Genomic DNA, 144,179 nt, shown 5'->3' on the forward strand with positions numbered 1-144,179 from the left:
GGAATGGTACAGATGTGTGCCTGCACTTACCATACTATACATTTTTCTTCTATACCACAAGTTTCTTTAAGATTTTTGATCAAAGGTCATGAACACTGAATGAAAATTAGATGGTTAACATGCTGAGTTCATGTTATTGGTTTGCAGAGAAAATGCAGGTCTTGAACCTTTTCTTGAAGATGTAGTACATGTTTGTTGCAGGTGAAGAGGGAGGCTGTCCATATCTTGGGCCCCTGGTATTCGACATGAATTCATGCTGCTTCTTCCAAAGTACACATGAAGGGGGAGGGAAGGCTAGTTTTAACCACTGATGAAGTCTTGAAGGGAGAAAGGAGCGTATAACGATGGTGTTGGTGCTTAGTCCTGCTGAGTTTTTGCCATATATGGCAAGCGATCTTATATTGCATTCTGTTCTTTATGGGAACCCAATGTAAATCTTTCAGGAGTGGGGAAACACTCAAATATGTTCCGTTTGAAAATTAATCTGGTAGTTGAGTTCTGAAGAAGCTGCAATGGTTTGCAATCTTTTTTTCTGCAATACCACTGTATAAGGAGTTGCAATAATCCAGGTAAGGGAGAAGGACCGCTTGTGCAATTGTTCTGAAGTTTCTTAATTGCCTGAGTCTGAAAATCCTGAATATCCTGAAAATCCTGAATAGTGTGTTAATGTGGTTCGTGTAGGTGAGATCCGAGTTAAGGATTATTCCCAGTACCTTTGAAGACCTCTATAGTTTGAGTTTTTCTCCGGTTGTCAGCACCAGGTCTAGATTTCTCTAGAAATGGAGTAGTGGTTAAAACAGCTGCCTCAGCACCCTGAAGTTATAAGTGTAATTCCCACTACAGCTCCTTGTGACTCTAGACAAGTCATTTAACACTTCATTTCCCCAGGTACATAACGCTCCTTACTTTCAGCTATAAAGCACAGTTTAACCATGCATAAAATTTGAAAATAATTACCATAGTTCCAATCATCCCTTAGCTAACTGTCTATACTGTTATTGTACTATGGGATTCTGTACTATGGGCTTTAGTGCTAAAGTTTGAGCATTGGCTTCCTGGAAGACACAGCCCTACTCATAGGGGTTCTAAAGAATAACGTTCGTGATTCCAGAAAATTGCTCTTGCTCTTCCCCCAGTGAGCTAATAGGGAAGCTGTCTAAGTCATCCCTACCTAATATAACATAGGCTAACAACAATAAAAAATAAATAAATAAAATCTTGGTGCCTTGTGAAATTGCCCGCAAGCAGCATTATTCATATACTGTGGGAGTGACTAACCTGTAGTACTGAGCTAGTCACTCCTATGGAAACGTAAGGTGAAGTAAAAGCTTCATTTTTGCCATGTCTTAATAAATACTCCTCAAAGTGCCTTAATGGTGTCATGTCCTCACTATTAATAAATGGCCATTCTTGCACACCTTTGGAAGGCAGGTCAATAATATTTCTTTGTTGGGCTCTCTGGAAGATAGCACAGTGCCTCCATCCCATGACTTGTTCCTGGAGTTATTTGGGGTGCTGATTCATAAAACTGCATTGGCTAGACCTCATCAGTTCTAGTTTCTTAGATATGGTTGAATTTATTATATTTTTTTAACCACTATTTAAAAGATCCCTTCTGCAGAATTGGGATGTCATAACAAGCTTTCTTTTTTGAATGGGAAATTTATGTATTTAAATTACCCACTTTTTTTTGTGTGTGTATAACTCTTTGTCTATTTCCTTTCCTGGCATAAAAATGTAAAGCTCAAATGACAAAATCACCTTTGTTCTGTTATATTACATAATTATGTGCAAAAATATACCCCCTCCCCCTTTTATAAAACCGTAGTGTGGTTTTTACTGCAACCATGGTGGTAACAGCTCGGACGCTCATAGAATTCCTATGAGCATCAGAGCTGTTACCACCTTGGCTGGTGATAAAAAATGCACTACAGTTTTGTAATTAAAAAAAAAAAAAAAAGGAGAGGGGGGTTGTAAGATGGTAAATATAGTTTCTTTAGACTACATAAATTTAACCTGGTCTATTTTAAACAGTTGCACATAGATTTAAATTCTAACGGGTTTTTCAACTTTGTCTCTGTTACTTGGTTTGTGTTTTTGCATACAAGTTAGTGAGAGTATTTACATATTTCCAATTGTAGTTTTACATCCAAAACATTGGATTGTAAAAGGTAAGTAACTTAACTGTATAATAGTTATGATCGTATAGAAGGTGTGTGTATATTCCCACTCATATCATTTCATTTTTGCAGATCAAACTCCATAGAGGTTATGGCTACTTCAAAATGGAGCTGCTTGAATCATCCCAATGTATTTTGCTATATTTGTGGGGAGTACACACTGAAAGCAAGTAGGAAACTTATTTCTAAGTTTGTAAAAAGAACATACGTAGGTTATTTTGGTATCAAACTTGGAGATCAAGATAAGCCATGGGCTCCTCATATTGTATTAAAAACTTGTACTGAGAATTTCTGCTAGTTGCCAAATGGAAAGAGAAGCTGCCTAAAATTTGGAGCATCATTGGTTTAGAGGGAACTGAAAAACCATTTAGATGACTATTATTTTTCTATTGTTAATATCATATGCATCAGTCGAAATAATCAAGACAAGTAGTCTTACCTTGATCTATCTTCAGCCAGGAGACCTATTCCACACTCGAATCTTGTACCTGTTCCACCTTTCCGTGAACTACTACAGCTTTCAGAGGATGAGTCTTGCATGTCTGATATTGCACAAGGTAAAGAAAGTGGGGGCTGTGACAGTGATTCCTAAACAAGTTCACATAGTGAACGTTTTGACCAGAATGAATTGAGTAATCTGATCAAGTAGTCTTCTGAATTGCTTATCGAAGGAGAAAAAAGGACTTGCTGCCATTCTTTACTGAAGACAACTACTTAGTATTCTGCAGTGACATTGGAAACATTCTGAAAAAAATGGGTCAGAATATAACCCAATTGAGTGGCATTTTTTCATCGACAGTTTAAAACGTAGTTTGAAATGTGTTCTTTTAAATAACTTAAAAGAATCCAACAATGAGGCAAAAAATGGTCAAAAGGTTCCGTGAGTGATTGCAGAACAGCAAAACCTCCAACATACAAAGGAATATGTATACTAAAATAATAATAAGAGTATGACAATGTAAGGTGCCCTCAGTGCGCAGGATAAGCGAAGGGAGAAAAACTCCAACGCTTCAAGCGAATAGGTAGAGGCTAGAAAGCCCCCACCTACACACCATCATGGGGTACCTATAGTGTGTTTGGAAATTAAATAGTACAATCCCAAACAAGTGCACAATGAACACAAATAAAAAAATGGATTCACAAACTGCAATCCCTCAGGGAACCCCCCAGCCAACTCCCAGCAAAAAATCAAAAAAGCAACTTAGCTTGAAGAGTCTTCATTCAACGTCCAGGGGTGTGGGAACAACGTAGATGAAATACCGCAAAACCAGGTTCAACCAAGCCTGGTTTCGGGAACAAAATCCCTTCCTCAGGAACCCATGAATCAAGTATCCAAATGAACTTCAAGGCAGGCTCCTCTCTTTCTCTCCAGCCTGCCTTGAAGTCCGTTTGGATACTTGATTCATGGGTTCCTGAGGAAGGGATTTTCTTCCCAAAACCAGGCTTGGTTGAACCTGGTTTTGCGGTGTTTCATCTACGTTGTTCCCGCACCCCAGGACGTTGAATGAAGACTCTTCAAGCTAAGTTGCTTTTTTGATTTTTTGCTGGGAGTTGGCTGGGGGGGTTCCCTGAGGGATTGCAGTTTGTGAATCTATTTTTTTATTTGTGTTCATTGTGCACTTGTTTGGGATTGTGCTATTTAATTTCAAAACACAATATAGGTACCCCATGATGGTGTGTAGGTGGGGGCTTTCTAGCCTCTACCTATTCGCTTGAAGCGTTTGGAGTTTTTCTCCCGTCGCTTATCCTGCGCACTGAGGGTACCTTACATTGTCACACTCATATTATTATTTTAGTATACATATTCCTTTGTATGTTGGTGGTTTTGCTGTTCTGCAATCACTCACAGAACCTTTTGACCATTTTTTGCCTCATTGTTGGATTCTTTTAAGTTTCGTTGGCAATTCTTGTTTTGGAGTCAGTTGGCTTCTTTTAAATAATGGCAACAAATATGGTTCTTTTCCAATCGGTCACTCCACCAGGATGAAAGGAGAGTACAAGGCCATCTCTTTAGTCTTGGAAAAGATAAATTACCAAAAACATCAAAAGGTGATTTGTGTAGACTTGTAGATGGTTAATTTTCTTCTTGGTCAAGCTGCTTTCTCCTTCCTAGTTAGCTTTTTGGGAAATTCCTTACACTCCAGGATTTTCTTTATCTGTGGTCCGATAAAGACACCAGCTTTGACCTTTGACTCAGACAGATTAGGGACAATGTCTTGAAGGTACTTGAAGGCTGCCAACTCCTTATCTAGAGTTCTGACAAATTGTTTCAATAGGCTCAATTTCATGTGCAATGGTGGCATCAGCACCTTCCGGGGGTCCACCAGTGTTTCCTATTTGATGATGTTTCTCCCCACAGAAAATTCAGTCTGCTCTTGCTGACCTCCCAGCCTTACTCATCATACTTCATACTTCAGGGCACCATTCTGATGCTGTTGTAATGCTCTTTGAGGTGCACTGATTGAGCCATTGGAAGATACGGGTACTTGTTCTCATTATGGAGCAGCTCAGCTTTGATGTTCCTGGATGCATAAAAGGTAAATTTTCAAAGGTAAAATATCAATGTCTTGTCACAAAAGCAAAGTTTGAGGGGAATGATAGCCATTTTCTATACTTTTGTAGTATAGGCAATTAAGAAAGAACACTTATTACCCAGGAACAAAAAATAATTATATGGAGGTCCATTTTTGAAAAGAATGTCTAGTCCTACTTAGATGTTTCCTGCTAAATGTCCAAAAGTTGGAAGCACAGAAATGACCATTTTTAAAAGCTGAACTGCTAGCCATCCAAAAATATTTCTTTTTGGAAATTTCCTACTTAGAAGTCTAGGCTGACAGGATGTTCAACCCATAGGATGCCTAAGTTTATACCACATTATAAATCAAAGAAACATCTAAGTTGAAAAAGTCCAAATCCAGACCATTTAGATGTGGGAGTGGCCATCATTGTGATGGACTGGCCATAAAGACATGCCAAAGAACAATGGGACACCAAAGAGGGCACTGTTGTGAACTTCACATAAAGGTAGGGTTAGCATATGGCTCCAGAAAAAGGAGGATGGATTGAGACATCCGGGTTTTACACCTACTGAAAGCAATGGAAATAAAACCCGGATGTCTCAATCCATCCTCATTTTTCTGGAGTCATATGGTAACCCTACATAAAGGGTACCAGAAATATATCTTACCATACCCCCCTTCTAATGTCTACCACCTCAATAGCCCTTATGGTTGAGGGGGTTCCTATAAAGCAGTACTGTATAGTATGGTTTTGGTGGGCTCACACTTTCCACCATAAATGTAGTGATTAGAGGACCCAGGCCCTCCTCTCTATGGTTCACTAGCCCATCCTCCAGATGCTTTACTAGGCTTTCCCATACCATGTGCTGCTGTTCTAGAGAAAGGTATGTATTCTTTCATTCAGAATTTGGGGGGATGGGAGGGGATCAGTGAGCAGTGGAAGAGTGTGTGTATGTGTGTTTGGAGGGGTTATACCTTAATATATGGTCAGTTTGGGTACCTTTGTGGCACTTAGATGCTGCTAAAACAGTTCTAGCTCCGAATGTCTAAGTTCTGTCCAAGATATCTTGGGAAGTGTTTGTTTATTGCCGCAAGACGTCCAAGATAAGCATGCTCAAATCCCACGCAAAACACACCTCCCAACATGCCCCCTGCAACTCTGGATGCACAGTAGTTGAAGCGTCTCACTAGATGTCCAGGAAAATGGTTCTGATTATCATAACTTGGACGTCCTGGTGATTAGGACATCCAAGTGCCGACTTAGGTAGTATTTTTATGCTTTAGTTTTTTGATTATGAGCCCCTTAGAGTTAGTGTAATCGAACCACCAAAATTTGCAGAAATAGCCAAGTGAACAGATAAATGTTTCTTAGAAAGACACTCTCTATTTCAATATAGGAAAAGCTCTCCGTTCTCTTCTTTCTCCTCTCTTTCTCATGGAAAATGTCTTCCCTTAGATAACTTATTTTTTACATTTCATTTTCAACTGTATCACCTTCAAGGCACTTAACAGTTTGTAGTATTTAAAAATAGTTAACAGTTTATTAGTTTCATATCATATAATACTTTGCCTTCAGCAGTAGAGTTTGCTTCAGAGGTGTTAATTGATGTATTTTTTTTCTTCAACCACTGTATGCTGTAATCTAGATTGATTAGATGTAACATTTCCCCCAAAGGATTACAAGTCAGATACTGATTCTTATACCTGTTGCAGAGTATATTCCTAGCACCAAGACAGTTATGCCAAGAATTATGAAAAGTAAACTTAGATATTCATATTGAGGGTAATTATATAAAAATTCCCCTATGTATGAAGAGCAAAAAGGCATCTATTTGTAGCCTAATTTTAAAAGACACATAGATGACTATGGGACCTGTTTATTAAAGTGCAGTAAACATTTGCACTTCTTGCACCTCAGTGGCAATAATTAATGTGAAACAAGTGCAAACATTGCTTTGTAACTTTTGGGAGCGTGCCTAGCTTGTCACCCGCAGTGTGACAACTTTGGGTGTCATTGGCCCCACTAGGAAGCCTCAAGAATACAGTTCTGAGTATGAACCAAGCCAGCTGGAAACTGCATGGGTAGGGTTACCAGATTTTCTGATGTAGAAACCCAGACACATAGCACCTCCTTGTTCTGCCTCCAGCCCCGCCTCATCAAATCCCCAGCCTTGACCCCACAAAGCCCCGTCTTTCTTCTCCGACCTCTGGGCCGTGTCTTGAGGGCCTCCAAGAGTATGACATCATCCGTGCATGCTCAGAGGCTCTCCAGACCCAACCAGAGATTGAAGCTTTCCAAAACCCAGACAAACTAAGGGCTGGTGGAGAGAGAAGGGCAAGAATGAACCCTGGGCCTCCTTCGATGAACGCTGGAGCCAGACTCACCTTGTTATTCTCCATGCTAGACTCCGCAGCTCAGGCCGACGCTCTCACTCTTTCACACTCGGCCCTTTACGTCACGCAGCATTGCTGGCCAATTGGGGGCTCCCGAGTCCCGTCACCGTGGAAATGAGCACAAACTTTTACTCCCTCCCCCATCTGCAGAGTGCCAAGCAGAGCGCCAAAGCGCGCTCCTGATCATACCGCTCAACGGCAGAAGAAACCAGTCGCATCTCTCAGAAAGCGGGAAATTTAGGCGTTCCAAAGCTGTGCTTCAGGACAACGGGACAGGCTGACTGACACGGGATGGTACCATTCAAAACAGGACGTATGGTCACGTTAGATATCCATGAAGCTAAGAGATAAGGGTGGTGTCCTTCCTCTCTGCTCCAGTAAGAGAGCTCTGCTAGAGCAGAGGCCCATAAGGGATAGGGTTACCTTAATTTTCTCTGGGAATCCCCGGGCACATGACCCCGCCCCATTCTGCCTCCAACCCCACCCTGTTCTGCCCCAATCCCCACCCTCACTCCTGCTTTGAACATTAGGGGGGGTGGTAGTGGGAGTGAGTGGGCATTCCTCCTGCCAGCCGACTTATAGTGGGGTTTGGGGGCGTTCCCTGCCACGACCACTCAACAAATTGCGGCAGGGAGATTCTCTTGCCACAATCAGCTCAGCGGCAATGCGATTCTCTAAATGGTGCCTGTGAAATGGGCAATTCTGTATAGGATGCCCATGTGCAATTCTCAAAAGTCGCTTAGGCAGCTGCTGAGACCAGGCGTCCTAAACAGAATGAGGCCCAAATTTTCTTATACACTGTGATAGTTCACAGTGGCTAAAAGTGTTTTCCTGCTGATTTTTGTTTGTACTCAGTGTTTGGTGTATCTCATTACAGTGACCAACAATAGTCAGCCAGCATTGATGGATTCCAGTTGCCCTGATATCTTTTTTCCATAGTGGCAATGTCCTGGTGAAACTTTTTCCATGTTTGTCGCTGACTGCATCAAGATTTGTAGGAAAGAAGTCCAAGTGTGAATGTAGAAAGTACATATTCAGTGACAATTTGCACGTTATGATTTTCTATGCTCTAAGACAGGGGTGCCCACGCTATTTTGGCTTGCGAGCTACTTTTAAAATGACCAAGTCAAAATGATCTACCAACAATAATTTTTTTTTACTTTATTTAGTTTTTAATGCCAACAAAAAGTGCAATACAATTTATATACAAATAATAATAATAATCAACCAAGCACTTATAATCAATCAGTATCTATAAAAAAGATAAAAATTCCCTCCCCCATCCATCATTACCATCAGGAATAAAACCAAAACAAAAGATATACCCCCCTCCCGCTCCCCCCCTGGATGTGTGGGTAAATGGAAAATAAAGATAAAGGACAACTATAGAGAATCGACAAAAGACGTCAATGGACCCCAAGCTAGTTTGAATATCTTATTTTGCCCCAACATGTCAGCATTCATTTTCTCATACTTATAATTTAAACATAAGCTTGCCCACCAAAAGGAAAACGAAGGTGATCCCAATTCTTCCAAATGCGAGTAATCATTTGCATAGCTATCCCGGTCATAATAAGGAAAACGGGTAATAAAATAAAATTTAAAAAACACAAATTACACTGTACGCACAGAAAATGTTATCATTTATATTTGGGGGTTTTTCAAAGAGGTCAAGACAGATGACTTTAAAATGTGAAATGCCACCTCAGTAACAACTATAGAAAAATAGACAAATATAGTGCAAAATTTAAACAGCAGATATAAATTCTCAAAACTGACACATTATGATCACTAAATTGAAAATAAAATCATTTTTCCTACCTTTGTTGTCTGATGATTTCATGAGTCTCTGGTTGTTCTTCCTTCTGACTGTGCATCCAATATATATATATATATATATATATATATATATATATTTCTTTCTTTCTTTCTCCTGCATGCTTCCTCCAGACCTTATTCTATTCCCCAACCAGCATCTCTCTGTCCCTCCATGAGTCCATCCCCCACATTATTTTTCACCACCTCTCACTGCCCACCGCCCACCAGCCCCATGCCCATTTCTCCTTCTACACCCCTCTTCAACACCATGCCACATCTCTCCCTCCATCACTATGCCCAACATTCCACCCCTTGCATCCCCTTCAATCTATTCCTCTGTTCCCTCTCCACCACCATATCCAACATTTCTCCCTCTCATCCTATTCCCCATACATCTCTACCTCACTCCTCTCTATGCCCAATTTTCTTCTTCCCTTTCCCATATGCACCATCTCTTTCCCTCTCACTCACACACTCAGGCCCAACAATTGTCCCTTTCTATTCTCTACCTCCCTCCTTCCTATGTCCCAAGTTAGTGCCCTCTTCCTCCCTCTCTCTCTCCTTCCTATGTCTCAAGGTCCTATGTTCCTCCTTCCTATGTCCCCCTCACTGCCTTCCAGCATTTGTCCAACCCCCTTCCTTCCTCCCTCCTTCCCGAAGCTGCACCGAAGCCTGCCCAAACCGACCCGCCATCGATTCCTCCTCCCCCTGGTCCACCACCATCGTTCGCCACCGCCCGCTCCATTTAATTACCCCCCCCACACACACACACACTGCTGCCGCAATTCCAGGAAGGGCCAGGTGCATGCAGCAATTGCATGCCGCCAGCCCACAAGCCTTCCCCCCGACATCAATTCTGACATCGGAGAGGAAGTTCTGGGTGCCAGAATTGACGTGGGGGGGGGGGGAAGGGGTAGGCTTGTGCAGTTGCTGCACACACCTGGCCTGTTGCTGCGTCAGCGTCAGGGAAGCAGGGAGAATTCCTGGACTCTGCAATCAACTCGTGTTACCTTCGCAATCTTTGGGTACCCCTGCTCTAAGAAGTTTGTCAACCAGTTGAATATAGTTTAGTGCTCTGTAACTGCCAAGAAAATTCTCAGCAACATCCTTGAATGCTTTCAGGTGATTTTCTCTAGCCCGACTAACAGATCTTCAAATCTCTTGTCATTGATGAAGTGTGGGATCTGTGGACCGACAAAAATGCCTTCCTTAATTTTGGCATCAGTTATTATTAATTGCATTAGCCTGAAAGTATAACAAGAAATTGTATAAATGTACTTTTTTGTTAAAAAGGTAAATGATATATAATTTTAAATGTGATTGTTGTGATCAGCAGCCAAAAATCTGTAAGATACACCCAAAAGTGTTGAAGAAGTAAAAACTTTGTTGTCCAGTGTTATGTGCAATCTTATATCCTGATGAATCCTCAATTAGAGTTTTAGGTGGATTGCAGGCAACATAGTGTTACATAGAATTTTGTATAGAGTTAAATATATTATAAAGATTTATACATGCTACCTAAAGTTATCAAATTATACATATAGTCTGAAGTAAAATATCATAAACAGCATCCGACCATTAATATTGTCTTTGTATCAGATGACTTGTATTCGAGTCTGAGTCTCTTTGGACCCCGGTAGGGATTTCTTAAAAAGCCATGTTGTTAGATTTTTGCAAAACAGTGTGTATACTGTGGTTGTGTGAATGTTATTGGGAATTGAGTTCCCACAGTTTTGCTATTTGGTAGTTGAATGATTTGCTTGAGATGGCTTGTATTTTATATGTTTCGGAATGATAGGTTCAGGCTGTTAGAGTTACGTTGATCAGTAGATCTACCCAATCCAATAGGGCAGTAAATCTGGGGAAGCTATTAGGGACATCAACATAGTTCTCCTTTTACTAAGCTGCGTTAGGGCATTAACACGAGGAATAGCGCATGCTAAAATGCCACGTGCACTAGATGCTAACGCCAGCATTGAGCTGGCATTAGTTCCAGCCGCGTAGCATGGGTTTAGCGTGCGCTAAAATGCTGCGTGCACTAAAAACGCTATCGCAGCTTAGTAAAAGGAGCCCCTAGTGTTTTAAATGCAACAGAGCATAGTTTAAATTCTATTCTATTTTCTATCAGTAACCAGTGTAGTTCTATAAGCAATGATGGTGGGGCACCTGCAGTGTTCCAATTAACAAAGTAGTCTTTTTTGTAGTCTCCTTTTCTGGTGATTTTCTATTTGGTGCACTTGATCCCTACAAATATATTAGTTAAAACAAATCCAAGTACATTTATACCAGCTAAAGAACTGCTTCAAATGAATGCATGTCTAAGATGTACAATTATGCATATGTTATAAAGCATGTAATGTAATGTAATGTAATATAATTTATTTCTTATATACCGCTACATCCGTTAGGTTCTAAGCGGTTTACAGAAAATATACATTAAGATTAGAAAGAAGAAAGGTACTTGAAAAATTCCCTTACTGTCCCGAAGGCTCACAATCTAACTAAAGTACCTGGAGGGTAATAGAGAAGTGAAAAGTAGAGTTAGAGGAAAAATAAAAATAAAATAAACATTTTAACAAGACAGCATTGATCTAAATACTTTGGAAGGTAGAAGAGAGGAGAGAAAGGAATAGAAGCAGAAGGGGGAGCCGTTGAACAGTAGAATTCTGGAGAAATTTAAATGATAGAAATAGAACAAAACAAAGACAAAAGGCAAAACAGTAGATAAGATTAAAGATAAATCATAAGCTGGAAAGAAAAATAAAATAAAACTTTGTCTTCAATCCACGGTTTCAGCGTCAGTGATGAAGTGGAGCAAGTAAGTTTAGGAGGAGCGATGAAAGTTTCCAGAAAGGGCTTCTTCAGGGAAGAGACTTGGCAGACAGTCCCAGGATGCTTATGTCTCCTCCCCTGCGATGTTCTCCCATCCATGCATTCCCTCCCAGACACACTGCGCAATCACACCTAGTCTCTACCCACATTCCAGAATATGCCTGCATTAAAGGTGCTTCTGAGGTGCCGCTGAAAAGTTCTCAGCCCAACCAAGAAGAGAATGATGTGGAGCCATGAAATTTACAAGTTATTCCACACTTTTCTTGACACTTTTCATTTCAGTGATATGAAACAAAATGAAAAGTGACAAGAAAAATGTGAAATAACTCGTAAGTTTCATGGTTCCACATCATTCTCTTCTTAGTTGGGCTGCAAACTTTTCAGCGGCCCCTCGTATACACATGCCCATCATTCTCTTCACATGTACAGTACTTATATGCACAGGGTAAATTTATAGACATGTTTTGCATGTGCAGGCTGGCAGGCATTAATTAAAATATGTTTATAAAATTACTAAGGGGTCCTTTTATTAAACACAGCAAAAAAATAGCCTTAGTATGCTCCTTATGCAGGTCTTTAAAGCGCACTAAAGCCACTTGTCTCATGGCCAGAAAATAGCCAGTTTTCCCATTTTCAGAATTATTGGCCACGCGCTAATTTTGCCATTAGTGTGCAGCCATTAAAAAAATTTTAACATTATTTTAATTAAGTTTATCATTTTTCTATACCATTCTCCTAGGGGAGCTCTGAACGGTTTACATGAATTTATTCAAGTACTCTAGCATTTTTCCCTGTCTGTCCCAGCAGGCTCACAATATATCTAATGTACCTGAGGCAATGGGGGGATGACATCCAGCTACTCCTCCCACTAGGTGAAAACCGATCATCCCAAATCGCCAACCTCCAACACTGCCTCTCTGACATGAAAACCTGGATGACAAAGAACAAACTACAGCTGAATGCTTCCAAGACCGAACTTTTATGGATCAGGAAAAAGAGTACCAAATACCAACGTCCAACACTATCTTGGGATTCCACCTTACTAACTGCAGCAGATCAAGTATGCAGCCTAGGAGTAATGTTAGACGGCCACCTGTCCCTGTCCACCCACATATCTCAAGTAGTCTCTATCTCCTTCTACTACCTCTGCCAACTGAGAAAGATCAAACCCTTCATCTCCATACCTGACCTAGCCCAACTCCTCTATGCCTATGTCCTCTCCAGGATGGATTACTGCAACTCCCTATTTAATGGAGTAGTCAAAAAAGACCTCAAGCGCCTCCAGTGGGTACAAAATGCAGCAATCCGCCTCCTACACAACCTCAACTACCACAATCCCATCTCCCCAGCTCTCTGCGCTGAACACTGGCTTCCAATTAACCAACGCTGTGCATTCAAGGCCCTGGTAATAGCGCATAAAAGAATTTACGCCATCACCCCTATCTACATAAAATCCAAGCTAACCCTGTACACCCCCACCCACCCCCTCCGCTCAGAAATGGAGAAACGCCTATGCACCCACCCAGGAAGGTCCCTCCTGTCAGAAACCACCCGCAAATGCTCCTACAGCCACTTCATCCCCCCAACTCCCCCCCACAAATCAGACTACAGAACTCATTGATGACCTTCCGGAAAGCGGTAAAGACCCTCCTCTTCAACTAAAATTCAACCATAGTCTATGCCTCACCCCCCTTAAACCCCCTCCCCTCTAACCTCTTTTCTCCATTAGAAACTTCTACTTAAATTGCTGTACAGTCCATTCTTAATCTGTACTTAAATTACTGTATAGTCCTTGTATTTAAACTACTGTATAGTCTTTGTAATGTCCAAATGTACTCCACTGTGACTGTTTGCTTGTTGACCGTTCTGGGCTACTGGGAGGACAGGATAAAAATCTAAATAAATAAATAAAGTGAGCAACCACAACAACCGCACACCTCGCTGGTTTGGGTTCAATTATAGTGAAGCAAAATGCAGTTTAAAGCTGATCCGTGGTCGTATGTAGCGGAGCCGCAGCAGCCAGCTGTCTATAGCTCCATGTTCTTACTTGTCCTTTTAATGAAGTGTCTCTAGCATGAGAGGCATGCTAGAGCCTTTGCATTAAGTAGGAATCGGCTTCACGAACTTATGGGCTGGGAGGCCCGTTTGGCCTGTTCTTCTCGTCACCGGAGCAGAGACTTTGTTCAAACTTGGACTCCATATTTGAACATTTTGACCCCTGAAAGTCGTAGCCGCGTATTGAATAGGCTCCATTTGTGAGTCCGTTCCTCTCGACACCATTGCTGTACCCTACTTGAGAGTTGTATGTTCATTGGGGGGGTGGGGTGGGATGGGGGGAGCTGGAGGGGGGGTTTCTTCTGTGAGGTGGGGGTGGTGTTCACTCGCGGGGGACATCAGAGTCCAGTCCTCCGCGGCTGTTGTTGGGTGACATTGTATACCATGTTTTACTATTGTAGTTGTGCTTTCTGTTGTTTTGCATAATAAAACAGATTTGAACATAAAAGGATAAGTAAAAAAGAAACATGTGCTGTTGTTTAGTCTTTATTTTTGAATTATAACAGAAAGAAACATTGCAGTAAGCAAACAAGCTACATTTAAAAAGGAGGCAATTAGATGAGCCAAAGCTGGGCATTCACACATATTTTATACATTGATTTAAATGGCTTTGAAGGCCCTCTTGCCATCCAATAATTGAACCCGAATCAGTGAGGTGTGCGGTTGTTGTGGTTGTTTCCAGTTTGCCTCACTTTTTCATCTTCTGCATCCAATGCCCCACATGCTAATTAATTATTGCTGTCATGTCCACTCTCCTGCCCCAGATGCGCTCTCTTGCAGAAAAAAAATAATAATTATTATCCTTTTCCATGTGCAAAAGTCCCTATTTACCGCTGGATGCCAGAGAGCAACTCATGGTATGTGCTTTCAACCTGTGATAAGCATGCGCTAGTGCTTACCGCAGTTTAATAAAAGTACCCCTTCAGAGCAATTCTATAATTTACTAGCTGATGCCCCGGCGTTGCACGGGTATTTAATTATAGCAATAACACTGTAAATGGATTCAAATAAAGATACTTAATAGTGGTGAATGAAATTATTTTTTTACAGCTTAATAAAAAGTACAATATTCAAATTATAATGTGAAATATTTGACAAAATGAATACAATACAACTAACGCAAAACGTGATTATAAACAACATTTTTAGTTTCACCTCCTGGAGCAAGAACATATAAATTCTTGGGTGAACCCACCCTTGAGCAAGCAACATAGAGTTGTGGGCCGCGAGACCCCCAGAACATATCACCCCAGGTAGTGAGGGATTTGCATACCAAGTTTCGTTCAAAGCGGTCAAGCCGTTTTTGAATTACAGTGAGAATGGCAGCTTTTTACATTTTTTCCATTGACATGAATGGGTGAAATCTGATTTTCTGTTTGTAGCTCCGCCCACATGTGCAGGTGAGCCGCGAGACCCCCAGAACATATCACCCCAGGTAGTGAGGGATCTGCATACCAAGTTTCGTTCAAATCGGTCAAGCCGGTTTTGAATTACTGTGAGAATGGCAGCTTTTTACATTTTTTCCATTGACATGAATGGGTGAAATCTTATTTTCTGTTTGTAGCTCCGCCCATGTGTGCAGATGGGCCGCGAGACCCCCAGAACATATCACCCCAGGTAGTGAGGGATCTGCATACCAAGTTTCGTTCAAATCGGTCAAGCCGTTTTTGCGTGATCGCGGCACATACACACATACATACTTCCGATTTTATATATATAGATTTATTTGTTCAATTTTCTATACTGTTCTCCCAGCGCAGCTCAGAATGGTTTACATGTTTCTATGTTTCTATTTTTACAGAAAGGGTAGTAGATGCGTGGAACAGTCTCCCGGAAGAGGTGGTGGAAACAGAGACTGTCTGATTTCAAGAGGGCCTGGGATAGGCACGTGGGATCTCTCAGAAAGAGAAAGAGATAGTGGTTACTGTGGATGGGCAGACTAGATGGGCCATTTGGCCTTTATCTGCTGTCATGTTTCTATGTTTCTACATGAATTTATTCAGGTACCCAAGCATTTTTCCCTGTCTGTCCTGGTGGGCTCACAATCTATCTAACATAGCTGGGGCAATGGGGGGATTAAGTGTCTTGCCCAGGGTCACAAAGAGCATCATGAGTTTAACCCACAACCTCAGGGTGCTGAGGCTGTAGCTTTAACCACTGTGCCACACTCTCCCCTTAACAGGGATTCCCATTCTAGGAGCCTCATTGCTGTGTGGGAAGGGCTTTCTACAATGTCATCAGGGCATGCTGATGTTATTATAGAATTCTAGTACAATCTTGTATTGGTGTGCCTAAATTTATGTATTGCCACGTATATCAGTTCAATGGCAGGCATAAATGGGTCCGCCTAAGTGCAGTGTGCAAGATTCGTAACTTATAGCATTTTATGTTACACGTGTAAGTTGGAGACACGCCCCCCCCCCCACTCCCCATGCTCTATCCACTTATACGCCCCTTGCAATTACATGCTAGTCCACTTATGCACTCCTTTGTAGAACATAATCCACAATAACTGGAAATGGAGAAGAGTAAATAAACATCAACAATGAGAAGAATCTCCCCCAATCACAGAGAATCACTAGGGAGACAGTTCCGTACTTAGAAATGGTTACGTAAATGAACCATAACTGTTTCTAAGTAAAGAACTGTTTCCCTAGTGAGTCTCTGCGATTGGGGGATTTTCTTCTCCTTTGTAGAACAGCACAATATGCACATAGGTGTATGCATGTCCAATTATCCCTGGCTTGCCTTGCTGCATGCGATTAATTATAGGATTGCTCTTCACATGTTTACTTTTTAATGTTATTTCACTATTACTATTACTATTAATTATTCCTATAGTGCTACCAGATGCACGCAGTGCTGCAGAGTCACAAAGAAGAAGAAAACAGTCCCTGCTCGAAAGAGCTTACAATCTAAACAGCCAAGACAGACAAACAGGATGTCATGGATACAGTTAAAGGGAACGGTTAATCAGCTGGCTGGGTTGGAGGGCAGAGGAGTAGGGTTAAGGATTGAAGGCTTTATCAGTTCTGTCGGGAAATGTTTGCCTACCTTATTTTCCCCCCAGTATTTGAAAGGAGTATAAAGAAATGCAAAGTGTAGTTGGAAAGATCAATCTTTGCTGAAAATCTGATGTTACAAGGGGCCGCCGAAAAGTTCTCAGCCCTACCAACAAAATTGGGGCAGTCTCCATCGAGGGCTATACACTTAGGGCTCCTTTTACGAAGCTGCGTTAGCGGCTTTATCGCACGCACATTTTTAGCGTACGCTAACCCCCGCGCTAGTCAAAAAACTACCGCCTGCTCAAGAGGAGGCGGGTAGCGGCTAGAGCAGCCGGCAAATTAGCGTGCACCATTGTGCGCATTAAACTGCTAATGCGGCTTCGTAAAAGGAGCCCTTAGTCCAGTGATTTTCCATTTTTTTGTGTTTTATTGGAAAAATATGGAACTGAAAAAGTGGAAAATTGCTAGACCAAGTGGACAGCACTCAATGGAGACTACCCCAGCTTTGTTGGTTGGGCTGAGAACTTTTCAGCGGCCCCTCATAAAATTCATTTTGGGTGCAAAATAGATATTCACGTTTGTTGCATCTTCTAGTCATGATTAAAGAGGTTCTGTCCATTGCTCAAAAGCAGCGATTCACTTGAACCAGGAGCTAGTCGTGGAGAACTCGGAAACTGAGCAATTTTTTTTCCCATTAATATCCAGCAGGGGAAGCTCTTGGTACATCACCGTTCTTATTTTTTTTTTTTAAGACGCTGAAGTTCATTCAAGCAGTGACAAAGAAACAGAAATGAAAAGGCTGTTCACATTTTAAGAGCCGCATTATGGGATAATTTTTTCTTTGAAACTTTTAACTGATACATAAAGAAGCTCAAATCAATATAGTGCCCTTCCGCTTATCAGAATTTTTGCCTAATATTTTTTTTTAAGCCTCTCATTTGCAAAATTCCAGCAAATGAATGAAGCGCCTCATGGGCTTGGCAAACCATTTGCATTCTAAAATTATTGTTTTGCTCACTAATCCTTCATCTGGGTGTTATCGAAAAATGCTTCCAGTTGTGGAATTCACAGTGACAAGGGGAGCATCCATAAATGAAAAATTCTAAAGTCTGTAAAAAAGAGAGTCACCTAATTGCACAGTGAAGCAGAAGAAAGCCTTGCAAATGGTATACAATTTTCAAAGTGTTCCAAGCCTTAGGCAAGAGCCTTTCAACTGTGTCTAAAACTGAATGATAAAATATGTTGTACAAATTATCTGTGAACAGGAAACATGTGGTAATGGCAGGGGACTGAAATGTAACACTTGTAAAGAAATGGAAGCTGCCAGTCATTTGAAATCCTTTTCTTTCACTTGCTAGTTTCGTCATGTCTTTTCCCCCTTGTCTAACATTCAAGTTTATAAGAAAATGTTTATAATATCATATTACTAAGTACAGAGCCATTTCAAAAGTAACTTCAAAGAAGTCCTTTATGAGAAGTTAAGTGGATATGAATGTTTGATTTCAAATTTGTTTTTCCCAGCTGTTTGGTTTAGGAGTTTAATATTCAAAATTAGGCTATTTTCTCTAAAATATATAAGATGAAAAGATATATGTTTATTATCTTACGAGGGGTCGCTGAAAAGTTCTCAGCCCAACCAACAAAGTTGGGGCACACTGAATTGAGGGCTATACATTTAGTCCAGTGATTTTCCACTTTTTTTTGTTCTGTCGGAAAAATACGGAACAAAAAATTTGGAAAATCACTGCACTCTCTTTTATTAAGCTGTGGTAGAGGTTTTTACCACAGCCCGGATCTAACACTCTGCTGCTCTAACACTCATTGGTATTCTATGAGTGTCGAAGTATTTAGTGCTCTGAGCCGTGGTAGAAACTTCTATTGCAGCTTAGTAAAAGGGAGGGGGGAGGGGGGTAAGTGTATGGCCCTCAATGGAAACTGCCCCAACTTTGTAGGTTGGGTTGAGAACTTTTCAACGACCCCTCGTATATACTGTCCTTTGTAATACCATCAAGGCAGTTTTTACATTCAGGTAGTCTAGGGAAAATACTTAGGGGTCCTTTTAGTAAGGCGTGCTAAATTGGTTAGTGCGCCTTAGTAGAAGGACCCCTTCAATTTCCTGAATGTAAACAACTTAGGATCCCCTTGGAAGTATATGAGCGATATATAAATACCTGAAATAAATAAAGTATTTTTTTTTCCCTATCTGTCCCAGTGGGCTCACAATCTATTTATTTATTTATTTAAAAATTTATATATATCGCATATAACTATGCGGTTCCCATATCACATACATAAAATCTTGTTTCCCTGCGATCGCCACATATAATTCTAAACTGAGATAACCTACTCTTCTGCTTAGCGGACCATCCCTAGATATTCAGTGGCACTTCACCTCAACATGTCGCTGATTGTCCCCTCTGACAGCTACAACAGTCTGTAGTTAGTGCCAGGGTGGTCCTTGGGTGGAATTGGAGAGGAAACGGAAGTTATATGGGTGCCTTATTCAGTGTCAGTGCTCACATAGCTAAGTGAGCAGATAGGACCACACAAAAGGTAGTCCTATCTTTCTTCTTATTATTTGTTAGGATTTATTTACTGCCCTTATGAAGAAATTCAGTCAAGGCAGTGTACAGCAAGAATAAGTCAAACAAGACAAAAGACAATTACAGCAGTAAAAATATTGAAATAGCAATACAAAGTATGGAATAGTATGCTACATTACAAGGTCAACATAATATGCAATTAAACATTTTAATAGCAAAAGGTGTAAGGAAAGATGGAACATATAGATAGATAAGGTAGAATAACAGGAGTTAGAAAATAAGGAAATTAATTTAAAGAAAGTTACACATAAAGACAGAAAGGAGCATGAATATTAATTATCTCAGCTAGGGTAGAAGTGGATAAGCAACTGCCGCTACAGTGTGTACAGCCGGTGTTACTCCTCATGTGTGACCTGCAAGTTAATTACTGCTTCCACCTGCTTCCTGAAGTAGAGATAGTCTTGTGTTAAGCAAAACCTTTCAGGGAGTGCATTCCAGAGTGTACGGGCTACACCAGAGAAGGCTTGCTGAGTCACCCTCTCCCTCCTTGTCATTGCTTTTAACACAGGCTACCTACGCTGAGAAATGGGTTGCCAGAGAGAGAATTTCCCATCTGGTTATATCAGTTTCAAAAATATGGTGATAAAGCTTGCAAAGGCTAAGAAAGATGCAGCTCCCCTCCCCATTTTTTTTTTTCCAGTTAAGCTGGTCTTTTATTAGAGGTGCATAAAGTATCTTGTTAACAAGGAAGAGAGACCGGGAGAGTAATCTCTCTACATCCAAGTTCCCCTGAATTTCGGCATAAAAGTCTATAAAGTACAATGGAAATAGCCTGTTGCTTAGTATTTCTCAACTACTTTTTAAAAAATTTCTTTATTCATTTTAAAGCCACGATTAAGTGCAGGATATAATACAATCATATAACTCTATAAAAGCACTTAAATACATTTACAATTATAATTTATGACAAATAGATATATCACCCCCCCCCCCCAATTATATAAAAAAAAAATACACTCAAATTCAGAAATTGAAAAATACATTCCATCCCGCCCTCCCACCCACCCAGCCTTGATGTGTATGACCAAAGGGCATAATCACTAACCACTCTGCAAAATTTTGTCAATGGCTCCCAAATCTTCAGAAACTTCTTATAATGTCCCTTATGTATAGCCATACTTCGGTCCATCTTAAAAATATGACATATAACTCCCACTAAAAGATATAGTTCAGTCTATCCCAGTTTTTCCAATTCCTTAAAATAAGCTGAATGGCAACCCCTGTCATAATAAATAGAAGTTTATTATTGTGAGATGATATTTGGCTTTTAGCTCTCTTCATAGTGCCAAATAGCACCGTGTCATATGTAAATGCCAGTGGATTTTCCATTACTTTGTTTATCTGATCCCAAATGGATCTCCAAAATTGAAGTATAAAGGGACAATAAAATAATAAATGATCTAATGTCCCAGATTCAAGATGACAGTGGCAACACCTATTAGACTTAAAATTAAAAACAGCGTTGGATCCGCTCCAGGTGGTGATGGTTTCACTGTAGAGTTTTACAAATCATTTCAAAGTACCCTATTACCTCATCTATTAAATTTATATCAGGTTCAACTGACTAAAGGTTGCAGAATCCCTAACTATTGTTTTGCCGAAGCCAAATAAAGACCCTATGTTGGTTTCAAATTACAGGCCTATTTCTTTGATAAATGTAGATGGTAAGCTTTTGGCTAAGTTATTGGCTTTGCGCTTGGCCAAGGCTCTCCCTTATATTATTGGTATGCACCAGACGGGGTTCGTTGCTCAAAAACTTTCTTCAAATAACACCAGGCTGGCTTTTCACATGTTAAATTTAACAAAAAGCCATGGATGATCCAGCCTTCTCGGTATCCCTGGATGCGGAGAAGGCCTTTGATCGGGTGGAATAGACCTTTATGTATCAAGCAATGGATTGGTTTGGTATTGGTTCAGGATTTATACAAATTATTCAAACCTTGTATAGTTCCCCTTCTGCCAGATTATATATAAATAATACTTTTTCGGAACGTTTCTGTCTGGAGAGGGGAGTTAGACAAGGATGTCCGTTATCTTCTTTACTGTTTGATATTGTTTAGGAACCCTTCTTATTAGCTACTAGCTGATGCCCCGGCGTTGCACGGGTATTTAATTATAGCAATAACACTGTAAATGGATTCAAATAAAGATACTTTATAGTGGTGAATGAAATTATTTTTTTACAGCTTAATAAAAAGTACAATATTCAAATTATAATGTGAAATATTTGACAAAATGAATACAATACAACTAACGCAAAACGTGATTATAAACAACATTTTTAGTTTCACCTCCTGGAGCAAGAACATATAAATTCTTGGGTGAACCCAGCCTTGAGCAAGCGATATAGAGTTGTGGGCCGTGAGACCCCCAGAACATATCACCTCAGGTAGTGAGGGATCTGCATACCAAGTTTCGTTCAAATCGGTCAAGCCGTTTTTGAATTACTGTGAGAATGGCAGCTTTTTACATTTTTTTCATTGACATGAATGGGTGAAATCTGATTTTATGTTTGTAGCTCCGCCCACGTGTGCAGGTGGGCCGCGAGACCCCCAGAACATATCATCCCAGGTAGTGAGGGATCTGCATACCAAGTTTCGTTCAAATCGGTCAAGCCGTTTTTGCGTGATCACGGCACATACACACACACATACATACACACATACATACCTCCGATTTTATATATATAGATTCAAAAGGCAAAGGAGATCCAGGGTATCTCTTACGCAGGTCGGGAATACAATGTCTCTGCTTATGCAGATGACATATTGCTTCATTTAAGGAATCCTGAAACAACCATTCCACATTTACTAGATTTGATTGAAAGATTTGGAAAATTTTCAGGATATAAAATAAATTGGAGTAAATCAGAGATTCTTCCGCTTAACGTACATTGTCAAAAAGGATTGTTTGATTTATTTCCCTTTCTTTGGAAGGAAGAGGGTATAAAATATTTAGGAATTTGGATTTACAAAACGCTGGAAGAAACGATGAAAGTAAATGAAAAATCCTTATTAATAAAAGGTACAGAAATGTGTGAACAATGGAACCCATTACATCTGTCTTGGTGGGGGAGAGTTCAGACGGTGAAAATGATGATTTTGCCTGTAGTTTGTTACCAAATGGATATGTTACCAGTGTTGTTTCAGGGGTCTTTTTACAAAAAAATAAATAGTATTCTTACAAAATTTATTTGGCTGGGGAAAACAGAAATAATTGCTTTAGTATCCTTATAAAAGCCAATTGTGGAGGGTGGGGTAAGTTTTCCAAATTTTTATAGGTATCATCAAGCCTATATAATGCGTCAGGGTATGTATTGGATCCTCCTTGAGCTCATGGAAAATCTTCCAGACTGGTTAAGGTTGGAATGGCAACTCCTGTCTCCATTGAGATTGTGTCACGTTGTGAGTATCAAGATGCCTAGGTTGTATAAGGACAATAGAATTTTAATGGACACTTGGAAGACATTGAAATTTATTACTAATTTAACAGATATTCCAATTCTTAAATCCACTTGTCAATCCCTTTGGTTGAACCCCAAGATTCAAATTGGCGGGTTTAAGGTCATCTGGAAATACTGGATGAAGGCAGGCATACATACTTTAGACGATGTAGTATCAGACGGAAAGCTGCTTGAGTCTTCACGACTGCAACAAAAATTTGATATTGCTAAATCTCAAAGTTATAGGTGGTTGCAGTTGAAGCAGGCTATTCAAGAAGGGTTCCCTGATTAGAAAAATCTTAAAAATCAGTATAGTTTGCCGTTCCTGTGCTTCCAGATGGATTTCCTGGGTCACCAGGCCGCTCAGTGGTATAAATTAATATCTGGATTTTTGAATAAGAAATCAAAAACTGGTCTTCGTGACATTTGGCGCATTGAGATAAAGCATCAGATTACTGCGTCTCAATGGCCACGAATCTGGACTTGGAGGGTGAGATGTATGGTGTCTGCATCTATGAGACAAACTTGGTTTTTTTTGTTACATAGAGCAGTTTGGACCCCAGTTCGGTTACAGAAATTAGATAGTTCCAAGCCCCAAAATTAATAATACTTAATTTCATAACTTTTACACGTAGTACAAAAATACAGTATAGGTAATATGGGATCTTGCTTACTTAGCTATGCAGGTGCTGACACTGAGACAAACAGCTCTTTACTGAATGAAATAATTGGAGTGGCTGTATAACGAACTTAAAGCTCCTTGCACAAAGCCATGGTAGCAATTCTCCCATAGCAAATGCACCAAAGCTCATTCAGTTCTTATGGGCTTCAGTGCATTTGCCGCTTGGAGAATCCCTATTGCTTTTAAATATCCAACTATTTTTAAAATTTGAATCATACAAATGCATTTTTTTAAAAAAAACATACCATATATACTCAAATATAAACCAGGATTTTTGGGCCAAAAATTGGCCCAAAAATGGAGGTTCCGGTTTATATTCGGGTCATTTCCCCCCCCCCCCCCTCAGTACACTTAAAACTTCTGTTTTCCATTAAGTTTTCGGAGTTAAGGAGTTCCCCCCCATGCCCCCCGACAGGAACGTGAGGACTCATACATATAGGGCTCCTTTTATCATAGCGTGCATTAAAACCACCGGCCGCGCTAGCTGCTATCGCTTCCTCTTGAGCAGGCAGTAGTTTTTAGCCAGCACGGGGGTTAGCACAGCTTGATAAAAGGAGCCAATAGTGGGGGGTTACCCCCCACACCCCCTCACAGCGCTAATATAATGGGTTTTAAGTGGCAGGACCAGTGGTGCGCATATGTCCTGTGCGCAATTGTCCCCCACTTATGTTTATATGGCAAATTTTCAACAATTTAATTTGGAACTGTTTATAATCAGCTTCAATATTTGAGTTCCGAATGTAGAACTCTACATTACACCCTTACTTGGGTTGTTAGGACAGCCTCAGCCCCACCACTCCACCGCTAAAGTTAGTTTTGACAGCGGGAAGAATTAAGTGGTTCTCATCACCGGCTTCCAGTCCTATAAGTTTATTTTATATTTAAATATTCTTTAATTTATTCATAGATTTTTAATAAAACTCTATTATAACCATTGTATATATTGTTTAAGCCACTTATCTTTATGCTAACTGAAGACCCGACATGTTTCGCACTCCCGTGCTTTATCAAGGGTCTCCCTAAAAATAGAAGAGATTATGTGTTCTGGAGTATGAGCAATGAACTGAGGAGTAATGTGTTTATGGGAAGGGAGTTGATGCACTAAGGGCTCCTTTTACAAAGGTGCGCTAGCGGTTTTAGCGCGCGCTTAGCACACGCTAAAATGCCCCACGCACTAGCCACTACTGCCTCCTTTTAAGCAGGCGGTAATTTGTGCGTGCGCTAAAAGCGCTAGCGCGCCTTTGTAAAAGGAGCCCTAAGCCTTTAGGGTGGAAACTGAGCAGATTTCCATAAGCACATAAGCACATAAGCATTGCCTCTGCTGAGTCAGACCATAGGTCCATCACGCCCAGCAGTCCGCTCCTGCGGTGGCCCCCCCAGGTCAATGACCTGTAGTGATCTATTTCTCTACTACTCTATTACTTTACAGCCTTCTGTACTGTATAGTAACCCTCTAATTGTACCCATGGATCCCCTTTTCCTTTCCTGATCAGATCATGCCCCAGTTTGGCCGATACTGGATTAGGGTCAAAAGTTTTGGAGACTAAATGATAGTGTATTGGAAGACAAAGGCTGTGATAACTGAAGTGAGATCTGTTATAGAAGGGTATATTAGTTTTAATGTTGGAGGGAGTGGGGAAGCATATCCAGGGGACGTTTGGGAGGGCTTGAAGGTCACCTTATATCATTGAAGATTAGAAGAGATATTGTACTTATATGGAGTGATTGCCTGACTAGAGGGGATGCATAAACATCAACCCTGAAATAGAGAGATCTGGGGATTACATTTTAATCTGCAGAGATTAAAACAGACATAGTTTGAGTTTAATAACAAAGCGAGTCAGCTGGAAGTGCATCGGTTACAACAACTACTACTACTATTATTTCTACAGTTCTACCAAAAGAATGCAGCGCTGTACAGAGTTACGAAGGAGACAGTCCCTGCTTGAAGGAGTTAATAACCTAAACAGACAAGACAAACTAACAGGATGCCATGGATACAGTTTGGGAGAATGGTTAATCTGCTGGCTACGGTGGTGGGCAGTGAGGATTAGGGTTATGGAATAAAGGTGGGTTTACAGTCTACTTTTAAACAAGGTAAGGGAAGGGGCGTTGTGGACAAACTTAGATAGTTTATTCCAGGCATATGGGACAGCTAGATGAAAGGAACACAGTCTGGAATTCGCAGTGGAGAAGGGTACAGCTAAGAGCAGCTGATCTGAGGAACGGAGTTATCTGGGAGATGTATAAGGAGAGAGAAGAGAGGAGAGATTTTGAGGGGCAGCAGAATGAACACACTTGTAGGTTAGTAATAGGAGTATGCGAAGATGAATATGGAGCCAGTGAAGTGATTTAAGAAGAGGATTGACATGAGTGTAGCGAGGTTGGTAGAATATGAATCGAGCAGCAGAGTTTTGCGCAGATTGTAGGGCGGAGAGGTGGCACAGCGGGAGACCAGTTAGAAGTAGATTACATTAATCTAAGTGTGAGGTTACAAGAGTGTGGACAAAGGTCTGTGTATTGTGTCCAGAGAGGAAAGGGCAAAGTTTGGTGATATTGTAGAGATAGAAGTGGCAGGCCTTAGCAGTTTGTTGGCATCCGAGCTATTACTGCCGCAGCCGGCACTAAAAACGCTAGCGAGGCTTTGTAAAGAAGGGGTAAATTAAGAGCAGCAGCTTTGGGAGATATTTTCTTTTTGAAATTTCCTTCAAAATGCTTGGTTTCCTTCTCAGATACTCTATTTTTTTTTTTTTTTTTTTTTAGCAAGAGCAACTGGAAAGACTATTATTGGCTAGGGAAACTTGTAAATGAGAATGTGTAAGTTGTTTGTTATTATAGCTGCCAAAATTAGATCAGGGTTTTCTTTTTGATTTTGATTTGATTTATCACTTTGTTCCTTCTATCTTCTGTAATGTGGACTGGTATATTTCATGTAATCTTTTTTTCTATTGATTCAAATAATATTTAAATTAAAAAAAAGCGTACCTATATCTGTGGCCCAGTGCCAGCAAGTTGTTGAATATTCTTTTGATATCTTGTTTAATTTCATTGGTGTCGAGAAAGCTCTATGTGCAGAATAATATATTGTTGCCCAACAGATGCTGATTTAAATGCTCTGGTACACTTGCTATAAAATTCAACCCAGCTTTTATCAGTAATTTGATGCCTGAGTTCATTTGACCATATCCTTTGCAATTTCAATATTGATGTAGTAAGTCCCATAGTTTTTTTGATTATCTTGTAAAAGTTAGAAGTTTCATGTTCCAACATAGATATTTGTTTACATAACACATTTATACTCAGCTCTTGATTTGGCAACTTCGATTTGAATGATGCTTTAAAGCATATGTCTGAGTCGGAACACTTAAAGCAATGATTTAGCCCCGCCCCTTCTACGTTTTACAAGACTGCAGAAGTGCAGTAGTTATCTGGGCATTTTCAAAACCTTTTTGGCACTTATACCTGCTTTTACATCGTCTAACTCACAGCACAGAGCATTCAGCACGATGGTCTGTGCTAAAAAAAAAAAAAAATCACTTGCGGTTTTATAAAAGGGGGAGGGGGGTAAGAGAGACAGCCCCTGAGATCTGTGAATAACAAAAATCTACCATCTTGATATATGAGGGCAGTTTGAAAAGTTCAGTAAAAAATCAAGTTAAACAAATATTAAAAAGAAAAAAAAAATCTGTTATATTTCTCAGCACGGAGGGTCTTAGTCAAAAGAAACATCTAAGTCCTATTAGACTTAGGGAGCTAGTCGTCCAAAGTTGGCAGCGGCAAAATGTCCATTCTAAAAAAGTATGTCTAAAATATGGGTTTTTTTTTTCTAAAAATTATCTCTCTCTAAGTTCGGGCGTTTGATCATCCAGACCGCCATTTCGTTTATCTTTATACCACATTCTTGCCCAAAAATTTTTTCAAGTCCCAAATGTCCATAACAAGACCTTTTGGACATGGGAGGGGCCAGCATTTTGATGGATTGGCCAACTAGACATGGCAACAAAGCAGAAGGACACCTTATAGGGCACTGCTGTGAAATTCAGAAAAAGAGTGTCACATAAACATCTCACCAGAACTCCCTTATAGATTATGGTGAGCCCCCCTAAAACCCAGTATACCCTCCTGTCTATAACCTCAATAGCCCTTATGATTGCAGGTGGCTGCTATATGGCAGTACAGTAGGGTTGTATGGGGTTTTAGTGGGCTCACATTTTCTACCATTAATGTAGTAGTTAGAGTGGCTTATAGGCATGGGTCTCCTCTCTATGGTTCTGTAGTCCACCACACAGACTACTAAGCCACCTCTGTGCAGCTTTTCTAGGCTTTCCTATAATAGGTGCTGATGTTCTGGAGGCAGGTATGTACGTTTTTATTCTGAACTTTGTGGGGATGTGATGAGGTCAGTGAACACGGGGGGGGGGGGAGTGTGTGTGGGTCTTTACTTTGTCCCTGCAGTCGTTATCTGAGCACTTTCAAAACCTTTTTGGCACTTATACCTGCTTTCACATCGTCTAACTCACAAAGTATAAGTTTCACCTAGGAAGTCTCGTCAAGCATTTGATTATCCCTGTAGGACAACTAACCCCCTCTTTTACTAAAGTGCGCTAACCGATTAGCGCACACTAATTGAATTAGCGTGCGCTGAACACTAACGTGTCCATAGACTACCATGCACGTCTTAGTGTTTAGCGTGCGCTAAATTGATTAGCACGCGCTAATCGGTTAGCGCACATTAGTAAAAGAGGGCCTAAGTCTAGGTTGACCCATATTCCACCCACATCCCAACCTAACCACTCCTCTAGAAATGCCCCTTTCAGCTCTGGGTGCACAGCGAGATTCAGAGACCTAAAAAGTCTCTGGATAATTGAAGGGTATTAACGTAGAACAAAATCTTTTCCAGAGAAAGAAAAATGGTAAAACCAGAGGACATAATTTGAGGTTGAGGGGTGGTAGATTGAAGAGCAATGTTAGGAAATTCTACTTTACGGAGAGGGTGGTGGATGCCTGGATTTAGCTCCTGAGAGAGTTGGTGGAGAGGAAAACTGTGACGGAGTTCAAAGAAGCGTGGGATGAACACAGAGGATGTAGAATCAGAAAATAATATTAAATATTGAACTAAGGCCAGTACTGAACAGACTTGCATGGTCTGTGTGTCTGTATATGGCCGTTTGGAGAGGATGGGATGGAGAGGGCTTCAATGGCTGGGAGGGTTTAGATGGGCTGGAGTAGGTTTTAACGGAGATTTCGGCAGTTGGAACCCAAACACAGTACCGGGTAGAGCTTTGGATCCTTGTCCAGAAATAGCTAAGAAGAAAAAATTAAAAAAATTTAAATTGAATCAAGTTGGGCAGACTTGATGGACAATTCGGGTCTTTATCTGCCGTCATCTACTATGTTACTATGTTACTATGATACGTCCAAAAAGCCATTTCAATTATCGGCACTTTTAGAACAACCAAGTGCTAACTTGGGTGGGTTTTTAGACATGTTTAAATTTTGATTATGAGCACCATAGTCTCCATTGAGGGCTATACACTTACCCCCTCTTTTACTAAGGTACACCATGCATTTTAGCGCACAGTAAATATTAGCACACGCAAAACGCTAGCGCGTGTATGTTATCCTATGGATACATTAGCGGTTAGCGCACACATTGATTTAGCATTCACTAAACATGCGCTACAACGCTTAGCAGACCTTTGTAAAAGAGGGCCTTAGTCTAACGAGTTTCTGGTTTTTCCATTCCATTGGAAAAACATGGGTTTGTCAAATTTTTAAAAATATTTGTTTATCTTGATTTTTTACTGAACTTTTCGAATATAAGAATAGCCTCATTGGGTCAGATCAATGGTCCATCAAGCCCAGTAGCCCATTCCCACGATGGGCAATCCAGGTTACCAGTACCTGGCTAAAACCCAAGGTGTAGCAATATTCCATGCTACTGATCCAGGGCAAGCAATGGCTTCCCCCGTGTCTTTCTCAATAACAGACTTTTCCTCCAGGAACTTGCCAAACCTTTCTTAAAACAAGCTATGCTATCCGCTCTTAACGCATCCTCCATTTCCTCCAATTGGTTTTAAAAGTATTTCCCTGTAACTTCATTGAGTGTGCCCTAGTCTTTGTAATTTTTGATGGAGTGAAAAATCGATCCACTTGTACCTATTCTACTCTACTCAGGATTTTGTAGACTTCAATCATATCTCCCCTCATCCGTTTCTTTTCCAAGTTGGAGAGCCTTAACCGTTTTATTCTTTCATCATATGAGAGGAGGTCCATCCCCTTTACCATCTTGGTCGCTCTTCTTTGAACCTTTTCTAGAGCCACTATATCTTTCTTGAGATATGGAGACCAGAATTGAACAGAATACTCCAGATGAGGTTGCACCATAGAGCGATATAGGGGCATTATAACATTCTTAGTCTTGTTAACCATCCCTTTTTTAATAATTCCTAGCATCCTATTTGCTTTTTTGGCTACTGCTTCACAGATCCTTTTCTTGTATATCTCCAATAGTGTTTATTCCTTTGTTTGACCAACATTTTCATATACTGTAGTTGGTTTGCATCAATCTTATTCTCCTTTTACTAAGCCATGGTAGTGGTTTCTACCACAGCCTGGAATGCTAAATGCCTATTGCACCTACAGCATGGGGGTCAGCGGTGCCTAAGGTCAAAGTAGGTGTGGTTAGGGATGGAGATGACCTTGGGCACCGCTAGGCACGATTCTTCCAATAGGCCAATAATGTAGGCCTTTAAAACCCTAGCCTACATTATCACCACCTAAGTTTTGTCTTAGGTGCCGGTAACTGTAATTCTGTTAACGGTGCCTGAAGGTGATTGATATGCGGCTGGTGCCATTTTTCTAGGTGCCAGCTAATTTAGGCACCACTTACAGAATCCGGGCCAATGTGTCTTAGATAATTATGGGAATTTGATATCAGATACAAAGTCATCCCTATTTTAAGCATCTTTTTGAGCCTTGGTAGAGTATACATTTTTATAGAATTTAGAAAATTGCATTACAATTACAGCATATTCTTGTTTGGATAACACTTTCCCATCATCATCTTTTAATAGCTGCAATTTTTCTTTTTCTTTCCTTTCAAATAGTTGGCTTGGTTGTTCCTAGCTTTATTTTTAGTTTTGTAATAAAATGATTGTTGCACAAATATTTTGCCTCCAACTTTTGTACTCAATATTTCATTGCAGCTTAGCTTAACTTTTTGTAGTTTATCCAAAGTCTATTTTGACCATTTATTTTTAAGCTGCATTTCTAAGTTCTTTATTTCTGTTTCTAAAGATTCTAATTTCTGTTTGTCTTTTTTTTAATTAGTGTTGCATTAAAGCTGATTATATTTCCTCTGATAGTTGCCTTAAAGGCATCACATAATACAATTTGTGAATTAACTAATCCCTTATTCATTTTAAAATATTTTGTACTGCCGATTTCTGTATGCCCCCTAAAATCTTCATTTAATAACAAAGAATTGTTAAATCTCCAAAATGAAGGAGGAGAGGCCTCTAACCCTCCCTTTTACAAAACGCTGAATGCTCTGTGCTGCTCCCAACGATCATAGGAACTCCAAGTGTCAGAAGCAGCGCAGAGAATTCAGAATACCGGCCTGCGCTAATAACACTTTCCCGGTTTTGTAAATGGGGGTGGAGGGGGTTAAATCATCAATGAACTCCATACAGATTCCTGCAATACTCCACAATGATTATCTAAGCATTAGTTGCTAATAGATACTTATTTTTCCTGGCGAATTAATGGTTAAGTGGATACCTCTTTATTTGCATTGCACAAGGCTTTTTCCTAAGTGAAATATTAAACAAGGAGGTTTTTTTATGCCAATGATTTAAATGTACCATGGTTAGCCTCCACTTGTTTACAACTTTAGCAGTTGGTTTGGTGGAGGGGGGCGGGGGGGATCTGAGGCTTTTTCCTACCTCGTGGTAATTTTCACAGTAAAAGCTTTTTTGAGGTGCTTATCTAGAGGTCTCCATTTTTAGTTCCAATTCCAGTGAAGTTAACTACATAAGTATTTTCTCAACAGCTCCGCAGGTTTTTCATGTTTCCTATAGTAATATCAACATATGCTTTATTTAACACTAGCTGATCAACCGGCATTGCCCGGATATAAATTCCCTTGAGAGACATTCACTTGAGGATTAACATCTCACAAATTTTCAGTTTTCAGTTTCTGTTTAGGCTTTGCCACACCACACCACAGCTGCACTTCCTTATATACTGTTAAATGACTATGTGACATGATTCCCGAAGCTGGCACCTCTCCTCCTCTCTGTGCCCCCCCTCCCTGCCTTTTCACATTCCTCCCCTCCACGTGCGCACCACCCCTCCCCTTCCCCATACCTCTAGTTGAAGTTGATTGCGGCATTGCTCAGATATAAATTCCCTTGGGTTTTGGTTTACATTCACTTGAGAATTAACATCACACAAATTTTCAGTTTTCAGTTTCTGTTTAGGCTTCATCACATCACACCATACAACACCACACCACAGCGGTACTTCCTTATATACTGTTGACTGTGACATCATTCCCCAAGCTTCACACCATTGGTCAAAGCAAAATATGTCTTTTTCAATGATTCTTTACATGTCACCCCTTCCCACCCCCACAGTGTTTGTTCCCAGATAGTAATTGATATGTATACCAAATTTGGCTGAAATCTGTCCATACGTTTCGGAGTTATGCTGGAACATACATACATACGTCCGATTTTATATATATATAGATTGTAGTTTGTATATTCTGAAAAAATTCAGTGCAGCAAATGTTTTAGGAATAGAGTAGTTTGAATTGTTAGAGCAACAAACTTTTTGTGAGATAAGTAGGTAAAAGTAAAGAAGGCCACTTTGGTTCTCAAAAGTAGTAGCTAAGAAGGTAAGGAATAAGAGGTTAACTTTCATAAACTACAAAAGATCACAGAAAGAGGAAGACAGGCAAAATTATCTGGAAAAGTTAAGAGAGGCTGGTCGAGCAGTCAGGAAAGCAAAGATGCAAATGAAAAACATTTTTTAGATATACTAGTGATAGGAAGAAGTATAAAAGTGGCATTGTGAGACTCAAAGGTGAAGGGAAGAAATATGTAGAAGCTGATATAGGAAAGGCTGAATTGCTTAACAAATATTTCTGTTCTGTGTTCATGGCTGAAGCGCCATGAGCAGAACCACAGAAGACAAACATGAATAGGGATGGAGGAGTAGTCGACCCTGATTGATTTTCAGAGGGTTGTGTTCATGAGGAGCTAGTTAAAATAAAGGTAGACAAAACAATGGAGGCGAATGGAGTACATCCAAGAGTGATGATGGAACTTAGGAAAGTTCTGGTGGCTCCGCTGATTGATCTTTTTAATGAGTCTCTAGAATCGGGAGTGGTACCAGAGGACTGGATAAGGGTGGATGTGGTCCCTCTCCACAAAAATGGAAGTAAGGAAGAAGTTGGGAATTACAGGCTGGTAAGTTTGACTTGTGTGGTAAGAAAATTAATGGAAACACTTTTAAAACAGAGAATGGTGAAGTTTCTGGAATCCTGTGGATTACATGACTGGAGGCAATATGGATTTACTAGAGGCAGGTCTTGTCAGACAAATATGATCAATTTCTTTGACTGGATGATTAGAGAATTGTATAGAGGGAGTGCGCTAGATATGGTGTATTTAGATTTTAGCAAAGCCTTTGACAGTGTTCCACATAGACATCTAATAAATAAACTGAGTGCCCTCGGGATGGATCTCAAAGTGATGGGCTGGGTCAAGTGCTAGTTGAGTGGAAGGCAACAGAGGGTAGTGATCAATGGAGATCACTCTGAGGAATGGAATGTTACAAATGGTGTGCTTTAACGTTCTACATTTGAGCCTGTTCTTTTTTAACATTTTTATAAACAATATTGCTGTAGGGTTGTCAGGTAAGATTTGCCTCTTTGTGGATGATACCAAAATCTGCAATAGAGTAGACATCCAGGATGGTGTGAATAATATAAAGAAAGACCTGGCGAAGCTTGAAGAATGGTCTGAAATTTGGCAGCTAAAATTTAATGCTAAGAAATGCAAGGTCGTGCATTTTTACTGCAAAAACCCAAAGGAACGGTACAGTTTAGGGAGTAATGTGCACAACAGAAAAGCGGGACTTGTGTGTGATTGTATGTGATGATATTAAGGTGGCCAAAGAGATTGAAAAGGTGGCCGAAACCTTAAAGGATGCTAGGGTGCATAGGGACAGGTATGGCCAGTAGGAAAAATGAGGTATCGATGCCCCTGTATAAGACTTTAATTAGACCTCATTTAGAATATTGTATACAATTCAAGAGGCCACACCTTCAAAAAGATATATTGTAAAAAGGATGGAATTGGTCCAGAGGAAGGCTACTAAAATGGTGTGTGATTTTGGTCATAAGGTGTAGGGGGACATAGTTAAAGATCTCAATCTGTATACTTTGGAGGAAAGACAGGAGAGGGGAAATACCTATTGGATGTAAATGTGCATGAGTCAAGTTTCTTTCATTTGAACGGAAGCTCTGGAATGAGAGGGAATGGGATGAAGTTAAAAGGTGTTATGCCCAGGAATCATCTAAGGAAATACTTAGATGCATGGAACAGTCTCCCCCAAAAAATGGTGGACACAGAGACTGTGTCTGAATTCAAAAAGGTGTGGGATAGGCATGTGGGGTCTCTTAGAGATAGGAAGAGATAATGGTTACTGCAGATGGGCAGTCTGGATGGGCCATTTGGCCTTTATCTTCCATCATGTTTCTATATTTCTATGTTATTAAATTCCATCTACCTTCTAGGTCATAACATTAGCATTCACATTCCCGTCACCTGCAACTGAAAGCTAATCACCATCAATCAATAATCACACAACTCAGTTTTATTGGAATAAATATTTGGCTGCAGCTTTATTATCTATCTGAATATTATCTCCACTTACAATACAATCTGTATCAAAAAGCAACAAACCCCCAATGCATATTTCACACCCCCCCAGGGAGTTATTCAGTGTCAAAACTAGCTCCTGTTAAGTCTTTAAATTTATAGCATTCCCCCAAACATGACCCATGGTGACGCAAGGCCATGCTTCCCCTCCCCTCCCCTCAAACATGACCCACGGTGACGCATGGCCATGCTTCCCCTCTCCCCAAACATGATCCACGGTGAGGCAAGGCAGTGATACCCTTGCAGCGGTATCGCATACGAGTGTTACATTTATTTATTTATTAACTGCTCATCTCCCAGATCCAACTGGGCCAAACCCCATTTTACGCCCCACCCAAAGCTGTGACCATCTCCCCCCAACCCCATAAGTTCCACCAAACCCACCCAAGTCGACATATAACATGTACACCCCCCACCCCACCCCACCCCACAACACTGACACAAAACATAACACCAGCACAAATGGGAGGGAGGGAGGGATAATATTTTCCTGAAGAGACTACTCTACTGTTCCCCTTTCCTCACAGAATTCACTCCAGCCTGCCACAACATCCAACCAATCACGTGACTGCTCCACCCCATCACCTTAGAAACCTCCCTAATCATTTTTATTTCTTACAAGCTCTGTCTATTAACCCTTTCTTACCTCTTACAAACTTGTCAATCCTTATTCTATAGACCCTTGACAACACCTCATATATTCCTCTCACCCTCTGCTCCCCCCCTCCCATTTTACACACACCATCATTCAATAAATATTACCAGCCGAGCTCAGCTAATGTTATATCACACCAGATGAATCTGGTGTTCTTATTTATAGTCTGCAGTAATCTGAATTCACACTCTTTTGGTACTAAGAATTGTGATACCATTTTTCTTATGAAGAGCAAGTCAGTAAATACAATGTTTGACCTATCCTCCTTTAAATTTTTCAGATTTTTAGCTCCAAGATGAGTCTCTTGAAGTAGGCATATATCAGCATTAGTGCTTTTAAATTTATTCAATATTTTCTTTTTTTTCTTCATTGTATTATTTAATCCATTAACATTAAGAAAATACAGTACTCCCCCGATATTTGTGGGGGTTCCGTTCCAGGAACCCCAATGAATGTAGAAAAACTATGAATACATTTTTAAGGCAGGGGAGATAGGAGAGGGCAGCTGGAGAGGCAGGAGAGGGCAACTGGAGAGGTAGGAGAGGGCAGTCGGAGCGCCGCTGAGTGAAGGAAATCACTTGCTGTATGCTCCGACTGCCTCTTCCTGTACTATAGTCAGGCCTCACCATTCAGGAGCTGCATGTCATTTTTTTTGCTAGTCCAGTAAGGTCCTCCAGCGTCATCTCTATGGTTGTTTTTAAACATGTCCAGCCATTTGATTGCAGGTTGCCCTCTTCGCCTGGTTACCTTTGATTTCCCCAAACATAATGTCCTTCTTCAATGATCTTTCTCTGCTGACAGTGTGACCATAATAAGACAATCGTAAGTTCATCATTTGGGCTTCGAGTGACATAGCCAGTTTGATCTCTTCCAGAATCAATTTGTTAGTTCTTCTTTATATTTAACATAATGCTAAATTCAGATTTTCTATGACAATGTGGTAAGAGTGATACAATTCTCCATATACAGTATAATTAAACAGTAGCACAAACCAATACAAAGTAAGTTCTTACTTTGTGTTGTAAATAAGTTCTTACTTTGTGTTGGTTAAATGCTATTATTCTGTAAACTGCTTTTATAATTTTTGCCTCACCCTAAATCTACTCCTATTGACATTCAGAGGGGCATAATCAAAAGAAATGTCTAAGTCCGTTTTTCACCTAAGTCGCTAGTCACCCGTCACTGAAAGTCAGCTAAATAAATGTCCATTCCCGAAAAATACATCCAAAATATATTTTTTTCGAAAATCGTCTAACTGTACATCCAGCCATTTGATTACCCAGACTTCTAAGTTATCTATCTTTATACCCCATTCTCATCCAAACATTCGTTCAAGTCAAAAACGTCCAGAACAAGACCTTTTGGATGTGGGCGGGGTCAGCAAAGTGATGAACTGGACACCCAAACATTGCACCAGAGTAGTGGGGTACCTTACAGGGCACTGCTGTGAATTTCACAAAAAGGGTGCCACATAAACATCTCACCAGAATAACCTTATAGATCATGGTGAGCCCCCCAGAACATCCCCAGAACCTACTAGACCTACCTGTCTACCACTCCAATAGCCCTTATAGCTGCAGGTGCCACTTATATGACAGTACATTAGGGTTTTAGGGTGTGCACATGTTTCACCATTTATGCAGTGGTTAGAATGGCTTATGAGCTTATGGGCCTGGGTCTTCCTCTCCATGGTACACTAGTCCATCCCCCAGACCACTTAAGCCACCTCTGTGCAGCTCTACTAGGCTTTCCTATGCCAGGCTGCCAGGTGCTGATGTTCTGGAGGCAGATATGTGACATTTTTATTACAATTTTTTTTTTTTTGGGGGGGTGTCAGTGATCACTGGGGGAGTCTGTACTTTGTCCCTGCAGTGGTTTTCTGGTCACATTGGATACCTTCTTGTGACTTAGACCTGATTTTAGATGGTCTACCATATTTTCACGCATATAACGCGCGCGTTATACGCGTTTTTACCTACCGCGCATACCCCTCGCGCGTTATATGCGTGAGCGCGGTATACAAAAGTTTTAAAACATAGTTCCCACCCCGCCCGACGCCCGATTCACCCTCCCAGCAGGACCGCTCGCACCCCCACCCCGAACGACCACTCGCACGCGCTCCCACCCGCATCCACGATCGGAGCAAGAGGGAGCCCAAGCCCTCTTGCCCGGCTGACTCCCCGACGTCCGATACATCCCCCCCCCCGGCAGGACCACTCGCACCCCCACCCCGAACGACCGCTCGCACGCGCTCCCACCCGCACCCGCATCCACGATCGGAGCAAGAGGGAGCCCAAGCCCTCTTGCCCGGCCGACTCCCCGACGTCCGATACATCCCCCCCCCCCCGGCAGGACCACTCGCACCCCCACCCCGAAGGACCGCCGACTTCCCGACAATATCGGGCCAGAAGGGAGCCCAAACCCTCCTGGCCACGGCGACCCCCTAACCCCACCCCGCACTACATTACGGGCAGGAGGGATCCCAGGCCCTCCTGCCCTCGACGCAAACCCCCCTCCCCCCCAACGACCGTCCCCCCCAAGAACCACCGACCGCCCCCCAGCCGACCCGCGATCCCCCTGGCGACCCCCCACGACCCCCCCACCCCCCTTCCCCGTACCTTTGGTAGTTGGCCGGACAGACGGGAGCCAAACCCGCCTGTCCGGCAGGCAGCCAACGAAGGAATGAGGCCGGATTGGCCCATCCATCCTAAAGCTCCGCCTACTGGTGGGGCCTAAGGCGCGTGGGCCAATCAGAATAGGCCCTGGAGCCTTAGGTCCCACCTGGGGGCGCGGCCTGAGGCACATGGGCCCAACCCGACCATGTGCCTCAGGCCGCGCCCCCAGGTGGGACCTAAGGCTCCAGGGCCTATTCTGATTGGCCCACGCGCCTTAGGCCCCACCAGTAGGCGGAGCTTTAGGATGGATGGGCCAATCCGGCCTCATTCCTTCGTTGGCTGCCTGCCGGACAGGCGGGTTTGGCTCCCGTCTGTCCGGCCAACTACCAAAGGTACGGGGAAGTGGGGTGGGGGGGTCGTGGGGGTCGCCAGGGGGGTCGCGGGTCGGCTGGGGGGGCGGTCGGAGGTTCTTGGGGGGGGGCGGTCGTTGGGGGGGAGGGGGGGTTTGCGTCGAGGGCAGGAGGGCCTGGGATCCCTCCTGCCCGTAATGTAGTGCGGGGTGGGGTTAGGGGGTCGCCGTGGCCAGGAGGGTTTGGGCTCCCTTCTGGCCCAACTACCAAAGGTACGGGGAAGGGGGGTGGGGGGGTCGTGGGGGTCGCCAGGGTGGTCGCGGGTCGGCTGGGGGGGCGGTCGTTGGGGGGAGGGGGGTTTGCGTCGCGGGCAGGAGGGCCTGGGATCCCTCCTGCCCGTAATGTAGTGCGGGGTGGGGTTAGGGGGTCGCCGTGGCCAGGAGGATTTGGGCTCCCTCCTGGCCCGATATTGTTGGGGAATCGGCGGTCCTTCGGGGGGAGGGATGTATCGGACGTCGGGGGGGGGGCATCAGGCTTTCAGGATGGGGACAGACCTTCAAGGGGGGACAGTGCACGGAAGTCAGGGGGGGTGAACGGAGAGTCGGGACAGCGCACGGAAAGTCAGGGCAGTGCACGGAAGTCAGGGGGGGGTGAACGGAGAGTCGGGACAGCGCATGGAAAGTCGGGGCAGTGCACGGAAGTCAGGGGGGGGTGAACGGAGAGTCGGGACAGCGCACGGAGAGGCGGGGCAGTGCACGGAAGTCAGGGGGGTGAACGGAGAGTCGGGCAGCATGCGCGGTATAATCGTGAGCGCGTTATACCAAAGTTTTTGTGCTTATCATCGTGATTTCTGCGCGCTATACACGTGTGCGCGTTTTATACGGGTGCGTGTTATTTGCGTGAAAATACGGTAAGTCACAACATCCAAGTTCCATCTAGGCAGTGTTGTTAAACTTTCGGTTATACATGGAGTACAACTAAGTCTAGGACGGCCCATGCCCCACCCAAATCCCGCCCTCACCACTCCTCCTGAAACACCCCTTTTAGCTCTGGGTGTACTGCAGCACTGTGGAGGCCTAAGTCATTTTTAGAAAAGTCTAAAACCCGGTTTGATTATCGGCACTTGGATGACTTGTCTCACTGATCGTCCAAGTTTCAATTTAGGCCGGTTTTTAGACGTATTTTTGTTTTGATTATGAGCCCCATACTTTTTATATTCCTAAATTTAATTTAATTGAAAATGATAACCACTATCCCAAAAAACTATTTCAATTACTACGGACCATGACCACTGTCCTAACCCAAGTCTGGCTGAAAAGATCTCACAGCCTAATGCCCAGACCCCTGCCAACCATTTCCTCTATAAGATAAAGACTGTTTAACAAGACGTTGAATCCGCTTCCAACACCACAGCCCTAATCCAACCACCTCCATGTGAAGCCTCTGACCTATGCGCTGCTGACCAAATATGGAGAACATTGTCACCACTGGAAAATTCAGTTACTGATAAACTCCTAAAAAATATTTCCTTTCAAAGCAGCGCCCTTGAAAAATACCCAGCTGGCTACTAGCCAATTCCCCAGACTGCATCATAACCTGGCTCACTTACCTCCTAAATGTCTTACTTCGTCATGGCCAACTCCCACCCCAGATGTGTCAAATAGTGCTCACCCCAATCCCCAAGGCTTCAAATACTGAACTATCAAATCTGGCAAACTTCAGGCCTATATCCGGCACCCCCACACTCACTATACTCCTTGAAACACATATAAGCAAACAACTCTCAACCTATATCAAAAAGCATTCATGCCTTCATTACACTCAGTTTGGATTCCAACCACAACGCAGCACGGAGCTGCTACTACTAACCCTAACTACTGAGGTCAAACAATTACTGATCAAAGGACATCAAGCCATCCTCCTTCAATTCGATATTTCTGCAGCATTTGACTCAGTCATTCACCAACTACTCCTGAACACACTCAATGAGTTAGGCATCATGGGCAGTGCTTATAATTGGTTCAGAGACTTCCTACAGAACAGGAACTATCTAATCCAGAAAGACAATGGATTCTAAAAAAGATGAATGGCATACTGTGGTATTCTCTAGGGATCCTTCCTCTCCCCTATACTTTACAATCTATTCATGAGTTCACTATATAATATTACCTTTGACAACAATGAAAGTCTACTTTCATACTCTGATGACAATCTCCTCATTCCAATAGAGTGGATACCCTTCAGAGAATCACAAACAACATAGAAAAGATACAAACGTGGCCTACACTCAGAAAACTCTAAATGCAGCAAAAACAAAAGCACTTTGGTTTCACCTCTGTCCCAACAGCTATCACCTTGCCCACAGGAACCAATCTCGACATCAACAAAACCTCCAAAATACTTGGGGGTCATACTAGAATCAATTCTCTCATATTAACCACAGATCTCCAACATAAATAAAAAGACCTTCTATAGCATGATATAACTCCGACTGGTCAGACCCTACTTCCACAGTCACCACTTCATGATTTTGACACAGATGTTGGTACTGTCACAACTAGATTATTGTAACTTACTTTATGCAGGCATTAACACCCCCATCACCTGAAAACTTCAACAGATTCAAAACAGGGCAGTAAAGCTAATCTTCAAGCTGAAAAAATATGACTCCACCTCACTTATACATCAACAAACTCCACTGGTTACCAATCAATGCTTTTATTAGAATCAAAATATCATGCATAATGTACCACATCATAAATTCAATCTTAGCTACCCCTCTCATAAACCTCTTCTCCAAGTTTCTTTCCAATTCAACTAGAAACATCAAAAATTCTTCCTTATCCTTCCATCCACTAAACGGAATAAAATACAAACGCATACTCAGCATACTTCTCACCTACCTCGGCACAAAAACCTGGAACAACCTCCCAACTGCTATCAAAACCAAACCCACCTATCTGAAATTTTGAAAAAAAGCTGAAGACTTTTCTTCAGGGAAACACACTTCATTGACAATAAATAGCCTACTTGACTGAGATTTTAATATCTTCAATGTTAAATGTATTGCTAACCCTACTCTCCACTTCTCTCTGAAGACCTTCTACCCTCCCTCTCCTCTCCCTGTCTGTTCTCCTCTTCCTCCTCTACGTCTCCACCTTTACTCAAATTGTATGTACCTTGAACCTATTTAGGCACAGAGCGACTCACAAATTATAGATTAGATTAGGTTAAATTTAGGAGTTTAGGCCCAGATTCTGTAAATGACACATAAATTGGCTGTCGCCTAGAAAAATGGCGCCAGCCGTGTGTCAGTCATGCTTAGGTGCCATTTACAGAATCACGCTTATCAGCACCTATATAAAAATGTAAGTGCTGGAAATGTAGGTGAGGGTTTTAAAGGCCTACTTTTCAGGCATCTACATTTTTAGAGAATTGCACTTAGTGGTACCTAAGGGCTCCTTTTACTAAGCTGCTATAGCGGTTTTAACTCGCACAGCACATTCTAAATTGCCGCACGCACTAGACGCTAATGCCAGCACTGAGCTGGTGTTAGTTCTAGCCGTGTAGCGCGGGTTTAGCGCGTGGGGCAATTTTGCGTGCACTAAAAACGCTATCGCAGCTTAGTAAAAGGAGCCCTAAGTCACGCTCAACCCATAAAAATGCACATTTTGGCATTAGGTGCCACTAAGCACCATGCAATGGACATCTACCTTTTATAGAAATGGATATGTGCCTATCACCCAATTACATTTTTTTTTCAATTACTGAAGCTATTAAAGGGATTTTGCCAATTAACGGCTCCTTTTATCAAGCTGTGCTAGAGGTTTTTAGCCCAGGCTGGTATGGTAAATGCTCTGACACTCAGAGAATACCTATGAGCGTTGGAGCACTTACCTCACTGGCCTGAGCTAAAAACCTCTAGTGCAGCTTGATAAAGGGGGGTGGGGGGTGGGGGGGGGAGGGTAAGCTAGGTGCCTAACTTTAGTTATCCTTTAAAGAATCTAGCCCTTAGTGGAATTTGGAATATAAAATTATGCACTCATTCCTAGTAATGCTGAAAGTTAGAAGCATAAATCCTTTGAATATTAGGTCCAGTAGTTCAGATTATTAGACCATTGGAATGGATCTAATTATTGAGTTTAAGGTTTCATGGCTATTAGGATCCTCAACTGCCAAAACAAATATACTGTTAAGTAAGCACTACTTTGCCTTTTCCTATCTGTTCCTGAAGCTTAACTTGCTCTGTCTTGTGGTTTTGCCATCAATGAAATAAAAACTGATCCTAACAGTTTTAAACTTGTTAATTCAAGCCATATGCCAGAAAGCCAGTCTCCATATGGTGCAACACCACCTTATATTTACAAGGTGCTGATTTTCAAAACATTATTCGAAAAGCTATATTTGCCCTGAAGTTAATAAATAGTATCCTGTGCTCTCCAAAGCACAGGCTTTAAAATGTTGAAGCGTATGCTGAATGTGGGAAACACACTGATTATTAAAAACTCATTACGGCTTGTTTTATTGGGAAAATGTGTTAATCAAGTCACAGAGTATAAGGGAATGCTAAAATGGAGTGATGTTGCCAATCTCGTCTCTGAAGGGAATCAAAGAAATGTACCTGTGAACTTGGCAAGTAAAAATCATAACTTTGCAGTGATAAATTGTTTTCCTTTGGAATAATCCACAAGTTTGTCTTTGCTCTTAGATATAGGCTAAGGCAGTGGTTCTCATCCCTGTGCTAGGGGACCCCCCAACCAGTAAATGTTGCCATGATAAAAAAACATCTGTTATTCTACCGCAGCTTGCTAGGATTTCCAAGTTTATTAAATTCTTCCTAAGCGGAACCCTTATTAAACTTTTATTAGGAGACAGATCAAAGAAGAAACTTTGTAGGTGTCTGTTTTCTCTAAATATTTTTTCTGGGCTGCTAAACATCTCATTCATGAGACATTTTTAGTTGGTGCTCTGCAAGGGCACAGCCACAGGGGCGGGGGGGGGGGGGAAGGGGAGGGGAGAGAACTTGGGGGACATTTGGACTTGGACCCGCAAATAGTAGGGATGTCTATAATGCTGGTGCTCTGGTTCTGGATAACTCATGTCTCATGGGACTTCTGAAAAACTGTTTCTGCCACCATATGAAAAGATGTTGCTTCTGCTCTGCCTCTCTTTGAGTCCTTTTATGAAACTGCAGCAAAAATGTGGCCTTAGTGTGCCTTGGCACACAGCCAAGAAAAAAGTTAGCACGTGAGCCTCTACTGCCTCCTATTTTGTAAATGGTTAGAGCCCCCGTGCTAACCCCACACTAATCAATTTGTGCGCGGCAATGATCCATGCACTAATTAGCATTGTCACACCCACTCTCTGCCCCAGACACACCCCTTTGTAGAAAAAATGGGTTTTTTATCCATGTGTTGTGTGCGCAAAAGTGCCCATTTACTGTGGGATACTTGAGCCCATCCTGCAGTAGCCCCCTCTTTTGCAAAGGTGCACTATGCTTTTTAGCATGTGATAAATATTATCGCACGCTAAACATGCGCTAAACGCTAATGCATGCATGTTATCCTAAGGACACGTTAGCAGTTAGCGCATGCATTGATTTAGCGCACGCTAAACACGCGCCTTTGTAAAGAGGGCCTAAGTGTTTCATATTAGTGCTTACTAAAGTTTACACAAAGGAGTCCTTTTACTTGATAGATTAATCGGTCCATCTATCTTTTGGTGGTGTTTCTGATTAAGTGGATTCTTATTCTCAACAACTATTATTAAATAAATCAGTTACCCCCTTCCCCCTTGTTTTATATCTAAGCCTCGGTAGAGGTTTCTGTTGCATCTATGATTTGATTGTAAGGAACATTTTAATTGTATAATATCCTTGTTTTTGATTTATTTGTGATTGATTGTTAATGATATTGTTAACTATTAAAAAAAATAAATAAATAATAAAATAAATCTCTACCGCTGCTTCGTAAAAGAGGGCCTTAATCTAGAAGATGCCACTATGGTTACCAGATGTCTGGAATTCCCTGGATATGTCCTCCTTTTGAGGACATGTCTGGGGGTCCGGATGTCTTTTTAAAACCCGACACTTTGTCCGGGTTTTGAAAAGTCTCTTCTCAATCATGTTGGGCAGGAGGCAATCTGCATGGGCGCAGGCGCCACGCGATGATGTCACGCGCATGCATGTGATGTCATCGCATGGCACCTACACATGCTTGGATTGCCTCCTGCCCAACCAAAGCAGGCAGCGGAGGTGGGGTGGGGGGGCGGAGCTAGGATAGGACTGGGGCAGAGATGGGCAGGCCTGGGGGGGGCGGTTCTAGGGTATCCGGATTTTACAGTCATAAAATCTGGCAACCCTAAATGCCACTAAACATTCAGGTTGTTTCTGCCTCTTTCACAGTAGCAGGTTTAGTTCTTGGCCTAAGCAAAACCAGCATGTGAAATCTGGTGGCTAAAATGTTTGCCTTGCTTAGAGGTTCTGGAAACATATGAGATCCCCAAAATGAATTTACAGTTACAAGCTACATTATCCCCTTTTTCGTGTGTGCAAAGAAAAATATGTTTGCTGAAGAATCAGTTTCTCTGGCTTTTTTTTTTAAGCTTGATTGAGTCATTGTATAAACAATTTCTAAAATTATTTGAAAATGTGTGACCACCTACGCCCTAACAGACATGTTTAAAAGAAATGTACTGTCAATACATTGCCTGAGGTATATAGTTTCATATACTGTATGCTTTTTTTTTGCTTTGCATAGATTTATTTTGCATAACTATGTAGCGTTAAAAAAATCTGCATAAAAAGGTTGAAAGATATGCAAACCTCTAAGACAAATTGTATTTTCTAATTAACATTATGTATAGAGATAGAAGTCACCAACATTAATATGTGTGTATCAATGCATCAATCACTGTTCCCTCCGAGCTGAGCAGGAGTCCTCCAACTACATTGGTGTCAGTGGCGTACCTAGGGTATGTGGCACCCAAGGCCCATCATTTTTTGACACCCCCCATGTAAAAAAATATTTTTTGTAATAACCATGAAACGGAGTAAATGGTCAAAAAAGAAACAGGCAGTGAAAATTTTCTTTTATTGAACCTCTTATATGTAACCATTATTCCAAACATAAGATAACATAACATAAATTATGTCTGAATTGTCATGACATCAGAAGTACATATGGAGTAGTTGCAGGTGATGCTTGGGACAGTTCTGATTTTGTTAGTTCGGTTTTATGTGTTTTTTGAATAAAAGGTTTTTATTCTTTTTTGAAGGTTTTGTAGTCTGTGGTCGAGGTCAATAGATTGTAGAGCTGGGGGTCGAGTGTTGCAGCTTGAATGACTAGGAGGTTGTCGAACAGTTTTTTTCTTTATGTCTGAATTGTCATGACATCAGAAGTACATATGGAGTAGTTGCAGGTGATGCTTGGGACAGTTCTGATTTTGTTAGTTCGGTTTTATGTGTTTTTTGAATAAAAGGTTTTTATTCTTTTTTGAAGGTTTTGTAGTCTGTGGTCGAGGTCAATAGATTGTAGAGCTGGGGGTCGAGTGTTGCAGCTTGAATGACTAGGAGGTTGTCGAACAGTTTTTTTCTTTTGATGTTTTTGGTTGGAGGGTGTGTGAATGGTGCGTGAGTTCTCCTATGTTACACACATTAATTCTCTTCCATTTTTGTTCCCATTATAAAAAACACTGATAAGTTCCCAGAAAAAAATTACATTAAAATAAGAAGTGAAAACAAAGGCTCCTACAGATGAGAACATAACATAAGAATAGCCTAACTGGGTCAGACCAATGGTCCATCATGCCCAGTAGCCCATTCTCATGGTAGCCAATCCAGGTCACTAGTACCTGGTCAAAACCCAAAGAGTAGCAACATTCCTTGCTACCGATCCAGGGCAAACAGACACTTCCCCCATGTCTTAATAACAGACTATGGACTTTTCCTCCAGGAATTTGTCCAAATCTTTCTTAAAACCAGCTACGCTATCTGCTTTTACCATAACTTCTGGCCACTTCATTTTTAAGCTTAGATCTTTCCTTCCAAACAGAGACCTTGCTAGATGTCAAATACAGCACAAGGTAACTTCACATGGACTTAGAGTGCAGGAAATGTGAATCTCCTCATACACCCACCATATAGTGCCAAAATGTTCAAAGGTCTGTTTTTTTCTTTCGATCACTACATAGCCTAATGCCACACAAGCAGCGCTGTTACAAACATATTCTGTAGGTCAATGCTAAGGATAACAAAGTTTCCTTCCTTGGACCAGAAGGAGATACTGATAAACCACTGGAAGAGATCCAAAACAACACCCAAAGACCCACTCAGTGTGTGAACCAGTTGAGTGGAGTGGAGTGGACTAACTGGGGGGTGGAAATGGGCCCGGAGTTTGCTCAGCAGAATTTCCCAGACCACCTCTTCCTCTAAACACATTGACACGCTGCCACCACCACCACTAGGAACACCTCACTGGGTAGGCCAGCTATGCTATAAACTGTGGATGGGCAGACTAGATGGGCCATTTGGCCTTTATCTTCCATCATGTTTCCATGCTTCTATAGAATCGACAATAAAATTGAGGGCCAATCAGTGTCATCTTAATCAATTTAACAACTATTCAATTATCTACTATTCAATTGCAGATTCTGAATTTGAGTTTGGGTTATGTTCCAACCACCCCCATAGCCCTTTTCATTCGAGGATATCTGTTTTTATGAAAATACAACTTAAAATCTATTTTTTGGATAATTCACCATTAGACCCTTTTGTTTGTAAATTATCTTTAAGATGGTATTTACGTATATTTAATGAACTGGTGCTTAAAGATTTAAAAAACTGAATGCTCAGAGTTTCCTCTAAAATTTAATTTGATGTAAAAAATAAAGTTCTTAGAAAATTGGTATTGAATGATCATCACTAGGGTGGATAAGGGTTGCGTTACAGTGGTCCAATAATTCAAGTTCATGAGACATGACCTCCACAAGTCTATTTTTGTTCTACGTCTTGCCATTGTTAATTGTGCCAAATTATAAGCCTTTTGGTAAACATTTAGAGGTCGCACAATGATTTTTAGTTTAATATTTAAAATGCAAGTACAGAATTTATATTAATTTTTCATCTAAACCTGAATTGTGAGCAAATGTACATGGAAAGAAGTTATAATATTGTACTGTTACTTACAGCTTAAATAGGCTTGTTGGCCTAATGATTTATGCATTGTTCAATGTTCGGTGATGATGATAACTAATGTAATTATTTCACAGTAAATTCTAAATTCTATTTAGCAGTATGCTGCTTGTAACTCACCTAGAAATCTAATTAATGAGGATTCAGTGGGATATAATATTATACTTAACATAACATACAAAATGTTTGTTATATGTGAATGTTGAACTGTAGTCCTGCTTTGAATCAGTGCTCATCAGTGTGGCTTTGGAGCAAGTTGAATAGGATTTTCTGTGTTGCTTCTGCTCCTCTTTCTTTGTTAGACTTGAATTATACTGCTGAATTAAGTCAATTGCTCTTTCAGTGGAGTCCTTGACCACTGTCATTGATGATGCTGACTGCCTCAAATACTGGTAGTTTGGATCATCTCTCCAGTTAGCAGGATCCTTAAACAGAAATTGTTGATATCAACTCAGTTATCAACTGCCTATTTGTTACAAAACTAACTTTCTGCTTTGCAGCAGTACTAGTACTACGTTATTATTCAAATAACAATAAAACTGTTGCTGTCAATAACAACAGCTTCAAAGAATAGCTACTTATTATCCAACCAATATAAAGTTTCTAACCACATTACCTCATTGTTATGAATAGCGAACCACATTATGAGGATATTGTAGGATCACGAGCAAGTTCTAAATTTAAGGAGGCAAGTTCAGATAAGGCTGAAGTTTTACTGTACTCTTATGGATCCATCCTGCAGTGTTCCTCCAAAAGTGGATATTTGCCAAGGTGAAATGTTTCCAATTCTGAAGCACAATCTATAGGGCTAATAGTGATAAGATCATGCTGCCCCTTGTACTGGTAGGCGGAATTTGTTTCTTTTAGCTGTAAACCGCATAGAACTGGAAGGTTTTGAGGTATATAAACAATGTAATGTTCATACTGGCTGCATAGAGAGAAAGGAGAGTTGTTGATTTCGTTTTTTTAGCACAAGAAACCAGAATAATCACATTATAGGTTAGCACACACCTTATACTAAACATTGATGTAATTGTTTGGCAGATTTGTTCCCAGAAAGAGAAGCATACACAAAATGTTACATGCTAATTACTTTCACGACTGACAAATAACATCAAGCCCTGACAATCTAAATGCATACGTGGTGTATAGCCCCAACTGGAGAGAGTGTGGCACAGTGGTTAAAACTACAGCCTGAGCACCCTGCAGGTGTGGGTTCAAACCCACACTGCTCCTTGTGACCCTGGGCAAGTCACTTAATTCCCCCATTGCCCCCAAGTACATTAGATAGACGGTGTGCCCACTGGGTCAAAAAGGGAAAAATGCTTGCACACCTGAATAAATTCATGCAAACTGTTCTGAACTCTCCTGGGAGAATAGTATAGAAAATTTAATAAATAAATACATTTGTCTGTTGCCATATACACATGTAAATGCCAAAATTTCACCTTAGCCCTATTAGGGTAAAGGGAAAGGAGATTGTATTTGATATACTACCTATCTGTGGTTACAATAAATGTGGTTTATATATAGCTCTATCGCTGTCTGTTAGCTGGGTGGAAGAGTCGTGTCCCCTCCTGAAGAAGCCAACTGTGAAACCTAGGTTGGGGGGTCTGAGAGAGTTTGACAGCAGTTTAGAATTTAAGAATGTACCCGGAGCAGTTGCAGAGTTGAATTTTTGCCACCATGCAATACAGATAAGTAACAATCTTCTTATCTATGTAGAGTTTTTAGGTGTAATGAGAAGCAGGTGGCAGAGACAGTGAACGTGCTATGATAGTCTCATTTGCAACTGGCTCCGTGAAAAATCACTAGAGTTCAGGTTGTGGGTCTGAGTGTTCACTTAATAGCACTTTTTGAAGCCAGTTTGATAGTGTAATTTTACTATATATATATCATATTTATTATTATCTATTTAAGGTGATAGAGCTGTTAGTTTATCACTATTTGGTAATTTGAATTTCCCTAGTGTATAGTGTAGTTTATATATTATGTACATATGCTTATTTTGTTCCTGGAGTAATGGAGGGCTGTAACTTTCCCAGACTCACAAGGAGTTGCAGTGGGAATCAAACCCAATTCCTCTGGTTCTCAGGCCACTACTGTAACCATTAGGCTACTCCTTCACTCTATATGTATACCATTAAAAAAATATATATATATGTTTTTAAAGGATCATCAGAATGGATATCATCAAATTAGTAGAACTATTGATCTTTTTCTAACCATAGAAACATGATGGCAGATAAAGGCCAAATGGCCCATCCAGTCTGCCTATCCCACACCTTCTTGAATTTAGACACAGTCTCTGTCTCCACCACTTCTTCCAGGAGACTGTTCCACACATCTACCACCTTTTCTGTAAAAAAGTATTTCCTTAGATTACTCCTGAGCCTGTCACCTCTTAACTTCATCCTATGCCCTCTTATTCCAGAGTTTCATTTCAAATGAGAGACTCAACTCATGCACATTTATGCCCCTCTCCTGCCTTTCCTCTATATTGAGATCTTTAAGTCTGTCCCCATATGCCTTATGACGAAGACCATACACCATTTTAGTAGTCTTCCTCTGGACTGACTCCATCCTTTTTATATCTTTTTGAATGTGCAGTATCCAGAATTGTACACAATATTCTAAATGAGGTCTCACCAGAGTCTTATACAGGGGCATCAATACCTCCTTTTTCATACTGGTCATACCTCTCCCTAAGCACCCTAGCATCCTTCTAGCTTTCATCGTCACCTTTTCAACCTGTTTGGCCACCTTAAGATTATCACATACTATAACACCTAAGTTCCGCTCTTCTGTCATGCACACAAGTTCTTCACCCTCTAAATTGTACCGTTCCCTTTTTGATTCTTTTGGTATGTATCTAACTTTCAGTATTCCAAAATATCCTCAATATTCCAAAATTCCGGTAATATTAAAAACAATACATATAAAAATGTACTTATCTTGGCCATATATTTTTCAGGAGATGCTCATTTTAGACATTGCAAGGACACCATCTAACATTTATTTTATTTATTTATTTATTTATTTATTTCGATTTCTATCCTGTTCTCCCAGAAGCTCAGAACGGGTTACAGATAGACATTCACAATCGTTTGAAAACAAACTAGTCATGACAACAAATAGGTTACAGTAGACAATAACAGAGCTTATTCTTGAGACCAGACTGGTCATAGCGAAGAGTACTAGGATAAGTATATTGAGGAAGCAGTTTTTAATGGCCCGATTGGCGGAAGAGGAAGGTCTTTACTGCTCTGCGGAAGGTCATTAGTGAGTCGAGTGACCTGATCTTAATGGGTAGTTGGTTCCATAGCTGAGGTAGGAAATGGCTGTAGGATTTTTTGTACGCGGTACTCATTCGGAGGGATCTCCCTGTGGGAATGCTGAGTCTTTGTTCTGCTTTGAGTCATGAGTCATGTTTCGATTGCTTCATCAGGGAGGTCTCCATATAATAAAATCTAATAAGATGTGTTGCTGTCAAAAATTGCTTCCTTGCCATCATTGATCTTGATCTCCTTCAGAATCCCTCTTACCCTTCCCAACAGGTCTACAACAATACAGTGAGTGAGAGTTAGGCTTGCTCCATTCTCCAAAGAGAATGTATGTATGCATGGTGTGGACTCCTAATCATGCACGTCTATGTAGTATGGTGGTGTAAATCCAATAATGTCAAAGGAAGGAAGATAAGCTCTCCTCAAGTTAAGCACATCCTGGGATGCAGCAACAATTACTTACCGTGTATTAAAATTTGCTGATAAATTTCTGCAGCTGCACAGCACTGAAGCATTCCCCTTTGGCAACGACACTAACATTTTGATATTGAGTAAGATGTATTATATAACAGGCTTAAGCGGTTTGCAATGCTGTGTTTATACTAATAGAAAAATGTCTGCATGTGTTAAGTGATGCCTTTGTGTTAATTGATACACTAAGAAAAATGTAAACATTTTTCAAATTAAAAAAAATGACTGTTAAATGGTGGTGTGTAGAAAAGCATACTACACTTTAGTAAACGGCTTTCCCCTCCCCTCCATATATTAGACAGCAATCAGACTGCAAATATTAAACTAAGTTTTCTTGTTATTCTACAGATAATGCATTTGGCGTAAGAATAAAAAGAAATATACAGATAGAAAATAGCTGAACATAGATTACAAAGAAAATCCATATTCTCAGATGAAAATAAAGCATATAGGAAGCACCATTAACATGTAAAATATTATGCAGCCTGTTTACATTAAATAAATGCATATATTTGTTATTTAGTTATTTTTTAAAAATTATATACCGTATAAAGCCTATACGGTTTACATAAAAACATACATAAGATTGAACATTACATACATGTTCAATAAAGGGAAGAACATTTTGCTCTTCATAAACCATCTCATACAAATAAAAAAAAAAATCTATTGCATTAAAACATAAGCAGGTATTAAAATTTACACATTATCACATCATAAGAAATCATTTACAAACAATTGTGTTTTCAACAGTTTCTTGAAACCTAACCGCACTGCACATAAGTGCAGAGCTCCCAGTAAAGTATTCCAAAGCGTTGCACCCCCTACTGACAACATAGGGCTCCTTTTATGAAAGTGCGCTAGCAATTTCTAGCACACACACCGGACTAGCGCATGCTATAGTGCGTGCTATCCAAAAAACTACCGCCTGCTCAAGTGGAGGCAGTAGCAGCTAGCACGTGCCTTTGTAAAAGGAGCCCATAGTATCACCAATTTGGGAATGAGAGATTATCATCCTACTACCCAAACTTCATTTGATACTATCAGTATGTTCTGACCTCAAACACTTTCTAGGATGATATAATTTAAAAAAATGCTTGCAAAACATTAGGGGATGCATGATACAGTATCTGATGAACTACTGACAGAATTTTATAGTGCACTCTTTGTTGGTTTGGCAGCCAGTGTAACTGCTTTAAAATTGGTGTTATGTGAGCCATTCTGGGTATACTGGTAATTAACCTTGCTGCATAATTAAAAAGCTGTTGCAGCTTCCGTTGTAATCTGGGGGACATTATTATCTCCTACACCTCCAGTAGATAGGCATAAAAGCAGATTACTTGGTATAATGACTGAGGTAGCCATGCAAATGGTCACTAAAAATTTGAAGAATTTTGACAGATTAAATTTTACTTTTTGGTGGAATTCATTATGCTTGTGTTATAAATACGAGAAAATGAATTCTGAACAAATGTTGTTTAAACTGACATGAGGTCCATTGACCAATTTTATAAATCTTAATAAAATAGTTTATTCCCACATCCAGGGAAGGGGGGTGGGTGGAAGGGAGAGGGATATTATATTTGGATTTGTTTACTGATTACATTTATGTACTGTTATATGATTTATTAATTTATTGAATACATTGGAATTAGAGTGTGCGTGGGGGGGGGCGGGGGTGAAAATGATTTCTCATATATTTATTGATTGATGTAAGTGCTGTTTTTTTAAATTACTGGTATGTATTCTTCTATACCCTGTTTTTAGACTGAAAAATTAATAAAGATATCCAAAAGAAAAAAAAGCTGGAGATCATTTAAGATGGCATCGGAAGTGGACGCCTGAGAGGAGGCTCTGCTATTGAGCCGCGACGAACCTGCTGTGCGATCTTCCCCCTTTCTTGGAATGGGAAAGGGAAAGGGCACGACCTGTATTAACCCTCCCGCTGCGACGGGGACCCAGTAGCGGATGGTCCAGGTGACTTTGATGGAGGCATTCTCCTGCTCAGGTGCGTCTGCACGAACTACCTTGGGAGGGAACCTAGAAATTTTGGGGGACCTCGTGCAGGGAGAAGGGGTGTCTTTGAGCCCTGAACAGCAGATGGTGCCGCTTCAACCCGGTAGCGCATCGGTAATGGGAGAGCTGGAGAAGTCGCTCCTGAGAATGGAGGCATCTTTTTCTGACTCGGGAGGGAGTACAGCTCGAGTCCTGGTGGAGGAGGGTGAGTCTGGAAAAGAACACCTATCCCACACCGGATTGCAGGTGGAAGGTGCTTCGGGAGGAGTCAGCTTGCAGTTTGGAGCGTTGGAGAGACCCACAAAGATAGATATGGAGGCACTATGGCAAGCTATATCAGTGATGAATGATAACCTTAAATTAGCTATTACTACTTTATCTATTGATTATAGAACAGTCTTTTCCAAGCTTGAGCAACAAGGAGTAGATATTGTTCAAATGAAAGAGAACTTAGGGAAACAGGAGACGAAACTCTCCGAAATGGAACAAATAAATTTTATACTATTAAAAGAAAGGGTTTATATGGCAAGGAAAATGAAGAGTTTTGAAAATCAGCTGAGGAAGAATAATTTGAGACTTTTGAACTTTCCTAAATCTCCAGTCATTTCTCCTATGGAAATGGTTAGAAAATATTTTAGGGAAATGTGTATCCCACTGGATAATTTACCCCCGATTGTAAGAGTTAATTACCTGCAGTTAAAAAGTACCGTGGAGGCTTCTACTCCTATTTAAAATCAAGGAGATAAAAAGGGGGGATTAGATTTGACAACCTTCCTAGAGAGTTCACTGGAGGTGGTAACTGAGAGAAGAACTCTACTAGTTACTTTAGCTTTGGAAAATGACCATGATTATGATATGCATTTATATTTTCGTCATTTGAATGATCAGATTTTGGGTCCAAAATTCATTTATTTCCTGATATGTCTCAAAAGTCCCCGAAGCGAAGGAAGGAGTTCTTGGCATTAAGGGTCCTGGCTTTGGGTGGAATATTTCAGTTAAAATTTTCTGTAAAATGTTTTATTACTTATCAAGATAAAAGTTACTTATTTTTTGAACCCAAATAGCTGTTGGAATTTATTGAATTGAGAGAAGGAAGAGCAATTGTGGCTGATAATATTTAGCTTGCTATACCAGCAGTAGGTAACACAGAGTTATGCCACTTCCTAGTATTTGTATTACTTTATTTGAATTATTTCCTGTTGATCTCCTTAAATATTGTAGACTAAATATCCAATAATTAGTTATTTTCCTGATATTATGAATTCATAAGTATGTTATATTGATCTATTCAAGTTGTATGTATTTCACTTGATGAAATTTGAAAATTGCAGAAAAATTTTTTAAAAAAAGAAGCTGCTGCAGCGCCCTCATCTTCACTTTTGCAACTCCCAAATACAGAGCATTGCAATAGTCTATCCTACTCAAAATTAATGCTTGTACCACAATACGAAAATCATAATTTTGAAGCATTGGTTTCAACCTGTACAACATTTGCAAATGCATATATCCTACCTGAATTGTTTTCAATATTTGATGTTCCATAGTCAATGCATTATCCAACCCCCCAACACATTCATCTCCTTTTTAACCACCAATTGCTCAAATGTAGACAGTACAAAAGTAATGTAGATGGAAGAAACAAGCAAACAAACAAAAAAAAGCCAAATCATCAATATAAATTAATTGAGTCAATCTTTTTTTGACAAATATGCATTATATTAGAGGTTTGAATCAGACCCATTTAAAAAAAATATATTTTCTTACATTATTATTATTATTTTCATGGGTCCATGTCCATGTTTTTGTTCACTGACATAATATACTCGTACCTATAAAGAAATCTCTAGGCAAATCTGGAAGACAAACACCCACTCTGTAATTTTGTCTAGCTCAAAGCTGGGTTTACATATATTAGCTACATGCCATGTATGTGAAATCTAAGGAACACATTATCTTCAGAAGTGATACACAAGCTTTTATTCATTCATTCTGATTGTCAGTCATTGGCCCATGACTCCCCCTACATATGATTGACAGCAGTTCATAAACCATGTCACACAAATATGTAATTCTTTCATACAGGGGATCATGCCCAAGCATTCTCTGTCTTTCCTAGTCACTGGAAAGCATTCAGTATGTAGAATATTTTTTTTGCGTATATTTTGCAGACTCTGTTTTACAGTAGGAACACGATGTTTTCCTTACAGGCAAGCACTTATTTTATAATCACCCCAAATCTGTTTCCATTGCACTAAAGACTGATGTGCTGCTTTGTACAAAAAGAATTTATGCACATCGTTAGAAGAATGAGCAAGCTTTTGATCTTAATTGCAATTGTAATCCTCTCCACCAAAGCCTCAAATATAGCGTTTGTAATGTAGCAGAGATGTGAATTTTCTCTGCAGCTACTTCATGCTTGTGAGACATTAAAAGGTGTAATCCAGCTGAAATATAAATTCACTGTTCTTGAAAACAAATTACAAATGAAGATAACAGGGCTGCATTGCTAACACTAAAGCATCCAAGTGCTCATCTGAGGCAGTTTTCTTTCAGACTCAAATTGCAGCCGCCCTGTTATCATGGGTAATAGGGTGCTGCTAAGCAGGTTGATTACAAGGTTATGGTAAACAATCCAGTTAAATGTAGTGCCAGAATACGAGTGCACACAAACAGCATTCACCAGCCCAGTTCAAACAGAAACAGAGAGGAGGGGGGAGCTTGTTCTTCTTGCTTTAGCTGCAGTACTGCACATTGGGCCAGATTCACTAAATGCACCGATCGTGTTCCGACCAGTTTGCGTGCATTCCCTGCCCCCGACCCAATTCACTAACCTTCTACCCGATCCAATCCACACCCGGTCCGAACCGCCCATGCAAATGAGGAGAAACAGCATGCAAAGTGGGAAGGCCTCGATTCACTAAAGAGAAGAAGGCACACCGATTGGGCTGGCTGATCCGAACTGAAGCGACTGCTGAGGACCAGTCGCTCACGTCCTTGCCGACTGTTCTGCTCTCTGCTGCCCTGAAATCCCAGCCCTGCCGCCCTGCCTCTCCCTTGTACAAAAAGTGCCCTGCTGCCCTGCCTCTTTGCGAGCCCATGGGTTAAAAGCGGGGCTGCACTATGGCATTGTTCCAGTCTGATTTAAATGATTCTCGTGGGCCAGCGAGTGCATCTACCTCTCCCCTTTTGTTTTGACCACAAGCATTGCAAACGCATGTGCGGATCACATCTCCAGGAAGAGAGGATGGTCTGCGCATGCATCTGGATCGCTCTGCAGCGATCCATGGGATCGCTTGTAGGCATGTGTCCGATCAGATCATTTGCATGGGGTCTCTTTTGTGAATCGGTTGCCTGACAAGGCTCGGCCATGGATCACCCATGAATCGCCCAGATCGGTGAGTTTAGTGAATCTGGGCCATTGTTTCTTGTCTCTTCATAATCTCTAGGACTTTGGGCAAAATTTGCTAAGGTTCTTTCCCTCCCCACCCCTTTATTTGGCATCCACACTAGGGGAGGTAGTGAGTAAGTGGTTTTTTAATTAAAGTTTAGTAAGGTTTTGCACATACTGGACCACAACTGCAAAGGTTAAGGCACAATAAGTGTTAAGTCCATGTGGTAAATAGAAGGGAGCTGCCCAGCGTTAGCCCTGTATTTATTAACACACATTATACGCACTGGCAGATAGTGTGGGAACATCCATTATCTACCAAAAATGTACTATAGCACCAGCCCAAAAGTTAAAGCAACCCCCCCCCCAAAAAAAAAACAACAAAAATCCCATTTGGTGGCAAAAACTGACCTCCTTGACCAACATCCCTTGACCAGCATCCCCCTAATCCCCTTGATCAAGGCTTCCTGATCTGATACCCCCCCCCCACAGAACCCTAGAGCAGATTTCCTGTGTACTTTAACCTCTCATCCAATCCCCAACACAGAAGCTCCTCTCCAGAGCAGAGACCCCCCCCAAATGGAAACCCCATTCCCCTAATCTTTATCCACCTCTTCACCTCCTGAGACTTACTTGGGGCCACTCTGGTAATTTAGTAGTCAATGACAGGAAGATCCTCTCTCTGTTTTTGTCCTGATGCTGTCTTGGTTTCAAAAGGTAGATCTGACCCCTAGCAATATTTTTATAGTACTACCACAAGGAGGTCAATCTATTTTATAATAGCAACCTGGGGAAACTCAGGTGGTGGAGGGAAGATTGGAGTTGCTTTAGGGGTGGTCTGCTCTAGAGGAGTTTTTTGGTAAACAATTCAGGGATTCATATCAAGGGGTTGCCCTATGAAGTTAGGAGGTTGTAATTTGAAGAGGGTTTGCTTGAGGGTTATGTGTCTGGTAGGCCTGCACTGTTGGCAGGCTTTGCCGAAGGGCCATGCCAAAGGGACCTTTGTGCTGCCCTTCATGCAGACCAAGTAGGACCAAGCTAAAACCTTTGTCCAGCTTCACCCATAAGTAGCAACAGTCCACAAAGCCATTTAATTGAGGGCCAATGCATTGGAGGAAATCACTCTTCAAATCCACCTTCGAGTTTCAAGGCCCCAAAATTCGGAACTGACTCCCGACCTGCTTACGTCGGACCTCCTCCTATCTTCATTTTAGGAAGGTACTAAAAACACATCTGTTTTCATTATAGGCTTGCCATGATTCATAATTTCTATGTTGCTAACCTTATTAACATTATATAAGCCACAATGATTCCCAATGACATTTGTAGGGTGTAAGAAGCAATATGGTATGGTATATGCAGTTGTGACAGCTAGCATGTGGTGCACTAACTTTCATGGTCACACCCATGAATTACTCAAGTTAAGCAGCTCGTATATAATTTTTACCATACTGGCTGCAGTAAGTAGGCGATATAGCAGAGGTTCCATGCTAATGGATATCATTGGGCTCATTTCCCAAAAAAAAAATAAAAAGAAAACCAGCCAAAACGTGGCATAATGCGCCATTTTTCTCCCCAAATCTTTCCAATTTGCTATTTTCAAAACCTATTTTCTAGATGGATTTCTATGGTGCTTGCCCAAAGTGTGTCAAAATCTCAAGGGGGTGTACTAGAGGCATGGTTTGGGTGAGACTAGGGCGGGCTTATGATTTGGACAGTTTTCAGCAATAATCAAACATTTATGAAAACATGCAGGGCACAGTTTAGACATATGGGGCTACACCTGTTTTAACAATAAATAATTGCCAAAAAGGTGCCCAAACTTACCAAATGACCATTGGAGGAATGAAGGTATGACCCCTCCACAGTCATCCAATGGTCACTGACCCCCTCCCATCCCCCAAAGATATAAATGAAACAGTACATACCTGCCTGTATGATAGCTTCAGATCGCTGGAATAATCTTCCACAAAAGGTAATTGAGGTCAGCAGCGTGCTAGATTTTAAGAAAAGATGGGATTGGCATGTGGAATCTCTTCATGGAGGTAGTTAGGGGGTGGGCCATTAGTGTGGGCAGACTAGATGGGCCGTGGCCCTTTTCTGCAGTCATGTTCTATGTTTCTATGGCCAGTCCTAGAAGAGCAGCAAGCAGGTTCCTGGAGTAGCCTAGTGGGCGATATAGTCAACTATAGAGATGGGGACTTAGGACCACATCCTACTCTAACTACTGCACTTATGGTGGACTATATGAGCCAAAACCTTCCAAAAACCTTCCAAAACCTTCCAAAACCCACCCTAATCCCACTGTACCTACATATAGGTGATACCTGCGGGCCTAAGTGCTATTGGTGTGGTGTACAGCTGGATCCAGTAGGCTTTGGGTGGGTTTTGAAGGGGTCCCCATACACTATAAGGGTGTTATGGTGAGATGTATACCTAACTAGGATTTTTTATGTGACATTCATTGTAGTGCCACCTGAGGTGCCCCACAGCTCTGCTGGGATGTCTGTGTGGCCAGTCTACTAAAAATGCTGACCCTTTCCACATCTCATTAGCTTGTTTTGTGCATTTTTTTTTAGATACTTTTTTTTCCCAAATGGTTCAAAAAGATAGGCGCACATCTAAGAAATGGCCATTTCAAAATAAAAGGATGTGTTTCTGTTTCGAAAATGGTCATGTTCACTACTGAATTTTTGCACGTCTTCCGCAAAACATCCAAACTTGGATTTTGACATCATATCGAAAATGCCCCTTCACGTGGTAAGAACCCATTCTAGCTATTTTAACACAGCTTAGTTAAAGGACTCCTAAATATACCTTTTTAATTCTAAAAATATTTTTAGAGTATTTATATTGCCTTTGGTACCATAAAGATCAGAATGGTGAATAATCTGATTTAAAGAAAGCATTTTTTAGTGTCAGCTGGCAAGTTGAGCGCTCTTTGTTGCTTCCGACACTCATAGAGTTCATATGAGCATCAGGAGCAGCGCAAAGCATTCAGAACGCCGGCCTGCACTAAAAATCACATTCATGGTGATGAATAAACAAACCATAAAATCAATCCAACAAGAAAAAAACAACACAGAACTCATCTGATTCAAAAAAATAAGGAAATTATAGCCCTAAAATATAAAGCAAACAAAAACAATAAAAGACTCAAATGACACGGAGGAACCACAGCAAGTTTTACCATCCTGTGCTCAATCACCAGTAACAAACTGAGTAAAATGTTAAGGCTCCTTTTACAAAGCTGTGGTAGAGGTTTTTACTGCAGGCTGGTGAGGTAAGCACTATGACGCTCATAGGAATTCTGTGAGCATCAGAGCATTTACCTCACCAGCCTATGGTAGAAGCCAGCATTAATTCTTCATACCTTTGTAGAAATTAGTCCTTTTTCCAGTAATTTTTTCTTTTTTCTGGTTCTGCTTGACCAATATTTTTTTCAGCAGCTTTTCGGGTTTAATAATATGTAAGCTTTATTTTCTCATTTGTCTTTAAAGCATTTGTTGAGCTAGTGATCCTGGAAAACCCAGAGGAATAATTACGAAATCATATAACTTAAGTATTATTTGAATGACACGTGTATTTTCAAATAATTTTATGAAAAAGTTGATAGAATTATGCATTGATTATATGCATGCAAATGATTAAAAAAACAAAATTTATGCACATTACGAGGTACATAATAAATTTTAAAAAAACATCTAAAAACCCACCTAAATCAGCACTTGGACAATCAAAAAGCCAGGTCATCCAAGTACCGATAATTGAATAGGGTTTTAGATGTATCTAAAACCAGCTTAGGCCTTTTCACTGCCTTTGTGCACCCAGAGCGAAAAGGGGCATTTTTAGAGGAGTGGGTAAGGCAGGAGGTAGGAGGGATGTGGGCTGACCTACACTTACCCCCCCACTCTTTTTCTAAGGTGCGCTAACCGATTAGAACCTCCACCCCCACCAGGACCCCCCAACCTGGTTTAGTTGGCTGGCCAGACGCCTTTGTTGGAATGGCAGGCCTTCCCCTTCCTGATGCCATTTTGAAGAGGCAAGTCTGCTGGCAGGAGGGAGTGGGCATCCCTCCCACCAGATTGTCATTTAAGGTTGTGGGAAGGTGTTAGGGTGAGGTGTTGAGGGTTTTGGATGTCAAGGGTGTCAGAGGTGAGGTGTTGGGGGTATTAGGATGAAGTGTCATGGGTGTTGGGGGTGTTCTCAGGCAGTTGGGAGATGCTGATTTCAGATGTGGGAGTGTTCTGAGGTAGGAGGAAGTGTACATCCCTCCTGCCAATTTTAGATGTGTGGGAAGTATCAGACAGGAGGGAGTGGGCATCCCTCCTGTTGATTGGGGGAGTGTCTTCTGTCTGTCGCAGCTGGCTGAGCTGATCATGGCAAGGGAATTTTCCCCTGATCAGCTGAGCTAGCAGGACTCCTCAAAGCCACTACTTCAGGGAGTCCTGCCGGCTCAGCTGTTAGGTGATAAATTCCCCTGCCGCTATCAACCTTTGGCAGCTGCGGTCTGGTTTTAGGATCCCAAAGCAAAGATAGGCAGCTGAAATGTAGGCCCGGGTTTTCCGGGCCTACATTTCAACTGCCTATCTTATCATGAATCATGACTAGGTAGTTGCTGTAGTCCACCTAATGCCACTTCCAGCATTGACCACGCCTACTTTGGCATTTTGTGGTCTAAAGCGGCTATCTAGTCGTGATTCCAATGCCTTGTATTTAGGCGTTGGTAGGCACGTAAACCTTGCTGTTTTTTTTGCCATTTCTAATGGCATTTTTCAATTAACTTAGGTGCCGGCAGCACACCTAATGGTGCCTAAGTTTAGGCGTCGGTTTTAGAATTTCACTCTAAGTGCCAATTTGCAGAAACAAAATTCTATGTTTTGACATTGCTTCAGATCATTGATTGAACCATGTTCATGTCATGCTCTTCTTGATTGGGCTGAGAACTTTCCATTACCCCCTCGTATACCTTTTTAATTTGGTCTCAAATTATTCCCAAGCAAGTTTGGAAGGATATAAGAGATGTAAAGGCAATTGAGAAACTGTGTAAGCAAGTGAATAATGGAGTTTCTAGCTTTGTTGGTTTGTTGGATGGATAAGTGTTTGTGCACGATTTGTTGATTGCTGATTTTCTTGGATTCTATCATCCAGACATCAGACATCAGCTTGGATATCTTTTTGCCTTCCACTCAAAACCTGTTGGGGGCATATGTGCTGTATAGCTGGTCAGCAGCGCCTATTAATTTTTATTGAAGAGGATAGAGGAGTTGTGGCAAGCAAGGCTGCAACACTTAATGAAATGCTAAAGTCGTTATCTCCCTTACTGGGCCTGCTGAGGGTTTTGGAAGGGTTATCGAGATTCACTTTGGTTGAGGCAGTCTCATGGGCACCATGGGGGATTGAAAGTGAGGTGGCATGGTTTGGGGTTCCCAGGCAAATCTGAAAGTCTAACCCACAGGGTGATCTAATGTGGACGTTAGTAAAAATGTTAGTTAACATGGGCACTGCACAGTTAATGTGACACCTGGGTAGTTAGCAAATGTTGATTTCTACATTAACTTCCTAAGATGGAAGGGAGTGTGAAATGGGTAGAGAATATGCTTTACAGCTAACACATGGGTTGTTACCCTGTGATAACTGTTAACACAGCACATAATTCAGCATAGCCAATGGTACTGAATGCGAATTGATGATGATGACATCACATTACCTGCCCTTCAGTTAATGAGCAATAAAAAAAAAACTATGCGTTGTGCTGAATGAGTGACAAAATGTTGGGAATGTGCCTGACAGTTAAAGCAGAGCTTAAGCTTTTTTTCAGCATGCTAATCTTGGCCTTTAACCCAGAGTAACTGCAAAATCATACCACACTTTATTAAATAGGTCTCATCATGAATTATATGTAGTCATATTTCTGAAAAGTAACAAGTCATCATGAAACCCGATAAAGGAAGCGATAATAAAATATTGTTTGGTTATAATATCAGTGGCAATATTTTATTTCATACTCAGTCATTTAAATGTCATTCTCCAGTATAATAAAGTATCAAATAATGTATACAAGGCCAGGAACATTGTGTGGTTCTTTGTAAATGCAATTCAAACACAAAGTCAGCTGACAGCACAAATTTGTAACAAATTGGGCAATGCAAGATGATATATTCGAGAAGGCTACAATGCACCGGGATCATTTGTGCAAAAGGAGCTGAAAAATAGGGTCTGTTGTTTTCCCTCAGTGATAATAATCATATACCTGACCTGTAGGATAAGGCCTGCTTTCTTGGTCTCTGACCATTAGGGAACAACTCTTCCATTGTAGGAGTACATGTGAAGGGGCAGTAAATGGTAAATTGTACAGGAAACAAAGATGAGGGAATCATTTACTGCAACCCTACACTTAGACAGGTGCCACTCCTGGACTTTTTAATTGGTCTCATTTGTTACTTATACCGGTAAATCACACTGTTATCATCTCTGAATAAGCAAAGGAAACCTGAATTTTTCCACTGACATTAGATATCAGAACAAGGTTCCAAACGGACCATTCATATAGATTTACTGGCTTAATTTCACAACATTACATTAGATTGAAATGAGAAACCTAGAAAATCCAAATTACATGGAAGCCTCTTGTTTCTTTATATTCACACTGACACAGAGCAAGGTTTACATTTGTATTGCCAAGAGTACATACCCCATGGTATATTTCTGAGGCAGCTGAAAAAGGAAGTGTTTTTGTTTTATTACAGACTCATGTTACATAGACTGTAGAAATTGGAATTGAAAAAGTGGAAAACAGAAGAGAAGCAGACCATATGAAAAAATACTATCTTTATTAACATAGAAACATGATGGCAGATAAAGGCCAAATGGCCCATCCAGTCTGCCCATTCACAGTAACCATTATCTCTTCCTCTCTCTAAGAGATCTCACGTGCCTAGCCCATAGTTAATTCATATAAACTCCCAGGGTTAGAAAATAAACAGGAAGTGACTCTAAAAGACTTGTGGAAAATTAATATTAGGATGGAGAAAATGTTGAAATCAGTCATGACTCAGTCTTAGGATTTTTCAAAGGAGATAGTAGGAAAACTAGTGAATGTTACATTACATTAGTGATTTCTATTCCACCAAAGCCTTGCAGTTCAAGGCGGATTACATCAAAGTTATCAAGAACTACATTAAAAGTTTGCAGGAATAGCATAAGTGATGTCATACTATTTACTTAAGAAGTACCAAATAGGAATAGCATAAGCGATATCATAATATTTACTTAAGAAGTACTAGAGAGTTGTCGAGATCTTAAGTTGATAAATGTTGGGTACTAAGAATTACCAAAGAGAAGTCGAGATCTTAAGGTGATAAGTGTTGGGTAAATTGGAAGCATTTTAGACTTTGTTGGGTAGTTAGAAGCACATTAGTGTGTATTAAGGGTATAGAGAGGTTTGTAGGGGATTGGGTAGGGATTGGTCGTGCTAGATGGGTTTTATGTATTTTTTGAAGAGTATGGTTTTAATATCTTTCTTGAAGGTTTTGTAGTCTGTGGTCGATGATAACAGAGTGGTGATTTGTCTGTCCAGTTTAGCTGCTTTGGAGGCTATTAGGTTGTCATATAGTTTTTTTTTGTTTGACATTTTTGGATGATGGGTGTGTGAATAGTGAGTAGGTTCTCCTGTGCCTGGTTGAAGAGGATTGAGTTAGTCAGTTATTTCAGCAGGTTGGGCTTTCTCCGTTAATAGCCTTGAAAAGTAGGCAGTAGAATTTGAAGTGTACTCTTGCTTGTATTGGAAGCCAGTGTGAGTCATGGTATGCCTCTGTGACATGGGCATATTTTTTCAGTGAGTAGACGAGTCTCAGGGCTGTATTTTATATTGTTTGTAATTGTTTTATCATGGTCGCTGGGCATGGGAGGTATAGTATGTTGCAGTAGTCTATTAATCCAAGGATAAGGATTGTACCAAAAGTAGGAATTGTTTCCTGTCGAAGAAGTTTCGGATTTGTCTAAGATTTCTCATGTTCACAAACGATGCTTTTATTACTTTGTTGATTTGTGGTTGCATGGTACAGTCTCTGTCAATTATTACTCCCAGAAGTTTTAGTGTGGGTTGAATTGGGTATGAGATCGAGTTTATTACTAGATTTGTTAAGGTTGGAGTTTTGTTGTTTTCTAGGATGATGAAGTTTGTTTTGTCAGGGTTAAGTTTTAATTTGTGCTCTGTCATCCATGTTGCTACTGTTTTGAGTGTTCTGTGTATTGTGCTTGTCATGGTGGGTTCTGGGTGGTCAAAGGGGAGGAGAATAGTGATGTCATCTGCATAGCTGTATGAAGTTATGGTATGTTTGTCTAGGTAGGAGCTGAGGGAGGCTATGTATATATTGAATAATGTGGGTGATAGGGGTGATCCTTGGGGAACTCCGCAGGGGTTGGACCATGGTTCTGATTTTTCTTGCATTGTTTTAACCCTGTAGGTTCTGGATTGTAGGAAGCCTTTGAACCATGCAAGTACTTTGCCTGAGATTCCTATGGAGTCTAGAGTTTGTAGAAGAATGTCGTGATCTACCAGGTCGAAGGGTGAAGAGATGACTAGTTGTATGAGCATGATTTTCTTGCCTCTACAGTGGTATTGTCTGACAGTGTCCATTAGTGTTCCTAGTAAGGTCTCCGTGCTGTAGTTTGAAGCCCGACTGTGTGGGGTGGAGTAAGTTGTGATTATCTAGGTATGAGGCTAAAGTTTTGGCTACGAGGCCTTCCATCAGTTTGACATATAATGGGATTGAGGCTATGGGTTTGTAGTTGGATGGTTGGTCCGTTGCTCCTTTGGGATCTTTTAATATCGGAGTTATGATGATTTCGCTGAGTTCTTGTGGGAAATGACCCTCTAGTAGTAAAGAGTGTATCCATTGTAGAAGCAGAGAGCGGAATAGTGTACTTGAGGTTTTCAGTAGGTATGGGGGGTAATGGTTAAGATCGCAGGCTGCATGGCTGTATTTATTATAAAGATTATTGATGTCTGACCATTGTATGAGTGAGAAATGGGACCAGGTTCTATCTGCTGTAACTGGTTCTTTTTCTGTAGGGAGAAATGATGTCTCTATGTGTGTGGGGGTTCTGTTGAATGAAGCCCTGATGTTTGCGATCTTGTTTTTGAAGTGTGTGGCTAAGATGGTGGCTGAAGGAGGGGGGAGTTGCTGTTGGCTATGTAGGGTGTGGTGTTTGTGAGAACTTTTAGTAGTTGGAATAGCTTTTTTGTGTCTTGGGGTCCTTCTCCTATTTGTTTTGAGTCGTATGTCTTTCTTTTTTCTTTCAGTTTTTGTTTGTATTTTCGGTTTGTTACTATCCATGCTGTTTTTGTGGATTCTTGGCTGCTTTTTCTCCATTTTCTTTCTAGTTGTCTGCATTGTCTTTTGAGTTGGAGTAGTTCATTGTAGAACCACTTGTCTGATGTTCTGTGGATCTTGGTTTTGGGTTTTCTGGGGCTAATTCATCCAGGGTAGCAGTATTTAGATGGTTCCATTTTGAGATGAAGTCTTTGGGTGTGCAGTATTGGATTATGGTGTCTGTTTTTGTCTAGAATGTGGTGGGATCTATATGTTTGCGTGAGTTGTAGGTTGTCTGTTGAGTAGTTGGAATGTTTTTGTTATTGGTCCAATTGATTTCAAAGGAGTAAGTGTAGTGATCAGACAAAAGGGAACAGTTCCATTTTCTGTTTGACTTTTGGATCTCTGGTTGTGTGGTCTGTTGGGACATATAGGCTGCGATGTTTAGTTGGTGTCCTTTTTCGTGTGTGGATTGAGGATCTAAGATTTTATATGTTAAAGCCTTGAGATATGCTAATAAGGTTTCTACATTTTTGCAGGATTGGTTTTCGAGGTGGAGGTTGAGGTCTCCTAGAAGGAGGTTGTAGGTTGTAGGTTGTCGTTAGAGAGTTCTTCAAATATTGGTTTAGCTGTGCTCCAGTTACTTGTTGATTCTAATATTAAAGTTTTGGATGAACTCACAATTAAGATAGAGAAGCAAGTTTCTAACCTACAAGCATCTTCCATGTTAGCAATAAAGGATTCACATTCTATACATGTTAAATTAGAAATAATGGAAAATGCTACAAGGGCAAGAAACTTGCGACTGATTACACTTTTGATCTCTTCTGAGATTCTTTTTTGTAAGTATCTCAGAGAGGTTTTAGGGTTAACTAACTGAGTCAGTAGCTATTTCTACACTCTATTATATACCTAAAAAACAAAAAATTACTGTGGAACAAATACTAGACCAATTGGCTTCTATTGATATGAATTTGATGGAATTTCTTGAAGACTCACAAGATACAATACAAACCAGGTCTACCCTTTCAGTTTCATGTACAAATGAGAGTGATAAGCAGTGGCGTACCAAGGGGGGGGGCGTGGGGGGCGGTCCGCCCAGGGTGCCAAGCCCTGAGGGGGTGTTCCTGGTCTGGTCCGGTTCCCCCCCTGCGCCGGGTGTCGCATCTGGAAACAGCCTGCAGCAAGATCGCGATGCCAGCGATCTTTGCCTGCTTCGGCAGTTTCCTCAGTCACGGTCCCGCCCCTCCTCTGACATCAGAGGAGGGGCGGGACCGCGGCGGAGGAAACAGCTGAAGCAAGCAAAGATCGCTGGCATCGTGCAATCTTGCTGCAGGCTGTTTCCCCAGGGAAATGAAGCGGGGAGGCCGGGGGAATAAGCAGTACTTCGTGGTGGTGGTGATGGGGCCAAGCGGTCCTTCAAGGTAGTGGGGGGGGCAGCAGGCCTTCAGGGTGGGGCGGGAAGGCAGACCTAGTGGAGGGGGGGAGACAGGCTTCATGGAGAACAGGCAGGCAAGCCTTCAAAGGGGGTGCAAGCCTTCGGGGGGGTGCAGGCCTTCAAGGGGGGGACAGGTCTTCAAGGGGGGGCAGGCCTTCAAGGGGAACAGGCAGGCAGGCCTTCAAGGGGGGGACAGGCCTTCGAGGGGGGTGTAGGCCTTCGGGGGGATGCAGGCCTTCGGGGGGGTGCAGGCCTTCGGGGGGGGGGGGTGCAGGCCTTCAGGGGGGGGCAGGCCTTCTGGGGGGGGGCAGGCCTCCAAGGGGGGGACAGGCATTCAGGGGGGCAGGCAGATGGCTAGCACGGAGAAAGAAAAAAGAAGGAGACCCTGGCAAGCAAGTTATCAGAACACAACCAGAGCCTTGGACCAAAAAGATTTGAAAAATAACCAGACAACAAAAAGGTAGAAAAACTAATTTTATTTTCTATTTTGTGATTACAATATGTCGGATTTGAAATGTGTATCCTGCCAGAGCTGGTGTTAGACTGCAAACGTGAGCTAGGATTTAACAGAGAGAGGAAAAGTCCTTTTTGTTTCTTTATTTTATTTACACCACAGTGCCAGTATGGTTAGGAGAAGCCAAAGGGGGTGAAAAAGCTATAAAATAAAACCACCAGGATGTTTGAAAAAAACACCCAATTGGGCAGGAAAATCGAATCGATAAACCAATTCAATAGGCTGAATCGAATCGAATTTTTTTTTCCTGAATCTGGCAGCACTAGTTTGCGCTACTGTCTTAGACTTTAGGACCTGGGATTGGGGAGAGATGGCATCCTCAGTACTTTATAATGCAAGTGAAATGAGGATTTGGTCAGATTTTTGAAGAATCTGCACTCTGCAGAAGAAAAATATTGTATAGGCCGGGGACATGAGACAGCAGGAAATGGGAACATTTCTTCCTTCTATTTTTGTGAATGGAAAGGCTGAGGATGTCAGAGAGTTCAGTTAAAATATGTGCTTTATAAGAAAATATAATAATGTGTTTTATAAAGTTTATAGCATTGCTGGCCTACCCGGTGAGGTGTTCCTAGTGGTGGTGGCGGCAGCATGTCAATGTGTTGAGAGGAAGAGGTGATCTGGGAAATTCTGCTGCGCAAACTCCGGGCCCATTTCCACCCCCCAGTTAGTCCACTCTACTCAACTGGTTCACACACTGAGTGGGTCTTTGGGTGTTGTTCCTGGGTAGTTGTTTTGGGATCTCTTCCAGTGGTTTGTCAGTATCTCCTTCTGGTCCAAGGAAGGAAACCTTGTTAACCTTAGCACTGACCTACAGAATATGTAACAGCGCTGCTTGTGTGGCATTAGTCTATGTAGTGATCGAAAGAAAAAACCAGACCTTTGCACATTTTTGCACTATATGGTGGGTGTATGAGGAGATTCACATTTCCTACACAGCTAAGTTCATGTGAAGTTACCTTGTGCTGTATTTGACATCTAGCAAAGTCTCTGTTTGGAAGGAAAGATCTCAGCTTAAAAATGAAGTGGCCAGAAGTTATGGTAAAAGCAGATAGCGTAGCTTGTTTTAAGAAAGGTTTGGACAAATTCCTGGAGGAAAAGTCCATAGTCTGTTATTAAAACATGAGAGAAACATCTGCTTGCCCTGGATCGGTAGCATGGAATGTTGCTACTCTTTGGGTTTTAACCAGGTACTAGTGACCTGGATTGGCTTCCATGAGAATGGGTTACTGGGCATGATGGACCATTGGTCTGACCCAGTTAGGCTATTCTTATGTTATGTTCTCATCTGTAGGGGCCTTTGTTTTCACTTCTTATTTTAATGTATTTTTTTCTGAGAACTTATCAGTGTTTTTTATAATGGGAACAAAAATGGAAGAGAATTAATGTGTGTGGAATGGGGGGGGTAACTAATTTCTTCAGCTAAATAATTCAATCCACCTCAACCAGACATAGGAGAACTAACGCACCATTCACACACCCTCCAACCAAAAACGTCAAAAGAAAAAAACAGTTCGACAATCACCTAGCCATTCGAGCTGCAACACTCGACCCCCAACTCTACAACCTATTGACCTCGACCACAGACTATAAAACCTTCAAAAAGAAATAAAAACCCTTCTATTCAAAAAACACATAAAACCGAACTAACACAATCAGAACTGTCCCAAGCATCACCTGCAACTACTCTATATGTTCTTCTGATGTCATGACAATTCAGACATAATTTATGTTATGTTATGGTATGTTTGGAATAATGGTTACATATATGAGGTTCAATAAAAGAAAATTTCCACTGCCTGTTTCTATTATGACCATTTATTCAGTTTCATGGTTATTACAAAAAATATTTTTTTATTTGGGGGGTGTCAAAAAATTATGGGCCCCGGGTTCCACATACCCTAGGTACGCCACTGTTGATAAGGTACTGATAATGAAACTATATTTTATAAATAAACAGGCAATGTTTTGTGGGGCTAGAATCCAAATATTTCCAGATGTGGCAAGAATAACCTAAATTAGATTTCAAAGCTTTTATACCTTTGAAATCTAAGGTAGTGAAATCTGGTGCCACATTTGAAAGATCAAATCCTGAACATAGCTCCCAGCTGAAAAGGTTCTTGTCCCAATACAGCCTCACCCAAACTCTGCCATCTCAGGACGGATGCATTCGAAGACACCCCTTGGACAGAAACCACACACATTCCCATGCAACCAGTTGTGTATCTAAAGAGTGTCTATTTAGTAGGCAAGCACATATATTTATAGTCTCCCCTTTGTGCATGCGCATTCACAAGCTAGTTATGAGGGTCGTTTTTGAGGAAAACTAAATTTCGTTTCCTAGAAAAACGAAGTTCCATTTCTTATACATGACATCATCTTACAAGCAAGTGGGGGGGGGGGGGAATTCCAAAGCCAGCACAATAATAATAATAATAATAATAATAACTTTATTCTTCTATACCGCCACAATCTTGCGACTTCTAGGCGGTTTACAATCAAGAGTGCTGGACATTCAGCAAAATACAATAAGTAACATGCACTCATAGCTATAGATAACAAAGAAAAAAAAGGTTTTGTGACTTCTTTCAGTGCAACAGTTTCTGAGCATTCATATGTAGCAAAACAAGCGTTCAAAGAATATACAGTATAATCCTACAACATTTTTTCTGAAATTTCCGGGTAAGTGTTTGGTAACTTTTCATGATAAAGATTATGTGTTTTTTTGATCCTATTCAATTAGAGTATTTTATTGAACATTCTTAGTAACCTCCTTTTTGTAAGGGTATGGTTATCCCTTAAGGGTATGGTTATCCCTTATTGATTACCAAATTTTATGTTGTTATGTAATGCAATTCTTTCTCCTCAATGATGTGGGCTTGATAGGATTTCTGATTTTCTATGACTGATTTAAGTTGTATTAAGAAATAATATATCTATATTTTTTTGTGTAAATTCCCATATCCTGTATACTTGTTTGGATATGTTAAAAAATTTCAATAAAAAATAAAATAAAATAAACTCCCAGGGTTACATAGAAACATGAAGGCAGATAAAGGACAAATGGCCTATCTAGTCTACCCATCCACAGTAATCATTATCTCTTTCTCTCTCTGAAAGATCCCACGTGCCTATCCTAGGCTCTCTTGAATTCAGACACAATCTCTGTTTTCACCACCTCTTCCGGAAGACTGTTCCATGCATCTACCACCCTTTCCATAAAAAAGTATTTTCTTAGATTATTCCGGAGCCTATCACCTCTTAACTTCATCCTATGCCCTCTCATTGCAGAGTTTCCTTTCAAATGAAAGAGACTCGATTCATACACATTTATATTATGTAGGTATTTAAATGACTATCATATCTCCCCTCTCCCTCCTTTTCTCCAAAGTATTGTGACAAACCTACTGCATCCCCGAGGTTTATCACAGGGAAATATAGTAAAACATACAAACCCCAGTGCAGAAAGGCTGACCAGGTCAGTGCCCAAGAGAGTAAATCAACTGACTACCTTGTAAGCAGTGAGGAAGACATGGAGACAGAACAAGAAAGTTTTGCTTTACTTAAGTTAGTGTCTAAGCAAAAGCAGAAATCTCTGCTCTCTCATTATCCAGTGCCTGGGAAGCAGAAGGCAGACAAGCAGTTTTCCCTGAGAGAAACGATACAAGCAGAGGGAAGGAAACCCTCCCCCCTCTTCAGCTATAGGGGAGTGGTTTCTTCCCTCAGCTAAAAGTGAGGCTCTGTAGAGAGCTGAGGAAGGAGGAAGGAACCAGGGGAGCCCTTGAGGCAGGAGCAGTGTAGAGGCAGGGAGCCCAGCGTGAGGTTGTGCTTGCCTGGAAGCAGCCAGGGCAGCTTGCTGAGTCCGATTGGGACATGAAGGAGGAACAGGTTGTGAACTCTCCTTCAGAATCCTATATTCCTGAGCCTATGGTGATTGAGAAGAGCAGTGCTCCGTTTGAAAGCCAGCCAGAACAAATGGAGATAGCCTGAGAACTGTGAGTCCAAAAGGGAAGATTCTTTTACCTTACTGTTTCTTTACTCCCTCACTGATAAATGGGGAAAGTGTTATAGCAGAAGCTGTAATATTGGAGACTGCAAAGTTTGCTTCCGGATTACATGGCTGGGTAAAACTCAAGAGCCTATACGGTTTTACTGTACAAACCTTAGCTTAGCTGAATCAAAAGCTGTGCAGAAAAACAGCCTGGAAATGCTCTGATTTCTTGTTACTAAACCTCTGTGCATGTGTAAAGCTGTTATCTGTTTGCTATAACAACCTGTGGAAGGCAATTAACCCTGCCTGCCTTGGAAGTTTAGATAAAACTCTGACTAAGAAGACTGTTCCATTTTTGCTTGGTAAATACAGCTCAAACTTAGTGAGTGTTTTCCAGCTAGCTATTTTCAGCAGGACATTATTAAAGCTGAAAATAACTTTGGACTCTAATGGCAGATAGCCTACACAATTATATGACTCTGGTGAAGAGAAATGCTAGGACTGTGATTCATTTGATAAAGCCCAGAGCAGATTGCATTATACAGTCAAACCTCGGTTTACAAGTGCACCGGTTTGCGAGTGTTTTGCAAGATAAGCAAAACATTCGCAAAATCAGCACCTCGGAAACCGAGTTTGACTCGATTTACGAGCACCACCCCATGCGATCCGGCATCCCCCCCAGCGATCCAGCATCCCCCGCTCACGTTGTCTCCCCCCGCGATCCTACATCCCCCGAGCACCGAAACGACATCCCTTACCCCGATTGGGCACCGGCACCAGCATCAATGCACAGGACATGCCGGTGCCCGAAGATCCTCCCTCTTCTGGGGTGGGCTGGGCTGGGCTGGGCGGTGTGTCAGAGATCCTCCCTCTTCCCTGTATTGGGCTGGACTGGGCCTTGAGAATTGGCGCATGCTCAAAGCCTTCTGGTCTCGCTCTCTCCGAGATTCTTAGATTCAGAATCTCGGAGAGAGCGAGACCAGAAGGCCTTGAGCATGCACAAATGCTCAAGGCCCTGTCCAGCTCAGCACAGGCAAGAGGGAGGATCTCCGACGCACTGCCCAGCCCAGAAGAGGAAGGATCTTCGGGCACTGGACCCGGCATGTCCTTTGCGTTGGTGCTGGTGCTGCTGCCCAATTAGGGTAAGGGATGTTGTTTCAGTGCTCGGGGGGATGTAGGATCATAGGATGGGGGGGTGATGTGAGCGGAGGGAGGATGCCAGTTCGCAAGGGGGGATGCCGGATTGCGGGGGGGGAGGGATATGGAACAGCATTGGTGGCCACAAGGGGGGGAATTGAGCAACGCCGGTAGCCTCAGTGGGGGGAGGAGGAGGTGGAACGAATCAAAGCGAATTTCCCTTACTTCCTATGGGGAAACTTGCTTTGATATACGAGCAATTTGGTTTACGAGCAAACTTCTGGAACAAATTATGCTCGTAAACCAAGAACATAAGAACATAAGCAATGCCTCTGCTGGTTCAGACCTGAGGTCCATCGCGCCCAGCAGTCCGCTCACGCGGCGGCCCAACAGGTCCAGGACCTGTGTAGTAAACCTCTATCTATACCCTTCTATCCCCTTTTCCAGCAGGAAATTGTCCAATCCTTTCTTAAACCCCAAAACTGTACTCTGCCCTATAACGTCCTCTGGAAGCGCATTCCAGGTGTCCACCACACGTTGGGTAAAGAAGAACTTCCTAGCATTCGTTCTGAATCTGTACCCTTTCAACTTTTCCGAATGCCCTCTTTTTTTTATTTTCGGAAAGTTTGAAGAATCTGTCCCTCTCTACTCTCTCTATGCCCTTTATGATCTTGTAAGTCTCTATCATATCCCCTCAAGTCTCCTCTTCTCCAGGGAAAAGAGACCCAGGTTCTCTAATCTCTCAGCGTATGAAAGGCTTTCCATCCCCTTAATCAGTTGTGTTGCTCTCCTCTGAACTCTCTCGAGTAACGCCATATCCTTCTTAAGATACGGTGACCAATACTGGATGCAGTATTCAAGATGCAGACGCACCATTGCCCGGTACAGCGGCAGGATAACTTCTTTCGTTCTGGTTGTAATACCCTTCTTGATTATACCTAGCATTCTATTCGCTCTCTTAGCGGCCGCTGCACACTGTGCCGTCGGCTTCAATGTCATGTCCACCATTACCTCCAAGTCCCTTTCTTGGGTACTCTCAGTCAATAACATCCCTCCCATCATATAATTGTACCTCGGGTTTCTGTTTCCTACATGAAAAACTTTACACTTCTCAACATTGAACTTCATCTGCCATCTCTCAGCCCATTCCCCTAGTTTGTCCAAGTCCCTTTGCAATTCTTCGCATTACTCCTTCGTCCGAGCTCCATTAAATAGTTTGGTGTCGTCCGCAAATTTTATTATCTCACACTTCGTTCCTGTTTCTAGATCATTTATGAATATATTAAAAAGCAGCGGCCTGAGCACCGAGCCCTGCGGAACACCACTCGTGACCTTCCTCCAGTCCGAGTAGTGGCCCTTCACTCCTACCCTCTGTTTCCTAACTTCTAACCAGTTTCTGATCCATCTATGCACATCTCCGTCCACCCCAAGGTTCTTCAGTTTCCGGAGTAGACGTTCATGAGGCACCTTGTCAAAGGCTTTCTGGAAATCTAGGTATATGATGTCTATGGGGTCTCCTCTGTCCATCTGTATGTTAATTCCCTCGAAGAAGTGCAATAAGTTAGTCAGGCACGATCTTCCCCTGCAGAAACCATGTTGGCTGGTTATCAGAAGTTCGTTTTTTTCAAAATGTTCATCGATGTTTTCTTTTATCAATGCTTCCGACATTTTCCCCGGAACCGAGGTCAGACTCACCAGTCTATAGTTTCCCGGGTCACCTCTTGTCGCCAGCCGGGGTCCCTGGAAGCTTGTGGAGGACCACCGACAGGCGGCAGCATGACCCTGGCGTGGCCCCCAAAGTGGAAGACCTCACTGGTGTCCCAATACTCTGGGCTTCGCTATAATAAATCACAGCGAGAGCCAAGTCAAATCAAAAATGTCCAAAGTTTAATTTGTCATCAAGAAACAAAACAAGAAAAATAGAAAACCAAAAATCATACAAGGAAGCACTAGCGCACTATCTTCCTTTTGCTCCACAGAAAAAAAAAGTTTCTATGCTGATGGAAGAATAGCAGTTCTTATATTAGATAAGTTCATAGAAGTCCACAATAAAGGTTCTAGCGGCTTCACCCAGCACTGAACCACACACTCAGCAAGAGAAACAAAACTAGTCCCAAAAAGGAAAAGTTCTCAAGAATATTCTTGAGTCCTGGACTTTTCAGCATATACTCCTGTTTCTTCACCAGGCTCTTATATTCTGTATTGCAAAGCAAACTTCAAACATAAAAAGAAAAGTAAGGCATTACTGCAGGCTCTTGTCATTCCAGCAATAGCTACTCTCCAGTCCTTCTCACTGTTGGGCAACAGAATTGCTGGTTCCCCTTTATTCAATAGCTTTAACAAGCTCCCGCAGAATCCCAACCCTTAGATCTTTGGGGATCCTACCCCAATTCTGTAAGTCCCTTAAAGTTAACCCGGTAACAGGGACACTGCTCCACAAGCCCAAAAGAAAAACTTCCTTCAGTTTCTCCAGGCTTTTGCACAGCTGGAGTGCAGCAACGTAATCAAGGTTGAATACTGCTGCAGCACTGCTCTCAGCTTGGGTTTTTAGTAGAACCAAAACTTTTCCACACAAAAACAAAATAGTTTTCCAGCAAACATTCTTCACAGCTGTATCCTTATAGACCCCAGTACCTTCGGTCCTTAGTGAGAGACTGCCAAGCTCACATCCATGTCTTCCACGTTTGCAGCTTCAGGCATATTCCCTTTGGCCGTGTCCATGCTTTCTGGAGCCTCCAACTGCTCTGCTGACTCTTGGGCAATGGAATCCTGCCATTCCATAGGCTCCTGTGCGAGGTCTGGCCTTTGCCTGGCCTGGAGAACCTTCTCTGCCAGGTCCTCATGTGCAGCCTGCCTTACTGCCTTGGAGAGCTGCTTAAGAGAGTTTGTGCCACTCCCTGTTCTAGGTGTCTGTGTTCCTAGCTTTCGTGCTCTTTGGCTCCCCCCCAGGTTGCTGGGCAGAATACAACTGGGAGCCTGATTAAACCTCTTAAGGGAGCTGGTTTTTTTACTGGGACGTGGAGCTAACCTGTATTCTGGCTCCTGCTCAGGTTCAGATGGCTCAGGATAGGCAGCTCTGCTTTCAGGATCTCTTGCCTGATCATCCTCAGTCAGTCCCTGGTCTCGGACAAAGGATTTAGTATGGGGTTTTACTCTGACATGATCGTCTCGGGGAGCGGGAATGTCACATACCCCCTCCCTTAAAGTCTGCCTAGTCTGAGGCTTCTGTTTCTTCTGGGGTGTCTCATACATTCTAGAAAGAACGTCTACGTTAGTGTTCAGTTTTCCTGGCCTATGTACTACTTTGAATTTAAAGGTCTGTAGAGCTAAATACCAGCGTGTTAACCTGGCGTTATTGTTGCGCATAGTATGTAGCCACTTAAGAGCGTCATGGTCAGTGACCAACGTGAACTCGCGCTCCTCTAGATAATGCCCCAGGGTTTCCATAGCCCACTTTGCCGCTAGGCACTCAAGTTCCACTGTAGCATAATGTTTTTCATTCGGATGGAGCTTCCGACTGAGATATAGCAGAGGATGTTCAATTCCCTGAGCCTCCTGGCTAAGAACAGCGCCCACACCACTACCAGAGGCGTCAGTTTGAAGAATTAAGGGTTTCTTAAAGTCTATGGCGGACAATACCGGGTGGGCGCCCAGACTTTCTTTAAGATCCTCAAGGGCCTCCCTACCTCTGGGTTCCCACTGTAACCTATCGGGTTTCTCCTTCTTCAGCATGTCTGTGAGGGGAACTGCTCGGGAGGCAAAGAATGGTATGAATCTCCTATAGTAACCAATGAGTCCCAAAAAAGCTCTCAACTGTTTCTTGGAGGTCGGTTGTGGGTAGGATCTGATGCATTGGACTTTGTCCACCAAGGGTCTTATCTGTCCTCGCCCCACCACATAGCCTAAATATTTTACCTCTTTTTGCCCCAGGAAGCATTTCTTCGGGTTAATGGTAAATCCTGCCTTTCTTAATGAACCACTGCTACCTGCTCCAAGTGCTTCTGCCACGACGGGGAATAAATCACAGTATCATCTAGATACACTTCTGCGTATTCATGGTGTTCGCGTAGGACTTCATTAATTCCGTGTTGGCAATAGCAGCAACGCCATGAAGTCCAAATGGCATTCGCGTGAACTGGTACAAACCCTTGGGAGTACTGAAAGCGGTCTTGGGCTTGGCTGTATCAGTGAGAGGAATTTGCCAGTAACCTTACGTGAGGTCAAGCGTTGTGAGGAATTGAGCTTGCCCCAGACGATCTAATAGCTCATCTACTCTGGGCATAGGGAAAGCGTCGAACTTGGATACTTCGTTAAGTTGACGGAAATCAATGCAAAAACGGGGAGTACCGTCAGCTTTGAGCACTATCACTATTGGGCTACACCACGGGCTAGTGGAGGGCTCAATTACCCCTAGGGTTAGCATCTCCTCAACTAGATGTTGGACCAGTCTCTTTTTCTCTTCTGACAAACGATAAGGCTTAACTCGTACAACTTTGTCTGGGTTTGTCACTATATCATGGGTCACCACTTGAGTGTGTCCGGGTATCACGGAGAAGACATCCTCAAAGCTATCCACTAGATCCTTCAACTGTTGTTTCTGCCCCGGGTCCAGTTCAGATCCTAAATTGACCTCCTCTTTCTGTTCTAACTCTGTCACCTGGGGTCCTAAATCATCCTCCTGGCTCTCTTGAGCGAGTAAGGAAAACAGTTCCCGATCCCTCCAGGGTTTCAAAAGGTTAATGTGATAAGTTTGTTTTCTCCCTTTATCGTCCTTAACCCTATAATCTACTTCGTTTATCCGTTCAATGACAGTGGCCGGACCCTTCCACTGTGCTAAGAATTTGTGAGAATCAGAGGGAATAAGAATCAACACTCGTTCTCCCACTTGTAACTGCATGCTTTTGGCTTTCCGGTCATAATACACTTTTTGTTTCTGTTGACTCCACTCTAGATTCTCTTTGCCTAATTTGGCCACCCGTGCCAATCTGTTCCTTAATCGGGCGAGATAGGAAACTATGTCGTCTTCCGTCTCCATGAGGATTCCCCATCCCTCCTTTATCATGTCCAAGATCCCCCTCGGACGCCTCCCAAAGAGCATCTTGAAGGGACTTACTCCTAAGGAGTCCTGAATTCTCTCTCTAGCTGCAAATAGTACTAGGGGAATGAATAAGTCCCAATCTCTCATTTCCCCTTTCAGCACTTTCTTAAGCATCTGCTTTAGGGTTCAATTGAACCGCTCTACCACCCCATTTGCCTGTGGGTGATAGGCCGAGGTTCTAATATGTCTAATTTTAAACCCTTGCCAAAACTGTTCCATGTCTTTGGATATAAAATTACTTCCCTGGTCGGTCAAGACCTCCCGTGGAAATCCCATAGTGCAGAATATTCCCATCAGCTCTTTCATTATAGCCGTTGATGTTGTCTTACGCAAGGGAAATGCCCAAGGAAAACGGGTAGCTATATCTACCACGACCAGTATAAAACTGAAACCTCTAGGTGTTCGCTCCAACGGGCCCACTATATCAATAGCCAATCTTGACAAGGGTTCCTCAATCCTGGGTAATGGGATGAGCGGGACCTTAGGTGGTCTGCTTAGAGACAACCTCTGACATTCAGGACAAGATTTACAGAAATCAGTGATATCCTGTATGACCCCTGGCCTAAAGAACCTCTGTGTTACCTGTCTTTGGGTAGCCTCGGCTCCCTTATGAGCCGCTAATGGATGATCATGCGCAGCTTGCATAACCATCTTACGGAACCCCATGGGTACCATTAGCTGCTCCCTCCTTTCAGTAGGGCCTTCTCCTGGGCTTTCCCTGTATAACAAGCCCTTCTTTATTCTAAAGGTAACTACACCTTTTTGAGGAGCAGAGACCTTCTATCAGGCTTCCTGCAATGAGCAGTCTGCTCTCTGCTCCACAGGAAAGGTCGGAAAGGTTTCCCTCACTTCCTGAGGCAGCCACGGTACGTCCTTATCCTGGGCTACCTGTTTTTGGGTCTGGCTCCTCTCTTGCTGCTGCCTCCTTCTCTTAGCTCTAGAACTACGAGCCTGCTTTAGAGTATATTTTTGGAAGGCTTCTCCTCTGAAAGGAAAGATCTTCCCTAACTCTTCATCTGGCTCCTCTGCCGGTAGCCCCTGAGAGCGTGTATTAACCATGCCCTGTTTCTCCTTCAGATACTCACCTAAACCCGCCCAATCTCGCCCTAATATAAGGTTAAAAGGGGCTTCGGGTACTAAAGCTATAGGTACACGGTATACCTTGTTTCTATGCAGCAGGGTTGTAGGCCTAAGGGAATATCGGGCTCTATCTCCATGGATACACCTGATTGAAACTGTACTTGTCTCTGTTTTCAGCTTCTCTTTGGGAAAGAGCTTTCTCCAAAACCCGGTGGCCATCATGGACTGATCTGTCCCAGTATCTAATAAGGCCATGGTTTCTTGTCCTCCCACCGAGACACACACCATATACCCCCTTTCAGTACCCTTACCACACCCTTGTGAGGCCACATAATCCCTTTTTTCTCTGCATTTCCGCTGAGTGTGCCCCTGCTTCCCACATTTGAAGCAACGGAGACCCCATCCTGACCTGGTCTCCTAGGAGTACTGGACATCAGTTTCTTTTGAGAAGAGCTCCGGGTGTCCAGTGACTTGGACCCTGGAGCCTGTTCCCTCCATGTCTCCATTTTACCCGTCCTATCAACTTTCCTCTCCTCAAACGAGCTCTGAGCGTCCATGAACGCTTCAGCCGCCTCTACTACCTCCGGCAAGGTCTGACAGCCTTTCCTGCGGATCCATCCCCTTAAATCCCTGGGGACTGCTTCAAGCACCTGTTCTTTTACAACTTCCGCAAAGAGGGCTCTAGGATCCGCAAGGTGAGGTTGTAGCCACCTTTCCGCTAATTTTGACAGCCTTTGTACTAGAGCTTTGGGTCTTTCTCTAGATAGCAACTTTGTGGCTCTAAATTTTTGACGGTAGTGTTCGAATGTATATCTTAGATAATCCAGAATATGGGTTTTTACTGTGGCATAATCATTGGCTTGCTCAGGGTTGAGTGTCTGAAAGGCAGATAAGGTTTCTCCGGCCAGGCAAGGCAACAGACGCACGGCCCACTGTTCAGGTGGCCATCCGGCTGCTGTCGCTATACGCTCAAATGCGTTCAAAAACTCATCAGGAGCGTCCCCGGGAGCAATTTTACACAAATTCAAAGTGTTCAATGAGCTTTGTCCTACCATGGGCTGTACTGGGGAATTCGGCAAACTCGGTGTGCCTGGGTCGATCACCGTTGTATGTAGCATCTGAATCCGGACTTTGGTCTGCTCCACCACAGCCATTAAGATCTCATCGTGTTGTCGCCTTGTGGCTTGCTGTCCAGTATGCCACATCTCCTGGTTCGCCTTTATCAGATTTTGTAGATCCTCCGACTGTTGGCGTCTTTCTCCAGCCAACACCGCCAGGAATTGCTGTGGATCCATCGTACGACCTGGGCAAACAAACAAACACAAGAAAGAAACCCAAGTGCGGTCTCACAAGAGAGAGTAATGCTATCCCTCCTTTCCTAACCCCGAGCAGTAACTTAACTGATACTTCTCGTATCCTCGTCAGCCCCCTTTCTAGGTACTCTTTACCTGAGGTACTGATGAGTCTGCGCCTTTGGTTAATAGGCCTCCTTGGCCTTCAGTCGTTCTGGCTGCTCTCACACGTCCTGCTTCCCACGGGCGCTGATCCACACTGGCTCTGGTCTGATCGGGGCTGTTATACTTCCGGCTGCTGAACTTCCCAAATCTTCCTTCCGGTCTGGCCCCTTAGAAGCAAAGTCCTGTGCGACTCTCTCAGCGTCGTCCCGGATCACAGGAAAACTCCACAAAACTATAAAGCAGCAAAACAAAAACAAAAAACACAATACTCTTTTTTTTTAACAGGTAATGCCTTGGAATCACCAGTAGGGTGTGCTATATCCCATTCCTGATACCATTTTGTCGCCTGCCGGGGTCCCTGGAAGCTTGTGGAGGACCACCGACAGGCGGCAGAACGACCCTGGCATGGCCCCCAAAGTGGAAGACCTCACTGGTGTCCCAATACTCTGGGCTTCGCTACAATAAATCACAGCGAGAGCCAAGTCAAATCAAAAATGTCCAAAGTTTAATTTGTCATCAAAAAACAAAACAAGAAAAATAGAAAACCAAAAATCATACAAGGAAGCACTAGCGCACTATCTTCCTTTTGCTCCACAGAAAAAAAAAAGGTTTCTATGCTCCCAATACAGTTCAATGGAAGAATAGCAGTTCTTATATTAGGTAAGTTCATAGAAGTCCACAATAAAGGTTCTAGCGACTTCACCCAGCACTGAACCACACACTCAGCAAGAGAAACAAAACTAGTCCCAAAAAGGAAAAGTCTTCAAGAATATTCTTGAGTCCTGGACTTTTCAGCATATACTCCTGTTTCTTCACCAGGCTCTTATATTCTGTATTGCAAAGCAAACTTCAAACATAAAAAGAAAAGTAAGGCATTACTGCAGGCTCTTGTCATTCCAGCAATAGCTACTCTCCAGTCCTTCTCACTGTTGGGCAACAGAATTGCTGGTTCCCCTTTATTCAATAGCTTTAACAAGCTCCCGCAGAATCCCAACCCTTAGATCTTTGGGGATCCTACCCCAATTCTGTAAGTCCCTTCCACAAGCCCAAAAGAAAAACTTCCTTCAGTTTCTCCAGGCTTTTGCACAGCTGGAGTGCAGCAACGTAATCAAGGTTGAATACTGCTGCAGCACTGCTCTCAGCTTGGGTTTTTAGTAGAACCAAAACTTTTCCACACAAAAACAAAATAGTTTTCCAGCAAACAGTCTTCACAGCTGTATCCTTATAGACCCCAGTACCTTCGGTCCTTAGTGAGAGACTGCCAAGCTCACATCCATGTCTTCCACGTTTGCAGCTTCAGGCATATTCCCTTCGGCCGTGTCCATGCTTTCTGGAGCCTCCAACTGCTCTGCTGACTCTTGGGCAATGGAATCCTCCCATTCCATAGGCTCCTGTGCGAGGTCTGGCCTTTGCCTGGCCCGGAGAATCTTCTCTGCCAGGTCCTCATGTGCAGCCTGTCTTACTGCCTTGGAGAGCTGCTTAAGAGAGTTTGTGCCACTCCCTGTTCTAGGTGTCTGTGTTCCTAGCTTTCGTGCTCTTTGGCTCCCCCCCCAGGTTGATGGGCAGAATACAAATGGGAGCCTGATTAAACCTCTTAAGAGAGCTGGTTTTTTTACTGGGACGTGGAGCTAACCTGTATTCTGGCTCCTGCTCAGGTTCAGATGGCTCAGGATAGGCAGCTCTGCTTTCAGGATCTCTTGCCTGATCATCCTCAGTCAGTCCCTGGTCTCGGACAAAGGATTTAGTATGGGGTTTTACTCTGACATGATCGTCTCGGGGAGCGGGAATGTCACACTCTTGATCCCTTTTTAAAGATGGGCGTAACGTTGGCTATCTTCCAATTCTCCAGGATCACACCTGTTTTCAGAGATAGGTTGCAAATTTGTTGTAGTAGCTCTGCTATTTCCTCCTTTAATTCCTTTAGAATCCTTGGATGGATTCCATCCGGACCTGGGGATTTGTCAGTTTTTAGTTTTTCTATCTGCCTGCGCACATCATCGAGGCTCACTTCCATGAATGTTAACTTTTGTGCTTGATTTCCATTGAAGATTTGTTCGGGTTCCGGTATGTTGGTTGTGTCTTCGCTTGTAAATACAGACGAAAAGAACATGTTAAGTCTTTCCGCGACCTCTTTTTCTTCCTTCACTTTTCCCTTCCGGTCTCCGTCGTCCAGCGGTCCCACCTCCTCCCTAGCCGGCTGTTTCCCTTTAACATATCTAAAGAACGGTTTGAAATTTCGTGCTTCCCTGGCTAGTCTCTCTTCATACTCTCTTTTGGCTTTTCGAACCACACGATGACATTCTTTTTGATACTTCCTGTGCTCTTTCCAGTTTCCCTCAGATTTGTCCTTTTTCCATTTTCTGAATGAATTTTTCTTATTGCCTATCGCTTCCTTCACTATTTTAGTTATCCACGCCGGGTCTTTTGTTCGACTCTTGTTGCACCCTTTTCTGAATCTGGGGATATACAGGTTCCACTGTAGTTTGTTTTGAAGAATTCTTTCCTAGTTTGTAAAGTTTCATGCCACCGGTGAAACTGGGATTGCATTGTGTAGCTGAGACCAGTGGCTTAATAAAGCTTATAATTTTTACTGAAGCCATTCTAATGGATTTTCTATAAAGGAACACACACCAGTTGTGCTAGATAATAACCTATGGGTGTCCTATTTGAAAGGTTCCCCTACTTCAAAGGGGCTCACGCCAGAGTTTATGGCATATGTCACTGCCAGGCTGCCTAAAGCGCTCGGCGGAAGCACAGAAAGTGATAGTAAACAGATTGAGATCTTTAAGTCTATCCGCATACGCCTTATTATAAAGGCTACACACCATTTTAGTAACCATCCTCTGGACCGATCCTATCCCTTTTATATCTTTTTGAAGGTGTGGTCTCCAGAATTGTACACAATATTCTAAATGAGGTCTCACCAGAGTCTATACTGAGGCATCAATACCTCCTTTTTCCTACTGGTCATACCTCTCCCTATGCAACCTAGCATCCTTCTAGCTTATGCCGTCATCTTTTCAACCTGTATGGCCACCTTAAGATCATCACATAAATCACACCCAAGTCCCGCTCTTCCATCTTAAACATAAGTTCTTCACCCCCTAAATTGTACCGTTCCCTCTGGTTTTTGCAGCCCAAATGCATGACGTTGCATTTCTTAGCAATAAATTTTAGCTGCCAAATTTCAGACCATTCTTCAAGCTTCACCATGTCTTTCTTATTGTTATTCACACCATCTGGCATGTCTACTCTATTGCAGATTTTGGTATCATCCGCAAAGAGGCAAATCTTACCCGACAACCCTTCAGGAATTTCATTTATAAAAATGTTAAAAAGAACAGGCCCAAGAACAGAAGTGCCCGATGTAGCCATGTTTTGCCAAATATGGCTGTGTCAGGGGCAAGAAAACCCGAATAAAACCTCAACCTTTCGGTTTCAAATTTATTTAGAATTTTCTACCCTGCCCAATGGAGAGACTTTCTGGATGGCTTAACAGTCTAAACATAAAATAGAAACTAACATTTCAAACTCACCCAGGATCATTTATTTGCGGTTTTGGTGAAGGTTGAGGTTTTATTCTGGGGGTTTTCTTGCCCCTGACACAGCTGTAATTGGTGAAACATGGCCACATCAGGCATTTCTGTTTGAACCCTGGGAGTTTATGAGTTAATAAAAGACAGTATTTCTTCACATGGTCTCCTTCTCTTCAGCCTTCCACGTTGGATCTTGTGCACCATCTGTCAAATTGCTTTCTTACACCGAAATTGTAATTGAGACATCCAGGTTGGGGCATGTCCAATTATAGCAGTATTTTAGAAAAGGATCTGCTGATGTACCTCCTTTTCTAAATTCTATGTAAGAATGCATATATCTGTACCAGTAACATATAACAGGAGGAGACATTTTATATTTGTTAATATCTTAAACATTAACAGCAGCAACGTAACAACTTGCATGTCCAAGTGATGGCACTTACATGTGTAAAAAAGATATTTTGGAAAACAGTTATATAAGTGTTAACACTTAGGGTCAGATATCCAGCTAGAGGTGCACAGCATTTTGATGACCACTGCTACCTTTATGTCCTGATATCCAATGCCAAATCACATATAGGCTTCAGCTTTGAATATCTAAGAACATAAGAATACCCTTGCTGGGTCAGACCAAAGGTCCATCGAGCCCGGTAGCCCATCCTCGTGGTAGCCAATCCAGGTCACTAGTACCTGGCAAAAACCCAAAGAGTAGCAACATTCCATGCTACCTATCCAGGTCAAGCAGTTGTTTCCCCTAATACTACTACTACTTATCACTTATATAGTGCTGAAAAGCATACACAGTGCTGTACATTTTCCAGTTCAAAGATTTTTATTGATTTTAATAAAATACAAGTGTAATACAAATATAAATGGCAAGATACAGACAAGTTGTACAAAGCAAAGAATTATAAAATATTATCTATGCAATATAACAAGCTGACCCCTGCCTATCTAAAAAGAGAGTGTCAGCACAACCTGCAGCCATAACCATATACAATATCCAAAGCACAGAGGAACACCGGAGTTATACCCCATATAAATATGAATAGTGAATAGTGAGCCATGATATATAATGCACAAGTTCTGTTGTAGATATCTATATCCTAGCACAATAACTGATTGCCATCAGTCTATATTGCAATAAGACTTGACCAGACTCCAGATTTTGATAAATGAACTCATAGACTTGTGCTTTTCCGCTATGACACTTTCATATTTTACTGTAAGGCATAACGTATTCCACCAATTAATATAATTCACCTTAGATAGGTCTTTCCAACATAAGATATTTTTAAGGGCCAAAAATAGCAAGACGTTATGCAGCCTCGTATTATGATCAGGCAGCATGTGCAATAGGCCATGATGACCCAGTATGATAATGCACAAACTTAAGGACTCTTGTATATTCAAGATTGTAGAAATAGTTTCCCAGACTTTGCTCCAATAGATTGATAGATGTGAAGAGTCATAGATCATATGAGTTAGCATGCCTTTCTGTGAGTTATAAGACCAAAACATGGTAGAGAGTCTATTTGAAATCTTAGCTACCTTAATTGGAGTCCAGTGTGCTTTATGCATAAGGAAGAACAGAGATTGAAGAACACCGGCAGAGCGAGAAGATCTAAACATATTTTTCCAAACTTCCTGCCATGTCTTTTCCTCAGGCAAAAGTCCCAAATCTCCATGCCATGCATTCATCATGCTCGTTAATGAAGAAGTTGAAGACCTTCTCATAAGGTCATACCATCTGGAGGCAATTCCTTTTTTATTAGTATTAATTAATGAAATGTAAGAAAGTAGTTCTGGGATATTCTTTAATTGCCCTACATTAGGAAAAAGAGCAGTCAAGCAGTGTCTCAATTGTATCCAACGATACTGCTGACGGAGCGGCAAGTTGTAACATTTTGACATTTATAGACGGTCCCTGCTCAGAAAAGCTTACAATCTAACTTGGACAAACAGACAAGACATATAGGGTTGGGAATGCAAAACCCAAGGTGAGAGGAGTTAGGAGTCAAAAGCACTCTCAAAGAGGTGGGCTTTTAACTGTGCCTTAAACACTGTCAAAGATGGAGCCCGCTGTAGAGATTTGGGCAGCTTGTTCCAAGCATATGGTGCAGCATGACTGAAAGGATGGAGTCTGGAGTTAGCAGTTGAAGAGAAGGGCATATGTAGTTGGAAAAAATATAGTCGATTAAAGGGGGAATTCATCAAGTAGCATTAGTGTTTAGCACACCTTAATGCACATTAAGGGAATTAGTGTGAATTAAACTAAGTCCAAAACAGTTTCCTACATACCACACATGCCCACGATCCATCCCCTAACCACGCCTACTTTCTGGTAGGCTGACCCTTCTGATGTGACAAAGGAAAGGCCCTGGTGGGGCTGGCTGTGAGCAACCTGTTTACAGTGCTGCCTCTGCTGACTGGCCACTGCTGCTGCTTTGGGAGGGCCCTCAGGCAAATGATACCGGCTTCACATAGGGAGGAGGGTTGATTGGAGGCCAGACCAGCATGGGGGAAGGGGAGGGGTGTTGTTGGGTCAGGAGTAGGATGGCAGGGAGATGCCATGGAGGAGGGGCGGTTAGAGAATGAGACAGGGCAGACCCACAGAAGTGGGAGGGGAAGGGGACATGGATGGCGGACTGTAATGGAGGGGGAGAAGAGGGAACATAGATGGTGGCCAAAAGTGTTAGAAGAGGGGAAGAGGAAGCAATATGGATGCTGGACCCACAGGGTGAAGGGGAAGGCAGAGGATATGGATGCTAGACCTGTAAGTGTGTGTGTGTGTGTGTGGGAGGGGGGGGGGTTAGAAAAAGACCCAGACCAGATAGGAGGGTGGGAAGGGAAAAAGAGATAAGAGTGAGTGAGGTGGTGGGGTGGGGTAGGGTGAGGGGTCATGGATGCTTGACATACAAGTAAGGGTGGGGGTAATGGTAGAGAAAAGAAGACACAGTGATTCAGACCAGAAAAGATGGGAGGAAGAGATGCTTGGCTGTAGAAAGAGGGAGACAGAAATGCCAGACTATGGGTAGCAGGTAAGGGATTCAGGATGCAAGCAAAAGAGGTGGTTGGCTCAGTGAGGTGGGGTGGGGTGAAGGCACATAAATGCTGGACCCACAACAGGGGTAGGGGGATGGTAGAAAAAGAAAGAGAGTGTGACCCAGAGCAGAAAGAGATGGAAAAGGAAGATGAGATTCTTAGCCAGTGAAGAGAGGAAGAGACATATGCTACATCATGGAGGTCAGGGAGGGGATTCAGGATGTGAGTGAGAGTAAGGTGGGATTTAGAGAGAGACAGAACTGCAGTTGAAGTGAGTGTGAGTGTAAGCAGTCTTAATTGAAGTACATAGAAGCACTTCAGTTAAAACTGCTTATACTGTTTGATAAGCCCTTTGCACTCATGTGACAGAGGGAACAGAGGTTGGAACCTTAGAAAGGAAAAGAAAGGAAGGAATTTCAGGCCATAGGATGGGGGAATTCTAAGCAAAACACTACAAAAAGGCAAACAAGATACTAGGAATTATTTTTAAAAAGAGGCTAGCTTGTACTTACAATCTGTGAAAACTTCTTATGTATATGAGGTCTATGCTTGTATTTCTATGACAAAATGCTAATAAAACTGATTGAACTTAAAAAAAAAAGAGGCTAGCTTTCATAAACTACAAAAGATCACAGAAAGAGGAAGACAGGTAAAAATATCTGGAGAAGTTAAGAAGCTGGTCGAGTAGTCAGGAAAGCAAAGGTGCAAATGGAAGAAAAAATAGCAGCTACAGTGAAATGGGGGGGGGGGGGAGACATTTTTTAGATATATTAGTGATAGGAAGAAGTGCAAAAGTGTAATTATAAGACTAAAAGGTGAAGGTGAGAAATATGTAGAAGATAATAAAGCTGACTTGCTTAACAAATATTTCTGTTCTGTGTTCACAGCTGAAGCACCAGGAACAGGACCTAATAAAACAAAAGCAAATAGGGCAGGAGGTATGGTAGACCCTGATTGATTTTCAGAACATTGTGTTCATGAGGAGGTCGCTAAACTATAGGTGGATAAAGTGATGGGGGTCGAATGGTGTACATCTGAGAATACTGAGGAAACTTAGGGAAATTCTGGTGGCTCCGCTGGCTGACTTTTTCAATGATTTTCTAGAGTTCTGAGTGGTACCGGAGGATTGGAGAAGGATGAATGTGGTCCTTCTCCACAAAAGTGGAAGTAAGGAAGAAGTAAGGAACGACAGGCCAGTAAGTCTGACTTATGCCATTGTATAGATCCATGGTGAGGCCCCACCTGGAATACTGTGTGCAATTCTGGAGGCCGCATTACTGTAAGGATGTGCTGAGACTGGAGTCGGTCCAGAGAATGGCCACCCGGATGGTCTCGGGACTCAAGGATCTCCCGTACGAGGAACGGCTGGATAAGTTGCAGCTGTACTCACTCGAGGAACGCAGAGAGAGGGGTGACATGATCGAGACATTCAAGTATCTCACGGGCCGCATCGAGGTGGAAGAAGATATCTTCTTTTTCAAGGGTCCCGCGGCAACAAGGGGGCATCCGTGGAAAATCAGGGGCGGGAAACTGCACGGGGACACCAGGAAATTCTTTTTCACTGAAAGGGTGGTTGATCGCTGGAATAGTCTTCCACTTCAGGTGATTGAGGCCAGCAGTGTGCCTGATTTTAAGGCCAAATGGGATAGACACATGGGATCTATTCACAGAGAAAGGTAGGGGAGGGTCATTGGGGTGGGCAGACTAGATGGGCTGTGGCCCTTATCTGCCGTCTATTTCTATGTTTCTATGTTTCTGTGGTAAGTAAATTAATAGAAATGCTTTTAAAACAGAGAATAGTGCAATTTTTGGAATCCAGTGGATTACAAGAACTGAGGCAATATGGATTCAATAGAGACAGGTCTTGTCAGACAAATCTGATCAATTTCTTTGACTGGGTGACCAGAGAATTTGATAGAGGGAGAGTGCTAGATATGGTGTATTTAGATTTTAGCAAAACCTTTGATAGTGTTCCACACAGGCGTCAAATAAATAAACTGAGTGCCCTTGTACTTATAGCAAATTGTAACCTGTTAACTGTATATTGTGTATGTTGACCTGTAACCCGTCCTATGCTTTTTAGGGAGGATGTGATAGAAAATCAATGAAAGAACGAAATAAATAAAGTGATGGACAGGTTCAGGAACTGGTTGAGTGGAAGGCGACAGAGGGTAGTGGTCAATGGAGGTTGTTCTGAGGAAAGGGATGTTACCAGTGGTTTGCCTCAATGTTCGGTTCTTGGGCCTATTCTTTTAAACATTTTTGTAAGTGATATTGCTAAAGGATTGCTTCCATGTGTATTTTGGTGATAGACACACTTTGTAAAATATACCTCAATGCATATTAAGCTGTAAGGCACCACATTAACTGCTAGTGAAATGCCTATGTTGAATGTTAATTTAATAATTTCTTCAGTAAAGCCAGTTGAACCAAATGCAATAATACTATATTTTACTGTATATTTAGTTAGGATCTTCAGATCGCTGCTGGACTATATTACTCCTTTACAGCCCACGTCTCATTGATTCTTCATTTTATTTCTCAAAAACCTTTCACTTTTTTTTTCAAAATATTTTATATGTGTAAAAACAAACAAACACATATCTTGAGCTATGTTCAAATTTTAACAACACACCTCCCGACATGAACCCATGTTTCACCCATTTCTTCAGGGTCGAGGTGCAATACGCAATGGCATTGCTTCTATCTCTTGCATTTCAAGTGCTCTGATATGTTAACATGCATCAACAGCTAAACCAGCTTAGTAAACTCCTTAAGCTTTTGATGACACCTGAGTTGAGATGAAAGAATAAGGAGACATTCACAAATGTCAAAGAAAGCAAGCAAATAAGTAATTCTTTTTATTTTTTTGCTTCCCAAAACAATAAGCAACATGTACTACTGCTATTATTAATTATTTCTGTAGTGCTATCTAACATACACAGCGCTGTACAGAATCACAAAGAAGACAGTCCCTGCTCGAAAGAGCTTACAATCTAAACAGACAAGACAAACAGGATGTCATGGATACGGTTAAGGTTAATCTGCTGGCTAGGTTGGTGGGCAGTGGGGAGTAGGGATTGAAGACTATATCAAAAAGGTGGGTTTTCAGTCCGCTTCTAAACAAGGGAAGGGAAGGGATTTGGCAGACACGTACGACGGTAGTAAAAAAAACAAAAAACAACCCAAAATATAGCTTAATGCTGCCAAGAAACACAAGAGAAGTTTGTAGCACAATTAATCAGTAATTAATTCATAGTGAATTAAAATTTTTGTGACTCAAGGCATGTTTTTTTCTTTGCTATTTTCTTCTTACCTTTTACAAGACTGCACAAAGTAAATTTGTTTCAGCCCCATGGAGCAAAAGTCCCCAAGCTATTACTGAAGTTATGATACTTTCCATGAGCAGACAAGTTTCCATAATTAATAGCTTGGATATGTTATCATAAAACATACAGAGAGAAGTATAAAATGCATGCTATGTTTTGAAATAAAGGGATTTATTTTAATAAAAACATTTGATAATTTTTATTATTGAACAAAGGTTATTTATCTTTAGTCCTGAAACAATTTTCTTAGAGACTTAGAGAAGCTACATATTTCTGTTTTGCATTTCAGCTATAAACATCTAATTCCCATTAAAATAGATACAATAAATAACATATTTTATGGTATGCTCCATTTACACATACTTTGCCTAGTCTATAATAACTAAAGTACAGAGTGCACCAGTTTAACCATGTGTTTTCCATGTAGACAGCTTGGAACTACATATACATTGATTTAAGGATGAGAAACCAAAAAAAAACTAACTGGAGAGATGATGTTCCTGAGTTGGACTTTATTAAAAATATCTATATATAAATCAACATAGCAATCCACATAAAAACCTTAAGGACCTAGTCCACTGGGAATGTTAGACCCAACACGGTCAGTGTTTTGACAGTAGAGTCTTCCTCAGGGGTCCCTGCTAGTCCTAGGATGAAAAATACGTGGGAAGGATTTAAGGATGGACATGCAAAATCCCAAAGAAGTGAATAGCTATGAGAGTGATTTGAAAAGTTTGGTAAAAAAGCAAGCTAAACAACGTAGTCTCCATCGAGTACTATACACTTAGGCCTAGATGCACTGCTCCGATCCAATTTTCTGACCGATTCAAAAAGAGCTATTGATGCATTAAAAAATTTGCATGCAAGTGATTCACACGGAGGTTCGTCATAATCTCTGTCTCTCCCGTCCGATTGATGGCTGTGAGAGTGACTCTCACACATGGTGCAGAGACAGCAGGGGAAGCCTGAACAGCTAAAAGATAGGGGAGAGCCTCCTGTCACTCAGCTGTTCGGAGCAGGAAACCTTTTTTTTTTCCTTATGGGCACAGCTGCTGTGCATGTTACACAAGTACAATATCTGTCCCTTTAAAAATAAAAATAAAAAACACCCCCATCCTGCCGATAACAGCCCTCCCTAGTGAACCAGCATCTTGAATTGACTCCACCCCCACCTCCGTAGCAGCAAAAATGGCAGGAGGAATTCTCACTTCCTCCTGCCATGCTGACCCCCCTCCCCTCCACACACAAAAGAAAATTGGCAGGAGGGAAGCCCAGTCCCTCCTGCCAATGAAGCCCCCCCCCAAAAAAAGGCAGAAGGGATGCCCACTCTCTCCTGCCACCGGATGCTCCCCAGAACCCCCTCCCATACTTTTGTCTATTAGAAGGAGGAAGGAACTACGGTCTCTCCTCCTTCAACGCACACCGATCCTAAATGGCAGTTATTGGTGCATCATGTGATGCAAGAGGAGGGTCCTAAGGCCCTGATTGACTCAGATGCCTAAGGCCCATCCCAAGTGGAGGGGCTTTAGGCATCTGAGCAAATCTGGGCCTTGAGCTCCTCCCTCTATACCCTATGTGATAATGATGTGAAATGGAAGGGGGTCTTAGGCGTCTGAGCCAATCTGGGCCTTAGGCCCCTCCCCGTACATCACATGGGATACAGAGGGAGGAGCTCAAGGCCCATATTGGCTCATACACTTAGGGCCTCTCCATTTGGGAGGGGCTTTAGGCATCTGAGCCAATCAGGACCTTGGGCCCCTTCCCATGCATCACGTGATACACCGAGGAGGGAATGCCCACCATTTAAGATCGAAGGGCCTTCAAGGAGGAGGGACCGTGCTTCTCTTCTCTTTCCAATGGACAAAGGTACTGGGGGGGAGGGTTTGGGGGGCTCGGAGGAGCATCTGGTAGCAGGAGGGAGTGGGCATTCCTCCTGGCTTTTTTTAGGGGGGATGGAGAAGGGGATGGTTTGGAGGGGGGCCTCCATTGTCCGGAGGAAGTAGACATCCCTTCTACCAATTTTCTTTCTAAGAGGGGGGTTCATCATGGTAGGAGTAAGTGGGCATTTCTCCTCCTGTTTTCACTGCCACAGAGAGAGGCCAGCGCTGGTTTGTTAGGGAGGGTCATCATCTTTTTTGTTCTAATGGGGCAGATATTTTGCATGTGTAATATGCACAGCATCTGTGCCCATTTAAAAAAAGGTTAGACAGGTAAGCAAATGGCGGGGGCGCTAGTGAGCTCCGCTGGAGATGGCTGCCTGAATCACTGCTCCAGCGCAAAATCGATCTAAGCCTCAAAATCAACCTTTTTTTTGTATGGGTGTTCTGCCTTCTCAATCGCGGAAAATCGTTGCTAAGTAGCATGGCTACCTCAAAAGCCGGAAAAAAGAGAAGTATCGAACCGGCTTCACCGTCAAAAGCTGCAGCTAAACTCGATGAAGAAACAGCGTGCTCGCTTCCAACGGAGTTTCGCGCCCTTCGCACGCTGCTGGGGGATATGAAAAATGACTTGGATGAAATTAAATCAGAGTTCCACACATTTAAAGCTGAGCTCACCGACTTAAACCGCCGCGTGGACACAGTGGAATCTCAATCGGCCATGCATTTTGAAAATATTAAAACGCTGCAGCAGCAGACCAAGCGCATCATGCTACTGGAGGCCGAACTGGCTGATGGTAATAACCGTGCACGACGGAATAATTTCCATATACTGGGCCTGCCAGAATCGCAGGAGGGCCGCGACCTCATAAAATTCCTTGAAACCACAATTCCGAAGCTGCTGGATCTTGAATTCAGCCACGCTTTTGAAATAGAGCGTGCGCATCGAATTCCCTCTCATCAACCTACCAATCCTGCTAAATATCCAAGGCCGGTTATCGTGAAGCTACTGCGCTACTCGCAGGTGCTGTCCATTATGCAACAGGCTCGTCTCAAAGCTCCGATCAAACTGGACAGTCATACTCTGCTATTCGTGCCGGATCTCTGCAAGCAAACAGCAAAAGCTCGCAAGCAACTACTTGAATACCGACCTCGACTTAAGCTGATGGGAGCCCGCTTTGGAATGCTGTACCCCACAAAGCTCCGGGTTACTTACAACAACAACACCAAGGACTTCACATCACCTCTTGATCTTGCGGATTACATCGAGTCTATTTCACCCAGTGGAATTGATAAAACTTGAGTATGCCTTAACTGTGTTCTTAGCTGTGTTTCTATGCTACTTCATATTTGGTATCAATACCCAATTTACCAGTCAATTGCTTATTTGTTCTATTTAGCATGTTGATGTACCTTCACCTGCCATGCGCTGTGAGCTGGTGATTCCGAGCTCTCCATGGGCTCTCTGACCCTTGGTCAACTTCTGTGTTCCTGTTTTGATTCCTTGTTCTTAATATTCTGCATCTACTGTTGTTTAGACCTTGTACTGCTGAACTCCATCTCTGCTATGCAAGTATTATTGCTATTACTCATACTGTGTATTATGTTTACATTAACTGCTTCTTTTACAGAATTATGTTGTTGTTTTACCGCTTACTACTTTCCAATTGCATATTTGTCACTGTCCCATATGCTACTCTTATATGCCTCTTAGATGTCTGACATTGAATGTCAAAGGCTTAAATAACCCTGTTAAAAAAAAGAAAATTATCAACTATATATCCAAATTTAATGCGGACATACTTTTTTTTACAGGAAACACACTTAGATTCCAATGAAAATACTCAATTAACTTTATCTTGGGCTCACCCTGCTATATTTTCCCCTGCTGTACTCAGAAAAAATGGTGTTTTACTATTTCTTCGTAAAAGACCAGATCTCAAACTCATTTCACACACCTCTGACACTCAGGGGAGATGGTCCCAGGTCCTGTTAGATGTTAGTGGTCACAAATTTATGCTACTAAATGTATATGGGCCTAATCTAGACGACCCGCAATTCTACATGGATCTGGCCGACATTCTGAATAAACATAGAGACTATCACCATATACTGGGTGGTGATTTTAATGTAATCCAACACCATGTTCATGACAAGAAATCTACAACTTTGTATAAAAAATCTAAAAACTGGTATATGCTCCAAGATGTTATTGCTCAATTTCATTTGGTGGATCCTTGGAGAATCACTCACCCAGATAGTTCAGAATTCACTTTTTATTCCAATCCACACAATTCATACTCCCGCATAGACTATTTTCTGATCAGTCAATCCCTCGTGCAATACATTCATGCCTCTGAAATAAGGGAGATTAGTGTATCTGACCACGCTCTGGTGCTTTTGGACTTTACCTCTCTTCTTAAACCCATTAAGAAATCCCAATGGCGTTTCAATAATACCGTATTTTCGCGGATAAAACGCGCACCCGTGTAAAACGCGCACACGGGTATAGCGCGCAGAAATCACGATGATATGTACAAAAACTTTTGTATACCGCGCTCACGGGTATACTGCGCATGATGCCCGACGCTCCTTTCGCCCGCCCTGACTTTCCGTGCGCTGTCCCGACTCTCCGTTCACCCCCCCTGACTTCCGTGCACTGCCCTGACTTTCCGTGCGCTGTCCCGACTCTCCGTTCACCCCCCCTGACTTTCCGTGCACTGTCCCCCCTTGAAGTCCTGTCCCCCCTTGAAGGTCTGTCCCCATCCTGAAAGCCTGATGCCCCCCCCCCGACGTCCGATACATCCCCCCCCCCGGCAGGACCACTCGCACCCCCACCCCGAAGGACCGCCGACTCCCCAACAATATCGGGCCAGGAGGGAGCCCAAACCCTCCTGGCCACGGCAACCCCTAACCCCACCCCGCACTACATTACGGGCAGGAGGGATCCCAGGCCCTCCTGCCCTCGACGCAAACCCCCTCCCCCCAACGACCGCCCCCCCCCAAGAACCTCCGCCCGTCCCCCAGCCGACCCGCGACCCCCCTGGCTGACCCCCACGACACCCCCACCCGCCTTCCCCGTACCTTTGTGTAGTTGGGCCAGAAGGGAGCCCAAACCCTCCTGGCCACGGCGACCCCCTAACCCCACCCCGCACTACATTACGGGCAGGAGGGATCCCAGGCCCTCCTGCCCTCGACGCAAACCCCCCTCCCCCCCCAACGACCGCCCCCCCAAGAACCTCCGACCGCCCCCCCAGCCGACCCGCGACCCCCATGACCCCCCCACCCCCCTTCCCCGTACCTTTGGTAGTTGGCCGGACAGACGGGAGCCAAACCCGCCTGTCCGGCAGGCAGCCAACGAAGGAATGAGGCCGGATTGGCCCATCCGTCCTAAAGCTCCGCCTACTGGTGGGGCCTAAGGCGCGTGGGCCAATCAGAATAGGCCCTGGAGCCTTAGGTCCCACCTGGGGGCGTGGCCTGAGGCACATGGTCGGGTTGGGCCCATGTGCCTCAGGCCGCGCCCCCAGGTGGGACCTAAGGCTCCAGGGCCTATTCTGATTGGCCCACGCGCCTTAGGCCCCACCAGTAGGCGGAGCTTTAGGACGGATGGGCCAATCCGGCCTCATTCCTTCGTTGGCTGCCTGCCGGACAGGCGGGTTTGGCTCCCGTCTGTCCGGCCAACTACCAAAGGTACGGGGAAGGGGGGTGGGGGGGTCGGCCAGGGGGGTCGCGGGTCGGCTGGGGGGGCGGTCGGAGGTTCTTGGGGGGGGGCGGTCGTTGGGGGGGGAGGGGGGTTTGTGTCGAGGGCAGGAGGGCCTGGGATCCCTCCTGCCCGTAATGTAGTGCGGGGTGGGGTTAGGGGGTCGCCGTGGCCAGGAGGGTTTGGGCTCCCTTCTGGCCCGATATTGTCGGGAAGTCGGCGGTCCTTTGGGGTGGGGGTGCGAGTGGTCCTGCCGGGGGGGGGATGTATCGGACGTCGGGGAGTCGGCCGGGCAAGAGGGCTTGGGCTCCCTCTTGCTCCGATCGTGGATGCGGGTGCGGGTGGGAGCGCGTGCGAGCGGTCGTTCGGGGTGGGGGTGCGAGCGGTCCTGCTGGGGGGGTGAATCGGGCGTCGGGCGGGGTGGGAACTATGTTTAAAAACTTTTGTATACCGCGCTCAGGCATATAACGCGCGAGGGGTATGCGTGGTAGGTAAAAACGCGTATAATGCGCGCGTTATATCCGCGAAAATACGGTACTCTGACGCAAGATGAGGAGTTTAAAAAATATATTTCAAAACATATAGACGAATATTTTACTTTCAACTCACCAGCTACATCCAAATGGCCTGTGATATGGGATGCATTTAAGGCATTTATACGGGGGTCAATTATCTCGTAAACTGCTTATAAGAAAAAATCATCCCTAGAGAAGCTGGAGCGGATGGAGGCTGATATCAAATTGCTGGAATCCTTGCACTGTGTTTCACCTTCCAATATGAATATTTTGACTCAACTACGGGCTCAAAGATATTCTTATAATTTGGCCCTCAGCACTGCTGCTGCTAAGCAATTATTTGCTCAACATGCCCACTACTATACTGATGCCAATAAATCTGGCCATGCTCTGGCCAATTACCTGAAGAGACGAGTGGATCACACTTCCATCTCCTCCATCATGACGGATGATCAAACGTTACTAACTGATCCCAAAGAAATTCTGGCTCATTTTCGTTCCTTCTATGAACAACTATACACCTCCACTGCAGCTACTCAATCTGACATGAACAGTTTCCTTACTCCTCTACGTCATACTACGGTCGATGACCAAGCCAACTCTGTATTGAGTGCCTCTCTCACACTAACTGAGATCGAGTCTGCTATGGATCATATGGCCAAATCTAAGGCACCAGGGCCTGATGGTCTGTCTATTGAGTTTTACCAGTGCTTCAAATCTCAATTATCTACACATATACTCTCTTTTTTTGAATATCTCATATCCTCTGGTGATGTTTCCGGATCTTTCACTGAAGCTAACATCATTGTTTTGCCCAAACCTTACAAAGATCCCTCTTTAATACAGAACTATCGGCCTTTATCCCTCATCAATACAGACGCCAAACTGTTTGCTAAACTGTTGGCTCTACGGTTACAACCCATTTCCAGCTACTCTGCAGTTTCTGGATACAAGCTCAATCGTTCCAAAACGGAAATTATAGCTTTGAATTCACCGGAAGTATATGATTCCATCAAGGATCTTGGATTACAATGGATGAGTAGGAAAATGAAATATTTGGGTATTTACTTTGGCTCCACCCTGAATGACATTATAGAATTCAACACTGCTCATCTTCTGAATACCATCAATGCTTTAGTCTCCAAATGGTCTCCATTACGATTATCTTGGTGGGGTAGATTGGAAACCATCAAGATGATGATAACCCCAACTGTTAATTATGTGCTTAGTATGATACCGATATACTTAAAGAGATCCTCTTACAAGAAGTTTGAATCCTTGCTCACACAATTTTTATGGAATAAATCTACACCCCGCATTAGTCTTCAGAAGTTGAAAAGAGAAAGATCTGAGGGAGGAGTCCGCTTTCCCAGTTTTTTTTAATATCATAGCGCCTTCATTCTTCGACAGGGGTCTTTTTGGTTTTCCTCTCAATCATCTACTTCTAACCCTCTGTGGGCTTTGATTGAGGAACAGCATGTGCAGTCAACTGACTTACAAATATTTACCTTCTCTGGCACTGTCTCTAACTTGGACACTCAGGATCACATTTCATCAACCAAAAAAGCCATAAGAGATATGGACAGTATTCTCTCCATTGGATGGAACACCACATTTTATGCCTATATTTGGGACAATCCGAAAATACTCATACAACATAAATCTGTCCATTGGAACATCTGGATTGCTGCAGGGATTTATAATAGAGGTCATCTCTATGATTCTGGGGCTTGGATTGCCTTTGAGGTTATATGTTCTAGATATAACATACCCCAATCACATCAGTTTCGTTGGATGCAACTACGTCACGCTATCTCTGCTGGATATGACGTCCCCTCTCTTTCAACAGAGGTTCCCTCTATATTATCTATGAATAAACTTATTCGATCTAAGAAAAAAGGTCATTCGGCTTTGTGGTTCAAATTACTAATGGAACCTCTCTCTGAATCACCTTTGGGAGTTACTACTGTATGGTCTATAGACACGGGTATTTCCCATGATCGTGACACCTGGAATCTCATCTGGAAAGAGGCACTTACTGTACTTCATTCGGCCTCCATCACACAAACTATATTTTTCCTCTTCCATCGAGCATTCTGGACTCCTTATAAACTTTCAAAACTACCTAACAATGGTAATAACATGTGCTAGTCGTGTAACACCAATATAGGCACACTAGATCATATGATTTTCTATTGTTTTCCAATCCGTACATTTTGGGATTCCATATGGATAACTATTGCCCAGATACTTGACATTGACGAACCCATCACTTTGGCGGTGCTGATTTATGGGAATAAAGGTTTAAAGTCTTCCATTACTGATGAACAGGCAAAATTGTTACGTTGCCTATTGTTAATAGCTATAAAATTAATCTTAGCTAACTGGAAAAATGCTGATAACTTATCCTACAATTTATGGTGGCATAATGTTTGTTTGATAATGCGCTATGAGAGATGCTTTGCAGAAAAACATGGATCGCTACATTCTCATGACAAACGGTGGGCACCCTTAACTTCCTTTTGCAGTATGTCTTAGATGTTTTACTATGTATACAAGTATTTCTTTATTTTTTTGTACTTATTACATATACTTGCTGTGCTACTACTATGGACTTCTTCTGTATGATGCAGTTTGTTCCTGTTACTGATTTTTCTTTATACTGAAATCAGCTTGTATTCATTTTGTTATCTCTTTGTATACTTAATATACTTAATAAAGATATTGCACTTAAAAAAAAGATAGGTAAGCAAATGGTCTTATAAATTTCAACTTTTTTATTAATTTCTTTAAGAACATCATATAAGAAAGAAAATAACATTAACAATAATTCCATAAAAGCACTTATAATCTTTACATGAAACAAGAATAAAGAAATCCCCTTCCCATCCCCTCCCTCCTTACTTCTGGATATGTATTAAATTTCCAAATGGGTTTGTTGCCAGTTTATTTTCAGAGGTCTTTTTATAAGAAATTGAATAGTATTCTCACCAAATTTATTTGGCTGGGTAAAGCTGCTTGAATTGTTTTAGTAATCTTTACAAAAAACAATTGTGGCGGGTCGGGTAAATTTTCCCAATTTTTATAGGTACCATCAGGCCTATATACTACGTCAGGGTATGTATTGGATCCTCCCCGAGCTCATGGAAAATCTTCCTGACTGTTTAAGGTTGGAATGGCAACTCCTGTGTCCACTGAGATTGTTTCGCATTTTAAATATCAAGTTACCTAGGATGTATAAGGACAATAGAATTTTATGAGACACATGGCAGACATTAAAATTTATTAATAATTTAACCCCTATTCCGATTCATAAAATCCATGTGTCAGTCCCTATGGCTGAACTCCAAGATTCAAATTGGCGAGTCTAAGATCCTCTGAAAGCATTGGTTGCAGGTGGGCATATGTACTCTGGATGATTTGGTATCAGATGTAAAACTGCTTGACTTTTCACGACTGCAGCAATCATTTGGTATTGCTAAATCTCAAAGTTTTAAGTGGTTGCAGTTGAAGCAGGCCATTCAGAAAGGGTTTTCTGAACGGAAACACTTAAAAACTCAGGGCTCCTTTTACTAAGCTACAATAGCGTTTTTAGCGTGCGCAGAATTTTAGCACATGCTAAACCCACACTACGTGGCTAGAACTAACGCCAGCTCAATGCTGGTGTTAGCGTCTAGCACGCACATAAATTTAGCACATGCTAAGCGTGGCTAAAACCGCTATCGCAGCTTAGTAAGAGGAACCCACAGTATAGCTTGCTGAGCCTGTGCTTCCAGACAGATTTCCTGGGGCATCAGGCAGCCAAGTGGTATAAATTAATATCTGAATTTTTGAATAAGAAACCAAAAACTGGTCTTAAAGACATTTGGAGCATTGAGACTAAGTAGCAGATTTCTGCATCTCAATGACCACGGATTTGGACTTGGAGATATACAGCGTCAGCATCTATGAGGCAAACTTCTCTTTATCATGACAGAAGTTGCCATACAATTTATTTTGAAGAACTGGAAAAACTGGGACCGGTTAAATTATAATTTTTGGTGGGAATCTTGATGCTACACTTTTAAACTGGAACGTATGAATGCATTACAAAAGGGACATTATAGGAAATTTAAGGATGTTTGGGAGCCATTGACAAAATTCTGTAAGGAGTGACTATTAATTTTAATTTTATCCCTTTGAGAATACACGTCCAGGGAGGGTGGGAGGGGGGTGGGGATATACCATTAATTTAACTTGGGAAAAAGGTTATTGAAGGAATCTATGCATTTGTGTTTTTCTTGATTAGTCATTTGGGTGGGTGGGAGAGGTAAAAATGATTGCTTATGTATTTCTGCAAGATGAATGTGCATTTCTTGAATTATTATATGTACATCTACTTATTTATTGCACTGTTGATAGTTGGAAAATCAATAAAGAATATATATATATATATATATATATATATATATAAAAATTCCAAACTGACAGGGACATAAATTATTTTAAAGATCTTTTATATAAATTTCCAATGGACCCCCAAGTCTCCTTAAATTTCCTGGAATCACCTTTTTCTTCTGCTAATATTTTCTCACACCGGTAATATAAACAAAGAGTCTCCCACCAGAAAGATATATTTAATCTGTCCCAATTTTTACAATTCCTCATAATCAATTGGAAGGCAACTCCAGTCATAATAAGGAGAAGATTATCATTATATTTTTTTAAGTGGACTCTTTGTCATAAGTGAAGTTCCAAACAAAATTACTCCATAGGACAGCGGTATGGGGACTTCAAGAATAAAAATTATCTTTTTCCAAATAGACTTCCAAAAAGCCAATATTAAGGGACAGTGAAATAAAAGATGATATAAAGTTCCAACTTCTACATGACAATGCCAACATCCATTAGACAGTGTTTTATCTATTTTCTGCAGTCTCACTGGGGTCCAAGCAACTCTATACATCAAAAAGTATAAAGTTTGTGCTCATAGATGCCGTACATTGCACTTTACGCTTCCAAAGTAGGGACCACTGAGTACTGAGATATTAAATTGTATCGCCAAACTCCAAATGTCACTCCAAATGTCACGTAATCCTGTTTTTGATTTTTTGGTTGAGTATTCACAAAGTAGTTTATACCAAGCAGAGGCATGATGACCTTTAAACTCAACTTGGAAACATAAAAATGACAAGCTATGGTTACAATTAAAGCAAGTGATTCAGAAAGGAATCCTAGAATGGCAAACATTTATAGGTATGCAACTGGTCTTAATCAGTCACTTTTTTTTGGACTGCTAAAAGCAATCACTTTTTTTAGTGCATTGGGAAGCCATGTTAGAGCATCAATTGTTCTACTAGTTTACATGGCATTTTAATATTAATGACCTTATTTGTATGGTCAGATTGGGGAAAGAACGATCGTACAGAAAACCACACAAAGAGCCTTTTTCTACATTGGGTTGGCAAATGCGAATGTCACTAAAGCTGTCAAAACAGGTTTAGTGATGATCACTGGCTTTAGTGCATCTGGGCCTTAGTCCAGTGAGTTTTCAGGTTTTTTTTATCGTAGGAAAAATAGCTTACAAAAAAACCTGGAAACTTGCTGGACTAACCCCCCTCTTCTATTAAGCTGAGCTAGCAATTTTTAGTGCAGACAGCCATGCTGAACGGCCCAATGCTGCTCCTGATGCGCACAGGAACTCTATGAGCATCAGGAGCAGCGCGGGCCATTCAGCGTGGCTCCCCGTGCTAGAAACTGCTAGCACAGTTTAATAGAAGAGACCCTAAGTTTATAGCCACCGATGGAGATTACCAGCGATGGAGATTAAGTTCAAGTTTCAAGTTTAATTAATTTTAATATACTGACCATCGACATGCACCTGGCCGGTTTACAATGCTAAAAATGAAAGGTTAAAATAAATTTTTGTAGGGGGGGTGAAATGTGAACATTAAATAGACAAATTACAAATATGAACATGATCTTGAGGGTAAAGGGGGAGGGGATGTTATTTAACTTGCTTTTTTACCAAACTTTTCAAACCACCCTCATATTTAAATCTTTGCTGCCTCTATTTTTTAAAGGAAGTTGTGTACATTGTAAGATTCAGTAAATATAAGGTAATGGGGATACTACAGATATTCATTCCTTTGGATAGTAGCTTTGAAAGATAAAATGACCGCCAAGGAATCAGTTTTACTAGAAGTGACACAGTTACCAGTAGTTATGTGCATTCCTGAGTGCACATTCAATTCATTAGCACACCTTAAAAAAATGTAATGAGTGCAAAATTAGTCTAACACACAATGACCTATTAATTAACACATGCACATATATTTGCATGCGCTAAGAAGTCCAAACGTGCGTTAAATTTTTTTTTTATAGAACATAAATGTGTGAACATTAGAAAAAAATAAAGAGAGAAAAATCTGAAAATTTTACTCTGTTGCTCCATCTGTCTCAAATCACTATTTCCTTCCTAATCCATCCATCCATGCATCAAAGATACCTCCCTAGTTTTCTTAGCCAAGCACTGTGGCTACTATATTACCAACCAGAGAGGAAACAGAGTACAATGAGGAGCTAAGCAATCCGAAAAAAGGAGTAGGATTGAACAAATGACCTTCCAAATCAATCAGAGGGGAAAAGGCAAGGATTTATTGAATCATCATCATACAATGCTTTAAGTATTCAGACATTAAAAAGGATCCAGCTCAACCTGGGATTGCTGCTTGTTTCCGACTATTCTGAATCTGTTCTTTCATTTTCAAATTTCACTGCACAAGTGCTTTTAATTTCAGTGCCGTTACAGCAAAGTGTCCCCCGAAGAAGGCGTCTTCTAAACACTGTCACTGGTAATCATCTGCATGGCAATCCCTGTCATAATAATTAGGAGCCTGTTTTTATACTTGTCTAAAGGAGATGCAGTTTTCAATAATGTCCCACAGATTACCGTCTCATAATACAAAGCAATAGAAGATTGATCTCCAAAAATTGAGTATCAAGGGACAATAGAACAACTGATGATCCAGTGTCCCTATTTCAAGATGACAGTGCCAGCATCTATTAGACTTTGAACTACCTAACTTTTGCAAACGAACTGGAATCCAAAAAATTCTATGTAACAAAAAGAACCAAGTTTGTCTCATAGATGCTGACGCTGTACATCTCATCCTCCAAGTCCAAATCCATGGCCATTGAGTAGCAGAAATCTGTTGCTTTATCTCAATGCTCCAAATGTCTTTTAGACTAATTGTAGGTTTTTTATTCAGATATTAATTTATACCATTTGGCAGCCTGATGCCCTAGGAAATCTGGCTGGAAGCATAGGCCCGGCAAGCTATACTGATTATTTAAATTTCGCCAATCAGGGAACCCCTTCTGAATGGCCTGCTTCAACTGCAACCATTTATATGCTTGAGACATTGTAATACCGAATGATTGTTGCAGTTGTGAAAAATCAAGCATTTTCTCATTTGATATCACATCATCTAAAGTACGTATACCTGCCTGCAGCCAACGCTTCCAGAGGATCTTAGACTCGCCGATTTTAATCTTGGAGTTTAACCATATAGATAAAACCACATGGATTGTTGTATTGTATCAAGTGTTAAATTATTGATAAACTTTAAGGTATTCCAGGTGGCACAAATAATTCTATTGTCCTTATATATTCTAGGTAACTTGATACTCAAAATATGGCACAAATGTAATGGGGACAAAAGATGACTTTTTACAATCAGCCAATCCGGAAAATGTTCCATGAGTTCAGGAAGGATCCAATACATACCCTGACGCATAATGAAAGATTGATGATATGTATAGAAATTTGGAAAATTTACCCCACCTGCTGAAACTGGTTTTTGCAAAGAAACTAAGGCTATTCTAGCAGTTTTACCCAGCCAAATACATTTTGTAAGAACCACATTTAGTTTCTTATAAAATGAACTTTGAAAATAAACCCGCAACATATTCATTTGGTAACAAACTACAGGCAAAATCATCATTTTGATGGTTTGAACTCTCCCCCACCAAGAAAGATGTAGTGAGTTCCAATGCTGAAACATTTCTTTGACTTTCAGCAATAAAGACTTTTCATTTACTGTCATTATGTCTTCCAAAGTTCTTTGAATCATAATACCCAAATATTTTATTCCCTCTTCCTTCCAAATGAAAGGGAATGGATCAAATAAACCTTTTACACAATGCACATTTAGTGGAAGAACCTCTGATTTGTTCCAATTTATTTTATAACCCAAAAATTTGCCAAATTGATCAATCAGTTCCTGTAAATGCGGAATGGTAGATTCAGGATTCTTCAAATGAAGCAAGATATCATCTGCATCAGCAGAGACCTTATATTCCCAACCTGCATATGGAATGCCCTGTATCTCCTTTGTCTGCTGAATAGCCAACAACAAGGGTTCCAAAACAATATCAAAAAGGAAAGGAAATAAGGGACATCCTTGTCTAACTCCCCTCTCCAGACAAAAACGCTCTGAAAATGTATTATTAATATATAATCTGGCAGAAGGGGAACTATACAAGGTTTGAATCATTTGAATAAATCCAGATACTATACCAAACCAATCCATTGTTTGATACATGAAAGTCCATTCTACACGATCAAAGGCCTTCTCCGCATCCAAAGAAACAGAGAAAACTGGATGTTCCATTGTTTTTGCTAAATTTAAAATATGAAATGCCAATCTGGTATTATTTGAAGAATGTCTTTGAGCAACGAAACCCGTTCATATAACGACGAAACCGATCAAATAAGGGAGAGCCTTGACTAATCTTAAAGCCAATAACTTAGCCAGAATCTTTCCATGCACATTAATCAAAATTGGAAAAATTGGGACAGGCTTAACTTTTCCTTTTGGTAGGAGACTTTGGGGCTCATAATCAAAACAAAACAAAAAAAACGTCTAAAATGTGGAAAATCAAAAAGCCTGATCGTCCAAGTACCCATAACGAAAGCTGGTTTTAGACGTATCTAAAACCAGCTTAGGCCTTTCCCCTGCTTCTAAACACATAGAGCGAAAAGAGCATTTTTAGAAGCAGGGAAAGGGCGGGAGGTGGGCCGACCTAGACATAGCTATACAGCAGGTATAACCAAAGGTTTAGGCAGGTTGCCTAGTTGGCACATATATGTTTTGACTTAGACCAAGTCAAAACAGGTATAAGTGCCGAAAAAGGGGCCGCTGAGTTGATCGTGGTTGCCGCGTTCAGCTCAGTGGCCCCAGCAACCTGCCTACCCCCTACCGCAATGATTGTGGCAGGAGAGATGGCTCATCTCTCATGCCACAATTGCAATTGCCCACCTCCCCGAACCACGGCACTTTGGGGTGAGGATCGCAGCAGGGGAGATCTCCTGCCGCGATCCTCACCCCGAAGTGCCGCGATTCAGGGTGGGTGGGTGATCACTATCACAGCAGGAGAGATGAGCCATCTCTCCTGCCATGATTCACCCTCCCCCCGAAATAATCAGGGCAGGAGGGAGCCCAAGCCCTCCTACCCTTGAGAGCCGCAACCCTCCTGACACGATTATGGCAGGAGGGAGCCCAAACCCTCCTGCTCTGGCGAAATCCCTTACCCCCACCAGGAGGGATCCCAGGCCCTCCTGCCCTCGATGAACCCCCCTGATTGCCCCCAAGCCCCTACTCAGCCCCCCTGAAGCCCAAGACAACCCCCACCTGCCGACCCCACATGCCTGACACCCCCCGTACCTTAACAACATTGGCTGGATGGATGGGTCCCAACCCCATCTATCCGGCAGACCTGCCATCCTCAGATCACTCCTGCCCTTATCTTAGAGAGGGTGGGGGTAGGGGGTTTTGCCGGGGCAGGAGGGCTTGGGCTCCCTCCTGCCCCGATCGTGTTGGGAGGGTTGCAGTTCGCCGGGGCAGGAGAGCTTGGGCTCCCTCCTGCCCGATCCAATTTGGGGGGGGGGGGGTGATTCTGTAAGCGGTGTTCTTTTTGACAGACACCAGTTGCAGAATCCAGCTTTTAGGTGAAGGACTGGCCCCTCCTTTACCTAAAAGGTCTGGATCTGGGCGTTTGGGACTTAGGTTTTTTTTGTTTGATAATGTGTTACAAGTGCTGACATAGTGGTGGTATGACTGTTTAAACTGCTGAATGTAGAGGTGGTGTTTTATAAATATTCTGGTCTGAACACATGTGAAGTTTATGTGTCACTTATTTGAATCACCTCATACTCCAAAAAGACGCCTCAGCCCCAGCACTCCACCGCTGTAATGCTTTATACTCATCATTGGCTGTCTATTTGTGAATATTATTTATGTTTTTAATCTTTTTTTCTTTTTTTCAATGTTTTATAAAATGAATAGTTTGAATAACTTAATCACTTCAATGATGTAATATATACTTCAAAAGTAATAAATACTTATCTCAGCCAAAAACCTGGGAGTCAGACCCGACATGTTTCACACTAACAAGTGTTTTATCAAGGGTCTCCCTGCAAAATATTATAATAATAATAATAATTTTATTCTTATATACCGCCATACCCAGCGAGTTCTAGGCGGTTTACATTACATTAGATTAGGATCCACATGGACTTGTAGATTTATAACAAATTTATCGGATTAACAACAACTGTAGCCAAAAATTGGCAGATGAAAAGGGAAATTTACAACAAGTTAGCCAACTTCGTAGATGAAGAGGGCAGAATTAATTACAACAAATTTATCGGATTAACAACAACTGTAGCCAAAAATTGGCAGATGAAAAGGGAAATTTACAACAAGTTAGCCAACTTCGTAGATGAAGAGGGCAGAATTAATTACAACAAATTTATCGGATTTACAACGGATTTGGTCAGACTTGGTGGATGAGGAAGGAAGTGGGTAGGAGAAGCAGGGGGAGATAGGAGCTATCGTGAAGGAGAAGAGTTGGGTAGGGGGCCCTGAGATTATCTGAAGGGTCGGTTAAGGGTCTTGTTTGCTGAAAAGGTAGGTTTTGAGTGATTTTCTGAAGTCGAGTTAGGTGGGGGCCTCGAGTATCATTTGGGATAGCCATGGGTTCATCTTGGCTGCTTGGAAGGCGAGGGTTTTATCTAGGAATCTTTTGAGTTGACAAAGCTTTGGCGAAGGGAATGCGAACAGCTGAATTCTGCGGGATTTCTTGTTGGTGCAGTGAAGATTTAAGTGGGGAGTGATGTATCTTGGCGAAAGACCATTTATCGATTTGTAGCATATGCATGCGAATTTGAAAAGAACTCTGTCACATCCGATTGTGTCCTGCCCCTCTCCTATCAAAGTTCTTCATAGTTAATACAATATCTATATGTTGCACTCACCAAGGCTGCCGCTGTCATCCGACTCCAATCTTACTATGAGAAAAGATGGCGGCGGTGTCCTTGGCTCCAAGTTTAAATCCTCCCTCTCTAACAAACAATGTACCCGCCCCCTGCAGCTCATTGGTCCCAACCAAAATTACATCATCGATCCCCACTCAATTTCGCTGTTCAACCCGCGGGGTTCAATAGTATCCAACATGAAAATGTAGAGGTAGGCCATTCTCATTAAAAAAAAACAAACACCTCATTTTGGATGTTTTTTTGAGAATGGACATTTTCCCTGCTTCTACTTTCAACATTTATGGCTTTAGGCCAAAAGGGAACTTAGACTTTTTTTTTATTATGCCCCTCTTTATGTTTATGTTATAAAGTTGAAAAAATGAATTCAGTTATATTAGGTCATTATAATTTTTTAAAATTAGTATGGGGCCCATTAACAAATTTTATTAACTCCAACTAGTTGTGTATTGTTTTCATTTTTTACCTGACTTGCACACACATCCAGGGAGGGTAGGAGGTTGGGAGGGGGGAATACATTGGGTATTCTTTTGGATTGGTTATAATGAAAGGGGGGGGGAGGGAAAATATGTTTTGTATTGATATTGATTGAATATAAGTGCTGTTTATGATAATTTTTTCTGTATAATTTAATGTACTTTTGAATGTGATGTGAAAATTAATAAATAATTTTAAAAAAATAAAATAAAATAAACGCTCACCCTGGGATCCTTGTTGGGACTATTGTTTTTAATATAGATTTTATCATTGATTGCCAAATAAAGACTTCATTGGTTGAAAAGACAAGGTGAGTTGTTCTTCTGTCTGCCTGGATGCATCAAAACGAGGCATACTGGTTTTTCAAATTCACATTACATCTGTGCAATGGTTTGGGGTTTTTTCTGTGCATACTATACGCTGACATAAAGACACTAAAGACAGTGTCATGCTATAGTGACATGTTTCATAGTTCATTCTCTAGGTTTTTACTTTGTGCCACATTCTTTGGAAGCAAGTTACCAGATTGTGACTCCTGATGCAGGCTGTTAGTGTCGAAACATGACATGATGTTGAGTAAGATCTTTTGAAAATTTGACCGCTCAAAGCATTGTATGGTGGCTATTCAATAAATCCTTGCCTTTTCCTCTCTGATTGATTTGAAAGGTTATTTGTTCAACCCTTCTCCTTTTTTTATTACTATGTTACCAAACTTCCTCTTTGAAGAAACCTCTTTCTCTCTCTCTCTGCAGCATTGTTTATTTGTTTTAAGATATTCTTATTCTGGTTCATATCTTTAATCTGTCTAATAAGAGATCAAAGGAATGTGCTTGACTTACAACTGGTTTCAAAAAATAGTCAATGAATTTAGAGAGGGGCTCTAATATAGTGCCACTCATATCAGAACATGAAAGTAGACTTCATACTCAAACAGAAGCTGCCCCCATGGTTACACTTTTCAGGGGTGTCAGGTCAAAAGTGCGCCGGGACAAAGGCACGCCCAGACAATTGAGCGCAGCGCGCCGCACAAAATTACTGTTTTTAGGGCTCCAACGGGGGGGCATCCCCCTAGTTTACTTAATAGAGATCGCGCCGCATTGTAATTTTCTTCGCTCAGTTGTCGGCGTGCACCTTTGTCTTTCGCGAGGTTGTCTATGAACCCTTTTCAGGAGTTAAGAAGGCTTATACAGTAATTGAAAAGATACCAGAATCTTTCATTAGAGATAGAAAATCTCACATTCTTTTACGTGAACAATATTGGATAGTAGAGTTAAACACAGTTATGCCACAGGGATTAAATGAGAGCATAAAGTGGCATGCCCTTTTGTAGTTATATGTTCCTGTCATTTTGCAGTAATGGACAATAAAGTTCTGTGCCTGTTATTATGTCATCTCCCCTTTTATAGTCAAATGATTTTTATTATTTCAACCAAAACATACAAATCCAAAGAACAACAGTGCAAGTTCACCCCCTCCCCTCCCCTCCCTCCTTCCCCTCCCCACCCCAAAAGTCCAATGCTACTACCATGACTGAGAGTATAAGATAGTCCTAACTATTCAAGAGTCTACTGCGAGCATACGGTGTGTGGTACTGCCAGAAGCATTCCCAGGTCTGACAGAATTTGCGGCCCGGTCCACGATCTAAATCTCCCACCAGTCTCCGCTCCAGCATCGCATGAGCAATCATCAATGCTCTCCATTGAGCGTAGGAAGGAGGATCTTGGGACAACCAGTTAGTAAGAATTGCTTTCTTCCCCATCAAAAGCACTCTAGTGACAAAAGCTGACATTCCTTTGGGTTTGGGTGTGGCTATATTATAAAGTCCAAATAAAGCTGTCGGATGTGGGAGCCAACGCCTCCGCCAAAGCTGCGTAATATAGTGCCCTAAATGTCTCCAGAACTGTTGAATTTTGGGGCAAGTCCAAAGCATATGCCCCAATGATGCGTGATCTTGAGCACGTTTCGGGCAAGAGTGAGTGGTTGTAATCCCCATCCGGGCCGCCCGTTCCGGCGGAATGTAGAGTCTCAAAACAATTTTTAACTGCATTTCCCAGTGGACAATATTAGGAGACACCTTCTGAATATTTTTCAGCGTCCTCTGTAGCTGTTGGGCCGTGAGCGTGCAGTGCAAGTCCTCAGCCCATGTTGCCGCTAAGATGGCCAAATTGGGGCCAGAGTGTCCATCCCGGATCCCCACTATGTGAAATCGAAGCGGAATCCGCTGTTGTGCAGAAAGGCTAAAGAGTTCTGAAAGAGCCTCCCTGTTATCTTCCTCAAGATGGTGCGCCGGAAGAGATTGAACATAATGTCGGATTTGATAATATGCAAAAAATTCATTGGGTGGTAAAGTAAATGTCCTACGCAAGTAGGCAAAAGTTGCCAGTCTCCCCTCCTCGGAGAATAAGTGTAGTAGGTATTGAAGTCCCTGCACACCCCTCCTCTGGAAGGCGGTATTTTGCAGTCCAGGCTGAAAGGTTCCATTGCCTTGGATGGGTAAGTATAATGAAACCTCAGAAGACAATCTAGCAATTTTGCAAACCCACTTCCAGGCTCGTTGAGCCGGTGCAAATATCGGGTACTGGGCCACCAAAGGACAAAGCCGCGGGTCCGCCACATGCAAGAAATAGCTCACATGAAACGGAGCCAGCAAAGACAACTCCAATGACATCGCAGTAAAGTCAGACGTCCCCCTAAACCAATCATTAATGTGTCTCATCTGACAAGCCATAGCATACCAATGTACATTTAATAAGCCATAACCCCCTCTATCCCTAGGTAAGCATATTCTAAGGAATTGCATGCGGGGTCGCTTACCTCCCCAAAGAAAACGTTGTAATCCTTTAATCAACCGAGCTTTATGAGAATAGGATAAAAGCAAGGGCAGAACCTGAAAACGATACAACCATTTGGGAAAGAGCACCATATTATAAAGAGCCACCCGTCCCGCTCCTGTAAGCGGGAAAGTGGACCAGTTTTGTAAATCAAGTAAAGTGTCCTGGAGTATTGGGGAAATATTACAGTCATAAAGAGTCTTGAGGTCTCGGGGGATCCAAACCCCCAAGCATCGAATCGAGTGCTCCGCCCATGTGAAAGGGAAATGGCCCCTCCATGTCTGCTGCAGTGTTATCGGACTAGCTAAAGATACAGATTTCTGATAATTTAAGGTGAAGCCCGAATAAAATCTAAATTCGTTAAGGGAGTATAGAAGGTGTCGGATAGAGTGAGCAGGGTTAGTTAGCATAAACAAGATGTCATCTGCAAAGGCTAACACCTTTAATGAATGATCCCCGAAGTCCACCCCTACTATATCAGGATCCAGAGATACAGTGCGCAGAAAGGGTTCCAAGTACAGTAAAAACAACAGGGGGGGACAAAGGACATCCCTGCCATGTGCCTCTTTCAATTAATATTGGGTCCGTGATAGTGTCATTAACTAGCAGTCTCGCCCGCGGTGTCGAGTATAACATGCGTAACGCTGTGGCGAATCAGCCCGAAATTCCCATAAAGTGCAGTATTTCAAATAGAAATGTCCAGTTAACTTGGTCAAAGGCTTGCGCTGCATCCAAGCTGAGTAATAGCATCGGGGTTTCATGAGATTGGGTATGGGCCAATGACAAAAGTGCCTTTCGAACGTTATGGACCACCTGCCTGCCCTTTACAAAGCCCACCTGTGAAGACGCAATAACGTTCGGGAGAAGAGTGGCTAATCTATCAGCCAATATTTTGGATAAAATTTTTATGTCCACATTTAATAAAGATATGGGCCGATAGGACTCAGGAGCAGTGCTGTCTTTACCTGGCTTCAAAATCAAAGTAATCAAAGCCTCATTCGCCTCTGTGGGAAAATGTTCATCCAACGTAACCTGCGAATAGTAGTCCCTAAGGAAGGGACTCAGCTGCTCCACTAAAAGTTTATAAAATTCTGCTGTAAAGCCATACGGCCCCGGAGCCGAGAAATTTCTTTGCTGTTTAATAGCATGTGACAATTCTTTAGGAGTGATGGCTGCATTAAGAAATTCGACATCAGGGTCAGAGAGCGGTATTAGGCCAGAATCTGCCAAATAATCCCTAATGAGTGGAGCAGCTCCCGAGTCCTGGCACCCATAGATCTTCTGGAAATGAGCCTTAAAAATCTGAGCAATGTGTGCTGTGGAGTGCTGTAGATGTCCCCTATCATCCTTCAATCCCATTACATATCGATGACCTCGAGCCTGTGTTGTTAACCGAGCTAATAATTTCCCCGCACGATTACCATAGCGATGGTAGCGGTATTTTTGATACAGAAGCATTTTAACCGTACGTTCATGGATATAGGAATTAAGGGTCGCCTCCACAGAGATCAGGCGTTCCCTAGAAGCTCGTGAGGGATATTGTGTATAATGGTGTTTAGCAGAGGCCAATTCTTTTTCTAACCTAAGGATGCCCCGAGATAACCGGCGATTCCGCGCTATCACATATGCTATACAATCACCTCTGAGCACTACCTTAGCTGTGCTCCAAAATAGCGTCGGATCAGTACAATGTTGACCATTAAAAGTCAAAAAATCTTCCATTTAGTTGTTAAATAAGCTTTAAAATGGTCATCTGAATACAAATAACTAGGGAAGCGCCAGCGTACGGGTCCCCGAATGCCAAAGCCCAGGTTCACGTCAATCCAGATCATGGCGTGATCAGAAATGACTGCAGGACCTATAATCGCCGCATCCACATTTTGAAATGTCCTACGTGTTGTAAGAATGTAATCTATTCAAGATTGAGTGTTATGCGCCCTGGAGCGATGAGTGTAATCCCGTTCTGTAGTGGGTAAGAGCCTCCAGGGGTCAACCAGATCCAAAGTGGCACAGAGGTAGGGTATGCCTCTAGTTTGGGAGGAGTTCACGTTTTGTCCTGGCCCTGAGCGGTCATATGTCAGGTCTAGAACTTGATTAAAATCTCCAGCTAAATAGACCGGATCGGTAATGCGGTCTAAAAGCAATGCCGTGATACCCTCAAAGAAGGCGTGGTCATAAGTATTAGAAGCATAGATATTCAAAAAGTAGAAAGAGTATGTTCCTACCGTCATTTGTAACAATACATATCTACCCTGTGTGTCAGCGGCAATCACTCTCGCTGTATGTGGTAAAGACTTACGAATCAGTATCGCCACCCCTGCTCGCTTTTGTGGGGAGGAGGCTGCATATACTGCGTCCACCCAGGATCTCCTCAACTTCCGATGCTCTAACTCTGTCAATCGGGTTTCTTGTAGACAGGCTATATCTACTTTATTACGTTTTAACTGTGTTAGAATTTTGGTACGTTTAACAGGTGAGGTAATGCCAGACACATTCCATGAGGTAATTCTCATAGTATTAGTTATGCGGTGTAAGAGGGGCTAATAACAACAAATATTGTAAAGCATGAGTAAAGAAACCGCCCCAGGCTCCCAGCCATACCCAGGGCAGCCAGAAAGCACTCAGGACCCGCCCGAGTGCCCTCAATAGAGTAAGTGTGTTATCTGGCAAGAATCTCGCAGTAACTTCAAAATATTCCCTCTCTTTCATCTCTATATGATAGCTATAGCCATATAATAGCAAAGGACTCCCCCCCTTTTGATCCCCTCCCCCTCCCCCTCCCTTCCCTGCCTATCCCCCTGTCGCATGGTTTGGAAATCACAACTAGGGGTCCGCCCTCGGGTGGTCTCAGAGATGTGAAAGATCACAAATCAATGCCACTCCAGGCCCCGAGTCCCATCAGTGCAAAAATAACTATTATACAGTGTTAGCCCAGTTCTAGGAAAACTTAGAGAAGATAACTTATCCACAGCATACTATCCCATGAACAGTCAGAACAGAACAAATGTATAAACAGCAAACCGAATCATGTGTACTAGCTAAAGTGGTCATAGAATTTAGCCCTCTCCATCAGGTCAAATCAGACTGGGTAAGCACGTGGGTATTCACGTATAGCGCAGCTTCCGCAGCCACGTCAAAAACGTGCCATTGTCCCAGATGGTGAATTCGCAGGACGGCCGGGTACAAGAACAGGAAGCGTACTTTTTTCTCAGCCAAGGAGGCACATATCGGATAAAATTGCTTCCTGCACTCTGTTAGGGCGGCTGAGTAATCCTGGAAGATGCGGACCTCCGATTCTTCAAATTGTAAGGTCTCCCGGAGTTGTTTATATTTGCGCAGGATTTCCATTTTGTGGTTGTAATTCAATAGTTTGGCTATGACCATTCTAGGCCGGGCCTCTCGGGCCTGTTCCCTGCCCAGTCGGTGTGCCCTTTCAAGCCGGATAGGTCCCAAGCCCTCAGGTAAAGAAAAGGTGTCAGTGAGCCATACTTCCAGGGCTCGAAGTAACTTTGGGCCCGCTACCGTTTCCGGGATACCCAGAAAACGCAAATTGGACCTACGTGAGCGGTTTTCCAGGTCCTCCAAGCGCTCTGCTTGCTTCTGGGTCAGGGCTTGTAGCTCCAGTAGAGTAGCTGCCTGGGCGGTCTGTGTATCTTCCAATCCTGATACTCTGGTCTCTAAAGCTGTAGTTCTGGCAGTCGTATCTGTGAGTAGATGTTCCATTTTCAATAGTTGAGCAGAAAGTTTATCGATGCTGGGCTGCATAGCCACTGTGACAGCCTGAGTGAGTGCTGTCAGCGCCTCCGGCGCTAGTTGTTGGATCACCGGCGCGTGGGTGCCCGGCGCCATTTTGTCCCCGCTGCACTGCTGGCATTCGCGGTCCTTCTTGTGCAGGTGGGTCGACATCAGCGGCGTGGGAGAGGATAAAAATTTTGCCATGCAGCGGGGGCTTTCAACACTGCAAATCGCAGGTCTCCGGCGTTCCGCAACCCGCTGGCAACAGGGCGAATTTGGACTCGGGGCCTGGGAGCTCAGGCAGCGTGCGTCTGCCGTGGCTCAGTGCATCACGTGACCTCGTCATCTCCCCTTTTAAAGTTTCAGCGCATCCTGCTCTCTGGCGGCTCTTCTCTCTGACTGGATTCTCTCCCGAAAGACAGTGGCAATGCAATGTTTGGCTGGGCTCCTGAAGAAGGATATTTCTACCTGAAACTAAGCTTGGTAGAGCCTCTTGACTATGAATTTGGAAACTGATACCTTCATTAGACTAAATGCCTTAAACAAAATTGTGAAGTAAAGATGAAAGAACTGAGATAAGTACTGTTAACTGTGCCAGCTGATAGCACTTTAATCTTGTTATGGAGGTTATGTTAAAAAATTGACACTGAAACACGGCAGTGTACTACAATGATGGTGTGAAGCATGGTGTGAAAAAAAGCTGGCTTGTTGTTTAAGCATGGAACGCTGGTTATTTCGAGTGTCCCACTAGCTTATTGAACCACACTGAAGGTACACTATTGATAATAATATTAAATTGATTTTACTATCACTAGTTCCTGTTTCTCTAGATTTTCTTGAGGAATTACTAGAGTGTAATACTATTTAGAATTCCCTTTGGGTTTTATATTGAGTGAATCACAGGTGATGAAAACATGGGTATACCAATACAACCCTGAAACAAAGCATCAAAGTGCACAATGGAAGTTGGCCAATTCTCTATGACTAAACAAGTTCCACCAGTCCAAATCATATATATATATAAAACACTTTCTCTGTGGTTAGTTTTTCCACCTCAAATAAACATGAAAAATAAACCTGGGGCTTTCAAAATGTAGCCCTCACCTTCTCAACAGGTACAAACAGGTAAGTGTCCCAAACAATACCCAGTAGCTCAGCTCTATTAGTTCCATGTCTGAGCAGGTAAAAAGGAAAAAAAAACCAGGTATAATAATTGTCCAGATTTTTCAAAGTCTTTCACAAGGTTGCTTCCAGTGCTTGAGAGCAATGTTGCAGAGGACTGGTTCGTAACCGGCCTGCCCAACCAGCTAAGCACACTGGGTGGGGGAAGGGAGTAGCTGAATCCATCTTAAATCAGCTTCTAAACAGTTTGCCAAAATTGGCCCCACAAACCCAATCCGAGGATGGGCTACTGTTCCTTCCCACAATCCACATACAATAAGTCCCAAACACTCTGCAAAAAGGCAGAACAAAAACTTGCCAAACAAAATACACCTTGCTTTAAAGTCCAAGCACAAAAACAGGCACCCTCGTGGCTATGAGCTCAGCACAGCTCACTTAGCTTCACTGTGTTGCCTGTAGCAATTCACAGCCAATAATCACCACAGTTTAAAACACCCAAGGGAAAAATAAAGTTAATGCACTTAACTTTCATCCATCAAGTCCTCCTGTGGCTCCATGGCAGTCTCCAGAAATTCCATGGGTTCCGGATTGGCTGTTTGGCTGGCCTCAGGGACAGGAGCTGCCTCAGACATCTCAATGTCTTGGATTTTAGCAGCTTCAGGAGTCCGGTCCTGGGATCCTGCTTCCTGGGATGATCCAGGGTAGACTGACCTAGTTCTCCTCAGGGCAGCCTCTAAAGCATGCAGTTGACCACGCCCTAGCTTGAAAGGGGGCAGGGCAGCCTGTTCCTTACACTGAGCTTTCCTCTGTGCTTTAATTCCTTGCAGCTGAGTATTACCTGCCCTAGGAACTTGTTTCCTAGGCTGTTGCTTTCCAGGGCACACCTCCTGCTTCTCTAGGCTGTTCTCTTCTTCTTCCTCCCCTCCCCAGGGCTTAGTGGCTTGATGCTTAAACTGGAACTCTGATCCTAGCTGAGAACTAGAGTTTGCCTGGTCACATTGGTTAGCCCTTTTAAGGGTAATGCTAGGGTTAGGAGGAGACTTCCCTGGAAAAAGCTTAGCTTTAAGGCTAAGGTTGTGACAATATAAATATAAATATATATATATATATATCTCATGTATTGGAACACCATTCCTACTCACCTGATCTGGCCCCTAATGACTTTTTTCTTTACCTGAAGATAAAGGAAACATTGAAAGGAAAACATTTTGATGACATTCAGGACATCAGGGTAATATGACGGCAGCTCTAATGGGCATTCCAGAAAAAGAATTCCAAAATTGCTTTGAATGGTAGACTAGGTGCTGGCATCAGTGCATAGCTTCCCAAGTGGAGTACTTCGAAGGTGACCATAGTGATATTCAGCAATGAGGTATTTAGCACTTTTTTTAGGATGAGGTAATGGTTACTGTGGATGGGCAGATTGGATGGGCCATTTGGCCTTCATCTGCCATCATGTTTCTATATTAATTGTCAGACCTCATACATATTCATTCTTGTTCTGAAATGGGAATTACATGTTATATTTTAGCCACACTCTAGTCCTGCTCAAAACATGGCAAGTCCAAGCTCTCTTGCCATGTGAACCTTTTATATGTTTAGATGTATATATTTCACCTTTGTAAAATCAAGATTTAGATATTTATGTCCTATAAACATCAAAATGCCAGATTCTTAATATCTAAACCACAAATAGTATTTTTAAAATAAGCATATATTCACCTCTGTATTGAAATAATGTAGCCAGTGCCTTTCTGATTATCTCTGCAGTTGCCCGTCCCTGACTGCCTTCTCTCTTGAAACTATTTTCAAACCGGCATTAGAAATCTTTTCTCCAATGCATTATTTTGAACGTGAAATTGAATACTTTCACATATTCTTAATTAGTTCCACATATGTTCTTCTGATACTTATGCTCTCTTTCTTTGACTCATTAAATTAGCCAAATTTTTAACCCTCTCTCATGCCAGTGAGCTTACAAATTAATTCTTTTCTCCAGGCTTATTATTACCTCCCTATTGGATCTCATCCTGACTTCCAACCTTATCAGCAATATTGATTGTTTTCTTCCATTTATTCTTTCTTGTGAGATGTCTCTCAATTAAAGAAACCCTTCCTAGACTCCATTCAGTCTATAACTACAGCTAATCTTGCTGCTTCCATTTAAATGAAAATCTTTGACTATGAATTGTACATATAAACTCTTGATTTAGAACTATCTTCTTTTTTTTTTTTTTTTTTAGTTCAAATAGTTTTATTGATTTTATAAAAGAAGAAATACAAAGCCAACAATATGAGTGCTCCAACAAGGAACACAGTATAACAATATCATTAACAAATGTGAAGTGCGTCCATAATTAAACAAGAATCACAAATGAATAAATGCATCGGAAATAAAATAGACAAGAGAGAAGACATAAGTTCAAGAAAAGGAGACAAAGCACATTAGGAGATATGTTCTAACGATGTACCAAATTAATCAATCTAATAGTTCCATCATAAAATAAATAAAAGAGATTGGCATAGACTATATGAAATATGAAACATAATTTAACCGGAAAAGTGCCTGAAATCAGATGACAAAGGGTGAGGCAAAATACAGAGTATTCTAATGGATACATAAGTCAAGAATCTGATTTACAATATTCAAGAAGGGGGGACCAAGTTTTTGCATAAGAGGACATGGAATTATTGCATTCAGCAAAATGACATTCATATTTCACAAGGAGACATATTGAATTCCACCATTGATTTACATGAAGTTTAGTGGTATCTTTCCAATTGTGGAGGATAGTGGAGAGAGCAGTGAACAAGAGTATAATTAGCAAACGTTCATGAGTAATGGATAAAGGGGTAGAGAGTATCGAAGAGCCTGTAAACAGTAAGTCAAAAGAAAACGCATCGGTAATGTTATGAGTCACATCTAATTTGCTTTTAGGCTAATACTCTACAAAAGTAATTTTCTGGATTACTTTACACATCTCAGTCCTTCTTTTTCTATTTTTATTTCATTTTCATTATTCTTGATCTATGTGCAGCTTTCACCACAACAAGTTACCCAACTGTTTCACTATGATGTTTAAATGTTTGTTTTAATGTTAACAAATATGTTTCTTTGCTTATGGTGTGTCATCAAATCCAAAAGAAGTGTCAGTCTATATGAATTTACCATCCAATCCGAAGAAGTGTATCGAACAAATTCACCCAACTCAGATGAAACAGAATAATGCACTTCATCATGCAAGAGAGAGAGAGAGTGAATTTGAAGAGTCTCCAGTGCCACATAAAGTGCTGGACATCAGTTGTTTGCAAGTTCAAGCACTTGAACTATAGTGCAAGCTGCTCTGGATGACCTAATCCTTGACTACATTATTCATGATATACAGCCTTTCAGCAGTACCGAATCACAAGCATTTTGAGACTTCATTTATGGGGATTCTTGCAAATAGACAGTTATGAGTAGAAAAACTGTTATGCGATGGATTGATAAATGTTTTCAAGAAATGAAGACCTTGATTCGGGAATTGGAAAATCAACAGTTTGTTACTACTACAACACTGTTTTGGTATATTCCTCACAGATCCTTCCTTGGGGTGACAGTCAATTAGATAGATCAAATGACAATGCAACGATGAACAGCAGCTTTGCTATGTTGTCGCCCACAAAGATCCTACAGGTATGGAGAGCATTTTCGATATGACATCTAAATCCAAGTTTAGATGTTTTATGGAACATAAGAACATAAGCAATGCCTCTGCTGGGTCAGACCTGAGGTCCATCGTGCCCAGCAGTCCGCTCATGCAGCGGCCCAACAGGTCCAGGACCTGTGCAGTAATCCTCTATCTATACCCCTCTATCCCCTTTTCCAGCAGGAAATTGTCCAATCCTTTCTTGAACCCCAGTACCGTACTCTACCCTATTACGCTCTCTGGAAGTGCATTCCAGGTGTCCACCACACATTGGGTAAAGAAGAACTTCCTAGCATTGGTTTTGAATCTGTCCCCTTTCAACTTTTCTGAATGCCCTCTTGTTCTTTTATTATTCGAAAGTTTGAAGAATCTGTCCCCCTCTACTCTCTCTATGCCCTTCATGATCATGATCTTGTAAGTCTCTATCATATCCCCTCTAAGTCTCCTTGAACATGCACAAAAATCCAGTAGCAAACATGACCAGTTTCAAAACTACAAAACATCTATCTTGGTTTGCTTGTTTGTTTTCAAAAATGTGCTCTGTGAGCCTATCCTCGGTGCATCTATCTTTGAGAACCATTTTTGACAAAAAAATACACATCCAAATAAAAAATGCACAGAACAAGCCATTGAGATGTAGGAGGGGCTACTAAACTGGCCACACAGATATCTAAGAAGATCAGTGGGATACACTAGGTGGCACTGTAATCAATTTAACATATAAGGTACCAGGTACACTTCTCACCATAACCCCCTTATGGTGCATGGAGAGTCCTCCAAAACCCACCCAAAACCTACTGGACCCAACTATACTCCACCTCAATAGTCCTTATGCCTGCAGGTGCCACCTCACATATGGGATTTGGTTGGAGTTTGGAAGTCTCATAGAGTCCAAGTGTGGTGGTTACAGTGAGATATGGGCCTGAGCACCCATCTCTAAAAGTTGATTACACTGTCTACCAGGCTATTTCAGGAACCTGCTTGCTGCTCAACTAGGACTAGCCATAACATTAAAGCTGTCATGCAGGCAGGTAAGTACTGTTTCATTCATATCTTTGGAGTGGGGGTGGGAGGGGGGCCATGCCTACATCCCTCCAGTGGTTATCTGGTCAGTTTGGGTACCTTTTTGGCACTTATTCATTATTAAAACAGTTGTAGCCTCAAATATCTAACTTGTGCCCTGGACATATTAAAAAATGTATGATAATGGCAAAAACAAAAACCCCAACCCAAATCATAAGCCCACCCTAGTCCTGCCTAAACAACGCCCTATTCAAAATTGTGGAGATATATTTTTTTTACTTTTTCACTTCAATAAAAGTCTTCAACAGGAACATCCGTCTCCACAGTTTATGGTTTGCTTCAAACTACACCTCTGCCACACTCCCTTGAGATCTAGATGAACTGAAGATAACAGTATAGAAATCTGTCTAGAATATAGGCTTCAAAATAGTGAAGTGGAAGGGTTTGGTGAGAAAAATGTGCATCTTTCCTTTTATGCCATTTTTTGGGACATTTATCTGTTTTGAAAATGAGCTCCATGATGTTATTGCAGCTGTGTTTGAATAAATCTATATTGAATCCACCTCCAGGATAAAATCACTGTAAGAACATAAGGATAGCCTTACTAGGTCAGTCCAATGGTCCATCAAGCCCTGTAGCCCGTTCTTACAGTGGCCAATCCAGGTCGCTAGTATCTGGCCAAAACCCAAGGAGTAGCAAAATTCCATGCTACCGATCCAGGGCATGCAGTGGCTTCCCCCATGTTTTTCTCGATAAAAAAATATGCACTTTTCCTCCAGGAAATTTTCCAAACCCTTCTTAAAACCAGCTACGCTATCCGCAATGCGTTCCAAAGCTTAACTATTCTCTGAGTGAAAAAAAAATCTTCCTATTGGTTTTTAAAAGTATTTCTCTATTACTTCATCAAGTGTCCTCTAGTCTTTGTAATTTTAGACGGAATGAAAAATCGATCCACTTGTACCCGTTCTGCTCCACTCAGGATTTTGTAGACTTCAATCATATCTACCCTCAGCAACTACTGACAATGGCTTTAATTTCTGTTAAACTTTTCAACAATTTTCTAAATTTCTACAATGCTAATGAAGTTATATCAAATGATAGTCAATGGAATATGATGATTATGAAGATAAGAAGGAATTTCATAACTTGCATGATATCTTATCATCAGCTGGTGATTTCCATTTGCTGCCATATTAGTGCTGTGCTTGTCACACCTTAAATCTGGTGGCTAAAGATGTTGCTTCACAACAAAAAGAAGCACCAATAAGTTCCACAGAACACCAAGGGAAAACCAAAACAGTACTGTGGAAACAAAGTTCTTGATGTAAAAATTTTAATTGCAGTAATGCTTCACAGGTAAAAATAAATCCATGCGATGCAGTACATATATACATATATATGTACTGCATCGCATGGATTTATTTTGGTTTTGGCTTAATTTATTCTAACCTTTCATTTTTAATATTGTAAACTGGCCAGGTGCTCGTTGATAGTCGGTATATTAAAATTAATTAAACTTGAAACCTTATAAAATGTCGCATCACTCCACTTTTGCCAAATGCCAAGAGTTATGGATCATACTGTTATGAAGTGTGATATCTGCTGAGGTTATTGAACAACTGTCTGCCTTCCATTTTGCTACTCCTAACCAGATTTGCTAGAACTCCACCTACATCAATATAGAACAATTTAATCTTCTAATTGCAGAAAAAGACATTGACGTCATAAATTCAGTCTACAAAGTTAGATGTTAACAAGTTTTGTCATTTAGAAATCTTGTTTATCACAGAATATGTCTCTGTAATGAAATCCTTGATGCAAGCTTTGGGCATTCTTCAATATGTAACTGAAGTATTCATGGCTTGTGCCCACTCTAATATTACTAAGAAACTATAAGCATTAGAGAAAAACAACACACTTCAGACTTGTCAGCCATTAGTGGCATACTAAGAGGATTACTAACTGGCATACAAAAGTGCTTTGAAGAACAGGTAGAGGGGCATAATCAAAACGAACATCTAAGTCTGTTTTTGGCCTAGGATGCTAGTCGGCCAAAGTCGCCAGCATCCAAAGTCCATTCTCAAAAATATGTCCCAATTTTTTTTTTTTTTTTTAAATCATCTACTTCTACATCAAGCTGTTTGATCATCCAGACTGCTAGTACATTTATTTATTTAGATTTTTATCCCATCCTCCCAGTAGCTCAGAACAACCTACAAGCAAACATTCATAGTGGAGTACATTTGGACAATACAAAGACCATACAGTAGTTTAAGTACAAGGAATATACAGCAATTTAAGTAGAGGTTTAAAATGGAGAGGAAAGGGTAGAGGGGAGGATGGGTTTAAAGGGGGGGGGGTGAGGCGTAGACTGCGGATGAATTTTAGTTGAAGAGGAGGGTCTTTACCGCTTTCCGGAAGGTCATCAATGAGTTCTGTAATCTGATTTGTGGGGGGGTTGGTTCCAGAGTTGGGGGATGAAGTGGCTGTAGGAGCGTTTGCGGGCAGTTTCTGACAGGAAGGACCTTCCTGGGGGGATGCATAGGCATTTCTCCATTTCCGAGCGGAGGAGACGGGTGGGGGTGTACAGGGTTAGCTTGGATTCTATGTAGGCAGGAGTGGTGACGTAGATTTCTTTTATGCGCTATCTTTATACTACATTCTCGTTCAAAAAAATCTTCCAAGTCCCAAATGTCTAGAACCATAACTTTTGGACATGGGAGGGGCCAGCAAAGTGATGGACGGGGCTACCTAGACATGGCAACAGAGTAGTTGGGCACCTTACAGGGCACTGCTGTGAACTTCAAAAAAAGGGTGCCATATAAACATCTCACTACAACTCTCTTGCAGGTCATGGTGAGACCCCCAAACACCCCCCCAAAACTACTATACCCACCTGTCTTTAACCCCAGTAGCCCTTATGGATGCAGGTGGCACCTATATGGCAGTACAGTAGGGTTTTGTTTTCTTTTGGTGGACTCACATTTTCCATCAAGAATGAAGTGGTTAGAGTGGATTATTGGCCTGTGTTCTCCTCTCTATGGTTCACTAGCCCACCCCCAAGACTACTTAAGCCACCTCTCTGCAGCTCTACTAGACTTTCCTATGCCAAGTGCTGATGTTCTGGAGGCAGGTATGTACGTTTTTAATCTGATTTTTATGGCGGGTTGTGTGTGGGAGGGGGTGTCAGTGATCACTGTGGGAGTGTGGAGGGGTCTGTACTTTGTCCCTGCAGTGGTTATCTGGTCACTTTGAATACCTTCTGGCCCCTTAGTATATGAGGAACTTATAGCAGCTGCAATATTACATCCAAAGTTCAAGACTTCATGGATCAATGACCCTAGTCAGAAATTGCAAAGAATGGATTTGTTGTTGAAAAAGAAAACAAGCCAAGAGTACGGTCATAACTGACACCATTGCAGATGCCACATCTACTCAGACATGGATAATGATTTCTTCACTTTCAGCATAACACCACACATGGTGAAGCTATTCTGTCTCTCTACATGAATAGTGTAAATTCTGTGGCAGACCTTGTTTGAAATTCTGTTCTCAAAGACATCTGAATTAAACACTGCTTTACCATGTGAATGCTTGTTTAGTTTTGCTGGACAGTTGTTTAGTACAAACAGAGATTAAGGGGGTATTCAAGAAAGGGCTAATAAGGTGGCCTTTTGGGATCATAATTGTGGCAAATTGATTCTAACATCTGACTCATATTAAAGCTTTAGGAAATCATTACAGACCTAAAATATCTAAATAGGCTGAATTGTATTTTGCTGCAAATGTGCAGTATCTTGAAATTGTGAACTGCACAGAACTGTGAGGAAGATGCGGTATATAAATGATATGTTATGTTATGTGAGTTAGCATGCACAATCATGATAGTGCACACTAACTGCTAAAGATGCCCATTATATTCTATGGGCGTCTTTAGCACTTTGCACACACCAATGCAATTGTGTGAATCCTCCCCAAATGACTGATGTCTATTTTGAACACCAGCATTTGATTAAAATAAAAAAATAAATAAAAAATCAAATAAGGACTAAAGTAATTACAAGTCCACATTGTGAAGAATACTTTATTACTTTCTAATTTTAAAAAAGTAGTTTTAAGAGGTTATACTTCCTTCCCTTTTTTTGAGTATTTTTGGGATAAGATTTTCTACTTTACTACTTTTTAAGCTAATACTTTTGCTTTTTCCTTAAGTGCTTTTATAAGGTAGCAACTTCAATCCTGGTTATTCTCCCTCCCTCGTTTTTAATGCATTCAATATGGAAGTTCTTTTTGACCATAGAGTTACATCGTGTTTCCTTTTTGCTAGTTCTACACATTCTAGGAATATGAGAATCACACTTTACTTCATGATTTCATAGCTCTATCCTTCACTGCTTGTTGCTTTCTCTGTGACTTCTTCCTTTGATGTCTCAGGTTTCCTTCATTTCATAAAAGCATTGTTGCCCACTTTCTTCAAACTCCTACATATTATCACTGACTTCCCATTGTTTGACTTTGTTTTATACTTTTTCTGAGAGAATTTGAAATTCAATTTCAGTTTATTTTTTTACTGTATTTCTAATTTCTTGCAAATTAATTTATTTACTGCATTTTTAATTTTGTGCAATTCTTTGTTTAGAATTCTGAGTATAGCTTTGCTCGGTCAGCTTTTGTAAGCACTGTCTATATCCTCGAATCCTACCTATCATAATTTATGATAGATTCTGGTGTTCCTGTTCATCTAAGTAAAACAGTCTCTCCTGTTATTTTTGAATATTTGGGATAACTGACATATAGTTCAATTTATTACGTCAGTTGCTCTGAAAATACCAAAGTGGCAACAGAGAACTGAAGGAATGGTCTACTATGAAATCAGAGTTTACTTACAAAAGCAGACATGCCAAGATATATACTGGTTTGTAATCAAATTAGTTAAAAAAACCAAAGCCAGAAACTGAAGCTCAAATTCTCATCCAGAAAACATGAAATAATGTAAACTCAGATATATTTTTAATTCTAATAAATTAAGGGTCTCTTGTATTAAACTGTGCTAGCAGTTTTCTAGCATGGGGATCTGTGCTGAATAGCCTGCGCTGCTCCCGACGCTCATAGAGTTCCTATGAGCATCGGGAGCAGTGTGGGCTACTCAGCGTGGCTCTCTGCACTAAAAACTGCTAGCGCAGTTTAATAGAAGAGGGGGGCAAATGTTAGTTTGAAACAGCCAGTCAAGCCCAGTTGCCAAGACATCCAACTAAAATGAACATACATTATTCTACAGCCCCCATCTTCCATTTTGCTTAGAAAAGGTTTGTTTTCTAAAACCAGGAAATCTGGGAATATATGCTGGCACTGTCATCTGGATGTAGGAACACTGGATCATTTATTATTCTATTGTCCTTTGATGCTTAACTTCTGGAGATCTATTTGGGGACATATTAATCTGATTCTGGAGACTATGGTTCCGTTATCATATGAAGTGGTGTTATGTGAGACGCTGTTATTTCCTAAATCTCCAGTGGACAGGTATAAAAACAGGTTATTAGGCATAATGACTGGGGTAGCCATCCAAATCAGGGGTGTCAAAGTCCCTCCTGGAGGGCCACAATCCAGTCAGGTTTTCAAGATTTCCCCAATGCATATGCATGAAATCTATTTGTATACACTGCTTTCAGGAGGGACTTTGACACCCCTGATCCAAATGATTACAAAAAATTGGAAAACTTATGACCGACTGAAATTCACCTTCTGGTGGAATTCATTATGCTTATGTTACCAATATGAGAAGACATTTTCTGATCAAAAAAGCCATAATAAGTGGTTCAATCTGACATGGGGCCCATTGACTAATTTGCACATCCAGGGAGGGGGGCTATGTATATTGGGATTGTTTTTTCTTATTATATATATGGACATAATACTGTATGGTTTACTTATTACATTAAGATTGGGGGGAAGGGGGTTGAAAATGTTTTTCATGAATATTATTGAAAGATGATAGTGCTGTTTTTCATGTAAATTGTATGATTTTAATTTAAAAATGAATAAAGATATTAAAAAAAAAAAAAGAAAAAAAGAATAATTCATTCTAATGTTTGTGGAATCGCCAATTCAAAGAACTTTTGTGGAAGCTTTGATGTCCCGCTGTTCAATCTGTGTTGATCTTTCTTGGTTAAGGGGAAAAATTGCCAGGCCTGAGCTATCTAAAAATAATAATCAAACACATTTTAGGTGATACTGCTGAATCATGGATTGTTGGCACAGAGGTCTGCAGAAAAGGAGGGGTGTTAGTTAATGACAAATTTATTTGTGTGCATTGCCTCTCAGTTTCTGAGATATGGAATCATCCTTCAGTAACATTTCATTCCTTGGCTGATGCATCAACAGTTAGGAGGCATCTGAGGGCATTTTTATTTATACAAACAATATGGTCAAATTGTGCTGTAAGTAGAATTTCCCTGCAAACTGTGCCTAACTTTAGGCCTGCTTTAGATGTTCGCGCCACACAAGTTGCGCTCAGTGTCACTTAGGCATCCGGTACGCGTCTCCAATAATATAATTTTTTCACTTGTAGATGCCAGGTAGATGTCCCTACAATATATTTAGTTATATGTAAAAATGTGTTTTTTACTGATTCTGTTTCATTATTTCAGGATTGCAAGCTTTAACATAATAAAAACAAAGTATACCATCTTTAAAAGGATATTTATAATATATTATTTTCAGTGGGAGTTGATCTGAGAACATCAGTGTGCATCTTGAAAAAATGTGACATGCTTACACGCTAACCTTCATTCTAATCTGCTGTGCTAGACAATGAGCCATACAATAATAGCAATTCTGGTTTTATTATACTGTTCCGTATAGGCAGTTAATTCTGCTAGGATAGATGCCAGGAGACAACACAAGCTGAATCTCACTGCCCTGTCATATTCTTTTTCTTCATTATGTCAAGATTGTAAGGTTTAACATAAAAACAAAAAAATGCCATCTTTAAAAGGATATTTATAATATTTTATTTTCATTGAGAGGTACTAACTGGGAGTTGAACTGGGAACATCAGTGTAGAAGGGTGTAACTTTAAGCTGAATAGTAATTATAAAATTAGGTGTCCTATAAGGAATAGCTATTTGAGCACATGCTAATGGCACCGCTATAAGCGCGTGGTAAATGTTAACGCGTGCATGCTATTCTATGGACGCGTTAGTGGTTAACGCATGCGTTGATTTAGCGCACCCTTGTAAAAGAGAGCCTAAAACTCACCAATTTACTGTTCTCTCAGAAAATCAAGAAGTACACCCTTCTGAAGGATAAAAAGTGTGAAACGTTAGCATTGTGAAAATGTATTTACTTCATCACAAGGGCTATTCAGGGAAGAGGTATAGTTATTACAGTGCGGATAGTAAGCAAAAGTTGCAGTCAAGTAAAGGATATCTAGCATAAGCAAAGGTTGCAATACATCATTCTCACCTATTCTTTTTGTTTTGGTATTTGAGCTGCTGGCAATAACTCTTTGCCCAGGTGCAAGCTGGTGTGCTGAACTCAGTTTTAACAGACCTGCTCTGGCCTCTGGGAAACACAAGGGGAGTCATTAGCCACTCTGTGAACCTGAAATCAGGAGAAAAGGGGGAAAATGTTAGAACGAAATCTGTGGCAAAAGTAAAAAGCAGAAGTTATGGGAGAATATGTCAAAGCACAGTCTCAAAATAACACCTAGAATGAACAGCACAAACACTGTTGGACTCCTAAAAAGAAGAGGCAGCTGCATCTGAACTCTTGTTATAATAAGGATGCCTAACAATTACCACCAAAACTGATTAGTCTTTTGAGCTGCCCCTATATGACTCTAAAAAGAATTAACTTTAGCTTTATGAGTAAAAAGCACTGCTTCCATCTTCCCAACATCAATGGTTCCACATATTCATGTAACTTGCATATCCATTTTCCTGACACCAAAGTTTCAAACAGCATGGGTGTTTTTTTCAGCAAACACACCTGGAACTAATTTTTATCATCAATAATCCTCACACCTGCTAATGGCCCTGTGGAATGGAGAGAGTTGTGGTAGATATCAGGGGACAAAAAGTTAAAGGAGAATCACCATAAGCAATAGCACAGAATGGAAGTCCAAAAGAAGAAATCAGTTCTACCTGAGCTTTTTTCTAATCAAGACACCTAAATAGCTAGCAATATATCATTCTCACCTGGATTTGGTATCTGAGCTGCTATCAAAGAGTTCCTTGTATAGGTGCAGTATATATATATACCTGGAGAGATGAAAAATGTTAGAAAGACATCAATTGGAAATTACTATAGCTGCTAATGGTTCTGTGAAATGGAGAGAGTTGTGGCAGATAGAAGAAAGAAAATGTTAAAAAGATAATCAGGAAAGGTGAGATCTCAGAAATCAGCAAAAGCAATAACACAGAATGGGAGACCTAAAAGAGAAAACTTTGCTCTGATGGACCTTCTTATACTAAGCATGCCTAAGTGGCAACTGACATCATAGGCACCGTTAGGACTTCCCACCAGAAAATGTTCAAACTGATTGGGCGTGCTTTGGGTGTGGTTTGTCCAAACACACCTGTACTGACTTTTATCATCTCCTTCACTTCTCAAAGCTTTTACAAGAAGCCATTTATCATCTGCGTAGTCTGTAGAGGTTCCTGTTACCAACAACATAGCAAATCTTATGTTATTCACATTCATGTGAAACTCTCCACCTGAAAATTGTATAGTTAAACATTGTGGTGATTAAGGGGTCTATTTTCAAAGCAACTTAACCATCCAGGAACAGCTTCTGGCTGGTTAAATCATTTGTGCAGGGCTATCCACTGATACTCAGCAGGACTAAGGGGGAAATTCACAAAGATGCACTGAAGCTTAGCCAGTGGTATGGCACCCTACCGCTGGCTAAACAACCAATCTGGAAGCCGAATTTCTAAAAAAAATTAGGGGCACTAGTGGCACCTTCATTTACAGTGTCAGTGCCGTGCTTACAGAAGTGGTTAGGGCTGCGTAATGATGCCCAAGACTAACATGGGCATGGCTTGCACTGGAAGTGGCATTAGGCATCTGTAGGTGCCCCTAGGCACTTCTGTAAGCGCAACACCTGTGCCTTAACTATAGGCTTCAAAAATGCTGGCCCACATTTAAGGTACCTGTGTTAAATAGAAAAGCAAAATTCTATAATCGGTGCCAGTTCATGATTGGCATGCTAACAGTGGCCGCTTGTTAGGCAGCCACCGATACTAGTGCCAATTATAGAATTCCCCTCTAATTGCCAGACACAAAACCAACTATTTTGTGGGTGGTCCAGGTATGGAGTCAGCCCATATGCAGTTAAGTGCTGATATTTAATGTTTAACCACATAACTAGGACCACATAAAACTCAATCTTATTTTTGTGCAGATCATCTTATACAGTTAAATGCTGAATATTACATAAGTTTTAGCTGGCTGCAACCAGATATTCAATGCTGGTACGTGGACATGACCCAGATTGATCATCCGGGCAGAAAACCAATGGTAGACAAAAAAGAAATGCTGATTTCTGCTGGTCCAGGTGATCTGGTTTGACCATTGTTAGAAACATACTGGGCTTGATGGACCTTTAGTCTGTCCCAGTCTGATCTTCAGTCTGTTGTATGTTCTTATGTAACTCTGGAATATCCTAAATTTTCTTTGGCTTGGAGAAGGTTTTCATCAAAACAATTGGTATTTTCTGATATTTGACATCCTCAGACAAATATTGAGCATATTTTGAGGTCATTTTTCTTCTATCTTAGAACTAGCATTGCTATAGGAGTACAGAAATATATAATTTAATTCACAATAGAAAAACATATGTCTGCCACTAAATGTACAGTTATTTTTTTTTATAATGGTTTTTCTTTGATTTCTAGCACGTTAACAAACCAAAAGTGAAATTCACTGTACTGTAAGTGTTTAATTTGCGATAACAGATGCTTTAACAGTTACAATATCTCATGTTATCATTACAAATCACCCATACCTTAAATATAATACTTTCCTAATTTGCAGTTTCACTAAAGTTCATGAATTTATTATCCTGCTATAAACATTTGCCCAGAGAAATTATAAAAGTATATGATACCTGACAAAAACATCCACATAATTAGTTGGTTTTTTTGTGGGGGAAAGAAAATTGGATTAGATTTTTCACTTCAAAACTAATTTCAGGATTCACAATGCTCCCTCAAATCTTGAAACTATTACAAAAATATTACTAACAGGATGTTAGTGGCTGAGAAAATTATGGGTCTCTTTTACTAAGAGAAAGGAAAATGGTAAAACCAGAGGACATAATTTGAGGTTGAGGGGTGGTAGATTCAAAGGCAATATTAGGAATTTCTACTTTACGGAGAGGATGGTGGATGCCTGGAATGCGCTCCTGAGAGAGGTGGTGGAGAGGAAAACGGTGACTGAGTTCAAAAAAGCATGGGATGAACACAGAGGATCTAGAATCAGAAAATAATATTAAATATAGAACTAAGGCCTGTACTGGGCAGACTTGCACGGTCTGTATCTGTATATGACCGTTCCAAAACTAAAATAACAATCTAGTTACACATAATAAAAAATAAGTTAATAGAAATAGAAACAGACAATTTCTTCTTGCTAAATTCATCAATAACAACCCAAGACACATATATCCTCACAAGGCAAACAGGTAACAGAGTCTTGTCATAATCACTGAACCCAGGAAATTGTATTAAAAATTTCTAAAGAGTTTGGAATGGCAAGAGAAAAAAATATATTTCCAACCCCTTCTTAAAGTGAAGAATATTCATTTCCAATTGAAGATGGTTTGGTTCCACAATGCAGAAGCGTCAAAGAAAAAAACAGTCATAGGTTGAGTCTAATCTAGCTCGTGATAGATTTTAGTTCAGAGATCTCAAGGTATGAGGATGGCACTTTGGTATTAGCAGATTAAAAAGATTTTGGTGTTGGTCTAAAGAGAATTTTAAAAGTAAGAACTAGACTTTTGAATTTTTTTCACTAATCACATGGAAGCCAGTGTGCTTCTCATAGAAAAGAAGACACTCAATAAAATCTTTTAGTGCTGCTTATTAGTTTGATACCTAAATTTTGAATCGATTGGAGCCTTTTAATACTATACTGTGTAAGGCCATTGAATAGCGAGGTAGCATAGTCAAGCCTGTTAAGGACCATAGCATCCACTAATTTGAGGAGTGAGGGTGAATCTGCATATGGTTTTATTGCTTTAATGAGGCATAATGTCCCAAAACATCCTTTAGAAACTGAGGTAAAATGTTGCTCAAAAGACAAGTGAGAATCAAGTATGACTCCTAACATTTGTAATGAAATACAAACACGTAGGCCCTCTTTTGCAAAGGTAGGCTAAGAGTTTTAGCACAGATTTAGCGTGCGCTAAATCAACGCGTGCACTAACCTCTAAAGTGTCCATAGGATAACATGCACGCATTTGTGTTTAGCACATGTTAATATTTAGCGCACGCTAAAAAGCATAGCGCACCTTAGTAAAACATGGGGTTAGGCCCTCTTTTACAAAGGTGCGCTAAGCATTTTAGCGCGGATTTAACATGCGCTTAATCAACATGTGTGCTAACCGCTAATACGTCCATAGGATAACATGCACACATTAGCATTTACCGCATGTATAGAGCGCGCTAATATTTAGTGCACGCTAAAAAGCATAACACATCTTAGTAAAAGAGGGGGGTTAAAGAATGATTAGAGTTGGAGCTACCAGAGGAGTTGTCAAACATCCACTCACCCAAACAGCCTTTGACTTTTCTGGATTTAATTTAATTGGTGAGCAATAAGTCATGTTGATATTTTATCATTATAACTATTGAATGTGGCTAGATGGATTCTTCCTTGATCTACAAATGTAAGAAGTTTGATATCATCCTCAATAAAATAAGATGAAATTCCTAATTATTGAGTAAGAAGGGTTAGCAGACTCAAAAAATATAAAGGGTAGGAGATAATAAAGGAACCAAGAGTACTCCACAAAAAAGCTTCCATGTTGTAGATGAACTTGATAGGTGCCAGACATAAAAAGACCTATTTGATAAAAAAAAGATATGAACCATGTACTTCTAATACTAATGGCCCTCATATGTTAAATAAGAAGATAATGATTGACAATGTTGAATGGTTCTGACAAGTTTAATGAAACTACTAACGCAACTTGGCCTCTCTCTAAGGGCACCATTCAATTCCTAAGGGCTTTGGTGCATTTTCAGTGGCGTACCAAGGGGGGGAGGAGGGGTGGTCCGCCCCGGGTGCAGGCTTAGGGGGGGGGGGTGCACAGCCAGCCAAGTCTGGAAAATTCAGCGGTGAATTTGAAACAGCTCCCTTTCTCCCTCCCTGCCCCTTACCTTCGTGGCCGTGAGTCTAAATTACCTTCTTACAGCAGCTGGAGTTGCGTGTGGCTGCCGTAAAAGTCATCTCTGACGCAACCGGAAGTTACATCAGAGACGACCTTTACGGCAGCCATACAGCAGCCGGCTGCTGTATGAAGGCAGTTTAGACATCGCTGGCCACAGGGCAGGGACGTTTGTCGGACCAGGCCTGTTGTCCGGGGGGGGGGGAGGAAGAAAGCGTCACGAAGATAAGGGGCAGGGAGGGAGAAAGGGAGGAAAGGTGGGGTGGAGAGAAAAAGACGCTGAAGGAAAATGGGTAAAACAGAATGGAGGAGAAGGACGCTGAAAATACATGGCGAAGACAGAGGGGGGAGAAGGACACTGAAAGCACGTGGGAAAGACAGAGGGGGCGGAGAAGGACGCTGAAAGCACATGGGGAAGACAGAGGGGGAGAAGGATGCTGAAAGCACATGGGGAAGACAGAGGGGGGAGAAGGACGCTGAAAGCACATGGGGAAGACAGAGGGGGGGAGAAGGATGCTAAAAGCACATGAGGAAGATAGAGGAGGGGAGAAGGACACTGAAAGCACATGGAGAAGACAGAGGGGGAGGACGCTGAAAGCACATGAGGAAGACAGAGGGGAGAAGGATGCTGAAAGTACATGGGGAAGACAGAGGGGGGAGAAGGATGCTGAAAGCACATGGGGAAGACAGAGGGGGAGAAGGATGCTGAAAGCACATGGGGAAGACAGAGTAGAGAGAAGGATGCTGAAAGCACATGGGGAAGATGGTGGGGGGAGAAGGACGCTGAAAGGACATGGGGGAAGACAGAGGGGTTTGAAGGACACTGAAAGCACATGAGGAAGACAGAGTGGGGAGGACGCTGAAAGGACATGGGGAAGAGAGAGTGGGGAGAAGACGCTGGCAGGGAAGAAGACAGAGATGCCAGACTATGGGGAAAGCAGAGGGAAGAAGATGGGTGCCAGACCAATTTGGAAGGGGGGAGAAAGGGAGAGGCACAGTAACAGAGCAAATGGAAGATGCAGAGAGAAGAGAGATAGTGGATGGAAGGAATTGAATGAGAAGATGAGGAAAGCAGAAACCAGAGAAGACAGAGGTAGAACAAAAATTTTCTATTTATTTATTGCTTTAGGAGACATGTGTCACTGTTTCTGTGGTGTTGCATTGTATGCAGAGTCCAGCATCTTGCTGGTTCAATTTAACCTTTGTCTATGTATTTCTATTTTATACCCCCTTTTACAAAACTGTGGAGCGTTTTTTAGTGCCAGTAGTGGTGGTAGCAGCTCTGATTCTTAGAATTCTATGAGCGTCAGAGCTGTTACCACCGTGGCTAAAATCCACACTACAGTTTTGTAAAAGAGGGAAGGATTAGTTTGTGATGACATATTCCATGTTAGGCAAAGGTGTTTTCTGTGTTCCGTGTATTCGAAAGACATGGTTTTCTGTTAGGATTGATGGTGTAGAATTGATCTGTACTAGTCTGGCTTGTTTAGTTTTATAATGGGTGTATTGATGTACTGCTCACTGCAGTATGTAAGATGCTGCCTTTTCCTAGGTACTCATGTGTGACGTGTGGCTTGTTACTAAAAATCATGTTTTTCGTACAGATTGGGGGGGGTGCCAAAAAATGATGGGCCTCGGGTGTCACATATGCTAGGTACAGAAACACAGATATATTGAAAACCAATGTATGTAAAACAACATTTTCAATTGGTGACTACTATAATTGTAGGACAATGTAGTAATAAAGTTTTGCAGAAAACTGTGTGAGACAAGTAACGACTCTAAATTCACTCAAAAAGAAGGAAAAAGCCTCAGAAAAAGGCCCTCCCACCGCGACAAAGGTGGATATCAAGGTGGTTAGACGGTAACCTCACAGGCAAAACCTTCGTTAAAATGAGTGTTTGAGCAGAAAAACTTGTGCTTCACATATACAAATTTGTAGATAGAGGAAAAACCACTTATCTTCAACTGATCGGCACACCGACGGAGGCCAGCGTTTCACCGACAAGCTGCATCAGGGTGTGACCCGACCGATCAGTCTTGAAAGAGCGGAAACAACCGCTTCAAAAGAGTCCAAAAAAGTCCAAAAAGATGGCCATCTTTTTGGACTCTTTTGAAGCGGTTGTTTCCGCTCTTTCAAGACTGATCGGTCGGGTCACACCCTGATGCAGCTTGTCGGTGAAACGCTGGCCTCCGTCGGTGTGCCGATCAGTTGAAGATAAGTGGTTTTTCCTCTATCTACAAATTTGTATATGTGAAGCTCAAGGTTTCTGCTCAAACACTCATTTTAACGAAGGTTTTGCCTGTGAGGTTACCGTCTAACCACCTTGATATCCACCTTTGTGGCAGTGGGAGGGCCTTTTTCTGAGGCTTTTTCCTTCTTTTTGAGTGAATTTAGAGTGGTTACTTGTCTCACACAGTTTTCTGCAAAACTTTATTACTACATTGTCCTACAATTATAGTAGTCACCAATTGAAAGTGTTGTTTTACATATGCTAGGTACGCCACTGACTACCATGACTTTGTAAAAGGTGTACTAAATCCTAATGAATCTTACTAATCTAGCAATTAGTAATGTCTCAGTATTGTATGCCTCACAAAAGCAAAACTATTAGGAGTGAAGTAAATATGAGTATTTCTTTTTATGGTAGTTCTTCAGCTGATCTAGGACTGCTTTCTTTACTAGTTAGTAGTGCTCTGGTAATAGCAGATTAAGGGAGCTACTTTTAAGACAGGATGCATTACAGCCTGTTTCCAGCTGGACAGAAGACCTTTAGTCAGACTAGCATTGATCATTAAATAAAAATCAAGGGGCTAACATTGGTGGTTATACATTTCTCTGTTGTACTCAGAGCTAGCTAGAATGATTCAGTTTTCCTGAAGACATAAATGACATGCCTTCAACAATTGCTTTTTACCAGCATCCTTGAACTTGTGGGTTACACTATTATTTCAGGTCAACAAAATGTTTTGCTGGGTTGTTGTTGTTTTTTGTTTTTTTGTAACTATGCAATCAAACAACATGATAGCTTGAAATGGATTCTATTTCCTAGAGCAACAGGTAAAAAAATGAGTACACACCCAAAATGATTAACAAAATATGTCAACTGTATTATCTGAACCTAATGTTAATCTCCATTATGCAGTGTGAAGACGGCCAAAATAAAGAGTCAATTCTTAACATAGTAACATAGTAAACTGAGACTTAACCCAGACAAAACTAAATTCATCCTCCTCGAAAATAACAAAGTCCCAACCATAACCAATTTAGAAATCAACTCAATCAATTACCCCATTCAAACCACCCTAAAACTACTAGGTATGACAATTGACAGATGCTGCACCATGCAACCACAAATAAATAAAACAATACAGAAATCTTTCGCAGTTATGAGAAACCTTAGACAAGTCCAAAAATTCTTTGAAAGAACACAATTCCAGCTCATAGTACAATCCCTAATCCTAGGCTTACTGGACTACTGCAACATCCTCTACCTCCCCTGCCCTGCAACAATGATTAAACAATTACAAACAATTCAAAATACAGCTCTGAGACTCGTCTACTCATTGAGGAAACACGACCACATTACAGAGGCATACATCAACTCACACTGGCTTCCAATCCAGGAAAGAATATTATATAAATTCTACTGTATACTATTTAAAACTATAAACGGAAACAGCCCAACATACCTGAACAATCGCCTCATCCAAACTACCTCAACCAGACATAGAAAAACACACCCCCCATTCACACACACCCCAATCAAAGAAGTAAAACAGAAAAACTATACGACGGTCTACTAGCCACTCAAGCAGCAAAATTAGATAACCAAATCACCAATCTACTGATAACAACCCCAGACTACAAGATGTTCAGAAAGGAAATAAAAACTATACTCTTCAAGAAATCCCTGAAAAAGGCTTAATACCATGAGTACATTCCTTCTTCCAATCTTCTCCCTAACCCACCGATACTACCTAACCCACTGATACTACCTGACCCACTGATACTACCTGACATGTGATCTTACTTTGTAACCCTCAATTTATAACTCTTTTAGTAATCCGCCTTGAACCGCAAGGTAATGGCAGAATAGAAATCTCGAATGTAATGTAATAGTAGATAAAGGCAGATAAAGATCCAAATAGTTCATTCAGTCTGCCCAACCTGATTCAATTAAAAAAATTTTTTTTTTTTCTTCTTAGCTATTTCTGGGCAAGAATTCACAGCTCTACCGGGTATTGTACTTGGGTTCCAACTGCTGAAGTCTCCGTCAAAGCTCACTCCAGCCCATTTATACCTTCCCAGCCATTGAAGCCCTCCCTAGCCCATCCTCAACCAAAAGGCCATATACAGACATGCAGAGGGGCATAATAAAAAAAAAAAAACATCTAAGTCCCCTTTTGGCCTAGGCCCTAAATGCTGAAAGTAAAAGCAGGGAAAATGTCCATTCTCAAAAAACAAAACAAAACAAATAAACAGTCCAAAAGGAGGTTTTTTTGATAATGGCTTGCCTCTACGTTCAGCTGTTTAAATGCCCAGAACACCTCTATGTCTACACTAACAACATATAATCAACCAAAAAAAGCCTAAGTCCCAAACGCCCAACAAAAGATCTTTTAGCAGCTCCATTAGACTTTAAACTATCTTTTCTGAATTATTTAACCAGTAACCTAAAAAATGGAAAATTCCTCACTAATAATGGTCATATTATAATAACCCCAATTCCAAAAAATCGTAAAGAATCATCAGCATCAGTAACCAACTATATACCAGTAGAATCCATTCCATTTATCGTAAAAACCATGGAAAGATTGGTACATACCCAATTGATGGAATATCTTGACCAGTTCTCTCTTTTGCACGAAACTCAGTCTGGTTTTAGGCCTCTGTTTAGCACTGAGACAGTAACTGCAGCCATCCTGGATAATTTGCCTAAGGCAATTGGGCCATTTCTAGTTGGCCCAGGTGCCTCAGGCCTCATCTGTGGGTGGGACTTGAGGTGCCTGGGCCAATCAGTCCCTAAGGCCTGCCATTCTGAGGATGGTGGGCATGCTGGACAGACGTGCTTTGGACCCGTTCGTCCAGCCAACTTTCTTAAGGTACCAGGGGTGTTGGGGGGGGGAGTCACCGGGTGGAGGGGTCTGCGGGGTAGGGAGGGCTGAGCGGGGGTTAGGGAGGGCGATTATGTGTGGGGGGTGACGAGGGCAGGAGGGTCTGGGATCCCTCTTGCCCCAATATTGTTGGGGGGGGTTGAGGCTCACCAGGGCAGGAGGGCTTGGGCTCCCTCCTGCCCCAATGTTGTCAGGGGGGGTTGCAGCTCACTGGGGAAGGAGTGCTTGGGCTCCCTCCTGCCCCAATCGTGTCAGAAGGGTTGGGGGTTGCCAGGCAGGAAGGCCTGGACTCCCTCCTGCCCGATCTTTTAGGGGGGGTTGGATCGCGGCAGGAGAGATTGGATATCTCTCCTGCCGCAATAGCAATCCCAAGTGCCACAGTTGGCGAAACTATGGGATCGTTATCATGGCAGGGGAGATGAGCCATCTCTCCTGCCACTGTGGTTGAGGTGGAGGGTGGGCAGGTTGCTGGGGCCACTGAGCTCATCGCAGTAGCTGCGGTCAGCTCAGCGGCCCCTTTTTCGGCACTTATACCTGTTTTGACTTGATCTAAGTCAAAACATATAAGTGCCGACTAGGCAACCTGTCAAATGTTTTGGTTATACTTGCTGTACGACTATGTGTAGGTGGGCGTACCTCCGGCCCACCTTCCATCTAAATCGTCTCTTTTCGCTCTATGCGTTTAGAAGCAGGGGAAAGGCCTAAGCTGGCTTTAGATACATCTAAAACCAGCTTTGGTTATGGGCACTTGGACAATCAGGGTTTTTGATCGTCCAAGTACTCATTTAGGCCACTTTGTAGATGTTGGTTTTTTTATTATTATTATGAGCCCCATACTTTGCAAGTCTGCCCAGTACTGGCCATAGTTCTTCAATATTTACTATTATTTTCTGATTCTAGAACCTCTGTGTTCATCCCATGCTTCTTTGAACTCTGTCACTGTTTTCCTTTCCACCACCTCTCTCGGGAGCGCATTCCAGGCAACCACCTTAAGGTAGAATTTCTTTACATTGCTCTTGAATCTACCATCCCTCAATCTCAAATTATGTCCTCTGGTTTTACCAATTTCCTTTCTCTGGAAAAGATTTTGTTCTACGTCAATACCTTTCAAGTATTTGGCATTCAGGTTTTCAATGGCTGCTTCTTTAAAATATGAACTATATTTTGGAATCATTACTTTGTACAAATTAACCCAAGCAACTTTTTTTTTTGTACTGGAGGTCTAATTTTAATGGTAATATTTCACCTATAAAATGTGAGGATAACAAGTTTGTATTCGTACTAAGGTGTTAATTAATGAAAGACAAACCTTGGCCAATTATTGACACATTCTTCTGCAAATGCTGCTAACTGGAACATTTTGATAAATTTTGAGTTTATTATTAATGATCCGGATTTTATGTAAAAAGAAAAAAAAATGGTGTGTGAGTGTGTGCATGTGGCTTGAATCGCAGCAGGTAAGAACACAGCATTTTGGCTGCCACATTGTATACAGGATGAAGGGTATGACCTGAGAGGCAGAGAAACGGAACTAGTCCTTTCACACTTCAGTGCACACCACTGCAAATCTACACTTTGGTCATATTATCCCAAGCACCACAAAGCTCTCTGCTAATTATCTCTGAATAAGAATTTTATTGAACCTTAATTTCCATTAATAGGGTACGATAGACTGAGAATAGAGAAAAGATTTCTTTTGTCTTTCTCAAACAGGATTCTTTGAGCAACGAGGCAGAACTCATTAGAAATAAACAGTTCGGTGAAATATGATCACATTATTTTTCATCTGCTGTCCTCAAGCCACAGTGTTTCTGCAAGTCTGATTGTCTGACCATCAAAGGCAGTGGCGCTTGTACCGGAATTTTAACACGATGCCTCCTCTGTGCCGAGAGGTCCTGAGAAAAAAAAATTCATTCTTGAAAAGTAGGTTCTTCAGCGAGTCTCTTTCCTTTGAAAGGAAGCTCTGGAATGAGAGGGCATAGGATGAAGTTAAGAGGTGATAGGCTCGAGACTAATCTAAGGAAATACTTTTTTATAGAAAGGGTGATAGATGCATGGAATAGTTCCCCGGTAGAGGAGGTAGAGACAAAGACGGTGTCTAAATTCAAGAGAGTGTGGGACAGGCACATGGGATCTCTTAGGGAGAGGAGGAGATAGTGGATGTTGTGGATGGGCTGACTGGATGGACCATCTGGCTTTTATCTGCCGTCATGTTTCTATATTTCTACCATGTGTTCTACAAAGCAAATAAAAGGCTGTGTTACCCCATAAGGCACTATTGGTTGCCCATACAATACAGAATTCAAAATAAAAATCTTTATCTTCTATATATATAAAATCGGAGGTATGTATGTGTGTATGTATGTGTGTGTGTATGTGCCGCGATCACGCAAAAACGGCTTGACCGATTTGAACGCAACTTGGTATGCAGATCCCTCACTACCTGGGGTGATATGTTCTGGGGGTCTTGCGGCCCACCTGCACACGTGGGCGGAGCTACAAACAGAAAATCAGATTTCAGCCATTCATGTCAATGGAAAAAATGTAAAAAGCTGCCATTCTCACAGTAATTCAAAAACGGCTTGACCGATTTGAACGAAACTTGGTATGCAGATCCCTCACTACCTGGGGTGATATGTTCTGGGGGTCTCGCGGCCCACCTGCACACGTGGGCGGAGCTACAAACAGAAAATCAGATTTCACTCATTCATGTCAATGGAAAAAATGTAAAACGCTGTCATTCTCACTGTAATTCAAAAACGGCTTGACCGATTTGAACGAAACTTGGTATGCAGATCCCTCACTACCTGGGGTGATATGTTCTGTGGGTCTCACGGCCCACCTGCACACATGGGCGGAGCTACAAACAGAAAATCAGATTTCACCCATTCATGTCAATGGAAAAAATGTAAAAAGCTGCCATTCTCACAGTAATTCAAAAACGGCTTGACCGATTTGAACGAAACTTGGTATGCAGATCCCTCACTACCTGGGGTGATATGTTCTGGGGGTCTCGCGGCCCACAACTCTATGTTGCTTGCTCAAGGCTGGGTTCACTCAAGAATTTATATGTTCTTGCTCCAGGAGGTGAAACTAAAAATGTTGTTTATAATCACGTTTTGCGTTAGTTGTATTGTATTCATTTTGTCAAATATTTCACATTATAATTTGAATATTGTACTTTTTATTAAGCTGTAAAAAAATAATTTCATTCACCACTATAAAGTATCTTTATTTGAATCCATTTACAGTGTTATTGCTATAATTAAATACCCGTGCAACGCCGGGCCATCAGCTAGTGGGAGATATAAACAACAACAAAACAATTAAAAATGTGCATGGTAGTTTATTATATTACAACAAGGCTTTTTTAATCAATTATATGATTCATAGTCCCAGTACAGGAACTAGGGTTCCCAGGTGTCTGGATGTTTGAGTTCTCTTTTCCTTATTTTTTTTTAATACCATAAATTAACTTGGCTTATTGCTTTTGTGTAGTCAGTTCTGCATGCTAACACATGGATAACACATGAATGCTTAATGCCTACAAAATAGGTGTCAATAAGTGGTCCCACAGTAAGATATTAAATGACTACTCGTTAATGGAAACATTAATGGAAAAAAATAGAAAATCAGGTTTTTTATGACCATGGTTAAAATGGCTTTAGTGCACAGAAAAAAATTATGTAAGGGTAAATTAAGGGCCCCTTTTAAAAAGCCGTGCTAGTGATTCCAATATGGCAAATGTGACGCAGACCATTCAGTTCCTATGGGCTGCGTTATATTTGCCACTCTGGGACTCGCTACCGCAGCTTTGTAAAAGGGGTTCTAAGACCTATTTTTACAACAGCTTGTAAAAGGATCTCATAGGAAATTAATACACATTTTTAGCACCAGCCACCACAGTAACAGCTCCGACGCTCATAGAATTCCTAAGAGTGTCCGAGCTGTTACTGCCGCGGCCAGTGCTAAAAATGCTAGCGCGGCTTTGTAAAGGAGGGAGTAAATGAGGTAAGTTAAATAGCAAACATAAAATTTACATTAGATCCTAAACTCACAGTAATATCAACAATACCTGACTTCTTTATCCAGATGGAATCTCTCTAGCTGTGCAGAATCATAGAAAACAAAATTAGCTATACACTTGCTCAGAAAATTTATTTTCTGATTTTATGTTTGCTATTTAACTTACCTCATTTACCCCCTCCTTTACAAAGCCGCGCTAACATTTTTAGCATTGGCTGCGGTAGTAACAGCTTGGACACTCTTAGGAATTCTATGAGCGTCGGAGCTGTTACTGTGGTGGCTGGTGCTAAAAACGCTAGCGCAACTTTGAAAAGGAGGGGGTTAGTTCCCTTTTTACTAAACCACGGTAGATGTTTCTATTGTGGAACGGAGCACTATATGCTCCGACACTGCTCTGATACTCATAGGAATTCTATGAGCATCGGAGCAACGTTGGAGCATTTAGCACTCCATGCCATGGTAGAAACCTCTACCGCAGTTTAGTAAAAGGGGTGGTTAAGCAATTATATGGATTATTGGTATTTAAATATATTATGTTGATTCTTATTATTATATGAGGGTCCTTTTATTAAGCTGTGACAAAAAATGGCCTTAGCAGGGCCTTACGTGAATCTTTCCTGAGCAGTAAGAGCCATTTTTATTGCAGCTGTAGAAATGCCTTTTTATATATTTTGTATTACACTGGACAACAAAGTTTTTGTTTCTTCAACACTTTCAGGTGTATCTTACAGATTTTTGGCTGCTGATCACAAAAATCACATTTAAAATTATGTATCACATACCATTTTAACAAAAAAGTACATTTTTACAATTTCTTGTTATACTTTCAGTCTAATGCAATTAATAATTAATAACTGATACCAAGATTAAGGAAGACTAACTAGCATGGAAATTAAAGTGGATGGACATGAGACCAGAATTAAAACTGTGGAGTCCCAGGCCTCGGTGTGGGTAAGGGACAGTGGAAACCCTAATTTCAAAGTAGAAATTCTGGAAAACATGACCAGAAGATGTAATCTTTGGATTACAAACTTTCCAAAACTACCACTTACTCCAGCGCAAGATATGTTTAAAGAAGTTTTGAAAGTTCCCGAAACCTCTTATCCGCCTCTCACTAAAATATACTATTTACCAACAAACCGCCTACTCAGAAACCAAACCAGCAGAATTTATCTGCTGATAGTTTGGATTTGACAAATTTCCTTGAGAGACTGATAATGAGATACCGGCAACTGCTACGCTGCTTGTACAATTTGCTATTGACTCTGACAGAGAATGGATGCTTAAGTTGCTCTTTAAGTTTAAGGATATACCATTTATGACTAAATTAGTGAGAATGTATCCAGATGTGTTACGAATAACCCAAAAGAGAAGAAAACAATTTCTTATTTTGAGACCAAGGGCCTTGCAGTTGGGTGCGACGTTTGTATTCAGATACCCCTGTAAATGTGTGATGATCTATCAAAGGAATAGATTTGTCTTTTTTGAACCTCAGCAGCTGATAAAGTTTATTTCTGCTAAAGAGCAAACTTAGTATTCTTGAGAGACTTTCTGTTTCAAGTTAGCTCAGTTTAATAAGCTTCTTGTACCCACTCAGGTCTGGGAGGCCTCAAATTGTTGACCATGTCCATGACTTGATTTTGGCAGATTGGTGAATATCCGCTATAACAATTGCTTAGACACTACAGATATCCAGGGAGTGTGCTGGGTGTATAATTCACAAGCATCTTGGTATGCAAAAGCTGTCAGCCAAGTGGGTGCCCAAATGTTTGAATGCTGATGAGCAATGATGTTGAGTGGACACTTCCAAGTAGATTTTGCAGCATTTTCAGCAAGCTGGTGCCAACTTTTTTGGAACGACTAGTTACTGTTGATGAAACATGTTTACACCACTATGATTCTGAGACAAAACAGTCCATACAATGGTGGCACTTAGGTTCTCCAAGGCCAAAGAAATTC

This window comes from Geotrypetes seraphini, chromosome 6 (genome assembly GCF_902459505.1).
Source record: "Geotrypetes seraphini chromosome 6, aGeoSer1.1, whole genome shotgun sequence".
Lineage (NCBI taxonomy): Eukaryota > Metazoa > Chordata > Amphibia > Gymnophiona > Dermophiidae > Geotrypetes > Geotrypetes seraphini.